The 128,545-nt window shown below is 37.7% G+C and overlaps 4 protein-coding genes across 6 annotated transcripts; 1 reads left to right on the top strand and 3 right to left on the bottom strand.

Annotated features, from left to right (window-relative positions):
* Positions 1-7,688: 7,688 nt before the first annotated feature.
* Positions 7,689-9,839, bottom strand: GPR135 (G protein-coupled receptor 135). Its single transcript, XM_081292356.1, has one exon. It carries the CDS (start codon positions 9,459-9,461, stop codon positions 7,965-7,967), a length of 1,497 nt encoding a protein of 498 aa, XP_081148482.1. The 5' UTR covers positions 9,462-9,839; the 3' UTR covers positions 7,689-7,964.
* A 3,063-nt stretch (positions 9,840-12,902) lies between these two features.
* Positions 12,903-26,187, bottom strand: L3HYPDH (trans-L-3-hydroxyproline dehydratase). Its single transcript, XM_081292432.1, has 5 exons — positions 25,595-26,187; positions 20,937-21,106; positions 18,528-18,650; positions 18,305-18,442; positions 12,903-13,992 (listed from the first exon to the last, which is right to left on the bottom strand). Exons 1-5 carry the CDS (start codon positions 26,100-26,102, stop codon positions 13,867-13,869), a joined length of 1,065 nt encoding a protein of 354 aa, XP_081148558.1. The 5' UTR covers positions 26,103-26,187; the 3' UTR covers positions 12,903-13,866.
* Positions 26,188-26,249: 62 nt separating this feature from the next.
* Positions 26,250-44,394, top strand: JKAMP (JNK1/MAPK8 associated membrane protein). Of its 3 annotated transcripts, none has more exons than XM_081289135.1 (7): positions 26,250-26,373; positions 28,393-28,484; positions 29,028-29,182; positions 33,664-33,870; positions 36,362-36,543; positions 41,087-41,163; positions 43,541-44,394. In XM_081289135.1, the coding sequence occupies exons 1-7, from the start codon at positions 26,370-26,372 to the stop codon at positions 43,757-43,759; spliced, it is 936 nt and encodes a 311-aa protein (XP_081145261.1). In that variant the 5' UTR covers positions 26,250-26,369; the 3' UTR covers positions 43,760-44,394. The 3 variants fall into 3 exon arrangements, with proteins under 3 accessions (XP_081145261.1, XP_081145263.1, XP_081145262.1); XM_081289137.1 differs by having other exon boundaries at positions 26,288-26,373; positions 28,361-28,484; XM_081289136.1 differs by having other exon boundaries at positions 26,297-26,373; positions 28,411-28,484.
* Positions 44,395-44,963: 569 nt separating this feature from the next.
* CCDC175 (coiled-coil domain containing 175) lies at positions 44,964-120,049 on the bottom strand (the record flags this gene model as incomplete). The annotated part of the gene is made up of 20 exons (XM_081291390.1): positions 44,964-45,061; positions 49,447-49,609; positions 51,564-51,607; positions 54,487-54,589; positions 58,036-58,188; positions 59,629-59,708; positions 67,283-67,421; positions 79,700-79,831; positions 80,338-80,473; positions 81,727-81,798; positions 92,851-92,961; positions 94,233-94,369; positions 99,701-99,782; positions 101,490-101,599; positions 104,468-104,590; positions 108,483-108,711; positions 111,312-111,447; positions 115,782-115,893; positions 117,679-117,764; positions 119,893-120,049. The coding sequence occupies 20 exons, from the start codon at positions 120,047-120,049 to the stop codon at positions 44,964-44,966; spliced, it is 2,403 nt and encodes an 800-aa protein (XP_081147516.1).
* Between the last annotated feature and the right edge of the window lie 8,496 nt (positions 120,050-128,545).

The raw sequence follows: 128,545 nt of genomic DNA on the forward strand, positions 1-128,545 counted from the left end.
GATCACCTTGAGAACCTCAGACATTCATTTAAGACCATGCCCCAAATACCTAACACCATGTAGCTATTTTTTAAAGACTTTTAAAAAGAGAATAAGGACATTTTCAACATATCATATGGAAGAATTTCCAAGATACATTGTAAATGAAAAAAAAAGCAATGTACAGAATAGTTTATATTTGGATAACTTTTGTGTACAAAAGGGAGAAAATTAAGAAAATATGCCTTCACTTGCATTAACACAAAGAAGCAAAAATTAACTGTGGTTATTTAGATATGAGGTGACCCCACAAAAGCTCATGTGTGAGACAATGCAAGAATGTTTGCAGGTGAAATGATTAGATCATGAGGTGTGGCCTAACCAGTGGACAGATTAACCGGTCTGTAACTGTTGGCAGATATGGTGTGTCTGGAGGAAGTGGGTCTCTGGGGATGTGACTTTGGGGGTTATATTTAATCCTTACTGGGCAGAGCTTGCTCTCTGTTTTCTGGTCACCATGTCTTGAGCTGCTTTCCTCCGCCATGCACTTCCACCATCCTGTTCTGTCTGCATCACCTTGTGTTCAGAGCCATGGAACCTGCTGACCATAGACTGAAACTCTGAAACTGTGAGCCAAGCTAAACTTCCTCCTCTTAAGTTATTGTTGTCAAGTCTTTCGGTCACAGTGACTAAAAAGTTGGCTAAAATAGTAGCTTTCAACATATATTTGTTGAAGGATAGTTTGGCTGACTATAGGATTCTTGGTTGACAGCTGTTCTTGGATGTGTCATCCCACTACCTTCTGGCTGCCATTGTTTCTAATGAGAAGTCGGCTACTGATCTTAAGTTTCCTTGTATGTGGTAGTTTTTCTCTTACTGCTTTCAAGAATTTCTTTTCCTTTTTTTCTTTCAGCATTTTTACTGTGATGTGCCTGTGTGTATCTCTTTGTGATTATCCTACTGGAAGTTCATTGAGTTTTTTTTGAATGTGAAGATTAATTCTTCAGATTTGGAAAGTTCACAGCCATTATTTCAAGTATTTTTTTACAGCCCTTATCGCTCTCTCCTCTTCATCTGAAAGTCACATTAGATATACATTGGTGCACTTAATAATGTCTTTTTTTTTTTTTGTACTGGGGATTGAATCCAGGGGCAATCAACCACTGAACCACATCCACAGCCTTATTTTGTATTTTATTTAGACATAGGGTCTCACTGAGTTGCTTAGTGCCTCTCCATTGCTGAGGCTGCCTTTGAACTCATGATCCTCCTGTCTTAGCCTCCCAAGCTGCTGGAATTATAAGCATGCGTCACTTCTCCCGGCTTCCTTTAGGTCCTTGAAGCTCCATTTGTTTTTCTTCATTCTCTTTCTTACCTCTTTGAACTATATTCAAGATCACTAATTATTTCTTCTGCCAATTAAAATTTACTGTTGAGACCCTCTAGTAAATTCTAAATTTCAGTTATTATACTTTTCCAACTCCAAAATTTTCACGTGTCTTTTTACGATCTTTATCTCTATTGATATTCTCTATTGATGAAACATCAACATGCCTTCTTTCACTCCTTTAAGCATAGGTTTTCAAAAATTACTTGAACATATTTAATAATGGCTACTGAATAATCTGACATCTGTTCCCTCTTACAAGCAGTTCTTAACGCCTACCTCCTCTCCCCCATGGGGCATCATTTACACATTTTAAAAAATATTTTTAGTTGTAGATGGGCACAAGACCTTTATTTATTTATTTATTTATTTATTTATGCTGTGCTGAGAATTGAACCCAGTACCTCACACATGCTAGGCAAGTTCTCTGTCACCAAGCCACAACCCCAGCCCTCATTTACACATTTTTATTTCTGTTTATGTCTTACACATTTTGGTTGTTGTTATTGTTGTTGTTACATATTGGACACTTTAGATAGAACCAAGGAGAGAAAGGGCTAGGAAGAGCCCTTCTGGAGAAACTATGTAAAAGCTCTGGACACACGTTCCCCCTGCTCCTTCTCTGGGGTTGTCATTGTGGTTTGCCTGTTCATTTAGTGATATAGTGGCTGGACTATTTTGGTACATTGTGATGCCTTTGGTGTTGTTCCTCATCATGGCCTTGGGTAGGCCCACAATCACCCACAAGATGACAGTTTCAGTAGGACTCTCTGTCTCTTTTCCTCATGATATCTAGTGGTTAGATGTTACCAATTCTTCACTATTTGCTCCATTGCTATTGACAATGCTCTGAGTCATCAATTGCTCCTGAGTCTGACCCAATGGCACGGCTAGTTTCTGAGGTTGGTGTTAGCCCCCACAAAGGCTTTTCCTAGCTCTCCCTTTTCCTGATCCTCCCTGGTAATCTAGATGGCCTATGATTTAGCTTTTCTCTCTCAGGAAGCTCTTAATTGCTTATCACCAAAATGCCATTGTTTTTGAGAATGACTTTAGACTCGAACTTTCCCATTCTGTGCTTCAAATAAAATTAGTTTCTTTCAGTAAAACTTCACAACCCTCTGTGAAAGGCCTGTCTCTCTAGCTGGTCAAATTCTCTGAGCTGAAGATCTGACATTGGGGACAGGGACAATGGCCTGCTTCTTTTGAAGTGACACCTTCTTTTAGAAGCAGGGCACTGAGGGGGAGCAGTTGTCCCCTGGTCTTCTCAGCTTGCCTATCCTATTATAGAATCACAGTCATACAAATGAACTGGGTTCAGGGTAGTCATGGCCCCAGTATTCTTAGCATAGCGAAACTGGGGTAAAACATCTATCATATGAGTGGGGTTAGGAGGAAGATGATTACCCCTAACATCTTGGCCACGTTCACCTTTTTTTTTTTTTTTTTTTTGCAATATGCAACTGGAAAGATGAGTCATTCTCATGACCTGCCTTTCTCTGTAAAACACCATAGTCTTTGGGTGCTGGGAGAGGTCTATGTTCTTGGCTATACACACCTGGAATGGAATTTCTGTCATACTGAGCCAGAAGCAGGGAAGGAGTGGTGGATATAATTCAAATGCTGCAGATTTATTACACATGACTGAGTTTTAGTAGACTTTTCTTGAATAAATATTCCTTCATTTTATGTATGCCCTTAGATCAATTCCAAGAAATTTCAACTCGTTGGTTTTTCAATAATTTTCTCTAGTTATAGTCATTTCACTGTGGATCAAGTCCACTAAGCCTGTCACTGTCATTCCAGAAGGGAGATTTCCAGTGTGTGTTTTATATATTGCTTTGATTTATTGATCCAACAATATAAAAGAATGTCCAATAATAAAAAATAATAATTTTTAAAAAGCAGCCTGAGATAGCCTTATGAGTGTGGCCACAATCCTCAGTGGTGCTGAAGTGGAACAATGATCCACTGTGTCCAGAGAGGAGCTCCTGAGTACTCGTTAGAGCTGGATCCTCTTGGGCTGCCGTGGGAGACAATTATTCAGAAAATTATGAATGTCAATCTACAGACAGACTGATGGATGCCTGGATGGAAGCCAGTGTGTACAGATGACCATGGTTGACTCACGTTCACCAAAACCTTGGACTTAACCCATCCTTAGACCCCAGATGCTGCTGACTTAATTTTTCCCCCCAATCTGGCAGAATAGGGGATTGGTGGGGAAAAACTGAGTTGCAGAAAAATAATGACTTTCTTATGCGTCTAAAACTATGGATTAGGACTTAAATCAATAAAAAGTATAGATCTTTCCTGTGGTGACTATTGAAAGGAGGGAGCTGAGAGAAAGAAAAGGGATAGGAGCAAGTTTGTTCTTCTCGAGAGCTTAGGACATGTTTAAATGTTCATAAAAGGGATTTGGTTTAGCAGGAAGGTTAAGGATACCAGGGAAAGGTTAGTTTGTTAGGTTTAGTGACTAAAATATGAAGCTACAGACATATCTGATGGCTTCTATTTTCTTGGCAAAGTAGGAGCAAAGATCATCTCCCAAGAGGATAGAGTCAGTTAAATGATTGAGTGTCGAATGTCTGAAGGTCAAGAACATGTGCAAAAAAAGTGAGCTGACAAATGAAAAGATTCAGATTGTTGGGCGGTGGGGGGCAGGGTCTGGCAAAGCTATGGATTTTAGCTGCAGACGGTACTAATTGATTGATACGACTTTATAGTTTTTCTCCAACTGTGCTTAGCTGCTCTGAGCAGGAATAGAGAAGATGGAATATTGGGATCATCATCCAAAGGGTTGAGAATATTCCAGAAAACAACTGCTCAGAAACTTTTCATATATTTAAAAGCATATATCTTGAGCCAGGCATAGTGGTGTACACCTATAATCCCAGTGACTCAGGAGGCTGAGGCAGGAGGATTGCAAGTTTGGGGCCAGCCTCAGCAATTTAGTGAGACCCTAAGCAACTTAGTGAGGCCTTGTGTCAAAATAAAAACTAAAAGGGCTGGGGATGTAGCTCAGTGGTTAAGCATCCCTGGGTTCAATCCCTGGTTCAATAAAATAAAATAAAATGGCACACATCTTTTATAGCTATAGCTATTCTCCAAACTAAGCAAATCCTTTCTTTTAAATTTTATGATATCTATTTTTCCATCCTTTTGATAGTTGTCTTTGTATTCCCTGTCTCTTTTCCAGATTTCCTATTAACTTTTACAAACAAGAGAGGCTCTAAGTGGTTAAGAGACCACTTCTTGCAACTATCTGCCAGGTACAAATATTACTTTTAGCACTTACTAGCTGTGTATTCTTAGGCAAATCACCTAACACCTCTGTGCCTCAACTTTCTCATCTGTAAAATGGGAGAAAGAATACTAACAATATCCTCTTCATAAATTTGCTCTAAATATTAAATTAACTAATGAACTATATAGAGTACTACTTGTGTCTATTATTATTGCAACCCAAATGAAATACTCAAACCAGAACAGATTACATTCTGGAATATGCATCCCAATATTCTCTTTCCCTTTCTCCCACTAAATTGTATAGTAATTGCACACTCACGGTAAACATGAGGAAAGAACTAAGACACATTTATTTGAGAATCATTCTCTTTCTTTTATTCAAGATATGAAACCATATTGGTTCCATGGGACTAGATTTATTGCTGACCTTTATCTGAATATCTTGTGCTTACAAATTCATCTCCTTTCTTTGATAACCTATTCTGAAAATGCTCTACCTCTTCTTTCCCACAAGTAAATTAAGAATCCTGATTAGGGATGATTCTCATAAAGCACTAAGCCCTCAGTTGGGCAGTAAGCAGTCCCCATGCTGGTACTGTGATTTCTGTCCCTTAGTAGCCTTGGCACCAAGGAAACTGACTTACATAGAGTAGCAAAAGAAACGGTAACTGATGATGATGATGGTAACATAAGTTCTCATCCTTGCTTTCCCCGAATGTAGCCTTTCAAGGAGGACCAGAAGTAGACAAGGGAACACGGTACTTTAAGGCCCAACCAGGACCGTAGTGAAATTCTAGTTCTGCCAATCTATAGTTGTATATCTTCAAATGAAAAAATAAACACAACATTGTAAATAGTTCAGTAACTGACTAGCAACATTCTCCCTATTGCCAACCAAGATTCTTGGAGCCACTAACAGAGTGGTCTCACTCACAAGCCACTCCTTCCTTAAAACTCCCTTCTACTGAAAAAGGAGGGGGAATTAAGTTTCTTCCTTGAAGTCCTTCATGCTAACCTTGGAATGTCCAATCTTAGATTTTCTCTTTACTAACCAGGAAGGTTTATTTCATATCACATTTGAGTTTGCTTGTTTTTTTTTCCTTTCTTCTCAGGCAAAACCCTACTTTACACCATGCCACCTCCTAAGGTCTCTCACTTTCTTTCTGGTCTTTGTTCATAATGGCTGAGTCCTCTTCTATAGTATGTTTTAAAATTGGAAGACTTTATCATCTCTCCCTAAATCCCAGAAAATACTTCCATTTTCACACAATGCCCAAAATACCCCCTCCCCTGCCTTTAACAGGCAATGCATGTTATATGTTAGCCCTGTACTATAAACGCTGTATTTTTTATGATAATAAGTAATAGAGAGATTATCTCATCTACTTTGTACTACATTGAGTGTAGCAAAATGTACACAGATAATTTATATACTTTGGATTGTGATGATACCCAGAGAAGCAGGAAAAAAAATTAAAACATGTTTTGCTCTGACAGGAATCATGTATTTCCATCTTTGATTACAAAAGTCACACAAAGACTTAAATTCTAATAAACAACTTTAAATACAAGAAAAAATGCTGGCTATTTCATATTGAAATCTTCATAGAGAGCTGAAGACTTTTCATACCAGGTTCTTATTCAGTTAAGGCTGTGAAATATTGAAGAAAAGAGGAACAGGGTGGCGAGAAGGAAAGAGGGAAAAAACCAGAAAAACATCTTTTAAAATTCTGAGCAAATGATTCTGTGTACAGTGACATTCAATATAAGAAATTTCACATAGACAAATCCTAAATTGTGCTTTTGAATTATTGTAAAAAGCATCTCAATTCTCACATTTCTGAAGACATCTGCAATTTGCTTGAGGTACCTCTCCAACTTTACACCTTTTTTTTAATGCCCTCTTTCATATAATAGTCTCACACCTATTCTTCCTTTTGGTAAAGATAACAATATTTTAAACAGGTCATGTCTATAAAGAAGGAATCAGCTACTTGAAAAAAAAAGATATGCTCAACTTCCAAAATGTAGGAGAGCATGAACTTCTTGAAAGCTCTGTTGACTATTCCAACAATGTGGCCACTTCTCAAACTATTTTTAGAATTTCTCTTTGGAATTATCTTCAATTAGTTAAATGCCATATAGGAAAGCCAGTCTTGGTACTTAATAGCATCACTTACCCTGTTCAATCAATTTGACTTCAAATTACAGTTTGGGCGGGATCTAAAAAATCAAATGTAATGTCAAAAGACAAAAGGTTTTTCTTCTATGAAAAGTTATTATCTTTTTAAAATGTGAAAGCCTTCTGAAAATGGCATCCTAAAAGTTATCATCAAGGAGAGTAGCAGGTTAGAGTAAGGGTAAGCTTCCAAATTTCCCAAGACAGGTAATTGGGATGGGGGGTGGTGGTGGCAAGAAGAAGGGTGGGGTGGGGTGGGGATGTGGCTCAAGCGGTAGCGCGCTCGCCTGGCATGCGTGCGGCCTGGGTTCGATCCTCAGCACCACATACCAACAAAGATGTTGTGTCCGCCGAGAACTAAAAAATAAATATTAAAAAATTCTCTCTCTCTCCTCTCTCACTCTCTCTTTAAAAAAAAAAAAGAAGAAGGGTGGAAGGGAGAGTCATTTTTATGAATAATCTTGGAATTCTTTTTGAACAGTCATATTTCTTTATGCTATTTGCCCTTCAGATGGTTAAGTTTTATGTAGTAATTAACCAACTTTCAAAATCCAACTTTTCAGAATCCCCAAATGGTTTCAAAATAAGATCTGAATTTAAAATTTCCCACAAAGATTACAAGGATGGAAAGAAGTGCACCAATTTATGTAAGGATAAGAATTTTCTGCTAGCAAACCTAAGCACCCCTAAGCACCTAAGCATGGTCAGAGGTGCAAGTTCTAGAATCTAAAGATTTTCGTTCAATGCTGGTGATTTAGAGGGGCCTTCAAGCAGCTCTGAGGGTCTCCATTCAATCCTGAAACTATGTATTTAAACACATACTGGTTGCATTCAGTGATTTTTGCTTTGTTTCACAGTGTGATTCCTGTAATATGAGCTTTTCAGTAATTGTGAATTTTATTTGGGTCATTTTTTTTTTTTTTTGGCACTTAAGTTCACAATGCTTGGTTGTGTGGCTTAAGATTGTTTTAATTTTTGCATTTTACATTCCTTTTGGCACTTTCTGAAGAAAGGGACATTGTTTTTATGTTGTTTGGGGGAAAGTGGCAACCCGCCCCCTCTCTTTAGTTTTAAATGTTTGGCTTTATGAAATCCATGATTCTCCCTGGAATCTTGTATCATTAAATGAAGGGGTGGAAGTTCGCCTTCAAAAGCTGTCCATCCCAGCCCTTTTTAGAGGCTAGTATCTCCGGCTTCAGTTTTAGGCTGTTTGGCTATTGCTGTCACAGGTTCTGGTGGTCCCTCCCTGCAGAAAAGCACAACTGGGTTTTTGCGGGCCCACATGGCCACGTCACCTCCGGCCCCACTGGCGGTGATGGAGGAGGACATCCTGCTGCAAGCCCCTAGGCGGTTTCGAAGGCGATTACGGCTTCTGGCCTGCAGACCCTGGCCCTGGCTAGGTAGGAAAGCGTCCACATTTCTAGTCCGGTATCCCTCCTCGCGGTTGCGCCCTAGGAGCATGGAAATGTTGGGGTTGCGAATGGCATAGATGACAGGGTTGATAGCCCCATTGGCCCAGGTTAACCAGACAGCCACCACGTTGAGGAGAGAAGGGGCCTGCGTGGCCTGGGCCTGCCGGGTCGCAGCCAGCAGCACCAGGAAGCAGTAGGGGCCCCAGCAGCAGATGACGAAAACAATCATGATGAGCACGGTGGTGGCAGTGCGCACCTCGCTGAAGAAACGCAGCACACGCGCGTAGGTGGTCATTGGCCGCACGCGCACATCCGACAGGCGAACGGCCTTGCAGATGTGATAGTGGCAGAAGCACATGAGCAGGAAGGGCAGCAAGTAGCAGGCCACCACCAGCCCCACGCTGTAGGCCGCGCCCAGCTGCGCGGGGTCTGGAGAGGTCCGGTAAAGGCAGCCGTGGAAGCTCTGCACTGAGGAGGGCTCCCGGGATCCCCCAAACAGTTCCCAGGGCAAGGAAAAGCCTAGAGCCGCCAGCCAAGCGCCCGCCAGGAGCTGCAGGGCGCGGCGCCGGCCGATCTTCTCCCGGGGCGGCCGCACGATGGCGCAGTAGCGGTCCAGCGAAATGAGGGCCACGCTGAAAGTGGACACGATGCCGAAACACGAGCTGAAGAAGCGACTCGCTGCGCAGAAGCCGCGCCAAGGCCCCGCGGCGACTTCGGGCGCAGAACCTCCGTGGGGAATGAAGAGGTCCAGGAAGGCAGCGGGCAGGCAGAGGAGCGCCGTGAGCAGATCCGACAGGGACAGCGACAAAATGAAGGCATTGGTGACGGTGCGAAGCTGCCGGTGCTTCACGATCACCCCCATCACCGCGCAGTTGCCCAGGCTAGATAGCAGGAAGATGAGCAGCAGGACGAGCGCCTGAGCTGCCACCGCTGCCCCGTGCGATAGCACCGGCGCCGCCTCCGGGCCCAGCGCCGGCCTCGCCGCCGCCACCCGCACCGCCCCCGCCGCCCCGGGCCTGCCTCCGCCGCCGCCGCCACCTGGAGCGGCAACGCTGCCTCCCCCGCTGGCGTCGCTCTGGTTCCCCAGCGCCGCGGCCGCTGCGGTCGCCACGGTGCTGAAGGAGAGCACGGCCAATGTCGCCGCGGAGGAAGTCCCGCCAGGCGAGCCGGCCGCGGAGGGGGCGCCGGGATGTGGGACGCCCGGCAAGGCCATGCTCACTGGTGGGCGGGCCGGCGGCCGCCGCGGATGCTCCTCCATGGGGCCCCGCGGAGGCCGCGGATCTGTTCATCCCGCACCGGGGAGGCGGCCGCTGGGCCGGAGAGGTAGCTTGGGCCGGGGAAGCGGCCGCTGCGGGGAGTCAGGCTGGGCGGGAGGGGTGACGGTCGCCGCGGACCCGGCGGAGCCTTTGACGTGGGCTCCAGGCGTTGCCGTGGGAACCGCGTGTTTACGCAGGAGCGCGGGGCGGGACGCCAGCCCAGTACCCCAGAAAAGCCAGCCCCTGACACCCCGCCTTTCCCCGAGGTTACCTAGCCATTGGTTTGAGCTTCAGAGTGCCAGCCAGGTCGGCCTCCTAGGGAAGGAGACCGGCCCGCATTCGGTGGAACAGATTTATTCAAGGTTCAGTGTCATACCGCGGGTATGACTGCTTAGGGACAGAATATCAAATGAAGGAACCATAGGTGGAATGCTAGGGAGTAGTAAAAAACTAAGAAGCAGTTAAAGAGCACAAAGCCAGGCTGTGAGAGAGTTAATGAGGCTTATGTTTTTGTCTTCAGTAAAGAAGGGAAGGTAATGTCCCCAGGCTGTCCTCAGGAAAGTCATTTGTGCTCTTGAGGTCAGCCCTGTCCTTTATCTGAAAATAGGATTTTCATGTATTTCAGAGTTCAAATGGCTTACCAGATCAGGGGAACTCACCTGTAAAACCTGGGCCCAAACAAGTAATTAAAATAGATTTGCCAATGAATTTTACTGTTCACAGTGTAGCCCTCCTACTAAGCAGCATTAATATCACCTGAGGATTTGGTAGAACTGCTCCCCCCAGGCCTACTGGATGAGAATCTGCATTTTAAGATTCACAGGTGATTTATACACTTGCCAAAGTATGAGCAATGTTGTCTTAAGGATATTATGCAATTTGTAGCTTTTGAGAGTTTTGAGAAGGATGACCCAACTGGGGGACTTGAAGCAATGAGCAATGCAAGTTCATAGTGAAGGAGAGAGATGGACCTGGACTCATACAATGGCAGTGCTAGGTGGGTTTAATGGGGACTGGGTCTCAACCTAAAGGCCTTGGGAATCTCACTGAGTGGCTCTGTGGGTGAGCTCAGCACCAAGTGGGTGAGAGGTTCCTAGTGTAATAAATATACTTGCCTGCAAGTAGCAAGCAGAAGCAGCCACCATGGATTACATAAACCATGTGGAGCCTGTTAAGTGTGACAATTAGGTCAAGTATAGCTTCCAAGTAGTAATGAAGCAGAAATCAGACTTAGAGTTGACTAGCAAATGGAAGGTGAGAAAAATGTACCCAGTGAGTGGAGAGTAAGAAATCTAAAGACTAGAATGCCAAGGCAAGGAGTGACAGCAAGCTAGAGGATGAGGAACATCAAGCTAAAGGATGAGGTTCATTCTACCTGTGATAAGCACATTTAAGTACTTAAGGGAAGAAACCAGTGAGGGGAAGATCAGATATACTTTAGTTGGTGAGGTTAGACCCTTAGTGAGATATGATAGAGTAGTAGTGACCAATATTTAGAAGGTAGAATCAATAGGGCTTGGTGACTGGCCAGACAGGCAGAGGTGGGAGATGATCTCCCTAGTGTTTCTGACCCCAAAGGAGACAGGGAAAAATATAGAATAACAATTGTTTTATTGCAAGGGTTTGGCTCTGGTTTAGATTAGAATTTTGGAAGAGTTAAGTAATATCTATTTTTGAATGTTCAAGAAATACACCATCATTATTCAAGTACTGTATCTTGAAAAAGTTCTAACTGTCCTGTCTTAGAGATGAAAGAAGTATAGTAAGAAAATAATGGAGTCAGAAGTCCTAGATTCACAGCCTCTAGAATGACCTTTGGAGAGTTATTTTGACATACCTGATCTGCTTCTCCCTCTTCCATCTGACTGGGACAAGCAGTAACACACAGAGGATGTGCAGAGGGAGTGATCCACCCTGGTGTAGCTGACAAGAGCTATGCTGTTTGTAGAGAATTCCAAAACAGTGATAAAACTGACTAAAAGTCATCACTTGTTTATTATCACCCAGAACTGACAATTCTAAACAATGTCAGGGATGAAATTCCCACCCTTGGTAACCATGGGATGCTAATACCTATTGCATAGTATACTCATAATAGTAGAGGCTATGTAACATGGCACATAAAAAGCTATAGAATGTAACTTTTAAGCAATGTATTTTTTCAAATTAATATGACTTGTGAGATTTGGAGAGAAAAGAGTGGTTCTGTTCTCTGTTATTTAGTTCACTTTTAATTTTTTTTTAAAGTACAGCTCTTAATCTGTAGGGAAAAAGTACATGGTCACACTGAGTTAGTGATAGTGTCACTTTTCTTAGGTGATTTTCTTTGCCACAGAATTTTATAAAGACCAAATGAAAAATACCATAATTGCTTTTGTGTAATATGGAAATTAAAATATTAATTTTGGTCAGGTAAAACCACAGAACTAATGACAGGGTCAATATGGATTTATTGGGTGATAAAGCCTGGTAAAATAAATAATTCAGTTTTTGTATGCTTAGAAAGAAAATACTATTACCTACCTCACAAAAGAGTCTACTCAATTCTTTTTTTTTTTTAATAATATTTTATTGTTGGTTGTTCAAAACATTACATAGTTCTTAATATACCATATTTCACAGATTGATTCAAGTGGGTTATGAACTCCCATTTTTACCCCGTATACAGATTGCTGTGTCACATCAGTTACATTTCCATTGATTTATAAATTGCCTTTCTAGTGACTGATGTATTCTGCTGTCTATCCCATTCTCCACTATCCCCCCTCCCCTCCCCTCCCCTCCCCTCCCCTTCTCTCTCTCCACCCCCTCTACTAAAAATCGTTTCTTCCACTTATATAATTTTTATCCTACTCCTCCTTTCCTCTTATATGTAATTGTGTATAACCCTGAGGCTCACCTTCCAAATCCATGCAATTTCCCTTAACTCTCCCTTTCCCTCCCGCCTATCATCCCTGTTTAATGTTAATCTTCTACTCCAGCTCTTCCTCTCTACCCTGTCCTTGGTTACTCCCCTTATATCAAAGAAGACATTTGGCATTTGTTTTTTAAGGATTGGCTAGCTTCACTTAGCATAATCTGCTCTAATGCCATCCATTTCCCTCCAAATTCTATGATTTTGTCATTTCTTAATGCAGAGTAATACTCCATTGTGTATAGATGCCACATTTTTTTAATCCATTCATCTATTGAAGGGCTTCTAGGTTGGTTCCACAATCTTGCTATCGTGAATTGTGCTGCTATGAACATCGATGTAGCAGTATCCCTGTAGCATGCTCTTGTTAGGTCTTTAGGGAATAGACCGAGAAGGGGAATAGCTGGGTCAAATTCTTTGAAGGCATCACATTAAAAGAGAATATTTTAGTGCTTCAATCTATGACAACTATTAACAATCAAATATTTTTAACAGGCTCACAGATAAGAATTGTCTAGCAAGAGTGCTAGATAATGTGACTCATTCCATTGTAAAGATTCATTGATTAATTCCTTTCTTTTTTCTTTTTTTCAGGGCCAAGGACTGAACTCAGGGCCTTGCATATGCTAGGCAAGCACTCTGCCACAGAGCTAAAATCCCCATCCCCAATTAATTTCTACTATGTACTTGCACTTCAATAATTAATGGACAATTCCTTTTATAAACGTCTTAAAGTAGCCAGACGGTAATTCAGTGGGTAGGAATGTACTAAGCATGCTTGAGGTCCTGGGTTCTGTACCCACCTTGGATTCCATACCTACCATGCACACACACATGCACATGTGTGGACACACACACACACACACACACACACACACATGCATCTTAAAGAGATAGTAAGTCTGATTACTAGTTAGTCTTAGCATCAGTTTATGACACTTAGTGGATGTAGGAGCCCAATTTGCAGCTTAGACACATCCCAGCAGCGGCTAAAGTAACACCTACTCACAGAAGTTGACCACCCAGGCTGTTTATATTAACTGTTGGATACCCCTTAATAACCCATATCCTTTATATGCTGCTTATAGAGAGGCCATTACTTTACTAAAACTAGAAGACTAAAAAAATTGTAAAGTTTATTGTTGAGAAGGCTACAATTACAAATTTTATTCAAAGAATCTCTAAAACAAAATCTTATAGCAATACCATAGAGTAATATTTAAGTAACTAAGATTCTATTTTACCTGATAATAACTAGAAAAGTTTCTGAATTTTTGGCACTTTGTATAGTAGACATAAGTGATATTTATACCAAAGTCCATTTGAAAATAGGGGATATGATAATTGTCTATTTCACTACAGTGTACTATTTTAGAAAGAAGGGATATTAGATGACAGGTATTACTCAATAATGGTTAACATAATTTAGAGGAAACATTGATTACAGATAATAATTACTTTGGAAGGAAATCCCTTAAAATTCATGGAAGAGGTCACTTGAGAAGAAACCCATCCTTCAGTGGGTCGTCATCTTCTACAGTAAGGCTTGCTGCACCTGTGTAATGCGCTTGTCCTGATACTTCCACTATAACCGCTTTGAAGTCACCACATTTTGCTTCCTGAAAAAAGATGGAAGGAGCATCCTATCAAAATATTTCACTCATACTGTATCTGGCTTAAAAGTTGAACTCTTGATTTTTATCGTGTTAAAGGAAACCTAAGGGCTATGGAAAAATTTTAAGGAAAGTAACGTGGTCTAATGTGTATTTTAGATATGTTTAGCGTAAAATGAAGGACAAGTTGAAGAGGAGAGAGACTAGAAGCCCAGAAACCTTTTAAGAAAGAACTTTGATTCACTGGTTTTAATCCAGAGGCACTAGGTAGTTTTTAGTAAAGATGGAGAAAGATAACATAATATAGAAATACTTTGGAGGTGGAAATGACTGGCCCGTTGACAATGTAGAAAGAAATTAAAAATAAGGTAAACAAGACCATGGTTTCATGCTTGGAAGTGAAACTAATGATGCCATTAGCTAAGATGGGGAATAAGAGAGGAGTATGTAGAAGGAAGGATGGTAGCATGGACTTAAAAAATATAGTTGTAGATGGTCAGAATGCCTTTATTTTATTGGGGGCTAAGGATCGAACTCAGTGCCTCAAACATGCTAGGCAAGCACTCTGCCACTGAATAACAGCCCTAGTCCAAAGGCTGGACTTTTTAACAAGTTGAGTTTGAAATACTTTGAGGACATTCATTCCTCATAGAGATGAGGATAGGGACCAGCAATAAAAGTGTTAGATCAGAAAGAGTTGCAGGACAGGCATGGTAGGGATGAAGGTTTAGGAGTCATCAGCAGCAGAGGGGTTGAGAACTGAAGTCTAGAAAGTGGAAGAAAGTGTCTAGTGGCATTAAATTGTAGATGAGATGGAAGGAAGCTAAGAATAAAATGCTGGAGTCACTTAATTGGATGGACAGGGAGCAGAAGCTGGGGCAGGGAAAGAAACTGAGAAAGCACCATCAGAGAGCCTGGAAGAGCCCAGACAGAAAGGAAAGGCTTATAGTGCATGTAAAGATACTCTGGTAAGCCTGATTAATAACTGTAAAATAAATAACTGCAACTCTTACTTGAAGTTGATTTTTACTTTCAAATCTTGTAAATAAGAACAACTAAGGAAAAGGTAAATGTCAAATATTAAAGTAGGGTACAGTAATTTTATTATTTTGTTACAAAGCTGGTATAATATCAAGCACTGGTAAACTTGGCTTTGAGTGGTAGCAGTACAATGTAATAATTAACAGCATAGAATCTGTTGAGAGAGACCCACATTCATAGCCTGGCTTTGCTACTCATGAACTAAGTTCTGACAAGTTTACCTAAGCTTTCTAATTCTCTATTTTTTCATCTATTAAAAAAGGATCATAACAGTACCAGTCTCTTAGAATTCTTACAAGGTTTAAATGAATATGGTACGTATAACATTCTTAGCTTGGAAATTGATACACAGTGAAGTACCTAGTAAATATTCTGTATTATTATTTTTATCTTCAGGCTCAAATTCTGAAGACATTGTGCTCCAAGTGTTCTCTTATGCTATAAATGGTTTGGTATACCATAAGATCAAGCTATGATCTAGGAATACCTAACTTAAAGAGAATTCCATATTCAGAAAAAAACAAGCCTTGAAAATAACTGATAATTAGGATGGATTGTCTTCTATGTTAAAGGAGTAGAGATTCAATTACTACATGTAATCATTCTGTGGTAGATTTCACTAACTACCATAAGTAGATTAATTGGCCCTGTTAACATATTTGAAATTTTATTCCAGTACAAAAATTTTGCTTTTTACAATATTTCATGGTTTTTACATTCTATTATATAAAATAAAACACTCTGTAGAATAAAACAAAAAATAATAACAAAATCCCCAAACCATAATTTAGTGGTTCTCAAACCTTCTGGTTTCGGTACCCTTTATACCTTAAGATTTGAGGAACTCACTGGTACCAAAACAGGCGGGTGGACCAATGGTACAGAATAGAGGACACAGAAACCAATCCACAAAACTACAACTATCTTATATTTGATAAAGGGGCTAAAAGCATGCAATGGAGGAAGGATAGCATCTTCAACAAATGGTGCTGGGAAAACTGGAAATCCATATGCATCAAAATGAAACTGAATCCCTTTCTCTCGACATGCACAAAGGTTAACTCAAAATGGATCAAGGAGCTTGATATCAAATCAGAGACATGGTGTCTGATAGAAGAAAAAGTTGGCTACGATCTACATACTGTGGGGTCGGGCTCCAAATTCCTCAATAGGACACCCATAGCACAAGAATTAATAACTAGAATCAACAAATGGGACTTACTCAAACTAAAAAGTTTTTTCTCAGCAAAAGAAACAATAAGAGAGGTAAATAGGGAGCCTACATCCTGGGAACAAATCTTTACTCCTCACACTTCAGATAGAGCCCTAATATCCAGAGTATACAAAGAACTAAAAAAATTAGACAATAAGATAACAAATAACCCAATCAACAAATGGGCCAAGGACCTGAACAGACACTTCTCAGAGGAGGGCATACAATCAATCAACAAGTACATGAAAAAATGCTCAGCATCTCTAGCAGTCAGAGAAATGCAAATCAAAACCACCCTAAGATACCATCTCACTCCAGTAAGATTGGCAGCCATTAGGAAGTCAAACAACAAGTGCTGGCGAGGATGTGGGAAAAAGGGTACACTTGTACATTGCTGGTGGGACTGCAAATTGGTGCAGCCAATTTGGAAAGCAGTATGGAGATTTCTTGGAAAGCTGGGAATGGAATCACCATTTGACCCAGCTATTGCCCTTCTCGGTCTATTCCCTAAAGACCTAAAAAGAGCATACTACAGGGACACTGCTACATCGATGTTCACAGCAGCACAATTCACAATAGCAAGATTGTGGAACCAATCTAGATGCCCTTCAATAGATGAATGGATAAAAAAAATGTGGCATTTATACACAATGGAGTATTACTCTGCATTAAAAAATGACAAAATCATAGAATTTGGAGGGAAATGGATGGCATTAGAGCAGATTATGCTAAGTGAAGCTAGCCAATCCCTAAAATACAAATGCCAAATGTCTTCTTTGATATAAGGAGAGTAACTAAGAACAGAGTAGGGACGAAGAGCATGAGAAGAAGATTAACATTAAACAGGGATGAGAGGTGGGAGGGAAAGGGAGAGAGAAGGGAAATTGCATGGAAATGGAAGGAGACCCTCAGGGGTATACAAGAGGAAGTGAGGGGAAAGGGAAAAAAATACAAGGGGGAGAAATGAATTACAGTAGAGGGGGTAGAGAGAGAAGAGGGGAGGGGAGGGGAAGGGAGGGGGGATAGTAGAGGATAGGAAAGGCAGCAGAATACAACAGACACTAGTATGGCAATATGTAAATCAATGGAAGTGTAACTGATGTGACTCTGCAATCTGTATACGGGGTAAAAATGGGAATTCATAACCCACTTGAATCAAAGTGTGAAATATGATATATCAAGAACTATGTAATGTTTTGAACAACCAACAATAAAAATTAAAAAAAAATTTAAAAAAATAAAAAAAAAAAGATTTGAGGACCTCAAGGAGGTTTGGTTTATGAAGGTTATATCTATCCATATTTGTTGTATCGAGAATTAAAGATATTTGTTAATTACTTCATTAAAAACAATAAACCCATTACAATGATTACACTTTAATGTATAAAGAAATTTTTGTGAAATATATTTGCAAAAAATTTAATGAGAAATGTGGCATTGTTTTACACTTTTGCAAACTTCTTTCGTGTCTGGCTTAACAAAAGACAGCTAGATTCTTATATCTGCTTTTGCATTGAGTTGGTTGGGATATCACCCATCATGTAGTCTCTGGAGAACTCCACTGAATACGTTTGAGAGAATGAGAGTGAAAAGCTATTATTGTTATTATTATTATTTTAGTCTTATTATTAACAGAGTTTTGACCTTGTAGACATATAGGAAGCATGTTGGGGACTCTCAGGGGTCCCAAGACTAAACTTTGAGAGCCAATATGTTAGTTGAACAGAAGTTTTTACAGGCTTGCTTTAAAATTCTATTATGAACAGGACCCAGTGGCACAAACCTATAATCCCAGCTACTTGGAGGCTGAGGCAGTAGGATTGCAAGTTCAAGGCCAGCCTCATCAATCTAGGGAGACCCTGTCTCAACAAAAAAAAAAAAGGACTGGGGATGTAGCTCAGTAGTATAGCACCCCTGGGTTTAATCCTCAGTCACACACACACACACACACACACACACACACACACACACACACAAATCTCTTCTGAGAACTCATCACTCAACTCAGTCCTCTTCGGTTTCATAAGCAACACATTTACAAATAAGAAACAAAGTGACACTCACCCTCACAGATTTCCCTGTGAACACAGAGCCAGTTGCACTGCTTTTGAAGATCCTGGTTTGGTTCAGTTTTAGAAGGCCTTTATGATACTGCAGAGCAATTCGGGCTGTCACTCCTGAGCCTGTGGGGCTCCTGTCAACCTGTTTCAGCATAAAGGAAGAATGTTCAGAGTATTCTAGTTCCATAGTACCTGGTGTTTGTGGCTAACAATTACAGTTTTAATACCTGTTCATCTGCAAATACACAGATGTTGGTGGTTGGTTCCTCACTATAAGCATCTTTTCCGTCTGTTAATATAGTTCCATAGAGAAAGGAAAGGTCTTCATTATCAGGATGAGTAATTTTAAACTGAAAATAAGAACAAAATAATTAGCCATATGTAAAATAAATGCTTTATTTCAAATTTATCTTTTTCAATAATGTAGATAGGGTACTCTTTTATATAATTTTTCCATCTTTACCATTTTGGGGCAAGGAACCAGAAGCTAGATGCTATTCTTTAGATAGTTTTTTTTTTTTTTAATTTCTGGTTGTTGTCATACTTTGGGTCCCTTCTAAGGAAACTGACCTGCATATAGCTTCAGTGAAAAGAACAGTCCTCTATTCTAACATACACTTTTTGAAGCACTGGCCCCAAGTCCACAGGCTGGCTGTAGCTAAAGCCATCGTATTTTCATTCTCAGGAGCCTGAAGGGGAGAATGTAGAAAAATCAGGCACTAAGTATCTAGAGCTGAGGTTAATTCCAGTGATAGACAAGGACTGTGAGAGGCCATGAGCAAGTAAAAGTTAAAAGGATCTAGAAGATTTGGGGTAAGAGAAGCAATTGAACAGGGGAAAAAAAGAAAGATACTGTAGAGGATGAAGTCAGTTGGTTCCATGAAAAACAGCAGACACAGAAGCTGGCACTGGCTGAGTTGGTAGGTCCTCAGTGGTAAGGTTCATTAAGATCCAAAAGTGTAATGCTCCCAGGTTTTCTTGGGAGATCTACTTGTTTAACTTTCTCCAAGTTTCTATAATTCCAATCGTCTAGTAGACTGAGTACTATGATCTTCTCCATTTATTCTTATAATTAGTATATTTCACTCCCACTTACCTGTTATTTTTTAAAAATTGAACATATCTAAATTCTTAAAAGCCAAAGAAAGAGTCCATTTAAAACCAAGATAAACAGGCCTGCATATTGGATCTTAGCTTTCTGAGCCCCTGAGCCCAACTCCACTGAAGTACTACTCCAACACACTATTCACAAGTTCACAAGTATGTCCCCCATCCTTCCCACCACTAGCTCAAGCTCCTGGGAGATAGGGTAGGGTTTGTTCTTCCTTTGGGTCTTTAGCATCTAGCATATGTCTGACATGCAATAAGTTCATGCTAAATGTTTGTTAAAAGAATGAAGAAAAATTTATATTAACTTTAGCCCTTCCCCCCACAGATGGTCTTTCCCTAAATTTGCATCAGCAGAATTGATGGTCAGCAATTGACAAAGTAGTTCTACTATCTGATACATTAGCAATAGAACTTCATATTTTTCTCAAAATCTCCCCTCTATCAGGGTCCACCCTTGTCACTACCATCTCTGTGAGAAGTTCAAACTTTATGGGGAAGTTCAAAATTACTAATTTTACATGCCTTTTTCTTCTCAATTTCATAACAAATGGAATTATTGTGTGCCAATTTTTAAAACTATTAGCTTTCTGCTTGATAGAAAAAATATAATTTTTGCTCTTAAAAGTTACTGACTAAATAATATCCACATAAAGTTTCAGAAAAATGAAAATTTAGAATAGCAATATAGCATATATTTTCATTTGTTACTTAAGTTTTTAATTAAAGCCAAGAGTGTTGAGTCCGTTAGAAATTACGAGTGCAAGTATAATAGACATTGCCTTTCACAAGTTAATTTTTACTATTAGTAATTAAATATTTAGGTGCCAAAACATTCAAATTATGTATTTTATCTCTAAATTCTGACTTCAAGGTAAAATGGCAGACTTGTGCTAGAAATAATATTATTGACTCATGATTGAAACTGATTTTTATCAAAAAGGTTTTATCCCAAGCACAAACTAGTTAGTTGAATAGTTATTTGAGTAACTTCTAGGCAATACAAGAAAAATTCACTAAGAAAATTTTTATTAATTTTTTATTGAAATAAGAGTTTTTATCAGATCTAATAACCACATATAGCAAATACAGAATAACCACATAGAGCAAAACACATGAGCTTCAAATTAATGGAATATTGTATAATATATTTATTGTAATTTCAAATAACCATAAGCCATATCATCATAGGTATATTAAAAAGTGACTAATAGTTAACATTTATTGCTATTATTAAGGGCCAGGCAATATTCTAAGTCTTTTACATGTATTAACTTATTTCACTTTTATAACAACCCTAAAAGCAGATATTGTATAATATCTGCTGAAAACTGGGGCGTGCAGAGGTTATGTAACTTGTACAAGGTTATGAATATTATAAATGGCAAAGCCAGAGCTCACCAGTAGCCTTGCTCTAGAACCTAAGATTTTAACCAGTACCCTATTAAGATACTTAATGGACATGATCATTCTATTTCTCCATGCCACAGAGGGAGGTTATTTGCTATTATGGCAGTGACTGGACTGACCTGAGCTTTCACTGCTTCTGTCACTGCACTCGCTGTGTTCACAAGGTCTCTTGTCTTCACAGAACATATATCAAGTCCAAACTTTTCTGCACTAACCAGTGCATAAAATGCTCCACCATATGCAATGTCCACCACCACCTTTCCATGTCCAGGAACATCCACCATGAGATCTTAAAAAGATGTGTTTGAAAATCAGTTTGTTTTTAGTATTTTAGCAAAACATTCACAGCATTTTAAATATTTAAATGTTTATTCTGTGGGAGAACTGAGGCTGGCTTTGAACACACCATTCTCCTGCCACAGCCTCCCAAGATGCTAGGATTACCAGCATGTGCCACTGTACCCAGCTTGCAGGGAGAACTTTTGGTATCATGAAAAGGAATGAAGCAGAAATCCATTTTTCAAAAGAGTGAGCATCAGGTAATGATGGGTGCATCTTTTTATTTTTAACTTGATGATGTTTGCATTAAGTTGTAAAACATTTGAATGCTGTCACACCCCATATCATACGTACATATTTGTTAACTACTATGAAGCCCTTTTCTGAGAAACATCGTAGAGACCAAGGGAGGGAAAACCCTCAGGAATCAAATTGATCCTTATAAAGGAAAATATAGGTCCCTGGTTTTACTACTAGTAACAGTTTAAAATAGAATTTGAATTCTATTCACAAATTGGTTTTCTTCAAATGCTAGGTCAAAACAAAATTTTTGAAAGAATTTTTTTTCTATAAATTATATACAAACATCATCTGCATGTTTCATCTCAAAGAGATTCTGCAAAGACTCAGGAAAAAGCCATTGTACAATAGAAGGCATCACATAGTGTTATTTTTGTATCAGGATTTTTACATATCTAAAGTTCCACCTAAAGGTCAGTTCTCTGAAATCCTTTATCTGCATTTCCAAAGGAATGGATTGGAAAATGTTTTGGGACATTAAAAGTGTTTCTACCTGTTTTAGTAAGATTTTTGCCACTATGACCCAAAGACCTGAGCAGAACAACTTTAGAGGAGGAATAGTTTATTTGAGGATCTTGGTTTCAGAGGTCTAAGTCCATAGTTGGCAGACTCCATTGCTCTGTGCCTGAGATGAGGCAGAACATGAAGGTAGAAGGGAGTGACAGAGGAAAGCAGCTCAGAACATGACACTTGGGAAGCACAAAGAGCAATGTTCATCAGGGACAAAATATATATCCCAAAGGCACATCCCCAGTGACCAACTTCCTCCAGCCACACCCCACCTACCTACCTACAGTTACCACCCAGTTAAACCATTCAAACAGATTAATACACTGATTAACCAAGCATTTCTAAATTTTCTTGCATTGTCTCATATGTGGGCTTTTGGGGGAACCACATATCCAAACCATGATGGTACTCCTTTTGATATTTTTCTCTCTTCCTTCTCCCCAATTCAAGCTGGTCTGGTGGTCCCTGCCTTGGGAAAGGCATCTGGCAAGGGAGAAAGTAGATCTTTTTTTTTTTTTTTTTTTTTAATGGAAACCTAATTCTCAGGGGAAAGGAATTTGTTGGCTAGAGTGTCTGAAGGGAGAAATATTTCTATTAGCTGATAATTTCTTTTGGATTAGGGAGAGAGGAGGCTAAATGTCCTGAGTACGAGGACTGTATTGACTTCCCCACAGCACAGGACGGCATTAGGGTGGGACAGCACAGCCAACCAGGAGGGGGAGTGCAGGGATGAGGACAAGGGCCACAAGGAGTAGGCTGACCAGCTTCACTTCACTGGTCAGCTATACAAGCTAGGCCAAAGGGCCCTCCTCTGAAGCGTGGCACTTTGAGGAAACCTTTGCTCACACATATAACATGTATGGGGCCAAGTCACCCAACAGGACAGAATGGGCTCTCAATTTTAGAAAATAAGTTGTGAAAAAGAAAATATTCCTTGTGTACCCGAGTTTTACAGAGTAATACAGCAATACCAGTATACTAGGAGTTAGGTCTAATCTACAGAAGTCCTTGTAACATATGTGTTGAAATAAAGAAAATTTATAATCAAAAGAATGAAATGTGCCTGTGGATCTTAACAGCAACATTGAAAAATGTCTTCATCATGATGTGGATGCAACCGGAAATCAGGATTAAGGAAAGGAGAATGAGGAAGTAAATAGTAACGAAGGACTGCTGAATATGGAAACCTATGGTTAAATGATGGGTGTGAGCGTGTAGATTGGTACCTACCAGAGGGCAGGAGTAACAGTCTGTGACTTAGTCTGCCTGTACCATCTTCTTGACTGTGTAGCTAAACAAGGCATTGGCCCCAATCCTGCACCAGGGAGGAGTGGAAGAGCTGGCTCAAGTGGTCACTGAGCCTGTAACTGCTCCCCTAGCCCACCCTCTTTAAAATCTTGGGCTCTAGTTTTCTTAAAATGGGCAATTGGGTAAGATAATATATCTGAGTTTCAATTTTCTTCTGTCCATTAATATTATTCCATTAATATTTTATTTTTTAATCAGAAATTTACTAACATTAAAAATCAAGATATTTATTTCTCATGTGACTACATCTTAAGTGCCAGGTATGTTCACATTGATTCATTACATTAATGTTGTAATTACTACAGCCCTAAGAGATTGTACTATATTATTTACTGTCTTCACATTATTCTCTGTTACACACAAAATCAGTGGTGGAGCTTGGAATCAAACTTGGGATGAGGTGTGACTCTAACACCCAAACCTTTTCCACTAAAATATACAACCTCTATTTAGAACTCAATCCAAAATTTAAGGTTTTTCCTTTTATTTTATACAACCTTATCACTACAATTTTAATTTGACTTACTTCACCTGAGATTTAGTGGCTACCTACTATATGCTAATTATTGTATATTATCTAAGAGGTATACAAGAAGTAAAATAAATAAAACATTGCCTTTACCCTTTTGGGGGTTCAGTTGGACAAGAAAGACATTTAAAAACATGCCATATGTGTGAACAAGGTGTCATACATTAGTTTTCCAGAAAATTGATAAACATCTCTTCAAACAACAAACACTTTAAGGATGAGAGGGAAGCAATCTGATTGGCCTCACTTACTATGGCTTTGGTGTCCTTGTGTATAAAATGGAATTGCTATTTTTCCTAAGAGTTGTTTTCAGAATTCTACATGATAATGTGTGGGCAGTGCCTGGCACAGTTTAGGGATACAATACATCTTAACAATAAAGACAAAAGTTTAATTTCCAGTGAGAAGAAGTTTCTCAAGGGGAACAGACAGCTACATTTGCAAATCAGCATATTCTTCTAAATTTCATTTATTTAGTTACTTATTCAATAAATATTCATTGATTACCTACTATTCTAGGCAATTGGAACACAGTAAACAAAACATAGGAGAATGCCCTTTAGTGTTGTGCGTTGGAGATGAACTCGGCAGCCCTCTGAGGTAGGTACTGCAGTCATCCTCATTTTACAGACTGTGACATGGAGGCATGGACTTTCTTGCCCATGGTCACTGAATATGGAGATGTAAAGCAAGTGACCTTGAATACTGCCATCTGCCTTTTATGCAGTTTTCCAAGTAGAGAATATGGGATTTCATTTTCTTTATTCAAAGTGACCATTACTATCCACCAATTATTGTGATGTCACATGGAGATGCTCTCAGAAACTATTGTCCTTGAGGGGTTGGCTTCCCTTGCCCTAACTGACCCAGAACTATGATGTAGTTGGTGACCAGCTGTCAATTTCCACAAAATCTAGTGCTTTTAATGCAGCTGGGGTTATCTAGGGGAAAACTAGGTGGCATCAGTAAACCATTGAGGGTTGTTTTAGATGCAATAGATTCTGTCTCCCTCAAATGCCAATTGGAATGTGACACTATTCTCTCCTAAGGGGAAAATGGCATCAGTTTCCCCAGAGGCATCCATCATCAACTTGTGTGCTTAAATTGCCTAAGTTTGCTCTAAGACTGAAAAATGCCTGTTCTAGTCTCATTCACAGCCCAATTCCTCTCAACAACCCTTACACATCCTGCAATCTTTCCACCTCAAGGAACACATTTTATATAGTTTTAAAATTCTAAGTATACAACATACTATCATTTAAACCTAACAAACTCTATGAGATAAATGAAGAAACAAGCTCAGAGAGGTTAAATAATCTAAGGATGCACAGTTTTAAGTGGTTGCAGGATTTGAACCCAGGCCATGTCCCTGTTCTTAAAGCAATTAAGAACAGCAACATCTATATCTTCACTTCATTCTCTAATTCTTATCCAAAGAGGAAAGGCACTTTTAACAGAAGAAAAGACCATATTTCATAACTCATTAGGGGTAATAATGTGTTTATCAAACATACTTTGGAGCCCTGGTACTGGCTATTCTTTGCTGTTTCCTTGACCCTAGCTAGTGTGCTTTGCTTTATTCAACTGTGAAATCTAGGAATGCAAGAAAAGGCCTAAAAGGCTCTCAGTAAGCAAAGCACCAATTCTTCACCGCTCCAGGATCTCCTGCGGTTTAACTGAACTGCAAAGCTCAAGATGCTGACACAAGTTTGCAGTGATTTGGAATCACCTTTTTATTGGTTGCGGGGGCAAGCGGAGTGTGTTAGTTGCACCGCTTGAGTTCCAACCCAGAGAGACAGTTAATGTGGTTAGTTTCGTTCCGGATAGAGGATGGAGGGTCCCGCCAGTTACCTGAGGCCAGCACGAAGGCCGGGACGCTGTGGAAGCGCACAGGGCCACAACTGCGGCCGCCCTTACACTCCACAAAAGCGGTCACCAGCCCGCACGGGCAGTGGATGTTGACTCGGGCCTCGCAGGTGCCGGCTGCGGGTGCAGGCACCAGCCCGAAGTCGAGGGCGAAGCGGCCAAGCGCCAGCACTGCGTGGCCGCACATGGAACTGTAGCCCTCGTTGTGCAGGAACAGAACGCCCAGGTGAGCGTCCGGAAGCTCGCTCTGCACCAGGACAGCTCCGTACATGTCCCGGTGACCCCGGGGCTCGAACATGAGTCGCCGCCGCACGTAGTCAAGGTGCTGGCGCATGTAGCGCCGCTTAGCCAGCAAAGTGGGCCCTTCCACCTCTGGACACCCAGCCAGCACAATGCGCAGGGGCTCGCCGCCCGTGTGCATGTCCACCACCGACAGCGCCGGCGTCCTCGGGTCGTGTGGGGGTAGGCGGGGCACGGCCAGCGCGCTCTCCATTGTCGGTGTCCAGCAGCTCTACCACTGCCCAGCGGTGCTCGCCCGAGGATAGGAACCTACAACTCACCCTAACCCAGAAGGCTAGTGGGCGTGGCAGCCTTAGGGGTGGGGCATTGAGACTAAACCAGGAAGTGTGGGCGGGGTTTCGGGCGGTCGCCCGGGTTACCAGGAGGCGGAGCCGTCAAGGCTGCTGTAGCCCGGATGTCCGAGTGCCCCTGTCGCGTCCACTGATCCCGGAGCTACTTGAAGCAAACCTTCCAGCGGCCAATGGGTGAGTGGTCAACGGGATTTGGAAGAGTTTGTTTTAGTCCCGGCTTCTTTCCTACGCAGTTGGCTCCGGGTATGGCTGCGGGTGGGCAGCCATCTCTAGCGGCTCATTCTCTCCCTGGTTCCCACCTGCCGTGGGGCCGGGCCCTGGACACCTCCTGGGGTTGGGTGGTGTCTGCTCCTGACAGGCTGCAAGGGGGCGCGGGCTGTTATGGGGGGGGGGGGAAGCCCAGCCTTTTGTTGTTCTGTATGAAATGTCACTTCAGTCCCTTTGTGTAATGCGGAGGAAATGCATTGATGAATTAAGAGCGCGGGCGTTAGAACAGAACAACAGTAAAGGAGCAGAAGCTAATTACTGCATAGATTAATATCTCCTGCTTCATTCTCCGTGCTTTAAGTTTATAGGGCCCTTCACAGACAGACCGTTGGGGGGGAAAATCTTCTAAAATTTTAACCATTGTTCAGTAAAGGAAATTAAAGGGGAAATTGAACAGACTTTTGGAGCCTGGGTTTTGTTTGGTAGATAGTGAGTTGTTGCTTTCAGTTTATCGTACAGGATATTTCAGGTCTTGGATCTCGAGAAACATTAGATTATGTACATTCAAATAGATTTACTAAGCATCTACTAGATATAAAGCCCTTGCAGAAGCTTCCAATTCTTTAACTTTTGCCTTCTTGAAACATTTATTTTCATGTATTTAGAATCCTGTAATTGATTATAGTTGCCTATTTTAAAAAGCTACAAAAAAGCTCATGTGTTTACAAAACTAAGTCCAATATTTGATAAAATCAAAAATACTAAACTTGAGACATTTTACCTAGTGTCTTTTCTGTTTATTTCTCAGCAGCAGCAGGAGAAATAAATGGAATTTGAAAGGTGAAAAGGCCTGTAGATAAGGCAGTCTCAATTGTGAAATCATGAAGAATTTGGGAAAAGATTGTTCAAGTATAGTCATAAAATGCATTATTTTCCAAATCAATTCACATTTATACCATAGTTGATTTGGATTTATTCCACATTAGGCTATAGGTTCTTAGAGAGCAGGGACTCTGTCATGCTTCTCTGTGGACCTTTAGTGGCCCTTAACTAGTGAAAATAATCTCAGTACGTGTTTATTCAAAGAATGAGCTAGTGCATAAGGGAATTAGATGTCACGTATGAAAAACTCTTCCAACAATTTTTTCTGGTGGATGAGATCCAAGATGATCTGTAGGTCCTAAGTTTTTTGGTAAAGAAGACTTATTTCCCTCCCACCTACTCCCCACTCCCACCCCCACCCCCACCCCCACCCGCGCACCAGCTTTGAGTTCAGGGATTTGATTCTAAGGCACTTGTTCCCAAATTTTGGTCAGAGGCCCAATGATGACCTTGGAGAAATTTTCGCCTGTCCTCAAAAAAATGATAAAAGCTAGGACAATATAGGAATTTTTTTATAGAGGTGAATGTATTTACTCTCAAAGGCTTACCCTCTATTCTGAAATTGTCCTTTTTGCTATTAAAATGTGTTGTTATGTTCTTATGAACAAAGATTATAATAGATTGTATGTGCTTAATTCCTGAACTGGGTAAAATAAAAAGTGATGATCCTTTATCAGTCCTGTTTTTTTGTAAAAAAAAAAAAAAATATATATATATATATATATATATATATATATATATATATATATTTGAACTCTATTATCAATAAAATTCAAAGTCAACTCTACAAGGGGGGAGGCTTTCTGGAACCATTGGAGACATACCTGGGTTAGGCTTTGAGTTATGGGGATAAACCCGCTTGGCTACTTGAGGACCTTAATCATAAGGCACAGTATTAAGAGCAAGGTTTTAATTTAACTTTCTGCAGTGCCACAGCGTAAAAGGAGAAATTAAAAAATAAATGCATAAGGAGATTTGTCTAATACAAGTCATTTTAAAAATCAAAACTATGTTGCCATATATCTGCCAAATCCTTCACTATTATTGCATTATTTTTTTATAATCACAAAAGATGTTACTATACTGGCGTTTGTTTTTAAAAAGCTGTCGATATTCAACCAGCATGCCTTGGACTTTATTGTGGGAAGACCCTATTATTTAAAAATGGCTCAACTGAAATATATGGAGAATGTGGGGTAAGTTTGCATGTTATTTCATTTGTAAAAATCTATTTGCTTTTGAAATATTTTCCCATGTTTAATCTTTTTTCTTAAATATACTCAGAAAAGATTATGGAGGTATTAATAAAATCCTTGTTCATACTTTCATGTTGAGATTTGTAATGTATTACATCTTTCTTGATAGTCACAGGTATTTTTAAAAAATTATAATTTTGCAGTAAATTCTAATTACTTTTTAAATGCTTTAGTACAGTGACTTATACAGTAACATAACTTCAGACAATTTCTCTGCAAATTTTTTACATGTTGTTAAAAATTAGATTTTTAATTAAATGGTAACTATTTAGTAACAAAATAAAAGGAACCCTTTATGAGAATTTTAAAGACATAGCACATGAGTCTTCTTTTTATTCACTTGGACACTTTTAAAAATTTTTAAATAGCTGCACATACAAAGCAACTGTATTAAACTAAAATATCTTATAGAATGATTTTTTGGGGTGTGTTAATATTCTAAAGTACTGTCTGTACATAAAATATGGCTTTTATATATTGTAGGTATGCCCAAGAGGACAGAGAACAAATGCACAGAAGTATTGTCAGCCTTGCACAGAATCTCCAGAACTTTACGATTGGCTCTATCTTGGATTTATGGCTATGCTCCCTCTTGTTTTACACTGGTTCTTCATCGAATGGTACTCTGGGAAAAAGAGGTTAGCACATTCTATGATTGTTTCTGGATGCACCAATGTTGGAATATTTATTTATTTATTTTGGTGGTAGAAATTGAACTCAAGGCCTTGCACATGTTGAGCACATGCCCAACCCAATTTTCATTTAGAAGAATAATTACACTTTTTCTGTTGTTTTTAAAGGAGATAAGCCTGTTTTTCTTTATATTCTGATTAAACTTTACTGTAGCAAGAAACTTAATGACAGGAGCATCTGATCGAGAAATGAGAGCTGAGGGTGACATTAGAAAGAAGGACTACATGCCTTATTAAGGAACTCTCTTTTATTTTACTGAAGGACTATTTTTTTTCTCAAAAATAATTCTTTGTGTGTGTGTGTTTTGTTTTTTTTTTTATACTGGGGATTGAACTCAGGGGCACTTGACCTTGAGCCACATCCCCAGCCCTGTTTTGTATTTTATATTTAGAGACAGGGTCTCACCAAGTTGCATAGCACCTCACTTTTGCTGAGGCCCACTTTGAACTTGGAATCCTCCTGCCTCAGCCTCCTAAGCTGTTTATTGTGTCTTATCTTCTAAAAAAAAAAAACTGGTTATGATTACAAGCTGTTTATTGTTCTATATAAAATACCTTGTAGTTTAATTTAGTGCTAATAATCTAGTATAATGTAGTTAAAAATGGTATTGCTATAACCTAATTATAAAAATTCATGACATTAAGACAACAAATTTATTGAGTAGTGTAGTTTATGTTTGGAAGATCAGGGAAGGAGATGAAGGACAATGATGTGGCTTCTAGTGATAATCTTGTGGGAAGACAAATGTATATGCATAATTATAATCACTGTTAGAAATGTAATAAAATAGTTATTTAAAAAAATTTTTTAGTTGTTGATGGCCCCTTATTTTTCATTTATTTATTTATATGTGGTGCTAAGAATCAAACCCAGTGCCTCACACATGCTAGGCAAACACTTTACCACTGAGCTACAACCCTAGTCCCTAAAAGAGTTAAATGTAATGAAAATTATAAACAAAATGCTCTAGAGTCACAGAAAATGGAAAGATAAATTGTACCTGATGGAATCTGAAATATTTCAGAGTAGATCATCTTTAGGTAAAAAGACAGCATGAACAATGGCATGGAAGTATGAAATGTGGGATCTGAGGTGGTCAAAGTATGGGTTGCAAATGAGAGAAAGGTAATATAAAGGAGAGTGGGAAAGGGAGGTTGAGGCCCAAATACGCAGGTTCTTGAAAAGGATGTGAACTTTATTCTACTAGAATAGGAAGCCAAATTCTCCCTTAGTATGTTTCTGCTCTACTGACTTTCCTTTAACTCCTCCAGCTTCTCAGGATTTTTCCTACTTTATGTCTTTCCTCTCCTTGAACCCCCTTTACTCAGCCTGAGAAGTATGGAAGCGAAAAGGAGCGTCTGATCGAGAAATGAAAGCTGAGGAAAACATTAGAAAGAAGGACTGTATGAGGCTAGAATATAAAGATGTTTGGGACTGTTGGAGTCCTAGGAATTGAATAAAACCAGAACTCACCTTGAAGGATACACACTTTTCCAGATAGTGAAATGTGTTTTCATCCAACATTGGTACAGGAGAATTTAAAGAAATTTAGCATGGCTGGGAGTTGTCAAAGGTGCTGGTGAGGAGTGTTTTTCCTGAAAGCCAGAAGAGATTCTGAAGTACAGTCACATACTGCTTAAAAGCAGGGATATGTTCTGACACTGTTAGACACTTTTATCATTGTGCAGACAACAGGACAGCTTCGAGATAAGTAAGCAATACAATCTTACGGGATCACTGTCTCATTTGTGGTCCTTCCTTGACTACAGCGTTACTAGCAGTGAATAACTGTGGTTTCATAGAGGGAATTTTAGAATTGGCCTTCACGTTGTAAAGATCACATAGGTGACTGCAGATGAATTGAAGGAACACCATGACACCATCAAAGAGGATATTTAAGTAATAGCATGAAGCCGAGCATGGTGGTCCATGCTGGTTGCAAGTTTGAGGTTGGCCTTAGCAATTTAGCAAGACCCTGTCTCAAAATAAACAATCAAAAAGGTCTAGGGATGTGGCTCAGTGGTAAGGCACTCCTGGGTTCAATCCTCAGTACCAAAAACAGGAAGAAAGGGAAGGAGGGAGAGAGGAAGGAAGGAAGGAAGGGAGGAGGATAGGAAAGAATAAGTTTGGGATTTCTGTCTCTAATGTTTTCCCCTTTGTAAAATGGTCTAGGAGTTCTGCTTCTAACCATGTTGGCTAATTAAGAGTTTCAAGTGACCCTTGTAAAATAACGGAGGTCCAGAAAGGCCTTACTATTTTAGATATTGCTAGTCTCACCAGAGGTAGGAGGAATCTCTTGAGAATTCTTCTTTTTTAAAGAACAGAAACTCACACTGGATGACAGGCTGGGAGCAGAGTGATAAAGCAGGTAGTTGGAATGAGAGTGTCTCAGTCCATTTGAGCTGCTATGACATAATACCTTATGTAATTTATAAACAACAGAACTATATTGCTCACAGATCTGGAGGCTGGGAAATTCCAGATCAAGGCTCACTGTGTTTCACAGATGGCACCTTCTTAACAGTGTGCTCAATTAGTAGAAGGGACAAACATGTTCCCTCAGACCTCTTTTATAAGGGGACTAATGCCCTAAGGGCTTCACCCTCATTATGTAATTATTTCTTTTCTTTTCTTTTTTTTTAAAGAGAGAGGGAGAGAGAGAGAGAATTTTAATATTTATTTTTTAGTATTTGGTAGACACAACATCTTTGTTTGTATGTGGTGCCTCAGCAATTTACCCAGGAGTGTTTTACAGCAACATCTCCAGACCTTTTTTATTGTTTGAGGCAGGGTCTTGCCAAATTGCTGAATGTAGCTGGCATTATTATTAAACTGCTGGGTTAATGTTCTTCTTTGTGCTTTTCTAAATAAATGTATTTTTCATCAGAATGTTTGGTTTAACGATATTCCATATATAATATTATTTTATTTTTAGAATTTTTATAAATTGTTGGCATTCATTTTGATGGATTTTTTTTTTTGTAAAAGTATAATAGAAAAGTGTGTTACAAGCCAGATGCAGTGGCATACACCTGTAATCCCAGAAGCTTGGGAGGCTGAGGCATGAGTATCTTGAGTTCAAAGCCAGCCTCAGCAGCTTATTGAGAACCTGTCTCAAAACTCTGAGGATCATTATAGATTTCATTTGATTCCTGTGATTGGCATGTCCCTTATAGGATCTTGGAAAATATACTTATGAAGTTGCCCCAGGAGAGACTGGCTCCTTTGAGGCTGAAGATTAGAAAGACCATATAGAGATGAATTATGTATGAAACTTTTTATAGCAGGAGTGGCATGGCAAGTTAGTTGGGTGAAAGAAATGCATATTTAATAAAATGCTGTTTCTGAGACAATTGGATTTCCATATGGGAATATCTAAAGTTAGAACCTACACAAAAATCTATTCTGGTGAGTTAGAGATTGACATATGAAAAGCAGAACCTTAAAAATTTTAGAAGAAAACGTAGGATAATATTTTCTTATATTGAGGTATAGAAGTATTTGAATAAAGCATTTAAACTGCTAAAGCATTTAACAGCCTCTTTGTTAAAAAATTATCAAAGACAATTGTATTAAAATTTTGAGCATGTTCATAAAGATCACAAAGAAAGTGAAAATTGAGCCCACAAACTGAGAGGAAGATATTTGCAACATGTTTAACTAAAGTAGATAAATCATGGTACTGTCACACAGTGGAATCTTACACAGAAGTGAAAATGCTTGAAGCTTAGCTGTAAGCAATGCCATGGACAAATCTTGGAAATGTAATTTTGAATGGGAAAAAAAGCCCAAAAGACTCACATTAGAGGAATATGATTTAAATGAACCAAACTGAACAGAGTAATCTTGAAACACAAGTGTAATTGGGATGAAAACTATTTAGAAAAAAAAACCAATAAAACAATTTAGCATAATGGATACCACTAGGAGTGTGGAATGGGGAGGAACTAAGAAATAGTTATAAGTTGTTGAGCGTGTTTTAGTTGCTGGGTTAAGCAGTGAGCTCACAGTGTTTATTACATTGTTATACCTTATAACTGACACGTTACATATCATCTTCTATGTACTTATTAAGGCAATTTAAAATGATGCATAGATAACTAAAAAAATTTAATAACAATTTGGCAGTATAATAAAGATATAAAGTAGATACCTAATTTCTGCTCTTCTGTTACACCTTTAAATAATATTAGCACAGTATCCTCTGGGATATGAATATCCTTTTTTAAAAAATAAGGGAACACCCTTCTCAAGTAGTTTTCTTATATGTTTGGCTTTTCTGATCTCTTTAGAAGATTTTTTAGTTTTAGGATCTTGCAGTGAAATTTTTTTTCTAGAATCAAAATCTTGAAACATGTACTTTGTTTTATTAAAGCCATCTCAATATTGAAATTTTTCTGGAAATCATGACTCTCTGTTTTTCTAGCTCCAGTGCACTTTTCCAACATGTCACTGCATTATTTGAATGCAGTATGGCAGCTATCATCACCTTACTTGTGAGTGATCCTGTCGGTGTTCTTTATATCCGTTCATGTCGAGTACTGATGCTTTCTGATTGGTACACGATGCTTTACAACCCAAGTCCAGATTATGTTACCACAGTACACTGTACTCATGAAGCTGTCTACCCACTGTAAGTATTTATTTAGACTTAAGGTCAGTTAAAAAACTCTGAGGATCATTATAGGTTTCATTTGTTTCAAAAGATTGAACATTATAAAAACAGCTTCTGGGTACTGGGGAAGATATATTGAAATTATTTCTTTTCTCTTAGAGCATACAGAGTGTTATAGGAGGAAATATAAATAAAACTCAGTATAATAGAAGGGAAAGCATTTTTATATTGTTGTTAAAATATATATAAGTACTTCTAAAATAAGATTTATGTTTCCTAGAGTTTTTTTTTTTAGAGTTATAAGGAAAAAATTTGATGCAGAGAGGCAATGTCTGACATACAAGAGAGTATATGCTTTGAAGATAAAAATGTTAGGTTTGAATTCTGAGTTTGACAGCTGCTATGTTAGCCCAGCATGTTAACAGCCTCTAGTAACCTCAGGTTTCTCATTGGTGAAATGGCAAAACCATTATTCGAGAATTAAATGAATCCATACATATTTGCCTTCCACGGCACCTAAATGTAGTTGGCATTATTAGACTGCTTTAGTTAATGTTCTTTTTGTGCTTTTCTAAATAAATGTAATTTTCATCAGAATGTTTTGGTTTAATGATATCAAATTAGTAAAATTCCATATATAATATTATTTTATTTTTAGATTTTTATAAATTGTTGGCATTCATTTTGATGGATTATTATATTTTTTTATAAAAGTATAAAGAAAAGTGTGTTACAAGCCAGGTGCAGTGGCATAAGCCTGTAATACCAGAGGCTTGGGAGGCTGAGGTATAAGGATCATGAGTTCAAAGCCAGCCTCAGAAACTTAGTGAGACCATGTCTCAAAATTTAAAATCTCTATATAAAAAAAGGGATGGGGATGTGGCTCAGTGGTTAGGAACCCCTAGGTTTAATTCCAGGTACCAAAAAAAAAAAAAAAAAAAAAAAGGAAGGAAGCAAAGTGTGTTACTTTGTTCTCATAACTGTAGCAAATTTCTATTACATAATATGTTCAATGAAATTTGTCCTTTTGATCAAGTTCTTAATATTAAAGTGTCAAAAACCTACATATGCATATATGTAAAAAGGTGAAACAAGATACAGATGAAGCAATATGAAAATCATCTTTTCCACTGCCAACCTGTATAAATAAAAGACTGATAATGTCCTCTTTCATTCACTATTTCATAGGGTTACAACCCTGAACTTCAGATATTCTTTTGTTATATACTGTCCTGAGGAGTTGCAGAATTTAACCTAGTCCTATTTAGGAAACTTAAGAACTGATTGGTTATCACATTTAAATAAGATATGTAGTTACTTATTTAAAATAAAATCAGACTCATTTACTACTAGTCATATGTATGGTATTTATTATAAAAATATCAGATTAGAAGAGAAATGGCAACAAGATCCTCCCAGCCCTCATTCTGCACCCATGATAGGCACTTCTAATTTCAAACTCTATTGGCTCTCAAAAATTAGTGGGGATAAAAAAGTCAAGTAGAATTGCAGAATTTTGTTAATTTTGGGTGAGACACAATGAGTGGCATTATAAAATTATGCGATAAAAATGCAAACATTCCAGCAATGTCAGGTGAAAAGTCAAGGTAATTAATTCAATTATAGGTTATTATTTAAGAGACTTCATAGCTTGTCATCTGCCTATCAAGCTAGTTATACACTGTATAATATTCTCCAGGAAAATCAAAGCACTGTTTTACTGCTTTCTCTTGTTCTATTGTTTTGTTAATAAAATTAATTCAGAGTTACTTTAAGGTAAATAATAATATAGTAAACAAAACAAACGCCCTAAATAAGGGGAGAGCTGAACAATAGAGGCATGTAATTTACAAGCTTTGTTGGTTTGCTTTTGATTTTATTCTTAGATGACTGAATTTGAAAATATGTAAAATGCAAGTCAAATAACTCCATATTTTCCAAACTACTTATCTAAATCATAATTAAAAATATTTACATCTGTTTTTGTTTCCATTGAATTTTAATATTTATTTTTTAATACATGAAATTGTACATGATATTAGGTACCTCATGACATTTCTATACATATGTACATCATGTGATGCATTTTTAATGTCTGCACAATATTCCAGCATGAATATACTATAGAATTAACTAGTTTTCTATTGTTGAGTATTTATTTTCTTCCTGAGTTTTCTTTTTTATAAGTGACTCAATAAAAACATTTATACATAATGTTTTTTTGTGTATCCTGGGTTGTTTCCCTTTGATAAATAAATAAGTAAATTTTCTAGGTCAAAGGCTATAAATTAAAATTTTTAGGATTTTTGATGCATATTTCCAAAATACCAGGAAAGAAACCAGTCAGTGTACACTTGTATGTTGGCCAACCTTCTGCAATCTGAATATCTGATGGGTAGACTTACTATACTTTTTAAACCTGTTTTAGAATCTTTGATTTTAAAATATCAAGGACAAAAACACCTTTAAACATATTTTGATGGTACACATTCCCGATTATATCTTACAGGTACACCATTGTATTTATCTATTATGCATTCTGTTTGGTATTAATGATGCTGCTCCGACCTCTTCTGGTGAAGAAGATTGCATGTGGGTTAGGGAAGTCTGATCGATTTAAAAGTATTTATGCTGCACTGTACTTCTTCCCAATTTTAACTGTGCTTCAGGCAGTTGGCGGAGGCCTTCTATGTAAGTATGATGAGTAAAGGTAATGAAATTTATTTATTATTATGTGTAATAAACATTATTTTTTCTTAATTTTGTAGCTTTTTCTTTAAGCTCATTTTTTAATCCTTAAAAAAGCTTTTGTGTGTGTGTTTGTGTGTGTGTGTGTGTGTGTATACACATACACACACACAAACACACACACACATATATAGTGATTCTGGGGATTGAACTCAGGGCTTCATGTATGCTAGGGAAGCCCTCTACCCCTGAGTCACATCCCAAGCCCCTTAGCATGAACTTTTGCTAAAACATATAATCAGTCTTATAAAAACAGAATCGAATAGAAATTCTCACAAAAATGATGGCAGCTAATCAAAACTGATATATATTTAGAGGATACCTTGCATTTGAAGCTTATAACCAAATTGGAATATTTTTTAAAGATTTTTAAAATTTTATTTATAAAATAAAAATTACAAAACTAAATTTTTGTAATAGATGGAAATTAATCTTGATGATATAAACTGTTTAAGTTATATTTTAGTCAACTTTCCTTTGCTGTGACTAAAGGATCTGAACAGCACAATTGTAGAGGAGAAAAAGTTTATTTGATGGGTCATGGTTTCAGAGGTCATACATAGTCCAAAGAAGGTCAGCTCCATTCCTCAGGGCTCGAGGTGAGGCTAAATATCATGGCGGGAGAGGGTGGCAGAGGGAAGCAGTTCACATCATGGTGACCAGGTGGTAGAGAGAGTGACTCCACTCTCCATATACAAAATATATACCCATAGCCATGCCCCAAATCCCACCTCCATCAGCCACACCCTACCACTTTTATTAATCCCTGATAGAATTGGGTTAAGACTTACAACCCAATCATTTCTCCTCATAACCTTCTTGCATTCTCTCACACTTGGCCCTTAGGGGATACCTCATATCCAAACCATAACAAATTAGACCTTAGATTTCTAAGGTCCTTTATGAAAATCTTTTACATACAGTAAAACATTCACAATCTATTCTTTAAGAAAACCATTCATTTATTTATTCAGAAACCATTTAGATTGAACTTTAACTCAAAATATCAAGAAAAAGGCATTGTTAAAGGACTCACAATACTATTAGGAGATAAAGCAGGGAAGCTGTAAATAGCAGAGGAACACAGTATGGTTTTCTTTTTTTCTTCCTTTGGTACCAGGGATTGAACCCATGGTCACTTAGTCACTGAGCCATGTCCTTAGTCCTTGTCCTTTTTTATTTATTTAAAATTTGAGATAGGGTCTCATTAAGTCCTCTGGTTGCTGAGGTTAACTTTGATTTTTGTGATCCTCCTGTCTCAGCCTCCCAAGCTGCTGGGATTACAGGAATGCACTACTGACCCAGCAGTATAGTACTTTTGAATTTGTAGAACGGAACATTCCAAAGGTGTTGGAACTGGGTTTGGTGGTGCACACCTGTAATCTCAGCAACTAGGGAGGCCAAGGCAAGAGGATCACAAATTTGAGGCTAGCCTGGGCAATTTAGTGAGACCCTGTCTCAAAATCAAAAATAAAAAGGACAAGGGATTAAGTTTAGTGATAAAGCACCCTTGGAGTTCATTCCCAGTTCCTCAAAAAACAAGCAAACCAAGGATTTGGATAATGCTCTTACACAGTCTGTGGAGTACAGAGGCTGAGCCTTCTGGCCCAAAGGAACTGGGCAGGATTGGGTATCATTATGCAAATAATGTAGGTTGGCAATGTAATTTGGTTAATGGTAAGGACAGAATTGAAAGTAAGAACAAGAGAAAAGGAAATTGGAGGTTAATCAGGGATTTGTTATTCTAGCTTACAGGTAAACTCTTTAATTCTATTACACAGTATTTGAATATTTAGAGTTCCTTCCAGTTTCTACCATTCTTATTAAACTGGAGTACTTGAGTTATTTACCTGGCTGGCTAGCCTTTGTATGCATTTGAGGTTGCTGTTCTTGTTCTATGGAATAGGGAACTACTCTGAAAAGGATTTAGGCAGAAGAGTGACAGAATCAGATTTGTGTTTTAAAAGGATAATAGCCCAGTGGAAGATGAACTGTCAGAGAAGGGGAGCCTGGAAGATCAGTTAAGAGATGATTGCAGTAAGCCAAGAATGACTGTCTGACCTAAGGCAGAGAAGTACTGGGAATGAGGAGCTATTTAAGAGGAGGGAATAACACATTGAATATAGGGGCTAAAGGAGTGGATGAGAATAGGATAAAGTAGCCTTCTTAGTTGCTGGTGGGTGGATAAATAGTGAACATTAGAGGAAACAAATAGGGTGGTAGATGTGAATTCAGTATCCAAAAGGTTACAGGTAGTAGTGTTTTCCAGTCTGGAGTTTGGGAGAGCTACCTAAGCTGGAAAGAGTTAAGAATTGGCTGCCCTCAATTTCCTCTGCCTTGGATTTTTGGTGCTATTATGCTTAAGCTCTTGATTATGAAATGGAGGAAAGAGAGAGGCTGTGAAAGGCAGGAAAAGGTTTGGAAACCCATGGAGACTCCCAAACACCATTGCTTTCTATATCACAGCTGCCTATATTGAAAAAATTTGCTTCTTCGCACTGAATGGTTTTTACTCACTTTGTTAACAGGCCACCACTCAGAGCACATTCAAGGGAAAGATCAAGGTGTTAATATTCCTTTGCACTAAGTATAAACTTAGGCAGTCAGCTGAGAATAGTCACAGAGGGCTTTTACCAACTCAATTTTATAATGTTGGAAAAAAATTAAATATTTTTTGGTTCGTAGAGGATATAATGAGTCTGAGCAAAGTAGAGCAGCAGGAAGCTTCTTATAGCTACAACTCCTGGGGATTGAGGTCCAGAGAGAAATGTACTAGGAGTGATTGGGACGTTGTCAGTTACAAACTTTTACCTGCTTGGAAGTATTATCAAAGCTGGCTTTTAAGTGTGATCTGCTTCTGACTCATGAGGGGAATCTGCATACAGATTCCCAGGCCCTATCCCAGTCCTAGGTTCATAGAGTCTCAGATTGTTTTACACTCCAGGGTTTAAAAACCACTTTGATTCCTGCTTCCAGCCAAGTACCTCCCTCTACTCCCTATAAATCTGGCCTTCCTTAGAAACTTCCTCTTCTTCCTTTTTACCTCATATGGCTTTTTACTGCACAGTCTTAAAATATGTATCATTAGCAACATCCTTTAGCTTCTTATGAATTAAATGGGTTTTGTTTTTGTTTTTGTTTTTGTCATGACTGTTTGAGGACCCAGTCACTGTATCATGAAAAGTTCTAACTGTCAAACAAGTCATTCAGCTCTTTAGTAAGTTGAAATAAGCCCTGTATGGATAGTTCAACATCAGAATCCTGAATTAACATTTGCAATTGTTCCAAATGAATTGTAGAATGGTTAATAGCTTCTTAAATTAAAGTCATTTTTAGGGAGCTGGGGTTGTGGCTCAGTGGTAGAGCACTTGCCTAGCATGTGTGAGGTCTTGAGTTCAACCCTCAGCATCATATAAAAATAAATAAATAAATATATAAAGGTTTAAAAAAATAATTTTAAAATAATCATACAAAAATAATTCATAGTATATTTTTAATTTGTTTTTGTGTGTTCTAAATTTCAAAGAGTACTAGTGTTATGTAGGAAAAATTTTGCTTAAAATATTACTGTACTGTATGTGGAGTAGAAATTTCCAAAATTTATTACTATAATGCTGAAAGATCTATTAATCCTTTGAAATTTATTGATAAATGAACTTTTCTAAAAACTAATTAAAGCTTAAGTAGCTAAAGATAGACTTTCTCAACCAATGCTCCCCTCCTGGGCCACAAAGCACAGAAAATTGTTTAAGTAACTATTTTCTTAATTCTCCCCAGTTAGTATATAACTGGTACCATTCCAGATGCACAGGAGGAATTTAATTCTTTTAATTTAATCAATGGATGCCTTAGGCAGTGATCTTTCAAAGCTGGACCAAGGATGTGTTTTGCATTTTTTTTTATTGTTGGTTGTTCAAAACATTACATAGTTCTTGACATATAATATTTCACACTTTGATTCAAGTGGGTTATGAACTCCCATTTTTACCCCGTATACAGATTGCAGAATCACATCAGTTATACTTCCATTGATTTACATATTGCCATACTAGTGTCTGTTGTATTCTGCTGCCTTTCCTATCCTCTACTATCCCCCCCCCGTGTTTTGCATTTTTAAGTGATTAGAAAAAAAATTAAAAGATTTTTATTAACTGATATGTGCGAATCATATGGCATTCAAATGTTAGTATCTGTAAAGTTTTCTTAGAACACAGACATGCCCATTTATTTATATATTCTCTATGACTGTTTTCCAGCTACAACTGTATAGTTGGGTAATTAAAACAGAGACACACTTGCCTTGCCAGCAAAGCCAAAAGTGTTGCAGAAAAGGTTTGCTGATCCCTGTCTCAGGACATTGGGACTCAAATCTCACAGAACTAGTTGAAAAAGAATTTGACCTAGGGAGAATTATACTGAATTTATTTAATGGTTTATTCAGAAATCTGTTTAATTTCCAACAATAATACTGATGCTTATCTTTCAGATTATGCCTTCCCATATATTATATTAGTGTTATCTTTGTTCACTCTGGCTGTATACATGTCGGCTTCTGAAATAGAGGTAGGAAATGTCTGTTTGTTTTTTTTTTCCTTTGTTAAAGATATTCTGAAATAAATCTGACAATAAAATAGTACATATAATGTGATAAGGTACAACTAATTGTTTCAGTAATCCTTGGCTAATTGGTGTCATTTGGTAGCTTTTAGGTTGTTATCTAAGTTTCTGGAAGGCTGTGTGTGTTGCTCCATTATGTTTCCTTGGGAAATTGGTGACATAGTAAAGGTTTTCCTATTCCAGCACAGTGAAGAAAAATCATTTCACATAATTTACTCACATAGCAACCATTTAACTATCAAAATGTTGGAACTTAACACTATTTAAGTGCTTTGCTGCTGCATGTAGAATTAATTTTAAAACTTTATTATGCATTCTATATCTATGTTTTCTCACTCTTTATTCATATCTGTGTTTTATCATCTTGATTATAAGTTTTTTTTAACACTTTGTCCTATAAAGTCTATAATATTTTGGTGATTTGGAAATCACAATGATAGACAAACTAATTCTGATTCTGTTTCCCTTTTTGAGACATGTTTTTGTGCCTTAAACTTTCTTATATTTTAGTGGAAGACCGCTGTTATAAGGAACTCTATTTTTGTTATTTTTAATTTTATACTTGTCTGTATTTTCAGAATATTTTTGACCATAAAAGCATATTTTGATTAACTTATAGGTTGGAGGAATAGAATAGAATATCATGTCATTCACATATTTAAAATTTTCTATTTTTAAAGAACTAAGGTATTGTCAACCAAAAATATGAACAATAATTGAGAAGAGTATATTTGACTCTTTAAATTGGGAAAATTGTATTAATTAAACTTTTAATTATTTTTTCCACAATATTTGTTCACATACAATCTTCTGAAATTTTCTTTCTAATATAATTGGCTGTCTTCTGATTATTTTTTAATATGTCATATTTAAATGATTGCTATCAAATACCTGTCTCTCATTTAAGAACTCTATTTTGAGGCTAAACCCTAAAGGAATAAAGGTAAAAGGTCTTAGACGCTTTCATCCTGTGCTTGCTGATGTAGTGTCTGTGATCTGTCTTAAACTGCTCATGACAGTTGATAAGAAATGTGCTTTTTCATGGTTTGTAGCATAAAAAAATAAAGAAAATAAGTCGTTAACTATTTTTGAGTAGTACAATAGTGAAAAAACGGTGGTAGGTGCTAGAAATCATAGTGGCTTTCAGGTAGAGTAATAGCAAAAGAACTTCTGATAGTGATTATTCAGTTGTTCCCATTTGTAGGCTATCCTCATTTCTCCTTTGTAATATTTAATCATTGTTTCATTAAGATTAATCAAAGAAGATAGGACATTAGTTTTTTGGGGGGTTGGGGGGCGGCTATCAGGATTGAACTCATGGGTAGTCAGCCACTGAGCCACATCTCCAGCCCTATTTTGATTTTATTTAGAGACAGGGTCTCACTGAGTTGCTTAATGCTTCACTGGTGCTGAGGCTGGCTTTGAACTCTCAATCCTCCTGCCTCAGCCTCCTGAGCTCCTAGGATTACACAATGCTGTGTAGAAAGTTATTTTTGACACCTCATCAACTGCAGGGAAAGGTTCTAGGGAAGAGATTTTGAATATTTAAATAAGATGAGGTTTTTGAATTTTTATTTGTTCTCCATAGTGAAGAATTAGCTATACACTTTTAAATTAGCTTCAGACTATAATTCTCTGACCTGTGACTCTCTCCTATGTCAAATGTTCACATACTTTAATTAGTCCTCTACATATGAATCAGAAATAGGGACCTGAATCAAGGAAAGAATCTAGTTCTAGGTGAGTTGATAAGTCATGAATGATAAAGAGAAAGTTGGTGACTAACCTTTTATAAATTGTATATCAGTGTGTTTATTAGCTCATTTAGATGCTTCTTTCATAGGAATTTGATCCTTCCAGTTTCTGCAGACTGTAGAACATGATTAAAAATAAAAAGAAAATCAGAGTATTCACGTCATTTCTGCTCTCTTCTAATGATTCAGGCAGCAGCCTCTAGGATTGCTGGAGGCTGAGGAAGTTGGGTTTATGTACTTCCTGTCCCACTTACAAACTCATAGCTACAGTGGATCAGGGCAAGAAGAAAGCACATGGTATGGGATTCCTCCTTCTGGTTCATATCTTCTATGAAATACAGTCCCTTCTAGAAGGAAGCTAATTGTGATGTAGACTTCAGTGCTTTTATAACTGAAGGAAATCTCAAGTTCCTCATCTGTAAAATGAATGGGTAAACCAGGTGACTCATTAAGTCCTTTTTAACTCAAATATGAATTCAAGGTTATGACTTGGTTTGAAAACAAACTGTTTAGCAGACTCATCCTGATAATCTGTATTTCTATTTTCTCTGTTTTATAAAATTATATAGAACTGCTATGATCTTCTGGTCAGGAAGAAAAGACTAATTGTTCTCTTCAGCCACTGGTTACTTCATGCCTATGGGATAATCTCCATTTCCAGAGTGGATAAGCTTGAGCAAGATCTACCCCTTTTGGCTTTGGTACCTACACCAGCCCTTTTTTACTTGTTCACTTCAAAATTTACAGAACCTTCACGGATACTCTCAGAAGGGGCTAATGGACATTGAATATAAAATGCCAAAAAAAACCCAAAAAGTGTTCTTAATAAAGAATAAAGAAATTTAATAAAATGCATTAGAATTATTCTGTCACACATGGGAACAAGATTTTCAGTCTAAATGTTTGTTTTTGTTTGTTTGTTTGGTTTTGTTTTTGACTTAACAACTTTATGGTTAGACATGGAAAATATGAAATACCATAATTCTCTGTTGCATAGTATAATATTATCTACCACACTAGAATCCTAAACTAAACTTCTAAGGAAGTTTCAGCTATTCTTAGAGCATAATCATGTTTCTGTGTACTTTGTAGCAATGGCCTGTTCACTTTTTAGTAAGAAAAACTTTAATAAATATAATCAGAAATCCCTAGCAGTGACATAATTGTGCATGCCTGTTGTGTTTCAATTTGTTTTTCACCTATAATGGGTTACAAAGACAAACATATTTGTATGGTCTGCAGCAAAAGTGGAAATAAAGTATTGTTTTTTGTTATCTATTTATTTTCACCAATACAGTATTTTGATAATACAGAAATAGAGCATAATTTATGTAACAGGTTTTCTGTTTATAATTTGAAGACATGTTCAGATTATTGTTCCTGTAAAGAAAATAATAAAAAGCTTAACTATAAAAAACTCAAATGTTCTGATATTTGTTTTTTACCACACTAATTACAGAAATAATTAAAATGTTATATAGTAAATTTAGTCTCTTTCCAAATGAATAAGTAATATAGTCACATATTTCTTTTCTTGTATCTTACTATCTTGTTTCTTTATCATCCTGTATATAGCACATACACTTTTTTTGTTGATCCTGAGACACATCTTCTCACATTGTGACATTTCTGAATTAGGATACATATTACAGCTTCTCAGATTTAATTAAACCCAGAATGTAAATGGTTTTTTCTGTGGTTGGTTTTTGTTAGGTATACAGTGATGTTTATCCTCTGAAGGCTTCAAGAGACTCATGGTCTAAGCCATGGAAGCAAAATAAAATATTTAGCACTTATAATCTGGCTATGCCCCATTTATATTGTTTAGAAGGTATTCACTGATTCTGCCAGTATGTGGGGGATTAGACTATTTACTTACATCTCAAACTTAGAACACTTTTATTAACAGTTACAAAATATGAAAATAAGTGCACTCACTTCTCCTGTGGTTTTGTTTTTACCTTTCAAATTCACAGCAGTTATGTCCTTCAGTTATTTTGAGAAGTACTTCTTTGTTAATGCCTTTTCCCTAGGACATTCAGGTGTTGTTTGGAAATGGACTCTTTTTTTGTGCTTTAGTTTCTTCTTTTCTGTAGGAATAAAACATAAAATTTTAAATTCTATTTGCATTTCATATAGGTTTGGTGATTATTCGTGTACATTAAAATCCCGAGTTGCCCAAAGAATCCTCCGTTGGAAAATTATGTAACTGGGTACATGGGGGGATTACATGAATCTGATTACCAAGACTGTATCTTCAGGTCCCACTATATGTGAGGCCATTTTAACAATCACCTTTTCAGATATCCTGTTCTAATAGAAAAATATCTGTGCAAAAGGAGAAGTCATGCAAGAAATTATTACAAGTCCTCAGAGGCAAAGAATTCATGAATACATAATATCTGTGTTTTAGATTTGCTTTCATAAAACCAAGACAATTGGTATTCAGAGCCACTAAGGTTGCTGATGTTACTAAGTAATTTGGAAAATGTGATCATTGAATACAAAACAAATTTCCTAGCTCAGCTCTATGTTAAGTTTCAATTTAGTAGTTTATAGCATATTACCTTTCTTGCTGCTTAGTGTATGGTAATAATTTTGCAAATCAATTCTGAATACTTAAAAAGTCAAAATATTATATTGATTCATTTGGGTCAATTGATAAATTTAGTAACTGCATTGTTATACATTCGTCTAAATGTATTGGTTTGTAAGACATTGAAACCTCAGGAGAAGTTTTTAAACTTTTCCCACCTCCAGACATTCATGTTGAATTGGTTTGGGGAGCATCCTGAGCCTGGGATATTTTCAAATTTCCACCTGATTTTAACATTTGAGAATCACTGGTCTAAACTCTTCATTGTTTAATTCCCAATTGTTCCATAAGACCTTTGACAATTATGGGGCATATGATTTTGCTTTTTCTCCCCCCAAATTTGAACCTCCTGTAATTATAAAATTATAAATGGGTTCTTTCCCAGAATTAAACAATCACTAAAAGATAACTGACAGTTATATGATTTTTTTGGTATTTTAATATGTCCTCTTTAAAAAGTCTTCTGGAGAGCATGTATTAAGTTATTTGTTTAATACTCAAATTATCTGTAACTATATGGTATACTCAAGGGCTTTGGGAATTTTTTAAAAAAATTCTTTAACACTTTAAAAATAATCTGTTTTAAATCACTATGTATATGACTTAGGTATGTACTAAGAAATAACTTATCTTTTGTTTACAAGAAAGAAAAGCAAAAAGTTAATGGTCTTAGTTCTCAGGAGAAGTCTGGCATTTAGGGATGTGGCAGATGATCCCCCACTCTTTCCAACTGGCACCCCTGGCTGATCCCCATGTAGTCAAGTTACTGGTATTCTTGGCCAGCTCATGTCTATGCTACTCCTTCCAGAAGACACCCATGTGCTCCCAGCAATACTCAAGAGATTTGCCATCCCATAGCCACATAATAAAAGAGATCCACTTTATTCTAATCATCTCCTGGCTTGTCTGATTTTCACAGGGTGTGCACTTCAAGGTTCAGGGCTGAGTTTTATTCAACTTTGTCACTGCAACATCTGGTCTAGAGCCAGGCTGAGGGCACTCAATACTTTAGTGAAGCCATCACAGTGGTCATAAAGGAGGGCAGGATCTACAGGGCTGCAGTGATATCTTGTGTTCAGACAAGAACAGGAGCGGTTATTGCCCTGGAAGAGAAATACTTCGCTGGGAGAAGCCATTCAACAGGGAACATTCAAAGGTTAGATTACAGGTGGCTCAGAGATGATCAAGTAATACAAGGTTCAAATTTTATTCTTACCTTCCCCAGGAAGGTGGTAGATTTCAGGGATATAATGAGTAATTTATGGGTTTGATGTTTTAAAACTCCTGTTAATTATCACCAAATTATTTTATTACTGGGGACACGGAGGAGCAGAAGTTAAATTAAGAAGCAGAACTGAGATTCAAACCTACACCTTCCTGCCCCCAACCCTACACACCAGTGCCTCAGAAGCAGAGCTACATAGATCTATGGGAAGCCAGAAACTGCCTTCAGATCTCAGCTCCATCTCCAGTTTCTCAAGAGATCTTTCTCTTGATTCCTCAACCAGGTTTTCTCACTCTAGGTTCTTTCATACTTCTGCCCCACCTTCAGTACCCTCGGGATTTTATATGTATCTCTGCCATACCTGATGCTCCCACTGTACCAAGGTGGGCAAGTTACATCTTAAGGGTAATTCTGCTACAGTAGTAGAGATAAGCCATTGCTACAGAGATCTCATGACTGGCAAAACCAAAAAAAATATTTATTATCTGGCCTTTTACAGGAAAAGTTTGTCAACCTCTGTACTGGACTGTGAGTTCCATTTAGGTAGGGACTGTATTTGTTTATTTCACCATTGTAAACAAGATGTCTTAACGGTGCTTGGCATACAACAGGCCTCCATAAATACTTGTAAATATAGTTTAGCAACCGTAGTAACCTGTGATGTGAAAACTAAAAAACAGGAGAATTTTCAAGTATTTCTATATCCAATTATCAACATTTTATTGACTACAAATAGTATTGAATTTTAAAATCGAAATTCTGCCAGTCAATAACCTATTGACTAAAAATATATTTTCGATAAAATGTATATTTTTTCATAAAACTGACATTCTTTTCATTTTCAGTGAAAATTTTACTTTACCTGGATGGGTCATTGTTTAACAGTTTGCTCTCATTGTGTGGCTTAGAACAAAGAAGTCAGCCTTTATTTTCCCCTTCTCAGCCTATGTGATCCTTCGGGCTCACCAGCGGAGCTCACTGTGACCCTCTCTGAATAACCAGGGGTTGGCAACTTTTTCCTATTCAGTGCCAAATAGTGAATATTTTAGGCTTGTTGGGACACACAGCCTTTCTCGGGGAGTGTGGCTATGTGTCTATAAAATGTCTGGACACAGAAATTTGAATTTAATGTAGTTTTATGATGTCATGAAACATTATCATTCTTTTGGGTTCTTCCAATCATTTAAAGGTATAAAACCCACTCTTAGTTCTGGGCCCTATGAAAATAGGAGAAGGACTGGTTTGGTCCCAGGCTCTAGTATACTAACCCCTGTAGCAGACAATAGACTTGCCCAGGAATCTTCACAACATTCTTGACATCTAGAAAATGGGAAGCAACTGAGAATATGGGGAGAAGTTCAAAGCTAAATATCTCCAGGCTTTAATTTTGCTAGTTTTAGCAGTCTTAAATCTTACCTCAATGTCTGGGGTTTGGTGATGCTAATGTCAACTTGAAGACACATTTTGATTATGAGATATTCAGGTCATTGATATCTAAGTTCTTTTGTCCTTCCATCTACGTCATGTGTCCTAAGTTTTATATATATATATATATAATAGTAGTTTAAATTATAATTAAATTTTATATATGTAGTTTAGCTCTTTAAACTACTTGATCTACAGTGACTAGGCTGGCCAGGCCTAGCAAAGGAAATGCTAAGAGAAACAAAACCCACCAGGGATCCCTTATGCACTTGGACATAAAAAACATCCCCAGGATCCCCAAGGACCATTGGAACAGCTGATGGGTAGGTGACCCACAAAGTTCTGCACTGGGTGCTGAAACAGTGTTTCATGTTAAGCATGCCCCCAGAAAACAGGTTTTACCACATGCTGCTTTTAATCCTATCACTTTCTCTCATTCTATTTTTATCCCATTTCATTTTCTAAAGGCTACTTTTAAGACAGTGTATTTAGTGGTTAAGCTCCTTAAAGTCAAACCTGAATAACCTCATAGAGCTCTACAGTTGCCAGATGATGTTATTTTCATTCATCATCCCATCTCTCCTCTATATTCTGTTCTTCCTTCTCCCCAACTTGCTGCACCCATGTCCCACCTTTCCAGGTATCTCTGCCCCTGGGACTCTTAGATTGTGCCGGTACTAGGCTTCAACTCCATTTCCAACAGCAGCTCTAATTGGGACAGAGCTTTGGGGCCTGCAGGGCTTGAAGATGAATCTGATACACCACTGGAGAGACTGGGCTGCTTGCTTAGAGGCAACTAAACATGTTAAAGCCTCAGAAGCCCCTGAAGCCATCACTAGGTTTTTCAGAGGAGCCAACAATTACAGTTTTCAGTGCTAAATTGAGTTCAGGAAGAAAAAGGAAAATTATTTTCAATTTCTTTTGTTTAAGAAGACAAGGATGTATATAATAAGTTTATAAAGAACTTCTCTGAAAAATATTTTTTAAGAGTGTTTTTAAAAAAATCACAAGGAAGTAAAGATTCAGTTATCTAGAATGTTCTTTTGTGTGGAAGGAGAATTGGCAAATATTTCTATACTACTGCATTCAACCTGTAAGCTAGTATCAATGTTCAATTGGGTATTTGTGACATTATTGGGGATGAGTTTACTTGGCTCTCTTGCTTGCCTCTTTTGATGGAGTTACCAGATATAGTAAAAGATCTCTAGAAACACCAAACTGTTGCTTACTGATAAAGTCTGTTGGTAATTCCTGGTTCATAAGAGAACGCAGTTTTTCAAGATTCCTTTGTAGCCAAGAATTGATGAGCTCAATTTTTTGATCTCTGTCTTGCAGTCTCTTCATTAGATTTTCTATTTCCTGCAAGATCTCTTCACTGTTCTGCACCAGTTCCTTAAATGAGATAATAGCATTTGGGGGTATGTGAATATAAATTGCAACAAAATAAATAAAAACACATCCTGAATGGACTCTGTCCAAAACAAAAGGATTATACATGCAGAGTGCAATATGGGTGTGTGTGTAGACAGCTGATTCACAAAATTCTGTGAAAGAGCTCAGAGAAATGGTTTCTCAAATGAGAAAATTTAATGGAATGCTTACAGAGCTTGGAATTTTTAGTGGCAGTGGTGGCATTAAAAAAATCAGTATAGATTGTTTCTAATCTGTGAGGTGAACAGAGAGCCTACATCCTGGGAGCAAATCTTTACCCCTCACACATCAGATAGAGCACTGATCTCTATGTATATAAAGAACTCAAAAAGCTAAGCACCAAACAAACAAATAACCCAATAAATAAATGGGCCAAGCACATGAACAGACACTTCTCAGAAGAGGATATACAGTCAATCAACAAATATATGAAAAATTGTTCATCATCTCTAGCAATTACAGAAATGCAAATCAAAACCACTCTAATATTTCATCTCACTCTAGTCAGAATGGCAGCTATTATGAAGACAAACAACAATAAGTGTTGGCAAGGATGTGGGGGAAAAGGTACACTCAGATGCTGCTGGTGGGACTGCAAATTGGTGCAGCCAAGATGGAAAGCAGTATGGAGATTTTGGAATTGGGAATGGAACCATCATTTGACCCAGCTATCCCTCTCTTCAGTCTATACCCAAAGGACTTAAAAACAGCACACTACAGGGACTGCACAATCATGCTTATAGAAGCATAATTCACAAGAGCTACACTGTGGAACTAACCTAGATGCCCTTTAATAGATGAATGGATAAAAAATAAATGTGGCATAAATACACAATGGAATATTACTCAGCAATAAAAGAGAATAAAATCATGGCGTTTGCAGGTAAATGGATGGAGTTAGAGAAGATAATGCTAAGTGAAATTAGCCAACCAAATGCCAAATGTTTTCTCTGATACAAGGAGGCTGATTCATAGTGGGGTAGGGAGGGGGAGCATGGGAGGAATAGACGAACTCTAGATAGGGCAGAAGAGTTGGAGGGGAAGGGAGGTAGTATAGGATTAGAAATGATGGTGAAATGTGAAGGACATTATTATCCAAAGTACATGTATAAGGACATGAATTGGTGTGAATATACTTTGTATACAACCAGAGATATGAAAAATTGTGCTCTATATGTGTAATATGAATTGTAATATATTCTGCTGTCAATATAAACAAAAGCAATTAATATTTTTTTAAAAAAAATTCAGTATAGAACTGCAGAGGAGGTAAAGTTTAAGATAAAAACTATAGAATCAGACAGAATCTGAGTTTTAAACTCCACCCCATTCATGATTTGGTCTTGAGCAAGTTACTTCAACTCACTCTATAGCTTCATCTCAAAAAGGCACCATCAATACTTTACCCAGTGTTTTAAGGGTTAAACAAGGATTTTTATGTCAACTTTAAGTGTTTAGAAAGGGGCAGAGCCTGGATTTAAATTCCAGCCTACTTGCCACTAAAGTGGGGAGGGGTAGAGGTGTCACATAACTAGTAAAACATGAAGAGTGATGGAACTCAGAACAGACAACTTTGTCCTCAAATAAAATGTGCTCAATTTGAGCTTGCAAGATAAAGAGAGGAAAAAAGAAGGAAGGAAAGAGAAGAGAGGAGAGGGGAGGAGGAAAGAAGGAAAGAAAAATCTTCTCTATAACTGGGTGGTCGTTTAGGAAGAAAGTAAGGATTAAGATTTCATGGTGACATGTTGGCACAATGGATCCATTTTGGGATGTGATGGTCACACCAGCTCTATCACTGCCCTGTAATCTTTCTAGACACACATACACGTATGCACACACATACACCTTTATTACATAAGTGAACATTTTTGTGAATCTATGTTACTATGGAGGCAATACCAAAAAAAATGCTTACCTTAACTAGGGCCTGAAATTCAGCCCACAAGTCTACATAATGTGCTGAAATAGATTAAAAATTACAATGATTACTGAAACAATTTGAACCTTTTAATAAAATTAAAGTTGTTGTTTTTGTTTTTCAAAAAGTATTTCTATCTAAAATTCTCTATGTCCAAAATGATAGAATAACTGGATCAGACTTGCTCTGCTACTGGCTTTAAAAGACCACAGTGCAAGCAGGGGAAGGCAGTTTTAAATACGGATACAAAATGCGACACCAAGATTAGCAAACTGAATTCAGCAACAGATAAAATCAATAAAAGCCTTTGAACAAGTGGACTTTATTCCAGGAATGGGAAATTGATTTAGTAATTAGATCTCAATGGAGGCAATTTTCTCCATGAACAGCATAGCCTGAAAAATACCACGTGGGCCTCTCAGGAGCCATCTGGGCTGTGGAGGCTGGTCACATGAGCACTGTATATCTGTATGACAGACCCCTTAATAGACACCCTGGATAGCACAGTTCAAGTAAGCCTCCTTGGTTGGCAACACTTTGTGTGTGTGGTCACACATTGCTGCTAGAGAAACAAAGTGCATTCAGACAATGCCACTGGGAGAGGACACTGGAAACTTGTACCTGTTTCCCTCCATATCCTGCCCTGCATGCTTTTTTCCTTTGCTGATTTCACAGTGTGCTTTTTATTGTAATAACTATAACAGCCTCCGAGTTCTGTGGATCTATCTAACTAACCATTAGCCTGATGGTGGTCCTGGGGACAGCTAACCCCCAAGCTGCAAATTGCTAACATATTAAACTAAAAGCTGCGAAGTTGCTGGAAGAAATTAAAGACCTAAATAAATGGAGATATATACTCTGCTCTTCAATCAGAAGACATGATTTTGTTAAGATATCAATTCTCCTAATATTGATGTACATATTCAACACAAATCCAAGATCCCAGCAGGTTTCTGGGTGTGTTTGTGTATAGGACAATGAATCAATTTCAAAACTTCTATGGAAGGACTTAAAATAGTCAAAATAGTTTTAAAAGAGAAGCACAAAGGTGAACTTATATAATACCCGCTTTCTAGACTGTATATGAAGCTATCATAATCTGGATAGTGTGGTATTGATACAACGTTAGACATTTAGAATAAAGGAACAGACCCATAAAACTGATATTTGAAAAAGCAAGTAGGTTAGTATAGCAGTGAAAGGATATTCTTAAAAAAAAAAAAGATGCTGAAACAACTGGATAAACATCAGAGAAAACAATTAAGTCTTTATGTGTGTGTGTGTGTGTAGTTGTAGTTGGACACAATACCTTTATTTACTTATTTATTTTTATGTGGTACTGAGGATCAAACCCGGTGCCTGGCATGTGCTAGGTGAGCACTCTACCACTGAGCCACAAACCCAGCCCTGAAAACAATGAAATTTAACCCGTGCTTCATAGCATATGAAAAATATTCACTTGAAATATGAGCCAGAGATCTAGACATCAAGGCTAAAACTAAAACTTGGTGAGAGAAAAATCTTCAAGATCTTGGGGCAGGCAAAAATGTTTTACACAGGCACAAAAAGCATTAATCCTAAAAGACTTGAATAGACACATAGCAGACTGCAGTTTCCAAATATGGCCCCACAATACATTCCATTCCGGAAACCTGCTTGCTCCCAGTGAGGGGTGGTATTGGGGCCCTTCTCCCTTGTACTGGGTAACTGCCTTAACCCTTAGAGTAATGTGGCAGTGACACTCTGATTTCTGAGGCTAAGTCATAAAACTTCTACTTTGTCTTTTGGGATGTTTGCTTTGAGCCAAGCAGCTACATGCAGAGGCCACAAGGAGGTGTTTTGGCCAACTGGAGATCCACTAAGGTTTAGTTGAGAGCCAGCATAAACTGCAGACACAGGAATGAGTGGGTCCTTAGATGATGCCAGTTCCCCACCGCAGCCCTAGAGCTGCCCCAGCTAATGTTTGTAGAGCAGACATCAGTGGTCTCCAAGCTCCAATCACATTGCCAATTTGTGAGTGAAGTAACGATCTGTTTTAAGCCATTAGGTCTGTGATACTTGTTATGCTGCAAAATAACTGGTTGGTTCAAGACACTTCACAAAAGATGACACTAAAATGGCCCCAAATACACATGAAATGATGATATTTGACAATATTTCTCATAAGGAAAAGCAAATTAAAACCAAAATAAAGTACCATTCCATATGTATTTAAATGGTTAAAATGTGAGCACTTTAAAGTGTTCTGTAAATTTTAAGTAACAGGAATTCTTCCAGATCACTAGTGAAATGAAAAATCGGTACAATCATTTTGTACTTTAAGAAAATTGGCAGTTTCTTAAAAGGCAATCATATGTTAAACATAATCCAGCAATTCCACTTCTAGGTATTTACCCAAGAGAGAAAAAAACATATTCACAAAAATACTTATCATCAAATGTTCACAGCTACTTCATTAATAATTACTCCAAACTGAGTGTCCTTTAATTGGTGGATGAATAAACAAACTATGGTATAGCTATACAAAGAAATAATAACATACAGCTATAAAGAAAAGCAAACTAATGAGACAAGGAAAAATGTGAACAAATCTTAAAAAACATTTCGTTTGGTCCAAGGACCTCAGTACAAATGTGTGAAAACTATTATTTCATTTATTATTACTGTTAGAAAGCAGATCAATGGTTCCCAGGAATTGGAGGTGGGAGTGGGAGATGGAACATAAAGAGACAGCAAGGAAAATGTTGCAATGATGAAAATCTCTATTTCTCACTATGGAGGTAGTGGTGACAGTTATGTACATTTGCCAAAATTCATTACACTTAAAAATAGGTGCACTTTATTATAAGCAAACTATTAAAATAAATTTCAGCGTAACAAAACCGTTATGTGCAAGGCGTACCCATGACACATTACTTACTGTGCTCAGCTATCAGTTGCCACGATGCGTCACTTAAGTCGTGTATAAGGGCTTCTTGGCCTTTTCTGTATTTCTCTACATTGATCTTCATATATAAAATATACTGGAAATGAAAGGCATGTGATTGTTTTTAGAAGTTTAGTTGCTGTGGATTAAATATCCATTTAGTCATTCAGTAAACACGTATTGATTCCTCTGTGCCACCAACTGTCCTATGTGTGAGGTGACAGTGGTGAACGAGCTTTTCCAAGCTTCCATCTGTGGAGAAATCCTGCTTCCTATTAAGTATTTCAGCATGCGATAAACATGGTGTTCTGAATATAATTTTCCAAAATAAGAAATTAAAAGATGTTCTGTCTGAATGCATCATGTACACACACACACACACACACACACACACACACACACACACAGTTCCTTATGCAAAATGTATGGGCAGCTTAAGTCACAAATAAGTAATTATTGAGGTATGAGACCCCATGGAATTGCCCACTTGATCGAGAGGTTTCGTTAGATAATGTGATGGTGGTGGTAGTAGTCAGGGTAATAAGATCATGGATTTCTGTTCTGATCACCCAATGATCAGAAGTTTAAAAATCTAACATCTCTAGGAATTCTAAAGATGTGGGCTTTGGGATAAATATTTGGCACTAGCCCAGTTTACCCAGAGAGAAACAGGCAAGTACTATAAATTATGGATAAAACTCTTAGTACTGAGAGCCATAGAAGGGGTGCACATGAAACTGTTGCATAGAAATGTTTATAACCACGGATTAGAGTCTACTTATGTATATTTGATCTTGTGTCACTCCTAGCATGGCTTGCCTGCGTATAGTAAACTAAAGTGAAAGGAACCTTAAGCCAAGTCCCAGGTATTATTTTTGCCTCTCTTTGAGCCTGGATGATTGTCAGCCTGGTTCAGCTGGACTTTCCTGTTTCTCTCAGAGCTCTCTGACTATCCTCTCTTGGTCTCCTTTGATCTCCTCTTCCACAGTTTGTGCCTTCCAAATTGATTTCCTATACATAGCTCACTGATTTCATTCAACACACTGTCCCTGAAGAGATCTTCCATATATAAATCCTACCTCTGTGCTAATGACACTCAGAGAGACTTCTCCCCTGAGCTCCTAACTTGGTGTGATTAGGTGCTCTTACTCTACAGCACTATCTGGACCCTGTCCACACTGTTGCACTTAACATATGAATTGTATTCACTTATATATGCATCTCTTCAGCTAGACTATGAGCTCCCAAAGGGTAGAATCTTACTCATTCACTATGCTTTGCCAAGTGCTTGGGACTCAGTGGATATTTAAAGTTAAGGGACATGGTCAGCAAAGCAGAGAGTGGTGAGTGAATAAGACAGCTCATCCTGGCCTTGTAGATGCTATTGAACCAAAACACAGAATCTAATCATATCAATCTTTCATATAGGCATCATTTGGTCACTTATTGACAAAATACCAATAACAGTCCCAATTCTTTTAATGAATAATTGATATCATTTTGATAGCCAGAGAGTCTAATTGAATACTTCTATGGGTGGATGAAATGCCTGATGAGTTTGTTTCAAAGGCTAGAAGAACAGGGGCACGTTGCGTGTGTGTGGTTATTGGTACATATTTTGGCTCTTTGAAGCACAAGTACCCTTTCAAAGTACATTAGTACTTATTATGCTATTTTAATTCACCAAGAAAACATAAAGTACATGGTCGGATAACTATTGTGAAGGAATTTCCCAATGCCATTGCACTAGACATTGGTGGGCCACTTTCCCTAACCATCTTTCTGCTGTAGGACTGAGTGCTTTGTATTTTGTTTTGGCTATTAAATTTTTTAAAAAATGTAGAGCCTCCATTTTCTCATCTATAAAAGGGACATAATATATCATCTGCTTTATGTGGTTATTGTGAACATCAAATGAGACTGAATCCCTCTAACATGCAAGGCATTGTGCAAAACACTTGGGGAATTTGGTATAGACTCTGATCTTGAAGGTCATTATGGCTTAATAAAAAATGCATTTCTTGGGGCTGGAGATATAGCTCAGATGGTAGAGTGCCTTCCTTGAATGCACAAGGCCCTGTATTCAATCCCCAGCACCACGAAAACAGAAAAAAAAAAATGCATTTCTTTTGCACTGTCAGTTTACAGGGAGTAACATTTATTAGGAGTTATTCCTATTTTAAAAGGATGAAAATGATGCCCACAAGTTAGGTGACCTGCCCCAAATCAGTTTCACCAGAGAATGACAAACTCTAATCCAGGTCATCAAATTAGAGAAAATTATTGTTTTGTTACACAATATGAAATACGAAAATCTATGCACTTTAAAATATATTTATGTATACACTATATATATAGATAATATATTCAGTCATTCATTATATGCACCAATTAGAGGTATTCAAATTCAGTGGCATATATCTAAGTTTTAGGCATAATATTTTAACACATTAAAATAAGCAAATCGAGTATAAATGAGTAAAACTTGATCTTTTGAGATTGAGACTTTAATTTTAGGGGTCAGATAAACAAATTCATTTGCTATAAAAGAGTTATAATCAATATGAAACAGACAACTTAATTTTTAAAAATGGGAGAAAAATACTCAAATGGCTGCTTCTTTGAGGAGCTATCCAAGTGGCTAGTAACATATGAATGGTGCTCTATTATTCATCAGGAAAATGAAAATTAGCCTGACTTTGCCACACATCCAACAAAATGGTTAAACTGAAAAAGATAAGGGGTTGGGAGATAGCTTAGTTGTAGAAGACTGGCCTAGCATGCATGAGACCCTAGGTTCAATCCCCTGCACACACACATATGCATGTGCGCGTGCGCGCACGCGCGCGCGCGCGCACACACACACACACACACACACACACACACACAAGTGGGAAACGATCCTTCTAAACACATGAAAGAAAGAAAGAGAGATGGTTTTAGTGAGACTGTAGAACAACTGGTGCTGTTATGCATTGCTGGTAAGAGGGGCAATTGGTGCAAAGCTCTTGAGAGATCACCAATCAGTAGTAAAGTGGATGATGTGTGTCCTTATGACCCTGAAATTTCACATGAGATTCATACCCAACAGAAACATGTACATAAGTTCACCAAGAAAAAAAAAAGATACTTAGATGTACATAGTAACACTCTCTGTAATGGCCCAAAGTCAGCAACTCTCCAAACCCCCATCCACAATAGAGCATGTAAATATGGTACAGTCATAGAATGGAATACTACACAGAACTAACCACACTCAACAATAAGGACGAACCTCACAAACACCAGATGAGCAAAAGAGTGTATACTGTTTCATTCTAAGCATCAAATGTTCAAGATCAGGCAAAGCTTGTCACTGGTATTAGAGGCCAATAGTGTTACTCTTGTGGAGAGGGGATTGGTGACTAGAAGGATGTAGAAAATACCTGGATACTGTTAATTCGTTGTTCTAAGAGTTATCTTCTTTTCTCACACAAGTATTATTGATCTGAAGCCAAAAGCAATCGAAAACCATTATACAAAATGAGGTACTCTTGAACTTACCCTTTTTAATTTTTCATTTTCCACGAGCAAAAGGTTTGCTTTTTGATCATTTATAAAGATTTCATTTTCTAACTTCTTTAGAATTTCAAAATGATCATTGACTTTCTTGCTTTCAAGATCTAGTAATTCTTTTAGTTCTTGCTTAATTTTCTCCTGCTCAAACATAAACACAATTATCTCACAGAGTTCAAAGAATAGGACACAAGAAAACTGGCCTACATAGATTATAGTCAGAGCTTGACTCTAAATTAATTCCTGAAGCTGAGACTATAAACATTTTTTCCTAGAAAAACTTACGGACTCTAAAGCTGACTGGTTAAAATTTATTCATGGACTTTGAGAAGGGGGTCACATTTAAAACCTCCAGACATGGAGACAACTTTGCAAATAGTAAATACTTTGATGTATGAACAACTGCCTGGCCAAAAAAAAAAAAAAGGGGGGGGATTTATTGAGGTTTTAACAAAGAATTTAATATTTCTTAAAGGAAAAAGATTATTACTTTATGGATTTTTAAAAATTATTTACTGAATTCTGAATTCTCTAGTCAGTGCTCAGTTGTTATACTGCTACAAATCACCTGGTCAATCATCACCAAAGACATCTAATTAAAAAAAGAGAACTGTTTTTATATGAGACTTATAATTGTCTCCTTCATAATCTCTTTATAACATATTACAAGTTACTTTTGGGAGGGTGGTAACTGGGGATTTAACTCAGGGGCACTTGACCACTGAGCTACATCCCCAGCCCTACTTTGTATTTTATTTAGAGACAGGGTCTCACTGAGTTTCTTAGCACCTCAAAGTTGCTGAGGCTGGCTTTGAACTCTCAATCCTCCTGTCTCAGCCTCCTGAGTTTCTGGGATTACAGGCATGCACCACCATGCCTGACACGTTACCTTTTGATATCAGTGCACCTCAAAGAACAGGATGTTTCTAATTAACTGAATTTATGCACATAACTTATCACAAATTATTAATTATAAATTTTAAGCAAGTAGTAAACTTCTCTTTGCCTGTTCCTATTTCATCCACCCCCATAAAACCTCTGCCAATTCATCTTTAAAAAGCATTATCTTTCTTTACATTATCAAGAAGAAAACTGGATTTTCCTCTCCTGTTGGTGGTTCTTAGTTGTATCTCTCTCTCACACACACATATGTGTGAGCCTGCATGTGCATGCATGTGTGGATGTATGACCACAATATGTTCCAAATTTAAAAACATTGGCATTGGCCAGGCATGATGGTCCACACTTGTAACCCCAGTGGCTCAGGAGGGTAAGGCAGGAGGATCACAAGTTCAAAGCCAGCCTCAGATTCTTAGTGAGACCCTACAAAACTTGGTGAGATCCTGTCTCAAAATAAAAAATAAAAAGGGCTGGGGATGTAGCTCACTGGTAATGTGCCCCTGGGTTCAATCCCTGGTACCAAATATAAAAACAAAAACAAAATTTAAAAAAATAGCATTGAAACAGTAAGTTTAATAAATGTGGATTTCAGGGTACCAGGTACTTTCAAGGTAACAGGTAAATATGCTGCTTGCATATGCCAGAATTGTAAAAAAATAAAGAAGAATGAATACCCTTTACCGTATTATCTAAGTATTTTGAAAATTCTCTTGCCAACTTAGTAATGCTACTGCACATTATCTTCTCCTCCTGCTGTTGAGCTATTAAAAAAGAGAAAGAGAGAATAACTACCCACAATGGTCTTTAGTTAACTAACATCAATCAAAGTAAGGCATGTACCCAGTTTAGAAAGTCAAATTCTAAAGTATTACCATAATTGAAATCAGCCATCAGGCGCTCCCAAAGCTCACTCTTCAGAATCTAACATTTTAAAAACTCTTTTTATGTCATTTCTTCCTGCTCAAACACTTTTCTTTAAAAATATGCTTATCAGAATTTATTGATTTACAGTTTTAAGGCATTTTCTGTTTCTTAAAGGGGGTACATAATATGTAATATTTTCACACCCACAAACCCCATCTGCACCCACCATACCACCATTTCCTCCTTCTACTCTCCCCATGAAATCATGTTTTTTATTTAAACAAAGTTTAATTGTTTAGATCATATGATTCATCAATGAACCAAGCTTTATAGTATGATTTCATTTTCTCTCTTTTGTTTTTCCTGGAGTTAAAAAATGCCTCAATTTGAAAAAAAAATATTTTGTTTAGTGTTCCATGTATGTATCCTTAACTAATACCAAAATCTACAAGGGATTTTTCTGCATATGTCATTAAACACACAAACAAATCTATCAGTTTCATATCTTTTCCTCCCACACTGCCCCTCTGACATGCCTTCCAGAGACTTCTTTTCCTTAGGCCTGCTTTACAGCTGACCTCCTCTTCCCCCCTTTGCGTTTTCCTTTTCTCTTCCTCCTATTTCCTAAATCTCGTATCATTCACTTTTTCCTGTTTTATTCCCTGAACTTGTTGAAGCAAATTATTTCCTAGCTCCAAGAGAAAGACTAAATGAGAAAAAATGTTTTGAGATATTATACATTGATGTCTGTATTCTGTATCTATACTTCATTGATAGTGTGGGTGGTTATCTAATGTTGAAAATTCTATTTCCTCAGAATTTCAAAGTTTTCTAACTTCTAGTATAATCGTGCTAGTAAGAGGTATGAAACCATTCTGGTTGATAACCTTTGTATGAGATCTACTTTTACTCTCTAAAAATCTTTAGGATGTTCTCTTTCTCATTTTATCCCTGAAATTCCACAGTAATGTGACTTAATGTACTTTTATAAATTGGGAGATTTGATGGGACCTTTTGAAGTTGGAAACTCATATTATTTTTCATTTTTTAAAAATATTTATTTTTTAGTTGAACACAACATTTTTATTTTATTTATTTTTATGTGGTGATGAGGAATAGTTAAACCTCCAAGTCAAATCTCCTCTTTGTGCAACTGACTGACTGAGTCCTCCTCCTCATGCTTGCAAAGAAATTGGACCAGATGTTTCCAAACTGCAACATCAGGTAGGGCTGAGGGCAGAAGACAGCCCTGTACTCAGATCCCCTTCCACAGCTCAGCTGTGGCAGTTTCATGCTAAGAAACAGAAAAGTTTTTCTATAGAGTCAAATACAATAAAATATTACTAGAACCCAGGGCCTTGCACTTGCTAGGTGAGCACTCTACCTCTGAGCCAGTCCCTTATTTTTCATTTTTGAGAAATTTTTGATATTTTAAGAAATGATTTCATCCTTTACATTTTTCTTGTTCTCATTTTCTAGCCTCTTTGTTAATTAAATATTTAATATTTCAGAATAATCTTTTAATTTTCTTATCCTTTTCAACCTTCCTTGTGTCTTGATTTGTCATTCTTTTTAGAGATAGTTCCTTAAATTTTCCTATAATCTTTCTATGGAATTTAAAAATATTACCTATTACAGTTTTAATTTCTAAACATTTTTTATACTTTCTGTTATTTTAGCATTCTTTTTCTTTTTCAGAAATGTGATAACTTTCTTTGTCTAAGAATATATTCATATGCTCTTTGCCTTGTTTATGTTTTCACCAAGCTCTCTGTTTCTGTCTTCAGTTTCTGCTTTACCTCTGGATTCTTCAGGTTTTTGGGGATCTTTGTCCAATCTTTTTTAAGAGTGAGACACTAAAAGATTTGCCTGCTTGTGGGCTTCAGGGAGCAGTGATCAGGAAGACCCAGTCATTTTTGGAGGGCTTCTCAAATGCTAGTATCACTTGCGGGGCTTCTCTCTGAATTGTTCAGTTACCTTCCAGAAAGACTCCTTCATCAGGATGGGGTAAGAGTTGAGAGGAGTAATCCTGTTCTCTTTTTATTAAAAACTATTTAAATTTAGGATTTAGTAATTCACTATATGTTGTTTCTCTCCAAACTTAGTAAAGGTAGAATCAATTACTTTAAATACTAATATGGGGAATTTTTTCTTTTTCTTACATAAGTTTGTATCTTTATGTTGAATTTTCACACAGTGTTCTGTTTCTTAACATGAAACTGCCACAGCGGGCTGGCAGCATTCACCAAGCTGAGCTGTGGAAGGGGATCTGGGTACAGGGCTGTCTTCTGCCCTCAGCCCTACCTTATGTTGCAGTTTAGAAACATCTGGTCCAATTTCTTTGCAAGCATGAGGAGGAGGACTCAGTCAGTCAATTGCACAAAGAGGATATTTGACTTGGAGGTCTAACTACTCCTTATAAAGACTTCCTTCCAACAAGTCTCATGGCTCATCTTGGTCTTCACAGTAATAGAATTAGGCCAGTGCCTGTGACTTCCTACATTCAGCAGAGAGAATATTTTTCTTCATGGGGTCCTTTCCCTGTAGGCACTTGCTATTCATATTTCTCTTTCCATTAATAACTTTTTTTTTATCCAATTTCACTTTCCCAGAAATTATTGATATTTATTATCAGATAATATATAAATGAATAATCACCAGATAATAAACACTGGCCACAATGTCTTGATATTTTTGGAATTTGCCACAGCCCGGCTGGCTGCAAAATAACCAGGGGGTGACGAACAACTTGTGTAGATTGATACAGCAGGAGTGGGAGCCCTTTATTGTAGGACAACAGAGGTATTTATACATTCCACACAGCTTATCTAATTAACATAAACTCGATACAGCAGTCAACCAATAAGGAATCTCCACACTTAATGGCTCGCTGACGTTACTTCATAAACCACTCCCTCTGGCAAAATGCCAGGCGCCATCCAGACTTGTTTACAGACTCTAACAGGAATTATATAATTATATATATATATTTTTGATTTTTAAAATTTATTTGTTCTAATCATTTATGCGTGACAGCAGAATGCTCTTGATTCACTGTACACAAATGGAGCACAATTTTTCACTTCTCTGACTGTATATTAATTAGGGCCCCACCATTTGTGCAATCATGCATGTATCTAGGGTAATGATGTCTATCTCATTCCACCATTCTTCCTATCTCCATGTCCCCTTCCTTCCCCTCCCTTCCTTTTGACCAATCCAAAGTTCCTTCACTCATCCATGCCCCTCCCCATTATGGATTAGCACCCATTTATCAGAGAAAACATTTGGCTTTTGGTTTTTGGGGATTGGCTTACTTGGCTTAGCATGATATTCTCTAACTCCAACCATTTACCTGCAAATGCCATAATTTCATTCTCTTTTATTGCTGAGATTATATATATATATATATATATATATATATATATATATATATATATATATATATCACAGTTTCTTTATCTAATCATCTATTGACGGGCATCTAGGTTGATTCCACAATTTGGCTATTGTGAATTGTGCTGCTATGAACACTGATGTGGCTGCATCACTGTAGTATGCTGTTTTTAAGTCCTTTGAGTATAGACCCAGGAGAGGGATAGCTGGTCAAATGGTGGTTACATTCCAAGTTTTTAAAGGAATCTCCATACTACTTTCCAGATTGGTTGCACCAGTTTTCAGTCCTACCAGCAATGTATGAGTGTGCCTTTTCCCCACATCCTCGCCAAAACTTATTGTTGCTTGTATTCTTGACAACTGCCATTCTGACTGGAGTTAGATGAAATCTTAGAGTAGTTTTGATTTGCATTTCTCTAATTACTAGAGATGTTGAACTTTTTAATATATATTTGAGGATTAATTGTCTATCTTTTTTTGAGAAGTGTCTTTCAGTTCCTTAACACATTTATTGATGGGGTTGATTGGGGTTTTTTTTTTTGGTGTTAAGTTTATTATTGAGTTCTTTGTGTATCCTGGAGATTAGTGCTCTTCTGAATGTGTGTGTGGTAAAAATTTACACCCATACTGTAGGTGCAAATGAGGTGATTGTTTCTTTTGCTGAGAAGAAGCTTTTTAGTTTCAATCCATCCCATTTATTGATGCTTAGTTTTATTTCTTGCACTTTAGGAGTCTTGTTAAGAAAGTCAGAGCCTAATCCAACATGATGAAGATTTGGGCCTACTTTTTCTTCTTTTAGGTGCAGGGTCTCTGGTCTAATTCCTAGATACTCTCCTAGGTGCTGAAGCACATTGGTTTTCCCACTCTCTCATTTTGTTCTCCTCTCTTCCTTCTTTTCTCTGCTTTCTTTAACATCTCCTCTTTTTACCTTGATCCACCTTGAGTTGAGTTTTGTGCATGTAGAGAGATAGGGGGTTAATTTCATTTTGTTATATATGGATTTCCAGTTTTCCCAGCACCATTTGTTAAAGAGGCTATCTTTTCTCCAATGTGTGTTTTGGGCGCCTTTGTCTACTATGAGATAACTGTATTTATGTGGGTTTGTCTCTGTGTCCTCTATTCTTTATCACTGGTCTACATGTCTGTTTTTGTTTACCAACACCATGTCATGTTTGTTACTGTTGTATACTTTAAGGTCTGGTATTGTGATGCCTCCTGCTTTACTCTTCTTGCTAAGTATTGCTTTGGCTATTCTGGGTCTCTTATTTTCTAAATGAATTTTATAATTGCCTTTTCTATTTCTATAGGTGTGATGTTGTGATTTTAATTGTTATTACATTAAATCTGTATAGCACTTTTGGTAGTACCACCACTTTGACAACATTAAATCTGCCTATCCAAGAGCATGGAAGATCTTTCCATCTTCTAAGGTCTTCTTCACTGCTTCCTTTAGTGTTCTGTAGTTTTCCTTGCAGAGGTCTTTCACCTCTTTTGTTAAATTGATTCCCAAGTGTTTTTTTGTTTTTGTTTTTGTTTTTGTTTTGAGGCTCTTGTGAATGGGGTGGTTTTCCTAATTTCTATTCCTGAGGATTCATCAGTGATGTATAGAAATGCATTTGATTTTTGAGTATTGATTTTATATCCTGTTACTTTGCTGAATCATTTATTAAATCTAGAAATTTTATGCTAAAATTTTTTGGATGCTGTAAGTATAGAATCATGTCATTGGCAAATCATGATAGTTTGTTTTTTCATATTAAAATTCCTTTAATTTCTTTGGTCTGTCTAACTGCTCTGTCTAGAGTTTCAAGGACTATGTTAAATAAAAGTGGTGAAACAGGGCATCTCTACCTTGTTCCAGTTTTTAGAGGGAATGCTTCCAGTTTTTTCCATTTAGAATGATATTGGCCTTGGGTTTAGCATGTATGATTTTACAATGTTGAAGTATGTTCCTACTTTTCCTAGTTTTTCTAGTGTTTTGAACATGAAATGGTGCTGTGTTTTGTCAAATTTCTCTGTATCTATTAATATGATTTTAATTTTTAAGTCTATTGATGTGGTAAATTATGCTTATTGACTTCTATATGTTGAATCAACCTTGCATCCCTGGGATGAACCCCACTTGATCATGGTGCACTAGCTTTTCAATAAGTTTCGTATGTGATTTGCCAGAATTTTATTGAGAATGTTTGCATCTATGTTCATCAGGGATATTGGTCTGAAGTTTTCTTTCCTTGATGAGTCTTTGTCTGGTTTTGATATTAGGGTGATACTAGCTTTGTAGAATGAATTTGGAAGGGTTCCCTCCCTTTCTACTTCATGGAAGTATTGGTATTAATTCTTGTCTGAAGGTCTTATAGAATTTGGCTGAGAATCCATCTGGTCTCAGGTTTTTCTTGATTGGTAGGCTTTTGATGGCATCTTCTATTTCCTTGCTTGAAACTAATCTGTTTAAAAATGTATGCTCTCCTTATTCAGTTTGGGCAGATCATATGCCTCCTGAAATTTGTTGGTGTCTTTGGGATTTTCTATTTTATTGGAGTATAGATTTTCAAAATAGTTTCTAATTATCTTCTGTATGAAATTATATTTTTAAAAAATCTTTTACACACATTAGGTTGTGAGGGAGCAAAGAAGCATGTGTTTCATCCATCACATTTAACTAAAAGCCACAGCACTGTGCTCTGTGTGACCTGAGCCTATGCAGGCTGTCTATAAGTGGAGCACTGGGAGGTGCTCTCTCCTAGGTGCTGAAGCACATTGGTTTTCCACTCTTTCTTGTTTTGTTCTCCTCTCTTCCTTTTCTCTGCTTTCTTTAACATCTCCTCTCTTTACCTTAAGAGATTCAATACTTGCAATGTATTGGTCACCTTTAAACTCAGAGAGTTTCTCACTCACACTCACTACAAAATGGGATAGGAGGAAAAGTTGTGCAAGTAGAAATCTGGAAATAAAATACCTATACATTGTGAGTCTGGTTTTAAAAGTAATAAAGGGCCAGGAAAACCTACACTGAGTTGTAAATGAAAACCTGGAAAGAAGTGGAAAGTCAACTGAGAAATGGGAAGGGGACTGATTATCTAGGTCCTTCTTATTAGAGTTGTAAAAACCTCTCTTGGCAGTAATCACTATTCATTTTTGAATGTTTGTTTATTTTTACATTGGAATATATTGGGCTTCCTCCTTAATGTTCCATTTTGACATTTTAAATTTTAATTCCTGCCCCCATATTCATTTTTGCTACCTTGTCATTCCCACCCCCACCCCAGTGGATGCTTTTTGCTCCCATTCCAGTTTTTTTTTCTGTAACTTTTGATTGTGGCCTGCTGATTAACATGACTCTTCTCTCATCATCTATAATACATAGGCTCTGGAAGTGGTTCCTGCTTAAAGACCTGCACAGACTCCCTAGACATCGATTCTCTTCTCCCCAAATACAAGACAAGAGGCAAAACTCTGGGATGATTCTTGACCTTAGGTTCAGGATTAGATGATCACACTTAATTCTTGTGGAGAAAATGATTCTTTTTATATCAAACACACATGTGATTATGCTATGTAATATAATGCAAAATATGCATGCTTGAAGACATTGTTCACATCTTCTACTAAGCTCCCAGATCAAGACAATTTTCACCTATCTTTACCTTAGGTGTAGGTTGGTGAAAAAAACACACACACACATTTATCACATCTACACTGATAAATGTAAAGTCGTAGCTAGAAATAATATATAATTTGAAAATTCAGAGTAAGAAACAAAAAAAAATTCTCCATGTGGTAGCTGATATAGGAGCTAGTTCTACCTTTATAAGTATGGAAAGAAACAATATAATACAGTGAATGGCTAATTATTAATTTTAAATAGTCTTTAGAAGAGAAAGAAAACATTTGACATTAGAAATAATAAGGTTGTGATGTGAAGGTGTGGAGAAGAGTTAATTAGTAGATTAGGGGAAAATTAGAAGAGAGAGAGTAAAAGGAAGTGGGAAAAGCTGGATGGATTTCACCATGACTTCTCTGGGTTGAAAGGGAATCTGGGATGGAAATTAATTACCAAATACTTCATGTGTACCTGTAAAAATATTATAGAGCTCTTCTAACTTTTTATATTTGATTTCATACTCTTCTTCTGCTTCCTGAAGTTGTGGAATATATTCAATTAGTTCTTCTTGTTTCTCTTTGTGAATTTGTACTTCGTGAACATATAATTCCTTTAAAGAAAATAAAGCTGGTTGAGAAGTGTGATTTTGGAGAATTTACCAACAATTTAGAATTCTATTTTCTAACCTGAGGTTCCCAGAACAGTGTCTGGTATATAGTAGGTAGTCAATAAATATTTGTAATCTCGCCACTGACTCCTTCGAAATCTAGTTAAGGATATTAGATTTAATTGCCTCTCCAAAGATCCTTCAGTTATTAATCTTTACTGATACATTTCTATTGCTATGTTATGCACAACCAAAAATATAATTGAGAAAAAATTTCCTTTGATCATATTTCATAAAAAAGGGCATCAAAATAATAAACAAATTCTAAGGAATAGGCATGTAAGTAAAATTTGGGAAGAGGATTATAAATAATTGGATATAATATTGCAACAAATAGAAAAAAGTACCCAAAGCAAAACATAAAGATGCCTGCTTACTTAATCAAAAGTTTTATTTAGTTTCAAATGCATTAATAGTTGGGTTTCTTTTAGCAAATTAGAGAGGGTGGGTATTTGGACATCCTTTTGATGGAGAAGCTTGGCTGCACTTTAACTAATACATTGATGTGCTGATCTGTTATGTCCCCTCCCAAATTGCCATGAGAATCCTTATGAATAAATGGAGAAAGATGAAAAGGCATATAAGAAAATAAAACATCATAATTTAAGAATAATGTGAAAATGGGAATAAATTTCTCCAAACTGCAATATTGAGATATTGAGCAGGTAAAGAAACTCAATCTACCATTTATACTACATTCTCTAAAAAATAAAAAAGGATAGCCTGGGGTTATAAGTGGATATGTTAGTGTATTCATTCATTCCCATCCCATCACACGGTTTGGGTTGCCAATGCTGCCCTGACCAGGTTGATTTAATGCCTTGAGTGATGGTGTGGGGTCCTAAGTGCAGTGCGTTTAAGACAAGTTAAGTTGTTGCTCGTCTATGGGCTCAGGTTGTTGGAGTAGGGCCGCCAATCAAGTCCACACCTTCTTTAATTCCTTCCTCAGTGTGTCTGATTTCTGAGCCACATGCATATTTAGTTCAGTGAAGATGAGCTCCAGCTTCTGCTGAGTCCCAATCTCAAGAAGTTGGAGGCATGGAAGAGAAAAAAAAAAAAAGAAAAAAAAAAAACATGCAGGCTCCTGTTCAAGCTCATGGGTTCCAACGCATTTTGCAAGTCTCAGTTTGTCTTGCTCCTCAAGTGCCTGCCTGCTGACTTCAGGCTTGAGTACCCAGGTGTAAAGCTGACAGCCTGTGGAAATTCTGTAGCCAGCAAACTTTATTGCAGAAGATCAAATCCTATAATAAATCACTTATCTAGAAGCTCTGCTTCTCTGATCAGACCCTGTCTGATGTGTGGGACCCAGTAGATCCAATGGTACTCAGCATGGCAGGCAAGATCACAATATGCACATAACTGGTGAAGGTTCTGATAGAATTAAAGTGGAGGCCCCTGACCTATGGAAGAGTCAGTCACCATACTGCCTGGGAAACACTACCTCTAAATTTATATAAGTTTATATTATAACCAAGCAATTAATGTTCAGGACTGATTTCCTTAGAACTTATGGATCAGAGACCCAAAGAGTAGGAGGACTTCTCGCTCTTAAACCTAGTGGTTTTGCTTTCCTTCCTTGTGACTTTAGGCTCTGTTGGTTTAGAGAGGTTACTGCTGAAGAGAAGAATGATCCCATTAAGGGCGAGGGAACCAATAATGATTCCATAAATCAAACCCTGAGATTACTTTCCTTCCATTTGGGGCTTTTAATGCGACTGGACCAAAGACAGAAATGGTATTACATTGCATCCAAGGTTATTGATGTTGACTGTCAAGGGAAATATGTGTGCTATATAGTAATGGCACAAAAGCTGTCATCAGTCCTTGCCTTGCGTAAATGAGGCATGAAAGGACACAGCCCTGTAGTGGAACATGGTCTGGCAGAGTGCAAGCTGGAGGTATCTTTGTAGTAGTTTTGCAGTTGATTGTCTTGTGTTTTGTAACCTGCCAATATTTCCACTTGCAAAGTCTTATACTTCTCTTTTACTTATTTTGCCTAATTGCATTGTATAAACTTGAGTACAATATTAAATAAGGTCCTTATTCCTTATTTGTGTTTCTATGGGAATTTTCTCCACTGTTTTACTATTAAGTATGGTGGTAAATTCTTAGCATTTATCATAAAAAAATATGGCAGGTCTTGAGGTATAGCTCAGTAGTAGAGCTTAACATGCATATGTTCAACCCCTAGCACCAAAACCAAAACAAACAAACAAACAAACAAAAATATGAGATACAGACAGCTTCTTATCATCTCTTCTGTAACCTTTTTTTAAGCTACCTTTGTTTCACACTTGGGTTACTGCTTAACTTCCCAGTTGGTCTTCCTATATCCACTTTTGCTTTCCAAAATTCTACTTAATTTGGCAGCTAGAGAGATCCTATTTTTTATTTTTTATTTTTTTATTGTTGGTTGTTCAAAACATTACATAGTTCTTGACATATCATATTTCACACTTTGATTCAAGTGGGTTATGAAGTCCCATTTTTACCCCAAATACAGATTGCAGAATCACATCAGTTACACTTCCATTGATTTACATATTGCCATACTAGTGTCTGTTGTATTCTGCTGCCTTTCCTATCCTCTACTATCCCCCCTCCCCTCCCTTCCCCCCCTCGTCTCTCTCTACCCCCTCTACTGTAATTCATTTCTCCCCCTTGTATTATTTTTCCCTTTCCCCTCACTTCCTCTTGTATGTAATTTTATATACCCCTGAGGGTCTCCTTCCATTTCCATGCAATTTCCCTTCTCTCTCCCTTTCCCTCCCACCTCTCATGTTTAATGTTTATGTTTAATGTTAATCTTCTTCTCATGCTCTTCGTCCCTACTCTGTTCTTAGTTACTCTCCTTATATCAAAGAAGACATTTGGCATTTATTTTTTAGGGATTGGCTGGCTTCACTTAGCATAATCTGCTCTAATGCCATCCATTTCCCTCCAAATTCTATGATTTTGTCATTTTTTAATGCAGAGTAATACTCCATTGTGTATAAATGCCACATTTTTTTTATCCATTCATCTATTGAAGGGCATCTAGGTTGGTTCCACAGTCTTGCTATTGTGAATTGTGCTGCTATGAACATCGATGTAGCAGTGTCCCTGTGGCATGCTCTTTTTAGGTCTTTAGGGAATAGACCAAGAAGGGCAATAGCTGGGTCAAATGGTGGTTCCATTCCCAGCTTTCCAAGAAATCTCCATACTGCTTTGCAAATTGGCTGCACCAATTTGCAGTCCCACCAACAATGAACAAGTGTACCCTTTTCCCCACATCCTCGCCAGCACTTGTTGTTGTTTCACTTCCTAATGGCTGCCAATCTTACTGGAGTGAGATGGTATCTTAGGGTGGTTTTGATTTGCATTTCTCTGACTGCTAGAGATGGTGAGCATTTTTTCATGTACTTGTTGATTGATTGTATATCCTCCTCTGAGAAGTGTCTGTTCAGGTCCTTGGCCCATTTGTTGATTGGGTTATTTGTTATCTTATTGTCTAATTTTTTGAGTTCTTTGTATACTCTGGATATTAGGGCACTATCTGAAGTGTGAGGAGTAAAGATTTGTTCCCAGGATGTAGGCTCCCTATTTACCTCTCTTATTGTTTCTCTGGCTGAGAAAAAAACTTTTTAGTTTGAGTAAGTCCCATTTGTTGATTATAGTTATTAACTCTTGTGCTATGGGTGTCCTATTGAGAAATTTGGAGCCCGACCCCACAGTATGTAGATCGTGGCCAACTTTTTCTTCTATCAGACGCCGTGTCTCTGATTTGATATCAAGCTCCTTGATCCATTTTGAGTTAACTTTTGTGCATGGCGAGAGAAAGGGATTCAGTTTCATTTTGATGCATATGGATTTCCGGTTTTCCCAGCACCATTTGTTGAAGATGCTATCCTTCCTCCATTGCATGCTTTTAGCCCCTTTATCAAATATAAGATAGTTGTAGTTTTGTGGATTGGTTTCTGTGTCCTCTATTCTGTACCATTGGTCCACCCGCCTGTTTTGGTACCAGTACCATGATGTTTTTGTTACTATTGCTCTGTAGTATAGTTTGAAGTCTGGTATCGGTATACCGCCTGATTCACACTTCCTGCTTAACATTGTTTTTGCTATTGTGGGTCTTTTATTTTTCCATATGAATTTCATGATTGCTTTCTCTATTTCTACAAGAAATGCCGTTGGGATTTTGATTGGCATTGCATTAAACCTATAGAGAACTTTTGGTAATATCGCCATTTTGATGATGTTAGTTCTGCCTATCCACGAACAGGGTATATTTTTCCATCTTCAAGATCTTCTTCTATTTCTCTCTTTAGGGTTCTGTAGTTTTCATTGTATAGGTCTTTCACCTCTTTTGTTAGGTTGATTCCCAAGTATTTTATTTTTTTTGAGGATATTGTGAATGGAGTGTTTTTCCTCATTTCCATTTCAGAAGATTTGTCGCTGATATACAGGAATGCCTTTGATTTATGCGTGTTGATTTTATATCCTGCCACTTTGCTAAATTAATTTATTAGCTCTAATAGTTTCTTTGTAGGCCCTTTTGGGTCTGCTAGGTATAGAATCATGTCATCTGCAAATAGTGATAATTTAAGTTCTTCTTTTCCTATTTTTATGCCTTTAATTTCTTTCGTCTGTCTAATTGCTCTGGCCAGTGTTTCGAGGACTATGTTGAACAGAAGTGGTGAGAGAGGGCATCCCTGTCTTGTTCCAGATTTTAGAGGGAATGCCTTCAATTTTCCTCCATTCAGAATGATGCTAGCCTGAGGCTTAGCATAGATTGCTTTTACAATGTTGAGGTATGTTCCTGTTATCCCTAGTTTTTCTAGAGTTTTGAACATAAAGGGATGCTGTACTTTGTCAAATGCTTTCTCTGCATCTATCGAGATGATCATATGGTTCTTATCTTTAAGTCTATTGATGTGGTGAATAACATTTATTGATTTCCGTATATTGAACCAGCCTTGCATCCCAGGGATGAATCCTACTTGATCATGGTGCACAATTTTTTTGATATGTTTTTGAATCCGATTTGCCAGAATTTTATTGAGGATTTTTGCATCTATGTTCATTAGAGATATTGGTCTGTAGTTTTCTTTCTTTGAAGTGTCTTTGTCTGGTTTAGGAATCTTGGTGATGTTGGCCTCGTAGAATGAATTTGGAAGTTCTCCCTCTTTTTCTATTTCCTGAAATAGCTTGAAAAGTATTGGTATTAGTTCCTCTTTAAAGGTTTTGTAAAACTCTTCTGTATACCCATCCGGTCCTGGGCTTTTCTTAGTTGGTAGTCTTTTAATGGTTTCTTCTATTTCCTCAATTGATATTGGTCTGTTTAGGTTGTCTATATCCTCCTGTCTCAATCTGGGCATATCATATGATTTAAGAAATTTATCGATGCCTTCACTATCTTCTATTTTATTGGAGTATAAGGATTCGAAATAATTTCTGATTATCTTCTGTATTTCTGAAGTGTCTGTTGTGATGTTGCCTTTTTCATCCCGTATGCTAGTAATTTGAGTTTTCTCTCTTCTTCTCTTTGTTAGCAAGGCTAAGGGTCTGTCGATTTTATTTATTTTTTCAAAGAACCAAATTTTAGTTTTGTCAATTTTTTCAATTGTTTCTTTTGTTTCGATTTCATTAATTTCAGCTCTAATTTTAATTATTTCTTGCCTTCTACTTCTTTTGCTTTTGTTTTGCTCTTCTTTTTCTAAGATTTTGAGATGAAGTATGAGATCATTTATTTGTTGGTTTTTTCTTTTTTTAAGGAATGAACTCCATGCAATGAATTTTCCTCTTAGAACTGCTTTCAATGTGTCCCATAGATTCCGATATGTTGTATCTGTGTTTTCATTTATCTCTAAGAATTTTTAATTTCCTCCTTGATGTCTTCTATAACCCATTGATCATTCAGTAACCTATTGTTCATTCACCAAGTGATGCATGATTTTCCTTCCTTCTTTTATCATTGATTTTCAGTTTCATTCCATTATGATCAGATAAGATGCATGGTATTATCTCTACTCCTTTATATTGTTTAAGAGTTGCCCTGTGACATAATATATGATCTATTTTTGAGAAGGATCCATGTGCTGCTGAGAAAAAAGTGTAACTGCTTGATGTTGGGTGGTATATTCTATATATGTCCATTAAGTCTAGGTTATTAATTGTGTTATTGAGTTCTATAGTTTCCTTATTCAACTTTTGTTTGGAAGATCTGTCCAGTGGTGAGAGAGGTGTGTTGAAGTCTCCCATGATTATTGTATGGTGGTCTATTAGACTCTTGAACTTGAGAAGAGTTTGCTTGATGAACATAGCTGCACCATTGTTTGGGGCATATATATTTATGATTGTTATGTCTTGTTGGTGTATGGTTCCCTTGAGCAGTATGTAGTGTCCCTTTTTATCCCTTTTGATTAACTTTGGCTTGAAATCTATTTTATTTGATATGAGTTTCCGAAGTCCATATGAGTGATATGATTTTTCCCAACCTTTCACCTGCAGTCTATGTATATCTTTTCCTATCAAATGCGTCTCCTGTAGGTAGCATATTGTTTGGTCTTGTTTTGTGATCCATTCTACTAGCCTGTGTCTCTTAATTGGTGAGTTTAAGCCATTAACATTTAGGGTTATTATTGAGATATGGTTTGTTCTTCCAGCCATATTTGTTTATTTATGTTACTAAACATGGTTTGTTTTCCTCTTTGATTAGTTTCCCCCCTTTACTGTCCTACCTCCCACTGTTGGTTTTCATTGTTATTTTCCATTTCCTCTTCCTGTAATGTTTTGCCAAGGATGTTTTGAAGAGATGGTTTTCTAGCTGCAAATTCTTTTAACTTTTGTTTATTGTGGAAGGTTTTAATTTCATCTTCCATCCTGAAGCTTAATTTCGCTGGATACACGATTCTTGGTTGGAACCCATTTTCTTTCAGTGTTTGAAATATGTTATTCCAGGATCGTCTAGCTTTCAGAGTCTGTGTTGAAAGATCAGCAGTTATCCTGATTGGTTTACCCCTAAATGTAATCTGCTTCCTTTCTCTTGTAGCTTTTAAAATTCTCTCCTTATTCTGTATGCTGGGCATCTTCATTATAATGTGACTAGGTGTGGATCTCTTATGATTTTGCACATTCAGCATCCTGTAGGCTTCTAGGATTTGGGATTCTGTCTCATTCTTCAAGTCTGCGAAGTTTTCTCGTATTATTTCATTGAATAGATTGCTCATTCCTTTGGTTTGGAGCTCTATACCTTCCTGTATCCCAATGACTCTTAAGTTTGGTCTCTTTATGTTATCACATATTTCTTGGATGTTCTGTTCATGGTTCCTTAACAGTCTTGCTGAGCTGTCTATGTTCTTTTCAAGTTGAAATACTTTGTCTTCATTGTCTGATGTTCTATCTTCTAAGTGTTCTACTCTGCTGGTAGTATTCTCAATTGAGTTTTTAAGTTGGTTTATTGCTTCCTGCATTTCTAGGATTTCTGTTTGTTTGTTTTTTATTACCTCTATCTCCCTGTATAGTTGATCTTTTGCTTCTTGGATTTGTTTATGTAATTCATTGTCAAAGTGATCTTTCATTGTCTGATTTTGCTGTCTAATGTCTTCCTTGAGACTCCAGATCATCTGAAGCATGTATATCCTGAATTCTTTATTTGACATTCCATCTGCTGCAGCTATTACCTCTTCTAAAGTTGAGTTGACCTGCATTGCTTGTGGTCCTTTCTTTCCTTGTCTCTTCATACTGCTCGCGTTTCTTTCTGCTTGGTGAAACTGTTGTGTTTTTGAAATTTTCCCCTATATATTTATATTGCTCTTGTATAGTTGAAAAGTCTCCCTTGCAGGGCAGGCAGCGGCTGTGCTCCTCCTCCAGTTGGTGTGACGTGTCTACCATGCCTGTGGACCCCTGGGCCTGTTCTGGTGGTCGGTCACAGGTCTGCCTACCTTGCAGGCGCGGGCGGCGGCTCTGCTCTGTGTCTACCACGCCGGCGGGCCGCTGGGCCTGTTCAGGGTGCGGGCAGCGGCTCTGCTCTGCCCCTACTCCAATTGGGGTGATGTGACTACCACGCCGGCGGGTTGCTGGGCCTGTTCTGGGCATGGGCGGCGGCTCTGCTCTACCCCTACTCCAATTGGTGTGACGTGACTTCCACGCCAGCGGGTCGCTGGGCCTGTTCCGGGCGTGGGCGGCGGCTCTGCTCTACCCCTACTCCAATTGGGGTGACATGTCTACCATGCCGGCAGGCCGCTGGGCTTGTTCTTCCGATCAGTCGCAGTTCTGCCTACCTTGTGGGCACGGGCGGCGGCTCTGCTCTGCCCCTAGTCCAAATGGGGTGACGTGTCTGCCGCACCGGCAGGCCACTGGGCCTGTTCCGCCGGTCGGTTGCAGGTCTGCCTACCTTGCGGGTTCGGGCAGCGGCTCTGCTCGGCCCCTACTGCAGTTGGGGTGAGGTGATACCACGCCGGCGGGTCGCTAGGCCTGTTCCGGGCGCGGGCAGCGGCTCTGCTCTGCCCCTACTCCAATTGGTGTGACGTGTCTACCACGCCGGCAGGCCGCTGGGCCTGTTCCGCTGATTGGTTGCAGGTCTGCCTACCTTGTGGGCTCGGGCGGCGGCTCTACTCAGTCCCTACTGTAATTGGGGTGAAGTGATACCATGCCGGCGGGTCGCTGGGGCTGTTCCAGGCACGGGCGGCGGCTCTGCTCTGCCCCTCTGGCCTCCACAGTATTCAGCAGGATCCAGACCGAGAAGCAGTTTCCGCGGGTTCTTTAGCCCTGGGCCAGAGCAGTTCCGGGAGCCAGAATTCGGCCGCTCCGGGCTCGGTGTATGTTCTGATAGGAGCAGGCTCCAAGAAGAAGTTTCCGCGGGTTCTTTAGCACTGAGCCTGAGTAATTTGTCTGCGAGTCGCAGGCGAATGGCAGCCTGAAATTACCTGTTCTATAGTTGAATGAGCTGCGATCAGTCGAAAACAGGGATGATGACGTCAGCTCTCCAAGATGGTGGCCGCTGGCCTCCTCTGTGGTCTGACCGGTGTGGAGAACTGAACTGGACCGCTTCCTTCCCCGTCTCAAAACCAGAATTCAGCACTGTGTACAGTGATTGCACAGCTGGCAGGAGCCCACAGAATCCGCAGCGCTGTATCTTTGTGTTGCTATCTCGTTGCTTCCCAGCGCATGCCGCAGATTCTAGCCGCGGGACGATTTGCTGAATAAGCAGCGTGACCCTCCGTGCGGACAAATCGCTCATGTTTGAGCCCCTGTAGCTGATCCTCGTGCGATGAAAATCCTTCCACTAGGTTTTGGAGCACCCCAGTTTTGCTAGAAATTCCTAACAAGATAGTTTTTAGCTGTTCTAACTCATCATTCTCCCGAATAGTGACGCGGTACATGGGGGTGATGCACTCCCTTCGCTGCCATCTTCCCTTGATCCCCTATTTTTTAAAAGTTGTAATATTTTAACCCTCTACTCAGTACCTTCCAGTGGCTTCCCAGTTCAGCAAAGCAAAGGATAAAGATCTTGCAAAGGCCTATAGGGATGTGGTAGATAGGGGCTGCTCCACCTGGATCCTCCCTCAAGGGATGAATTGTTGCTCTGTTGTGAGAAGTGTGGTTAACTGACACCCCCAGCGCTTGGCTCCTTCACCTCACCTCTCTAGCCAATGTCCTGCTCTTTCAGGTACAGCTCCCAACTATGAACGAGCAAGAGGTTTTATATGGTTTAGATCTGGACTGTCCTTCAAAGTCTCATGTGTTCAGAGGTGGGACTTTGAGGAATGATGGAATCATGAAGGCTCTGCCTTCACCAGTGGATTAACCCATTTATGGCTGAATGAATTACTGGGAGGAGGTCAACACTTGTAGGCAGGTGGGACCTGTTCAGAGGAAGTGGGTCACCAACAACGTGTCCTGGGAGGGTTTATCTCCCTCCTCTCTCTCAGCTTCCCTGATGCCATGAGCTGAGAACTTTTCCTTTACCAGGCCCTTCCACCCTGATGTTCTGCCTCACCTTAGGTCCAGAGCAGTGGAACTGAATTACCATGGACCAAAACCTCTGAAACCATGAACAAAAATCAACTTTTCCTCCTCCAAGTTGTTTGTGTCAGATATTTTGACCATAGCCACCAAAACCTGACTAATGCAGATGTCATGCAAGGGAGGGCTCTTCACCTGGGCAGTCCTCTATTGGAACCACTCTCCCTCTCTCAAGTTTGTCAAGTTACACAGATATTACTCCCTAATAAATCTTCACACTCCTGATTCTATTTAGCATTTGCTTCTGGCAGATGACTCCCCACCATGGTTGGCATTCCCCTCTGACCCAGAGATGCCACCCCCTCGTTACTCCTCTGATAGGATGGCCCTGCCTCAGGGCCTCTGTGTTTAGCATGCCTTCTGCTTATAGCCATGTCCTGCAGATACCTGCCAGGCACGCTGCCTCATCCACCTCTAGGGCGGAGCTCTTCCCTGACTACCCTATTGGCAATGGCAGACAGACTGTAGGCCCTGTCCCACTTCCTTGCTTAATTTTATTTGAAACATTAATCAGCATCCCCTATACTCGTTCCATTTGTCATTTATTTCCAGCCTCATGTCACTAGAATTTGAGTTCCACAAGGGTAGAGCTTTTATCTATTTTTTTAATACCCTGAAGAAAAACAGGCTCCCAGAACGTGTGGTAAGCAGTTGAGGAATGCTTTCCACCCTGACTCTTCTTCCTTCTATTTCTTCCACTTTACTACAACCGTGTAGTAATCTGAGCAATGGTTTCTTTCTTTTGTTTGTTCTCTGAGTGAAGCCAGTTTCCATTTTACTTCTTCTAACTTTCTGGTCATCATCTGCAAACATTTCTTCTCTGGGTTCCTATAATTTCATATTGATGATCTGCCTTTGCACCTCTATTAAGCTAATTTTTTAAAAATCCACAGAGAAATGTGTGATCGCAATTTTCATCTGTTCCATGGTACCAGTTTTCTGAAGTGCTATTCATTTGTTGGAAAGTTTTGTTCCCCTTTTCACTTGCTTTTCCCATACTATTTTTGAAAGGAAGATGTGTCTTCTTTGGTTTTTTTGGATTACTTACATCAGAAAGAACTGACTATTGTTGGGCAAGTTATCTGAAAGGGTTTCCATATTGTGTGGCAGGATGGGGGTAGATGGGGTAAGCAGAATTGAAATAGAGTAAAATTCTAAACTTTGAATTTTAAGGGCTTTCCTACTACTTTGCTACATGGTAAGAAACTGTTTTCTTCAAATAAAGTCCTTGTTTGATGTAATGAAAGCCTGGCCTTCCTCTTCAAACCTAATCAAGTTCAGGAAGACTTTTGGTAGGGATTTAGCTTGATTGCCCTGGTAAACCGGGCCAATTTTCTACATATATTTTCCCAGAATACTATAAATAAACAAAACCATTAGAGTGGTACATGGAACTTTATGACCTATTGGATGCTGGTGTCTTCATTACCAGAGATAAACCAGCCTGAGATAAACTAGGTACATTCCAACTTGGATGAAAATCACTTTTATCCTGACCATTTTATATACCCTTCCTTCTGGCCCAAATCATGGGAATCCTATGGTCTTTTTGCCACCTAAGACTAGCTTCTGACAGTAAGTCCCCAATAAATTGCACTCCATGGAACCTTGGATCTGTCTGCCTCTTTCTTCAGTCTCATAGCACTTTGGGGTCGATTCTCCTACTCTGTTGACTGGGTTTTCTAGAACATTCCTACTACCATTCTTGCCTTCTACCAGTGACTGCCTCTAAGAATCATGCCCTCACCTTTGAAGGTAGTGTCATCTTGAAAAGATATAATTTTGTTGTGTTCTGCAGATCTGCAACCTCTGGGTTCCTGGATACTTTCAATACCTGCTCTACCTACGTCCCCCGGAATTCATGCCCTACTTCGATCCAGGTTGGCTTTTGGAAGTTTCTAAGTCATTGTGGTGACCTCTTTACTCTCCCCAGTTTCCCTGCCACCTTTCTTCCTTCAGGGCTCTGCCAGTCTCCAGGGATGTTGCCAGCAGCTCTGCATTATTTGAAGTGTATGATTTTTTTTTAACCAGAAAAATATTTCTCATTTCTCTATTTCTATTTCTTTTTCAGGAAAAGAAGAAGAAAGATTCAGAGTGAAATTGTAGTCTTGTTCATACTGGAAGATTTATTTTACATTTAACTGATTAGAAGAGCATGTAATACTATCCCCCCCCCCGACATCCGAAATTGTGAAACATAAAGTGAAAATTACCTCATACTTCTTTAACTCCACAATTAACAGTTTTTCTTTTAAAGTAAATTCCTCCTCCTCCTCTTGTAATTCTGTTGAAAGTTTTTCGATCTGTACCACAAATTCATCGATTTCATTTCTTCTAACAAGGGTCTAATTACAGAAAATTGAAGACTTGTCATTTCTTCTGTGGTGATCAGTCTTACATTTTTCAAACAGCCTTCCTCACATGAGGCTTGTCTGTGATTTCAAGTTATATGATGCCTCAGTAACCCTCTAGAAATTAAGCTCTTCACCAAATGATATCTATAAAATGGCACCAGGATGGGAGGGGTGGGGGATGGTGTGTGGACAGAAGGCAAACCTGGGAGCTAATCAAGGATGTTCAGTCTCACATTTTAAGAGAGAGCTCCCTTAATAAGTTTCTGGTTACATGCTTCAAAAGCAAATTCTGGAGACAATTGCTGCTCCATTGCTAAATCCTTCTAGTTAATATGCAGGAAATGGAAACATTTCTGAAAAAAGTTAAATAATACACTATGATATAAGTAGAAGGAAAATACCTTTTAATAACATAAGGTTTAATCAAATATTGAAGGAGCATCACTGATATATACGTAAGGAACTACAGTAATTCTAAGCACCTCAGGTTCCCTTACCTCTTCAAGCAATTCAGTTCGTCTCTTTTCCGAATGTTCAATGTTTTCTATAGTTTGATTTATTTCATTCTTTATGTTAGTTACCCAACGATTATGTTTTTTTCTTAAACATAATATTTTCCACTGATTTAAAATACTAGGGATTAGAATAAAAATACTGATAATTAAATTGACCCAGCAGTTTACCAAAAAGCAGTAAGAATTCAAAGCAAAACAAATCCTACTGTGATTTTACATCATCGCTCCTAGCATCAGTGATGTAGATTGCACAAGAGAACCCATTGTCCCATCACCCCAGATATGAACTACCTATAGAAACTTAAATAGCAGATAATTTAATCATATAATATGGAATAACAACAAGAATATGATTATATTATAATGTAATAATTATATTAATACAATAAATACAAGCTCTAGATTTCCAACCAATTTTAATGTGCCTGTACCAATTTTGTTAAACTATGTGCAGAATTAAAAACTTGCAGCTTGATTAGTTAACTGAAATAATAAGATAAAACATCAACTATCTCAATGCTCTCTCTGCAAGTTGCTTCCCAGTAAGAAGTTGTATCTGTGTATCCAATAAAACAGTGGACAATACATAATACACTATGACTACTTGCCTCTTTGAGGTGGAAGATGAAATGTTTGCTTGCCTCTTTGAGGCGGAAGATGAAATGCTAAGGATCAGGTAAAGAAAGAAAAATTGCTGGCAGAAATAGTAATGGAATTATCTAAACTACCCAAAGTACTAATAAGAGACATTAAGCTTCTGGGTTCTCAAATTTTTCTCTCCACCACATCATAAAACAGGTACATATTTGAAGAATGGCAAAAATACACAACTGGAGTCTTATAAATAACTTTGATAACAGTAACAACAATATTAATAAAACACAGCCAAGTAATAGCAGGTACATTGACTTAAATATTTTACACAAATCACCTCATTGACATTTGTAACAGTGTTATAAGATGGGGACTACTACCATTCACACTTTACAAGGGTGAAAGTAAAGAGAATGTATTAAGTTACTAATCCTTGATCAGAGATAGTAGGGTACAGCAGCAAAGTAGTCCCTGTGCAGAGCCTTTAGTCTTAACCACTCTCCTTTATTTCCCCTGGAATCACCTCCTATTGGTTCACACAGAATCCTGGATGGGCAACAGGCATTGCACAAATATAAGCACGTTTATTCTTTGCTGACTCCACTCCAATGAATTGAAAAACTTTTATTCTGTTCAACACCAAAAAAATCAAGCTAAGAAACTTCTAGATCTGAAAGAACTCATACACAATTTAGTTTAGGAAAATCATGTCCTTATTCTCTAGATAACACCTACCACTCACAACATAAATGATGACTTATATTTATTTATTTTTACCATCTCTGAGTTTCTCTTTCCAGGTTTTCATTCAGAATTTTTATTTGCTTTCTATATGTTTCATGTATTGATCTAAAAACAAACAAATGTTATATTATTTCATTTATTGTAGCTGTTAGAGTATGTAAGAAACTCTTTATGTATAATTTTTATGCTCCATAAGGCTACAGTCTAGTTGGAAGACATAGAAAATTTTGTGAAGCAATGAAGGTCTTAATGGCACAGTTATAGAAGACTAATTATTGGAAGCCGCCCAGCGCCAGCCAAGCCCGGCCCCGCCCGTGTGCTACTCCAGAGGAAGCCCATCAACCCTTAAAACCCATCAAAGGGGGTGTGGCTACCAGCACGGTTCTGCGGCTGATCCAGGTACCCAGTTTCCAACTCCCCCACCCTTAGCTGCAATAACTCAAAATATTTCCCACAAGCTTTTGGGGGTTGTAGCTATCAACGCAAAACAACAACTGTACAGGCACCTGGTTTCTACCTCAGAGACTAGAGTAGGGAAGATACAGGTGGAAGCTCATTTCCTTTCACACTGGCTATACCCACCACCCTGAATACAGAGGCTCAAGCTAGGAATAGACAACGCCACCTACTAGAAGCAAGGAAAACAGTATTCTGAGAGACTTTTTTTTCTCTTTCTTTCTCTCTTTTCTTCTCTCTCTTCCACAACTTCAACATATGTGAAACCAAGAACTGTGCATGAACAACCAAATTACCAAAGTAATATAATATAGAGGAATTGCATATACCCCATCTTCCCCCCATTTATTTCATTATTTCTATCTTACTTTCCTTTTCCTTCTCCCTTATTTCTTTTTTCTTCCTTGTTATTTTTTTCCTTTTTTTCATTCATATTCTCTCTATCCCACTTTCAATCTCCTAACTTTTGCTATCTATACATAGGGTAACTATCTAAATACAGAAGGTTGAGTCTATACATTCTTCCATAAATTACCAGTCTATTGGTTAGAGTTCTCCAAAGGTGCTAAGTTAGTTTAACCTCATACCCTCACTCCTTTGCCTCTAAGTATAACATACTTCGTCTGAAATTAAGTTTTCTATATGCCACCAGATATGGTATGCCTTTTATGAAACTAATGAATATATTCTTAAGTAATAATTAAAACCAATATCTACAGACTTAGAATCTAACTATAAATGTATTAATAATGAAAACTTGTGCTTAGATGATGTACTGTTGATATTGGGAACTGTTAACATTGTCTTTCTCCGCAAAAGAGGGATTTTGGAGCTATACAAGAAGAATACAAATATATAAGGGGAAAAACATTAACACAACAGTTTCACAAAGCTAGAAAGAATCATGAGCAGTATGAAAAGACAAGGAAAGAAAGGACCACAAACAATACAGGTCAATTCAACATTAGATGAGGTAATATCTGCAGCTGATGGAATGTCAGACAAAGAGTTCAGGATATACATGCTTCAGATGATCTGGAGTCTCAAGGAAGACATTATACAGCAAATTCAGACAATGAAAGATCACTTTGACAATGAATAACATAAACAAATCCAAGAAGCAAAAGATCAACTCTATAGAGAGATAGAGGATATAAAAAACAAACAAACAGAAATCCTGGAAATGCAGGAAACAGTAAACCAAATTAAAAACTCAAATGAGAGTATGTCCAGCAGAGTAGAACACTTAGAAGATAGAACTTCAGACAATGAAGACAAAGTTTTTCAACTTGAAAAGAACATAGACAGCTCAGCGAGAATGTTAAGAAATCATGAGCAGAACATCCAAGAATTAAGGGATAACATAAAGAAACCAAACCTAAGAGTTATTGGGATATAGGAGGGTATAGAGGTCCAAACCAAGGGAATGAGCAATCTATTCAATGAAATAATACTAGAAAACTTCCCAGAATTAAAGAATGAAAAAGAAATCCAAATACTAGAAGCCTACAGGACACCAAATATACAAAATCATAAGAGATCCACACCAAGACACATAATAATGAAGATGCCCAACATACAGAATAAGGAGAGAATCTTAAAAGCCACAAGAGAGAGAAAGCAGATTACATTTAGGGGTAAACCAATCAGGATAACTGCTGATCTTTCAACACAGACTCTGAAAGCTAGAAGATCCTGGAACAACATATTTCAAACGCTGAAAGAAAAAGGGTTCCAACCAAGAATCATGTATCCAGTGAAATTAAGCTTCAGGATTGAAGATGAAATAAAAATCTTCCATGATAAACAAAAGTTAAAAGAATTTGCAGCTATAAAACCAGCTCTTCAAAACATCCTTGGCAAAACATTACAGGAAGAGGAAATGGAAAATAACAATGAAAACCAACAGCGGGAGGTAGTACAGTAAAGGAAAAACTAAGCATAGAGGAAAAACAAATCATGTTAAGTAACATACATAATCAAATATGGCTGGAAATACAAACCATATCTCAATAGTAACCCTAAATGTTAATGGCTTAAATGCACCAATCAAAAGACATAGGCTAGTAGAATGGATTTTAAAAAAAATTCCAACAATATGCTGCCTACAGGAGACTCATCTGATAGGAAAAGACATACACAGACTGAAGGTGAAAGGTTGGGAAAAATCATATCACTCATACAGACCCCGGACGCAAGCAGGGGTGTCCATACTTGTATCAAATAAAATAGACTTCAAGCCAAGGTTAATCAAAAGGAATAAACAAGGACACTACATACTGCTCAAGGGAACCATACACCAACAAGACTTGACGATCATTAACATATATGCCCCAAACAATGGTGCAGCTAAGTTCATCAAACAAACTCTTCTCAAGTTCAAGAGTCAAATAGACCACAACACAATAATAATGGGAGATTTTAACACACCTCTCTCACCACTGGACAGATCTTCCAAACAAAAGTTGAAGAAACCATAGAGCTCAATAATATAATTAATAATTTAGACTTTACTGATATATACAGAATATACCAGCCAACATCAAGCGGATACACTTTCTTCTCAGCAGCACATGGATCCTTCTCAAAAATAGACCATATATTATGTCACAGGGCAAATCTTAGCAATTACAAAGGAGTAGAGATACTACCATGCATTGTATCTGATCATAATGGAATGAAATTGGAAATCAATAATAAAATAAGAAAGGAAAAATCCTACATCATATGGAGATTAAACAATATGCTACTGAATGAACAAAGGGTTACAGAAGACATCAAAGAGGAAATTAAAAAATTCTTAGAGGTAAATGAAAACTCAGACACAACATATCAAAATCTTTGGGACACTATGAAAGCAGTACTAAGAGGAAAATTCATTTCATGGAGTTCATTCCTTAAAAGAAGGAAAAGCCAACAAATAAATGACCTCACACTACACCTCGAAGCCTTAGAAAAAGAAGAACAAATCAGCAGCAAATACAGTAGAAGGCAAGAAATAATTAAAATTAGAGCTGAAATCAATGAAATTGAAACAAAAGAAACAATTGAAAAAATTGACAAAACTAAAAGTTGGTTCTTTGAAAAAATAAATAAGATTGATAGACCACTAGCCATGCTAACAAAGAAAAGAAGAGAGAGAACCCAAATTACTAGCTTACAGGATGAAAAAGGCAACATCACAACAGACAATTCAGAAATACAGAAGATAATTAGAAATTATTTTGAAACCCTATTCTCTAATAAAATAGAAGATAGTGAAGGCATCAATAAATTCTTTAAGACATATGAACTACCCAGATTGAGTCAGGATAATATAAACAACCTAAACAGACCAATATCAAGTGAGGACATAGAAGAAGCCATCAAAAGACTACCGACCAAGAAAAGCCCAGGACCGGATGGATATACAGCAGAGTTTTATAAGAACTTTAAAGAAGAACTAATACCAATACTCTACAATCTATTTCAGGAGATAGAAAAAGAGGGAGAACTTCCAAATTCATTCTATGAGGCCAATATCACTCTGATTCCCAAACCAGATAAAGACACCTCAAAGAAAGAAAGCTACAGACCAATATCCCTAATGAATTTAGATGCAAAAATCCTCAATAAAATTCTGGCAAATCAGATACAAAAACATATCAAAAAGATTGTGCACCATGATCAAGTAGGATTCATCCCTGGAATGCAAGGCTGGTTCAATATATGGAAATCAATAATCATTATTCACCACATCAATAGACTTAAAGATAAGAACCATATGATCATCTCGATAGATGCAGGAAAAGCATTTGACAAAGTACAGCATCCCTTTATGTTCAAAACTCTAGAAAAACTAGGGATAACAGGAACTTACCTCAACATTGTAAAAGCTATCTATGCTAAGCCTCAGGCTAGCATCATTCTGAATGGAGAAAAATTGAAGGCATTCCCTCTAAAATCTGGAACAAGACAGGGATGCCCTCTATCACCACTTCTATTCAATATAGTTCTCGAAACACTGGCCAGAGCAATTAGACAGATGAAAGAAATTAAAGGCATAAAAATAGGAAAAGAAGAACTTAAATTATCACTATTTGCGGACAACTCAAAATGTATCAAGAAGCTTGGTATCAAATCAGAGACTCTGAGTCTGATAGAAGAAAAAGTTGGCTCCGATCTACATATTGTGGGGTCGGGCTCCAAATTCCTTAATAGGACACCCATAGCACAAGAGTTAATAACTATAATCAACAAATGGGACTTACTCAAACTAAAAAGTTTTTTTCTCAGCAAGAGAAACAATAAGAGAGGTAAATAGGGAGCCTACATCCTGGGAACAAATCTTTACTCCTCACACTTCAGATAGAGCCCTAATATCCAGAGTATACAAAGAACTCAAAAAATTAGACAATAAGATAACAAATAACCCAATCAACAAATGGGCCAAGGACCTGAACAGACACTTCTCAGAGGAGGATATACAATCAATCAACAAGTACATGAAAAAATGCTCACCATCTCTAGCAGTCAGAGAAATGCAAATCAAAACCACCCTAAGATACCATCTCACTCCAGTAACATTGGCAGCCACTATGAAGTCAAACAACAACAAGTGCTGGCGAGGATGTGGAGAAAAGGGTACACTTGTACATTGCTGGTGGGACTGCAAATTGGTGCGGTCAATTTGGAAAGCAGTTTGGAGATTCCGGGGAAAGATGGGAATGGAACCACCATTTGACCCTGCTATTGCCCTTCTCGGACTATTCCCTGAAGACCTTAAAAGAGCATGCTACAGGGATACTGCCACATCGATGTTCATAGCAGCACAATTCACAATAGCTAGACTGTGGAACCAACCTAGATGCCCTTCAATAGATGAATGGATAAAAAAAATGTGGCATCTATACACAATGGAGTACTATGCAGCAATAAAAAATGACAAAATCATAGAATTTGCAGGGAAATGGATGGCACTAGAGCAGATTATGCTTAGTGAAGCTAGCCAATCCCTAAAAACCAAATACCAAATGTCTTCTTTGATATAATGAGAGCAACTATGAACAGAGCAGGGAGGAAGAGCAGGAAGAAAAGATTAACATTAAACAGAGACATGAGATGGGAGGGAAAGGGAGAGAAAAGGGAAATTGCATGGAAATGAAGGGAGACCCTCATTGCTATACAAAATTACATATAAGAGGTTGTGAGGGGAATGGGAAAATAAACAAGGAGAGAAATGAATTACAGTAGATGGGGTAGAGAGAGAAGATGGGAGGGGAGGGGAGGGGGGATAGTAGGGGATAGAAGAGGTAGCAGAATACAACAAGTACTAATAGGACATTATGTAAAATAGTGGATGTGTAACCGACGTGATTCTGCAATTTGCATTTTGGGTAAAATTGGGGGTTCATAACCCACTTCAATCTAATGTATGAAATATGATATGTCAAGAGCTTTGTAATGTTGTGAACAACCAATAAAAAAATAATAATAATTAAACTGATCTGCAAGGTAAAGGATGATATAAAAAATGAAATCAGAGAGAAAATACAGGAAGTGAGAGATCATTTCAATAAAGAGATATGTATTCTGAAAAAAAAAATCAAGCAGAAATCCTTAAAATGAAGGAATCAATAAACCAAATTAAGAATTCAATGAAAACCATCACCAACAGACTAGACCACTTGGAAGACAGCATTTCTGGCAATGAAGACAAAGTATATAATCTTGAAAACAAAGTTGACCATGAAGAAAAGATGTTAAGAGACCATTAATAGAATTTCCAAGAAATATGGGATAACATTAAAAGATAAAATTTAAGATTTATTGGGATATATGAAGGCCCAGAGATACAAACCAAACGATTGCAAAATCTTTTCAATGTAATGATATCAGAAGAATTTTCAAACCTAAAGAATGAATTGGAAAAATCAAATATAGGAGCTTACAGGACCCTAACTATACAAAATTACAACAGACCCACATCAAGTCACAGTATTATGAAAATGGCTAACCCTATAGAACAAGGATAGAATTTTAAAAACTGCCAGAGAAAAAAGACAGGTCACATTCAGAGGGAGATCAATCCAGGTCTCATCTTCTTTTCTTAACTCAGACCTTCAAAGCTAGGAGGTCTTGGAATAATATATACCAAGCTCAGAAAGAAAATTAATGCCAGCCAAGAATACTAAAACCAGCAAAATTAAACTTCAGAATTGATGATGAAATAAAAACCTTCCATGATAAACAAAAGTTAAAAGAAGTCACAACCAAAAAGCCTGCACTACAAAATGTATTCAGTAAAATATTTCATGAAGAAGAAATGAAAATTAAAACTGAAAACCAATAAAGGAGTGAACTGCACTTCAAGGATAGTGAAGCAAAGGAGAAACAAATTCAAATTAAAAACCAGAAATAAATCAAAATGACAGGGAATAAAAATAATTTCTTAATATCATTTAATGGGCTGAGGTTGTAGCTCAGTAGTACAGTGCTTGCCCCACATGTGTGAGGAACTGGGTTCAATTCTCAGCACCACATATAAATAAATGAATAAAATAAAGGTCCATCAACAACTAAAAAAAATTTAAAAATAATAATATCATTTAATGCAAATGGCCTAAACTCATCAAACAAAAGACATAGAGTGGAAAATTGAATTAAAAAACAAAGTATAACAATATGCTATCTCCAAGAGTCTCATACATACGCAAAGACATCCTCAGACTAAAGATAAAATGATGGGGAAAAAAAAACATATCGTTTACATAGATCTTATAAGCAAGCAGGGGTGTCCATCAGATAAAGTGGACTCCAAGCCAAAGTTAATAAGGAGGGACAAAGAAGGACATTTCATATTGCTTAAGGGAATTATACATCAGAATGACATAAGAATCAAATATTTATGCCCCAAACAATAGAGAATCCATGTATGTAAAACAAACTGTTCTCAATTTCAAGAATCAAATAGACCACAACATAATAATACTGGGTGACTTTATAATACCTATCTCACCACTAGATAGAACTTTCAAACTTAATATAAATGAAGAGGCTATAGAACTAAAAAATACAATTAATAATTGAGACATAACAGACAGATATAGAATACTTCATCCATCAATGACTGAATACACTTTCTTCTCAGCACACATGGATCCTTCTCTAAAATAGACCATATTGTAGGCCACAAAGCAACTCTTATAAATATAAAAAAAAATAGAAAAAAGTACCTTTCATTCTATCAGATCATAATGGATTGAAATTAGAAACCAATGATAAAATTTAAAAAGAAGCTACTCTAACACCTAGATATGAAATAATATGCTACTCAATGACCAATAGATAGCAGAAGAAATCAGGGAATAAATTTTAAAAATACATAGAGATAAATGAGAAAATGACACAACATATAAAAATCTCTGGGACTAAGAGGAAAGTTCATTACATTGAACTCATTCATCAAAAGAATAGAAATACGCCAAACAAATAACATTACATCTCAAAAGTCCTAGAAAAAGACAGGACATAATTAAAATGAGAGCTGAAATCAATGAGATTGAAACAATTTAAAAAATTTACAAAACAAAAAAATTGGTTCTTTGAAAAAATTAATTGATAAACCCTTAGCTAAGCTAACAAAGAGAAAGAAAACCCAAACTACTAAAATTCTTGATAAAACAGGAAATATCATGACAGATACTACTGAAGTACAGATGATAATCAAGAAACTATTTTGAAAATTTATACTTCAATAAAATATAAAATCTTGAAGACATCAACAAATTTCTAAAGACACATGACTTACACAAATTGAATCAGAAGGACATACACAATTTAAACAGATCAATTTCAAACAATGAAATTGAAGATACCATCAAAAGCCTACCAAAAAGAAAAGCCCAGCCCAGGACGAGATGGATTTTCAGACAAGTTCTACCAGACCTGGAAAGAAGAACTAACATCAATAATGTTTAAAATACTCCATAAAATAGAGAAAGAAGGAACTCTTTCCAACTCATTCTATGAAGCTACTACCACCCTGATACTAAAACCAGACAAAGAAACATCAAGGAAAGAAAACTTCAGACCAATATCCCTGATGAACACAGATGCAAAGATTCACAATAAAATTCTGGCAAATTTCATACGAAAGCATATTGAAAAGATAGCACACCACAATCAAGTGGGGTTCATCTCAGAGATGCAAGGTTTGTTCAACATACAGAAATCAATAAATGTAATTCATCACATCAATAGACTTAAAGACAAGAATCATATGGTGATCTCAATAGATGCAGAAAAAGTATTTGACAAAATATTGCATCCATTCATGTTCAAAACACTAGAAAAATTAAGGATAGCAGGAATATACCACAACAAGGTAAAAGCTATAAATGTTAAACCCAAAGCCAACATCATTCTAAGTGGAGAAAAATTCAAAATTTTCCCTTTAAAAACTGGAACAAGACAAGGATGCCCTGTTTCATGACTTCTATTCAACACAGCCCTTGGAACTCTAGCCAAAGCAATTAGACAGAAGAAAGAAATGAAAGGGATACTAATAGGAAAAGAAGAACTCAAACTACCCCTATTTGCTGATGACATGATTCTATATTTAGAATAACCAAAAAATTCCACTAGAAAACTTCTATAACTTATAAAGTAGCAGGATATAAAATTAACACCAATAAATCAATTGTATTCCTATATATCTGTGATGAACCAAATGAAAGAGAGAAATAAGAAAAACTATCCCTTTCACAATAGCCTCAAAAAATTTTTGGGAATCAATCTTAACAAGAGGTTTAAGACCTCTACAGTGAAAACTACCAAACACTAAAGATAAAAATTGAAGAAGACCTTAGAAGATGGAAAGATCTCCTGTGCTCTTGGATAGGCAGAATTAATATTGTCAATATGACCATACTACTAAAAGCACTATACAGATTTAATGAAATTTGTATTAAAAGTCCAATGACGTACTTCATAGAAATAGAAAAAGCAGTCATGAAATTCATTTAGAAAAATAAGAGATCCAGAATATACAAAGCAATCTAAAGATAGCAAGAAAAGTTAAGCAGGAGGCATCACAATACCAGGCATTAAATTATACTACAAAGCATTAGTAACAAAAATGGCATGGTATTGGCACCAAAACAGACATAAAGACCAATGGTACAGAATAGAAGACACAGAGGTAAACCCACATAAATACAGTTATCTCATACTAGACAAAGTGCCATAAACATACATTGGAGAAAATATAGTCTCTTTAACATATAAAGGGGAAACTGGAATCCATATGTATCAAAATGAAATTAAGCCCCACATCTCACACCATGCACAAACTCAACTAAAAGTAGATCAAGGACCTATGTATTAGAGCAGAGACCCTGCACCTACTAGAAGTAAATGTAGGCCCAACTTTCCATCATGTAGGCTTAGGAACTGAATTCTTCAACAGACTTCCTAAAGCACAAGAAGTAAAATCAAGAATCAATGAGTAGAATTTTATCAAACTAAAAAGCTTCTTCACAGCAAAGGAAACAATCAAGAATGTACAGAGAGAACCTACGGAATGGGAGAAAATCTTTGCCACCTGCACCCCAGATAGAGCATTAATCTCCAGGATATATAAAGAACTCAAAAAATTAATACCCAAAAAACAAATAATCCAATCAATATATGGGCAAAATAACTGAACAGGCACTTCAAGAAGAAATACAATCGATTGACAAATATATGAAAAAGTGTTCAATTTTCTAGCAATTAGAAAAATGCAAATTAAAACTACACTGAGATTTCACCTCACTCCAGTCAGAATGGCAATTATCAAGAATACAAGCAACAATACATGTTGATAAGGATGTGGGAAAAAAGGTACACTCAAACATTGCTGGTAGGACTGCAAATTGGTGCAACCCCTCTGGAAAGCAGTGTAGAGACTCCTCAGAAAACATAGAATGAAACCACCATTTTAACCCAGTTATACCACTTCTTGGTATGTACCCAAAGGACTTAAAGTCAGCATACTATAGTGATGCAGCCACATCAATGTTTATAGCAGCTCATTCACAATAACTAAGCTATGGAACCAACCTAGGTACCCTTCAACAGATGAATGGATAAAGAAAATGTGGTACATATACGCAATGGAATATTACTCAGCCATAAAACAGAATGAAATTTGGCATTTACCAGTAAATGGATGGAACTGGAAACTATCATGCTAAGTGAAATAAGCCAGTCCCCAAAAAGTAAAGTCCCAATGTTCTCTTTAATGTGCAAATGCTAACACACAATAATGGGGGGAAAGGGAAGAACAGAAGTTTATTGGATTAGAGTAAAAGGAATGAAGGGAAGAGAGAGGGACAGGAAACGGAAAGATAGTAGAATAAATCAGACATAACTTTTCTATGTTCATATATGAATGTATGAGCAATATAACTCCAGATCATATAAAATCACAAGAATTAGAAGTTATACTCTATGTATGTATAATATGTCAAAATAAACTCTGTCATGTATATTTAAAAAGAACAAATTTAAAAATTCTAAAAGATTCAATGGCAATGACTTTCTTAGCTGTGAAACAGCTAATTATAAACTTATTTTTATAGTATATTAGAAATTAACATAGACTTATTGTTACCATTTATTAAGAAATAAATGCAAGATAAAAGTAAAGACTGAAAATTTCAAAGGCAAAATACTTACTGATAAAGCTTTTTAAGAGTAACAAGTCCTTCTTCCATATGTTGGATGTCTATTTTTCTTTGTGACAGGAAGTTTTCTTTCTTAGTAGTGAAGGCCATTTGTTTGCGGTATCTACCATGAAAAAAGATAGCTGTGCTGAAGGTCTGAAATTATATATATATATATTTTGTGTGTGTGTGTGTGTGTGTTTGTGTGTGTGTGGGGGGTACCTGACATTGATTCCAGAGACTTGTACTTGATAGGCAAGAAAAAAAATCATTTTTAATCCCCAAATACATTTGTGTTGTTTAAGCAGCCTGGGCTAAGACAAAAAACCACGATGCTATCAAACTTTCTAGTTTCATGGCTGTCACCAGCATGTTTGTGTTTCTAACAAACACGCTTTGGATTGATCTGGGTGAGGTTTCTGCTTGAAGAATACCAGCATTGTTCTAAGCATGCTGTGCAATTGGATGACATAAAATGATCGTGACAACTCTCTGTAGCTTAAATACTACAAAACAATGAGCATAAACTCACTTGAGTGGGTCTGGCCACTGTAAATACACTTCCATGAGATTTAACGTTGAGTGTAGTAATGGACTCACTCACATAATTTCATGGTTGCAAGATTTTACTCTGCAATATTCTTGAAGAAAACACTGGGGAATGCCCACTACCTTCAAAGCAATGTATGAAGTCCCAAGCATAACAGCACTGAATAAGGAGAGTGACTGCCCTGATCTCCTAGTAGTCCAGTGGGACAAAAGAATTTATACCCAGTTGACTACAATGGCATCCGAGGAATGCTTCAGAAGGATCATTCTGGTGAAAAGGAGGCAGACAAGTTAGTGGTTGTAAACCAGAAGATGGGGGGAACTTTTGAGAGGAAAGCCAAAACAGAGACTGAAAGAGGTAGAAAGAATAAAATTGGAGAGAAGTTTAGGCTATATTTAAGAAATATTTTAGAGGTGGCATTAACAAGACTTGGTGACCAAAAGGAGTCCAATAGGGGATTTCATTGAATAATTTTCTAGTCTCTGGGGTTAGGTTGTGTCAACGACAATTTGAGAAAGGGAATACACATGTGGAGCCAGCTTTTAACGAAGGTAGATAACATAATTTCTCTGGATAGTCTTATAGGGTAAGAGCATAATGATTCTTTAAAAAAACAGGTTTTAGAAATGGAAAAATGTGTTTTTTTAAAATAGATTGATCTGATCCAAATAAGGAAAGCATTACATAGCACTATAAGGGCAGATTAGAAGTGTGTTTATTTATTCCCGGGTTAAGAATAGTTCATTGTTGTCAATAGATTTTTAAAACTAGGATGAGCACTACAAGACAAGCATCCCATAATTATGGCACACTGATTCACACGGGGCTTATAGGTAGAAACATACTCCTCATAGATGATCTGTTCATGCGTAAAAACGTTATGCTCCTCTCTGGAGACAATCTTATATTCTCTCATTAAATTATACAGTTTCACTCGTAGCTCTTTGTTCTCTGTTTGAAACTGGTGCAGTTGATCAGCCAGCTAGAGAAAAACAAAGGAATTGTATGAGAAGACTTGCTTCATGGTTCCTTGGAGGGGTTCCACATTAGATGAGCAATTCTCTATAGAGTACTGAGTATATTGCTTAGCATGCAACAGATAGGCCACAATTGTTGAATGATTTATTTCTATAGCAAATAGGCAATTGTACCTTTGGGGGCCTCTTCTATAAATTATGTCAAAAGTATAGAAAGACAAAACATTGATGTAAAACCATAGGGTAAAAATCCACATTGAAATAGGAAATGATATTAATAAACTGTGATCATTCAGCCACATTTGTGTGTCCTTTTTATAGAATATTAACAATGCCAGGGAAGAGAAAACTTCCATAGAAATTCTTGCTCAAAATGGCTTTAACTAGATAAGATGCTTGCTTCTTGTGAAGTACAGTCAGCCACCTGTACCTGTGGGTTCTGCATTTGTGGATTCAATCAACTGCAGATGGAAAATATTTGGAAAAAAATTCCAGAAAAATCCCCAAAAGAAAAACTTGAATTTGTCATACACTGAGTACTGGAGTAGAAGGAATCCACATGAGTGAAGTGATGGTAGGCATTGTATAAATGATTAAATATCATTTAGAGTTATTTTAAGGCGTATAAGAGGATGTTGATAGATTACATGCACATACTGTGTCATTTTATATAAAGGACTTGAGCATGGTCTGATTCTGGTATCTGCAAGGGTGTCTTGTGAACAATCCCCTGCAGATACCAATGTCTGACAATATTTCTATTGGAAGATGCCCCCCACTCAAAAGAAAAAAAGTAGAACCCATCAGTGTTTTGCATGAAGTAAGAATCTTGTTCTTGGAATTCTATTGGATTGCTTCAAATATGGTAAGAAAGTTAGGTTTGGTAGGAATGGTGGGTAGTTTAAAATAACCTTCTGGCTGAGGACCACTAAAATAGTTGGATGAGAACAATCTCCTTGAAAGTACTAAAGAACAAATAAAGTAATGAGGAATGAGTATGTCTAACTCTTGGACAAAGGAGTTAGGCTGACACTCAAAACTACTCCTGCCCTGAGGACATTTACCAATATGGAAGAAACCACTTGGAAACTGAGACTTGGCTTTCTTGCATGGTAAGGAGATAAATACCAACACAGACAGCTCATCCTGATGTTGAGTCTGGATTAACCTCTCACCACTGTGATTTGGGACCCCAAAGAGCTTCAATAGGAAAATTTAAGGTGGATTAAGGTAGTATGGGACTAGTAACTCTTCACATATTTGACAAAAAGTGAATACATATTAGTTCCCAAGGAAGATATCATCATCTTAGGCTTTGAATTGTTTTTGTGAACATTTTAAAAAATACCATCTCTAGCATACAGTTTCTCACCAGCAATAAAAAGAAATAAGACAGCATGAACAAAATTTGTAGAAATAAGAGACTACAGGAAAAGCCTATAGACACACACAGACATTGATTATTAGAATTATCAAACCCTGAACTCTAAAAGTACTATGCTTATTATGTGCAAAGAAATATTAGGCATGTTTCAAAATTATAGCTGGAAATTAGAAACAGCAGAGTGAGATAGAATATTTGAACAGATACTAAATAATTACCAGTTGAAAAATACAATAATTAAAATTGGGAACTCAAATAAGACTCATCTTTCTAGAAAGCTGCAACATGGAGACATAGAAGAAGGTGAGATAGAGGATACATGGATTAGTATAAATAATTGTATACACAGAATTAGAGGCTCAGAAGTAGAAGAGAGAGAATAGTACAAAAGAAATATTTGATACATAATGGGCTACAATTTTGCAGAATTTATGAGATATAGAAATTCACATATTTAAGAAACCAAATACATCCCAAGGAGGATAAATAAAAAGAAAAATTTGGACACATCATGGTAACCCAAACAATTAAGGCAAAGCAAACAAAGAAGACTTAAACTAGACATACACCACATTCATAAATTATAAGCCTCAATATTGTAAAGATGTGAAATCCTTTTCAGATTGATTTATAGATTTAACACAATACCAATCAAAGTCCAAATGAATCTCTTGGCAGAATTTGACAAACTGAGAGAGATTCAAAGAACTAACAAGAGCTGAAGCTATCTTGAAGAACAAAGTTGAAGGAGTTGTATGACTAGCTATAAAGGTTTCTTTGCTAATTAAGAAAATATTGTTCTCTGAGAGATAAACTAGTCCAGATAAACAGGACAGAAAGTCTAATATCCACACAGATATTTATGATATATTTATACTTGATTTACATTGATAAATCAACACTCTACACTTGATTTATGATGATAGTGCAATGGCAATATAGCGGAGAAAAGATGACCTTTTTCTTTAAATGGTGGTGGTTAATTAGCCAATCTTAGAAATATGAATCTTGACCATTATCTCATAAAACACATGCACACACACACACACACACACACACACACATACACACACTCCAAATGGCTTGCAGTCTTAAATGTGAAAGGCCTAGAAGATAATGGAAAAGAAACCCTTATGACACAGAACACAAAAAGCTTTGACCAAAAAGAAAAATATTGATAAAGTGATGTTATCAATATTTAAAATGTTCAATATTAATAGATTACATTCATTAAAAGATATATCTATGCATAAATAATGTGGTGCACTTAATAATTTATTCACAATAGCCAAGTATGGAATTAACCTAAGTGTCCACCAATGGATGAATGAATAACCAAAAAACACAGTATATACACACAATGAAAAACTACTCAACCTTGAAAAAAGAACGGCAACCCACTGTTTGCAACAACTTGGATGAGGACATTATGTTAAGTAAAACAGTCCAGGCACAGAAAGATAAATGTTCTATGATTTCATTTATATGAGGAATCTAAAAAGTGCTAAACTCATAGAATAGAGAGCAGAGTGCTGGTACACAGGGGCTGGTAGGGGAATAGCAGGGGAATGGGGAGATATTGGGGGGGAAATTAAAGATATAACAGAGTTTAATTCCATCTTTGAATTCCATCTCAGCTTTTTTGCTGCTGTGACTCAAAGACCCAAAAAGAACAATTTTGAGGAAAAGTTTATTTGGAGGCTCATGGTTTCAGAGTTCTGAGTCCATTAGATAGCAGGCTGCTTTCCTTGGGGCTCGAGGTGGGGCTGAACATCATGGTGGAAGAGTGTGGTAGGTGGAGGCAGCTCACATGATGATCAGAAAGCAGAAAAAGAGAGACTCCACTTGCCAGATACAAAATATATACTCCAAAGGCATGTCTCCCTGACCCACTGCCTGTAGCCACAACATACCAGCCTTCGGTTACCATTCAGTCAATCCCTATCCTGGGGTTAATTCAATGATTGGGTTAAGAGTCTCATAATCCAATCATTTCAAAACTAAGCTTTCTTGCATTGTCTCCCACATGAGCTTTTGGGGAACACCTCACATCCAAACCATAACATTGAACTTGCCTCCAATAACTCATGAGAATTATGAATGCCACTAAGCGCCTACAGTATCTATTTGCGTAGAAATCCTAAGTGGGTCAGAGCCCTGCTCTTTGAAGTGATCACTTACTTGTAACCGTGGAATTTGTTTGAGGAATATGGATTGAAAGGAAAACCCCTCTATTTGCCCCTTTGACCAGGTGAGCTATTCCAATTTAGGGGTCCTAGATTGTTTAGACAATCATGAAGCCTGAAAATTATGGAATTATTGTCTGAAGGTTGTCTAACAACTCCTACAACAGGGAATAAGTGGAAAAAAAATCTTTTGATCATAAAACAAAAGACAACTTCAAAACCAACCAACCAAACAGCCTTTACTGGTTTCTAGAATCCTTGCAACTGAGAAGATCAGAGAAGGGCTATCCCCGAGGAAACCTCTAGTTTTATGCTGAGTTTTTCACAAAACCACAAATTGAAAAGTATTTAACTGGTACGCATCATTCTTCTGGGAGAGTTCCTGTGATGTTCCTTCTGGGGCACGGGTACAGGCCTTGGATGGAGAGAGATGCTTTTTAACAGGGAGGAGAATATGAATGTGTGATGGTCATGCATCCTAGAACAAGAGGTGGATGAAGAACTAGAAGTCAAAGAAAAGGCAGTGAACAAAAAAGATTTTGTGCTTTGCAGTGGAATTCTTTCCCATGACTACTAAAATTTCCAACAAAGATTGTAGTAGATCATGAAATCAGTGTTATTCAATTTGTTTTAGAATGTAGTAAAAGGAATGGATTTTACATCTAGCTGATTTGATACAAAACATGATAGAGGATGCAGATAGAGAGTACTGACACTATAAAGCCTGGTCTATGGTAATTAACTATGTGCATTTGGTTGGGGGAGGGAGATTTCACACATTCATTTACTGTGAGGAACAAAAAGAATTTCAGTTATCTCTGGTGTGAGTGTATATTTGTGTATATACATAAATAAATGGGGTCATATAATACTCTTTTACAATGACTTCATAACTTGATAACATATTAACAATATTCATACTTATTTAACTAAGCTCTTTTTGTTGGATTTTAATTAAATCTTCCCTCCTCTTATTTCAGTATCCTAATGAATGCTTCACGAAATATCTTGTGGCTGTCTTGGTTTACATAGTTGGCTATTTACTTATAAAATTTCTTTTAACCTAAGTTGAAAAAATGTCTAGAAAAATTTTAAACATTTCCAAAAAAAAAAAACAATAAAAGGAAAAAAAATAAAAAAAGAAAAATAAAAAGAAAGAAGCAAAACAAAATAAACAAAATTCTAGAGAATTCTCCTTAGGGAATTAGATCTGACTCAAGTACTTCCAAATAATACTAATATGTTTAATTATTTTGTAATTGTAGATGGACAGCATGTCTTTATTTTATTTGTTTATTTTTATGTAGTGCTAAGGATGGAACCCAGTGCCTCACACATACTAGGCAAGTGCTCTACCACTAAGCTACAGCCTCATCCCACCAAATAATACTAATATTATTAAGTGAAAATTAGGTTGCTATACTTCACAGATTACCAAACAACATCAAGAATATCATGATTTCTCTAAATAATTCATATGAAAAATGTCTACTAATCAGATAGTCCTATTATAACCACACAAAAAGTAACCTAAAAACAATTCATCTTTACACGGACAATCTTTGCTTTTTCGTGTATTTAAGATATTTTGGGAGCAGATAAAAATCTTTAAATCAGTTACTGTGTGTGATCATGATTATTATTAGTCAACAAAAATTTCTACTTTTGAAAAAATGGTAAACATTTAAACACCAAATAAATATAAAACACTAAATAAATATAAAATCTAATTATATCTAAAAGGCATATCACTCTTGTCTTCCTACCTCTTTTATCTTACTCAGGTATTCATTTTTTTCAATAACGGATGTATCATCCAGTTTGTTCTGATGAGTCGTAAAGAACTGCCTATGAACAAAGAAAGCTGAACAGATTCATGACAGAACATATTTTGCAGCAAAAGATACATGTACTTATAGCATGGAAACTTCTAGTCAGTTCCCAGATCCCCATACAATCTATATATATATATATATATATATATATATATATATAAATTTTTCTTGCTTTTCAATTAGTGAACCAATGCTTTAGTTATTTATTATTGCACTTAAGAAACAATTTTGGGGTGAGAGGTACCAGGGATTGAACTCAGGGGCCCTCAGCCACTGACCCACATTCTCAGCCCTATTTTGTATTTTATTTAGAGACAGGGTTTCACAGAGTTGCTTAACACCTCACTTTGGCCGAGGCTGGCTTTGAACTCACAATCCTCCTGCCTCAGCCTCCCGAGCCGCTGGGATTACAGGCATGTGCCACCATGCTCGGCCACAAGAAACAATTCTTGAACACCCACACTCTGCCAGATTTGTTCAGGGTGCTTAGAGATACCATATATCCAAAGTTCCTAATCTTCTACAAATTACATTCTGGTGGAGTAGTCAGAATAGATGTAAGCTACCAAGAAAATATTAATAGCTTTCAGTTAATGTTAATGCTCCAAAGAACACTTAGTAGGGTACAGTGTAGTGAGATCCTGAGAGCAAGAATGCTGCTTTGGACAGAACATTAGGGAAGACCTCTTTGAGTGATAAGAGCCAGTCATGTAAAGATCTAAAGGAGGAGACTGAAAGAAGAAACAGCAAGGGTTAAGACCCAGAGACAAGAAAAAGCTTGGTGTATTCAAGGAAGGGGTATTATTAGGCTAGAAATGATAGACTAGAACATGCAGGATTTTGAGGGCAAAGTAAGAGTTCAGATTTTATTTTACTTCTTTTATTGTATTATGGTACTGGGGATCATACCCATGGTAGGCAAGCACTCTACCACTGTATTTTCTCAGTAGGTTCTGAAAATCCCCCTTGACTAAGAATACTTATCACAACCCACAGGAGAGTTATAGCCTTATGGCATGCCCTACTAGTGACTTTCCCCAGAGGAATTTTTGTTTGTAAGGAGTCAACAGCTGAAGTGAGGATAACAATTTCAAAGAGTCCCCTCCCTCCCACTTTTCCAAGGTGACTGTGTCATTCTTAGTCTTCTCTCTTCATCATTGGAAAGAATGGCTTATTTCAAAATGAAGAGCTGATTCTTTAAAGCTATCACACAAATTTGAGTAAACTAAGAGAATAGAATATCCATCTAATATTAAAGACATTCATAAAATATGAAAGTACCATATTAACTGCTATAGTTGTTTGGATTTTGAATATTTCTCAGAGGCCCATATGTTAAAAGCTTGGTCTCCAAAGTGGTGCTATTAGGATGTAGTCTGCCCTTGAAAAAGGAGGACCTGGTGGGTAGTATTTAGGACACTGGGGGCATATCGTAAGGGGACTGTCAGACTTCAAGGTCGTCCTCTTCTCCTTCTTTGCTTCCTGACTACCAGGTAAGTAGTTTTTCTCTGTCATGTGTTCCCACCAAGCTGTGCTAGCACCCTTGCCATGGGCACAAAGCAATGGGACCAAATGTTCATAGATTAGAAACTTTAAAATTGTGTGCCAAAATAAATATTTTCTTTTTACAAGCTGATTATCTCAGGTAATTTGTTATAGTAATGAAAAGTTGATTAACAATATTATAAATACTTCAGTAAATGTAAAGTATCACACTTACGTTTTATTCTCCAGAATCTTACACACTTTCTTCATCCCTTCCAACTCTTTTTCCCAGTGCTTTATTGAGCCATGTAGCTGTGCTATCTCTAAATTGTGATCACTAAGAGCCTATTGAAAATTCAACAAAAAATATGACATTCAATCATGACCAATTTTGATAACACAATAACAGTTTGATTACACTAAATATTCATGAATAACTCATTCAACTCTTACACCGATACCATCGTTTAGTTAAAAAAAGGCAATATTTATAATTGTTTCTTCATAAAATAAACTGGGTCAAAAATAATTTTGAAATCATCAAAAAACCCAACATGTGGAGGGGGAAGACAATAATAGCAGAAAGAATGTGAAAATTATACTTAAAAAAAATTTAAGACAAGAATTTATTTTGTTACCATTTTTTAAAAGTCAAATAAATCAACAGCATCATAATCATATTCAAAGAATTATCCCAGAACACTAAAAAATATTGTTTTTAAAAGCCATAACAAATTAGGTCTTTTGTTTTGATAGTTATGTTTATTCCAAAAATAATTTTAAAAATATTTTATCAGTATTCAGAAAATAGAACAAATGGATACTATGAAAAAATGTTAACATGACTTAAAATAAGGGAAAAAATCAGTAGAGAAAATTCATAGTGAAATCATTATTTTTGCAATGTAGTTTTGGTATAAAGAGAAGGGAATTCAAAGTTATTGAGTCTTAGTTTTATTTTCCACCTGTGAGGGAGCATAGAGCTAAGGAAAGGATGCACAATTGCTCTTCCTTCTGACATAGAGTTACCTGGAAGGAATATTTAGGCCATTTAATCCTGGACATCAATGTGGGGTCAAAGAAACTCCTGTGGGGAGCATGTCATGTGAGATAGGTACTATATGAATGATACTCAAAATGTTTTGTTCTTTGTTTTCTGTAGAGCACCCAGATGGCTAAACATCTGGGCTGTAGCTAGTTCCCAAGTTATCAGAGGTCCAATATTCTAGAACTATCACCAAAATTTGCAGAGTGATGAAAGATTGGAGATCAATCATTGGATTTAGGGCTACGGGCTGAAGTCCTGTTGTTACCTCTACCCCTCAGTTATCCCTCCCCTAAACAAGTAGATTGCCTTGAAAATTGCACCCAATTATTCTTTTCTGTCAACATCACATTAGTTTTGACCTGGTTGCAAAGACTTGAAGGCTAAAGGTACCACATGAAGGTTCGTCTGAAATTCCTTGTGGTCTCAATCTATAGCTAAACTGCTAACTTCTAATATCAACCAACAACAGCCATAAACTTTACCAAATACAAAGCACTGGGCTAAAAGCCCGATAGGCATTACTTGGTTTAATCTCCACAAAAAATCTTTGCAGTAGGCAATATTATTACCTTCTATTTCATTATTACCCTCTGTTTCTACCCCAGGTTGGTAGATCCAAGATTTGAACCCAAGTCTGTGTGACACTCAGGTTTGTGCTTCAAGCACTATTCTGTGCTAATGTGAGTTGAGAAGGGCAGGCTGAATGTGGGAGGTGGACAAGGACCTGGGGATGCGTTTATAGCATATTAGAAATGGTCTTAGAGATCTTTAAATATAGTTAAGAAACATACACCTGATTTTCCCAAGCTAGGTTGGTGGGATGCTTGTTTGATTTCTGAGGCTGAAACTGGAAATATGAGCTTGGGCATGCAGGTGAATTACATTTTGTATAACCTCTCTGTTCTCCCTTAAGCATGGTCTGATCTGTGCACTTTATTATGTTGAAATCTAAAAAAAGGCAATGATCTTTTTAAATGATCATTTCATATTGTGAATAAATGTTAGCTTTTATTCGTATTCTGTAATTGAGTATCTTAACAGATACACTGCTATTAAAATAAGCAGAACCACCCCCTATAAAGTATAATTGAAATAACAGTGCATTTGGATAGAAAATGTGACATTTCCATATTACTATTCCATCAGTATGGCTATACGTGTGATTTCAATACACAAAGATTCATTCATTCAAAGTAATCATGATGGAAGATTAACGGGTATTTCTGATTTAAATGACATAAAGTCATATTAATATTAACCACTTCAATTACAGTCACCTCCATAAGTTTTGATTTTTCTCATCTTTAAATTATGAATAATTCTAACAGCTGGGCATGGTGGCACATGCCTGTAATCCCAGCACCTTGGGAGGCTGAGATAGGAGAATCATGAGTTCAAAGCCTCAGCAAAAGTGAGGCACTAAGCATCAGACCCTGTCTCTAAATAAAATACAAAATAGGGCTAAGGATGTGGCTCAGTTGCTGAGTGCCCCTGAGTTCAATCCCTGGTACCAAAAAGAGAGAGAGAGGGAGGGAGGGAGAGAGAGGGAGAGGGAGAGGGAGAGGGAGAGGGAGGGAGGGAGAGAGAGAGAGAATAATTATAACAAAGTACAAATCACAGCACTGATTCTCAATAAATAATTTTTTAAATAGAAATGTAGAGTTGTGAAGTATTTTCTAATTCAAATAGACAAATAGTTTCCTTTCTAAATTAATGTTATTATGCCCAATATTAACTGAGCTTAAATTCTGTTCTTTTATCCCACATTCAGAATTAAGGAATCAGCCCAAGGTTTTTCATTTTGTTCTGTAAATAAAGCAATCTCATGGAAATGTTCTCTCTCTCTCTCTCTCTCTCTCTCTCTCTCTCTCTCTCTCTCTGTATCTCAATATATTTGGTTGGTTTTATATGTGTTTTTTGATCAGCATTTTCACTGTACTTTGGTTCATCCAATGCAATTTGTACCTCAGATATATCAAATTTCTTGCTTCCACTACATTCTCTTTGGGACAAGAAGAAAACACAATCACATCATAACACTTTGAAGAAAGTTAAAGAATTGAAAGAAAGCGTGCTGAAAGCATTCTCCCAGAAGACAGGAAGATGAATTAAAATCAATTAGCTTTTTTTTAGGCTTGAGAAAAACATAGTTTATTCTTTCTTACCGCTGAGGTGGTAATAACTTCTTCTTTCATTTTTGACACTTCCTCTAGTAAATTATCCAATTCTTTCTTCTTTTTAAAAGTCTCTATTTTCTTAAGCTCATATATCTTTTTAAATTCACTTATCTATAGTGACAGAACAAACTAATTTAAAAGCCTAAGTAGCACAACAAAGTTTAGAAAACTTTTTAAATTTATCAACTTAATTCACAATCTAAGTATACCATATTCAATCTAAGTATTCCAACAAGTAAAGTAAAATAATATAAAACAAAATCAGGGTTTGCTTATTTTGCAGTATCACAGGGACCAGTGAACTGTATGAGTCAAACTATAATTATAAAATATTGAAACAGTAAATCTAGAAGAGAAATAATAGCAATGATCATTAATAACAAGTTATAAAAGCAATATTTGCCCTTGTAGTGATTTACTAGTAAAATACCACAGCAATGGTTACCTGATTTATAGCATGCTCAGCAGACATGGAGAGATGAGGAAGGGGAGGAATGAAGAATTGCCAGGAACTTAAAAGTTACATTACTTCATGGGAAATAAACTAACTAAAGACAGAATAAACAAAATCATTGAAGACAGGTTATCTTACAATCCCAAGCAACTTCTTGCTGTTTCACCAAGATCAAAGATAATATGATCACTTGTGAGACCCTAATGAAGTGAATCACCCTCTTATCAAAATCAAACACGTTTATCTACAAAATTGATGATGATGAATGAAGGAAGACTTAAGTGGGAAGGTCTAAGAAATCATTTCAACTCTGTATTAAAGAACTATGAGGACATATGTCTGGGTGGCTCTCCATTAGAGTCACCAGCTACTTCACCCCAAGCACTAACCTTGAATGACTATTATCAATTCTTTCTACACAGAAGTACAGATGCATATGAATGAAACCTGGCGATTAAGAAGTTTTATTGAAAATGAGAAATCCGCATTTATGCTTAGACTTAATTCTTTCCCCCCAAGATATTACAATTATAGAAAATAGTATTTTGTGTTGGGAGAGATCTTATGGGCTTAAAGATATTCTGACATCTGTAATAGGTTTTCCTTTCTCACACTAAGTAAGGTAATTAACAGGTGTGACCATGGCCTGTCGTGTGTCTTAGCACATGGCACTCCCTCAGGATCTGCTGTGATTCCAGGGCTGGACACCATCTGCACCTGGCCTATGAAACACAGGAGAGAAAAGCTTATGCTTGGGGAAAGGTTTTCCTCTTTCCATTTGAATAAGGAAGCATAAGGTCCAGTTATCACTGGCAGGTTTCTAATGACCCTGAGCAAAACAAGCCTGGGGATGAGAGGAGATGTCCCACCTTGAGAATTCCTATAGTAAGGACAAAATAAATGACCTTACTGTTGGAGACAGCTTCAGCCAGGGCCTTGCTGTTGCATCTGAATGCATCTTAACTGGTGTCCTTTCCCAGGAAGACAGACCTGGGGAGGCTACTTGTGGGCCAAATCCAGCCACTGCCTGTCCATGCAACACTGCTTTCATTTATTTAGGTATTATTTATGTCTACTTTTGTGACAAAATGGCAGAGTTGAGCAGCTGTGCCAGAGACTGTATGGTTTTAAGTATTTACTATCTGGCCTTTTTTAGAAAAAGTTTGTAGACCATTGAGACAGACTCTTCATATAGCAATACTGAAGAGGAACCTATAATGTTTGCAGATTTCCTATATGAAGCTTTCTGAGCTTCTTTTCTTAGGTTTTAATGTTCATATTAAAGAATAGAAAGGGGATCCATCCCTGTCGGGCTTAAATAAAGTGTGAAATCCATTTTTTCAACAAAGCAGTGTGGCCATGTCTTCCACATGTGAGGTGTGCAGGCCCTGTTCCTGATGCCCGCATGCAGTAGTGGATATAACAAATTCCTCCCTTCTGGTGGGCAAAGATCAGATTCCATGCCTCCCCCTAACCCCAACCCACTGTTGTGGTTCCAGGAGAAGTGAAAAAAGGAAACAGGGTTCCCCATCCTTCCAGCACCATGGGGGTCCTTATCTGATTACGCCCACTTGGACACCCTGCTTTGCCCCTGTAATGTGGTGATCAGAACCAGTATGGGGGTGTCTGGGCTACAGAGAGGGAACAAAACCCTGCTCAGGGTTTGAAACAGTGGAGGGAGTGCAAATGCCTCTCGGGGTTGTCATGGGAAAGGAATGAAAACAGGATAACCCCTTTTCATCCTTATTGTCCTAAAATTTGCATTTCGTTGTTATAGCAATAAATTCAAGTAAAGTTTTTAGACACACATTTCAGTGGATTCAAGCAATGCAGCCCAGGCTTACAGCTGGTTTCAACCCAGAAAAGGATCCAGAGAGTTTGGCTTTTAAAATTCTGTCTGGTGGCTATAGACTGCCCAAGAGACTCTGCTATGGTCTGAATATGGTCCCCAAAATTCATATGTTGAAACTTAATTTCCAATGTGGTAGTACTAACAGGTGGGGCAAGAGTTGACTAAGTCATGCCGGTTGAAAGCTTCTGGTTGGGACTCAGGGCCTTATAAAAGGGCTGCAAGGAATTAGCTAAGCCCTGTCTTGCCTTCTGCCATGTGAGGACACAACATTCATCCCCTCTGGAAGATGCAGTGTTTGAGGTGTCAAATTGGAAACAGAGATTGGTCCCTCAGCAGACACTGAACTCACTGGTGCCATGATCTGGGATTTCCAGCCACGAAAACTGGGAGAAATAAATTCCTATTATTTGTAAATTATCCAGTTTCAGGTATTTTGTTATAGCAGCACAAACAGACCAAGATGGGCTCCTTGATAGCTCTTTTACAAAAATGCCAGTAACAACAAACAGTGGTGCTGAGCTCTCTATTCTCAGGAATACATGGTTTTAGGGTAAAACTATTTCTGAAGAATTGACATTTTTTAAGGATCAAGAAGCTCAGACCTAGGGCTGGGGATATAGCTCAGTTTGTGGAGGCTTGCCTCACATGCACAAGGCCCTGCGTTTAATCACCAGCACCACAAACAACAACAACAACTAAACACAAAACAACAACAACAAAAACCCAGCTCACACCTGATTTCCAATGGTGACTGCCAGATTTTATTTCTTTAAATTTTAATTAAGACTCAAGAAAAACAATTTAATTAACCAAGTTTCGTTCCTTCCTTCTCTTCCCTTCTTTCCATCCTCCTCCCTCTCCCTCTCCCTTCCTATTTAAGATAGTAGTGCTGGCCAGCCCAAGTCTGATTTGCTGCATTTATAAACCAAGGTTATGCCAATTGCTATCTTGGAAAGAGCAGCATCAGGAGCTGCACAGCAATCCTCATCATGCACCCAGCTTGCAGAAGGAGGGTGAAGACTGCTGCTGGGTACACCTAATATGGAGACAGTCCTGCCTCTTCTGGAGTAACCAGAAGTACTGCAAAAGAAATTTTACAGATGAAATAATCGTAAGCCATTTGAAGGTAAATTTCAATTAACACAGCATAGCAGATGCACGGCCTTTTGGGGGGCAGTAAAAGATGAAGTAGCTTTGCCAGCCCTACCCTTACATGCTGGCCTCAGAACACTGTTGGATCTTTAGGCCCTTGGCTCTGGACAGCTCCTCTGCAGGGCCACTGATCTTTCAGGTTCATCCAGCAGAAGTGGCAGGCATGAACAGGTGTTCTGTTTGAATTAGCTGGCCCTGTCCACACAGAAACAGTCCCAGGACTGCCAAAGGCAACGAGATAACATGGTGGCAAGTCCCTCTTCCCTCTATGGCTGCATATATGGCTTATAGGCAAGGGTCACCATGAGGTTACAAATCTTATATTCTTTCTCATTAATTGAGATGCTGGGATATAATCAAGTGTCTTCTCCACGAGACTCCAAATGTCTGAGATTTCCACCCTATTCCTGTCCCAATGTTCACAGAAGACACCATAAAGAGCATTTGCCAGCCTTGAAGATGATTATTTTCCATTTCTGCCTTAGATTCTAAATCATTCTGTATCTAAAAAAAAAAAAAAAAAAAAAAAAAACCACGCCACTTACTTCTGCAGCCAATTGCTGTTTTCTTATCAAATATTCTTCTTTATCTTTTGACATCAACTCCTCTGTCTCTTGCAGATGTACTTTATGCAATTCTGTTTCTTTTCTATCCTCTTTGATTTTGGTACAGATATCATTTATGTTAACTGTGGTAGTGGCTTTTTGTTCCATCAGCTGGTTGAGTGCTAGGACAATCTCTGTATGCCGCTTCGACATCTCTTCTTGCTTTTCACTAGGGAAGAAAGAATCCTTCCCAGCATAAAAAGGAGGGCACTTAGAAAAGAAATTTAAAGAGTGTTTGATGAGATGAACCCTTGTGAAGAGGAAAAATGTAATGGATGCTTATTTTCTAGCTGTGTTTGTGATTATCTTAATTTAGTTGATACAAGGACAAAAGGAAACACAAAACAAATGTCAACCTAGCAATTGTCCACCTGCTGCAAGAGTGTCATATGGGTTCACTTTACCCCATCGATTGCCATGTAGTAACTACAGGATATTTTGGATTAATGTATAAAGTGATTCAAAGGTAGTTTTGAACAGGTGAATGGGATCTGGCCAGATGAATGTTTTTATATGCATCGGTCTTAATCAACCTGAGATATGTCATTAAGCAAAAAAAAAAAAAAAAAAAAAAGATAACCATCCCATCATATCTCCAAGACACTCTGAGGTAGGCCCAAGAGAAAGCTAGTCTTCCTCTGAACGAAAACTATAGGGGAAGGAGGCAGAGTCCATCTTTACTGTCTCAAAGATGCTTGAGACCTCAGTCCAACCTTCCTTCCATCTCTGTCAGGTCTGAGGACCAAGGGAGTCTTCAACCTCACATGCTGGCCTCCTCCATCCACAGGAGACCTTATGTCAGGAAAAACATCTGACAGTAAAAGATCTGAAAAGGGGATCATTAGTTCATTTCTCTAGTTTACTTTTTAAAAACTCCTGAAACATAAAGACCTTTTACTTTTTCCAGTCCCTGAGGTTAAGGACTTTAACTCGGGGTGAGGCAGTGGTGGTGTTTGAAGCCTCAGGAAAATGGAAGCAGGCTGTTGGGGCTGTTGATAAATTTATTTTTAATAGAAGTCAAACTCTATAGAAATGCAATAAAAAGAAGCCTAGGAAAGAGGCTCCACGAGGAGGAGGTCAGAGAGTAGATGCTTTGTGGGTCTAGCCCAGGAAGCCTCCTAGAAATGGATCCGCCCCAGAATTGAGAAGCCTCACGAAAGCAAAGCAAGTTAACAAACAAACAACAACAACAACAAAAACAAACCTAACTAGGTGGGTTGTGGTGTGTGGAGAAGAGAGCACCCGCAAAACAGAACCTGGGACCTAACAAAACCACATCCAAACAGCTGCCTTTTCCCCCAGCTTTTCAGGACCATCTGAGAAAGGAGATATGCTTATCACCTGTCAGAGCTTGTGGGAACCTTGAGATGCATCTTTCTTTTGAAAAGTAGATGCCTCAAGTGATTGTAGCAACTTCCTTCTCTGTAATTAGCCTTTCCATAAAGATTTGGCTACAGCAATGACTCTCCAAGTGTGGTTAGGATCAGTAGCATCAGCATAACCTGAGAACTTGTTAGGAATGCAGACTCTTGCCCCCACCCTGCCACCACAACCCACGAAATACCAGTAATCTGTGTTTTAACAAGCCCTCTGGGTGATTTGATGCTCTTTCAAGTTTGAGAATCATAGGAATATAGAGGTATGATGTTGCTGACCAGTTGATAAGAATATCCAGCCTGGCAGTGTTTCTCTGGTTATTGGCTTAGAGAGTCTACTACATAGAGTTGTCTCTGTTTAGCCTGCACCATGGATAACACTGCATTGTGAATCTCTAACAGGGTTAGAATATTCAGTATTCCTAAAATTTATGTAAGTATGAACATTCTTTCTCATGGAGCATCTCTCAGGACAGGTATTCTCAGGGCCTGGTTTGGGAAGTGTGTTCCTGGGCCTTGAGGTCTCCACCTAATTCCTACTGTTTTGATATCTTGTGCACCAAGCAACCTCCTGATTATTTTAGCTTCCCAAGGAGATTTTTTTCCCCTATGGTGAGAGTTCTTTGAACATTTCTCATGCTGGTAAAACATTCTGATATTTATGCATTAGTCTTGCAAATTTTCTCCCAGAAATGAGTTATTCCTTGAGGGTTTTGTTGTTTTGTTTTGTTTTCCTTCTAGAACGTGTCTCTTTCTCTGTGAGCTGGGAGTCAAGAGCTGTGATTTCCATTTCACAGATGGAATGAATAAGGTCCATGAGGTGAAGTGCTGGTCTGAGGCAACACAGCTCAGGAATAAAGAAAAGGAACGGACAGGTGTCAGATCCCAAGCTGAGAGCTTCAGGCAACTACAGGTGTTGTAACAGATAAATTATAGAACATTTTTGGGAACCAACCCCATTCAGTAGGTTATAAGTATGACTACATGTCTTTAAGAACTAAACTAGATACACTAAATCTGGTTTGATGTTATTACATTATAATCCCCACAAGAGTTTCTGTTTGGGGAGGAATTGTGGTTATAAACTTAATTCTGTGAAAATGGCGACTTAGCTATTCTGTGCCTTTACCTTTCTTTGCAGGTGGCATTTGAGGTCGTGTGTGATTTATAAGCAAACTATAGTTGCTGCTAGGAAGCTGGATGGCCCCTGCAGTGGCCCAGGTCTTCCAGTCTCCTGCTTTCCTGCCTAGGATTGGGTCATTCCCTATGACTGATCTGCACCTCTTAACTTGCCCTGCCCCAGTTCAGATCAGAGAACAAACCCCTTGGGACAATTTTCTCATTTAAGCTCCGGACTTCCACTCCCTGAAGTACTGAATTAAAAGATACTTACCCCAGAGCTTTATTAATTTCTGTCAGATCAATTATTCTCTTCTTTAGACACTCTATTTCATTATCTGTCCTGAGAATTCTCATGTTTATTTGATGTATCTCAGCACGATTTAATTTGCGAGCACCTATGACACATTCTTAAAAGTGGAAATGTTATTAATTAAATTAGTTGCCAAACAGCATGCTTGTAGATACCACAATTTCAAACTGTGAACAAAATTGTCTTAATTTGAAAAATTCTTTTAATTATGTCAGACACCTGTTACCATTTTGGTCCCTCTCCATCTTACCTATTTTTATTTCTCTGGTTTGTGCTGCTGCTATGGTGATCAGCTTTCTATTGCTCTGAAAACTTCCGAAAGCTATAGTCTGATAGTACCTGATTCCTGCAGTCTCGTGTACTTCCCACCTCCTACCTGAGACATCCTGTCTTCTCTAGTTTGGAATTTCTTTGGATAGCCACACCCACGTATAAACCAAAAGTGCAGCAGATATGGCAAATATTAAATCAGTGATGGACAGGAGTCAGGGCATAAATCTTTCCACCTTTTCTACCCTCCTCTTTAGATTGAATTCCCTAGGAAGTAATAGTGCAAAAATTATTGCCTCAGACTCTGTTTGCTGAGGAATCAATGTATTAAAGAACTAATTATTCATAAACAAATGACAAATCAACATATTTCTTAAGACTCCAAAGAATTAGTCAGTGTTTGACAGATTAAGGGTCACATATGTGAATTTTTGAACACTATTGTTTTGAAAGATGCTGGAATACCCATTGCTATACAAAAGTTGTGGCACCTCTCCTAAGAAAGCTAGGCTAATTTTTCTCTAGCCCCCCATGTCCACCCCCAGACTACTAGTTAAATTACTCATTATAGCAGAGCTTCTCAAATATGCATATCCGTCATCTGGGAATCTTGCTAAATACAGTTTCTAATACTACAGCATGGGTTTGAGGTGAATTCAGAGACTGCATTTTCTAACAAGTTTCCAGATACTGTTAACCTGTTGGTTGAAAGACCACACACTTTAAAAAGTATGGCTTTATGACATAAAAGCAATTATTAAATTTTCTTGGTTTTAAATTTACATATTTTTTCCTTCTGAACTATTTTTCCTGTAAGCAAATATGGAAGATAAAGAAAGGCAAAGAAAGAAAATAAAGCAAAAACACTCTAAATTTTGCCTTTGGGGCATATTCTTCTAAGTCTTATTATTTCTCTGCACATAAACTTTTGCATTTTCCCTGTCTAAAACTAAACTAATATCAAGCATATTGCTTTATAACCTACACTATAATTCAAGGTCTCTTTAGGAGATAGAAATATTACAATAAATTGAATAGAGTAAGTTTATTATAAAGAGCAATTAACTAAAACAGAGGATTAGAGTAATAAGGGAATGAATGTAAGGATTCAAGATAACTCTAAAGAATTCAGGAATAGCAGGTATGAGCAGCAGTCACCATTCCTAGGGCTGAGATAAAAGGAAACAGCCCCTCCAGCCCTGAAAGGTGGACCTCATTGGAGAGGGCTGTCTTTCACTGAATGGCAAAGAAGTTCATGAAATGCTTAGCTGGTGGAACTTACTAGAACTCCACACTTGAATGTTGCAGAATCCATCCATATGGAGGTGCCATGCTTCAGAACTCACTGCAAAATTTCCTAAAGAAGTGCAGGGCAAACTCTTCAGGGAGAGGTGCTTCTTGGTTGTTCTTTACCATGAAACTACCCAAAAGGTACTGGGGGATACTGTTGGGCTCTCCAGACCGATGGACATTGCAAAACCTTGGCATGCTGAAGCTACTCATGCTCCAAGAATCAAGTTGCCCAAGCCTACCATACTGGATACAGGAAGAGAATCCTATCCTCCTCCAGTATTCCTCTAGTACTTTCTACAAACAAAGCTTAACATTGTGCCTGCTAGTTGAGAAGCGAGAAATCTATAGTGCCTGGCTCCCATACTGTAGAGCAAATAATTGAAGTGTAGATTTGGAATTGAGAACAACAAGTGATAATTGGAACATCTATTTTTTTTAAAAAAAGATTGTCTTTGAATTTTTTTTTTTAATTTATTAGGACCACTCATTTAGGGTGGGTTCCCAGGGAAATGGATTCTATAATTTGTATCTAGAAAATGTATTGAATAGTGCTTTTAGGAGTGTTTCCCCTGGTAAGGTTAAAGAAAAAATCAGGGCTGGACAGAAGGGAGGTCAGGAGCTGTGAAGAGTTCTGGGACTGGACGACACTTCAGGGCTGCTCTGCTCTGAGGTGAGGGAGCCACGGATTGTACCCTCGCAGTGACAGGTCACTGAATGTAGATGGCATCTAGGCAGGAAGTGTAACCTAGGGTGAAGCCTCTCTCTCTCTCTCTCTTGTCTAAGGCAATTCCTAGAGAGAAAGTCAGCTAAGAGCCTTCATCGACACTCTTGCAGCTGGGGAAATGAAGTTGGGCCCTTACACTGAATACAGAAATCAACTTAAAAAAAATAGATCAAAGACCTCAATTTAGAAGCTAAAAATATAAAATTCCTATGGGTTGGTATGGATCGTGGTAGAGCACTTGCCTAGTAAGCATGAAGTTTGGGGTTTGATCAATTCTCAGCATTGTAAATCAAAACAAAACAAAACAGCAAAAACAAAACTCTTAGAAGAAAAAACCGGGTAAAACTTCAAAAACAGTGTTTTGGGCAATGACTTCTTGGAAACAATGCAAAGGCAACAAAAGAAAAATAAATAAACTAGACTACACCAAAATTTAAAAATTTGTTCATTAAAAGTTACTATTAAGTCGGGCCTGGTGGCACATTCTTATAATCCCAGCGGCTCAAGAGGCTGGGGTAGCAAGATCGCAAGTTCAATGTCAGCCTCGGCAAAAGCAAGGTGCTAAGCAATTCAGTGAGACCCTGTCTCTAAATAAAATACAAAATAGGGCTGGGAATTTGGTTTAGTGGCCAAATGCTCCTGAGTTTAATCCTGGTACCAAAAAAAAAAAAAAAAAGTCACTATCAAAAGAGTAAAAATGCAATCCATGAAATGGGACAAAAAGTTTGCAAATCATGTGTCTAATATCCAGAATACATAAAGAATTCAATGACAACCACAAACATGGATAGACATTTCTCCAAAAGAGATACACCAATAGCCAATTCGCATATGAAAAAATGTTCAACACCACTAATCATTATGTTATGTTTTGAATATAAGGTGTCCCCTAAAAGCTCACATCTGAGACAATGCAAGGATGTTCATTGGTTTCATGATCGTATTCTGAGACTCTAACCTAATCAGTGGACTAACCCACTGAATGGATTAACTGAATGGTAACTGTAGGTAGGTAGGCTGTAACTAGAGGAAGTAGGTCACTGGGGGCATCACGTATTTTTTCTCTGGCACCAACTCCCCCCATTTTTCTCTCTCCTTTCTGATTGTCGTGTTCTGAACTGCTTTTCTCCACCACAATCTTCCACCATGATGTTCTGTCTCACCTTGGGCCCAGAGCAATGGAGTCAGCTAGATGTGAACTGAACCTCTTAAACCATGAGCTAAAATAAACTTTTTATTTCTTTCTCTAAGTTGTTCTTGTAAGTTTTTTTTTTTTTAATCAGAGTGACAAAAAAGCTGACTAATGCAATTGGGGAAAGGAAAATCAAAACCACGATGGGATACTAATTCACGCTCAAGGGGATGGCTATCATGAAGAAACAAAAACCACCCAGAAAATGACAAGTGTAGGCAAAAATGTGGAGAAACTGGAAGCCCTGTACATTGCTGGGAGTCATGTAAAATTGTGCAGCCATGTGGAAAACACGGGTGGATCTTCACAAAGTTAGATATAGAATTACCATATGATTCAGCAATTCAATTTCTGCATGTAAACCCAAAAGACTTGAAAGCAGGGTCTCACATAGATATTTGTACACCCATGTTCATAACAGCATTATTCACAATGGCCAAAAAACCAGAAGCAATGAAAGTGTCCATCAGATGATGAATGGATGAACAATGTTGTGGTGAATCCATACAATGGAGCATTATTTAGCCTTACAAAAGAAGGAAATTCTGATGTGCGCTACAATGTGAGTGAACCTTGAAGACATTCTGCTGTATGAAATATGATACCATGAAGGTGACATACCTAGAGTTGCCAAAGTCATAGAGACAGAAGTTGGAATGGTGGTTTAGGCCAGTCAAGCTGCTTCATTTAATTGGATAAATAGTAAATCAGAATGAACTAATTCATATATGTTTAGTCTATTTAGAAATGAAATTATGGAAATTAAAGTTTCATTATTTCTGCTTAAAATGTAAGGGAAAATGGTTATGGATTGCACTGTCACTGTATTCCTGTCAGGTAATCTTTCTAGCTGTATTTTTACAAGCAACAGCTATCAGACTCATTCTTTTTAAAGTACTTGGTTCTGTTTTCTTACACACTACATCTCTACAGCAGATAACTTCAAAAGCACCTTCCAGCTCCATGATCATGTTTTCAGGCAGCATCTCCAGCAGGAAGTAGAGTCTGCTGAGTTCCATGGTTTCTATTTCCAGAAGGTCAATTGTGGACTTTCTCATTTCTTCCTGAAAATTTAAATTATATTTTTAAAAAGTCAGACACCAAAATAATAAACTAGTTTCCTGAATGATGTTCTACAAGTGTTTTCTGGGGCCAATATTTAACTTTCATTAAACATCTTCTGCCATTATTTTTATTTGGAATAGAAAGTGCAACAAGAACATATTTTATAATCGGTTTTTAAGATATCATTGCTAATTTATCCTTTAGTTTCTGCTGATTTTCTTCTACTTAGAAATCTATCCTCTTTGTGTGCAGTTTCAATCATTCAGAAAGGAAAGAGTCCAACAAGGAGAAAGAAAGCTACTTACTAAAAAAATGAAAATTGCCTACAAAAATATGTTTAGGCATAAAGAGAATAATGGTTCTCTGATTCACATCTCTAAATCCAAACAAATAACCAAGTGAGGTTGGTTGGTTGGTAAGTTTAAGGTGGGGCTACTTCAAAAAAGTATAAACTATTAAAAATTCAGTTAGTAAAAAAATAAAATAGATAAATCACCTTTTAAATAAATGGTCATAATAGCTATATCTATTAGAATGATCTGAGAAATTGTCATATTTTACCAATTAAAAAACAGATTACAAAATTGTATATATAGCAAGATCACTTTTCTGTACAAAAGAGTCAAGGTTGAAAGGATATTCCTCAAAGAGCTAACTAATTATTCTAAGGTAGTGGGATCATGGTGATTTTTACTTTCTTCTTTTAATTTTCTATTTTTTCCCTAAAATTTCCAGAGTATACATGTATTACTATTATAATAGTGAGTATTATTACTTTTAAAAGTGGAGGAACTTAACTCTGTTACTTAAGAGATTTCATGGCTCTGATATTAAATAAATACATACCAGATATTGGAGAAAAACATAACTAAAAAAGCAAGCAGGAGAAAATGTTCCAGTAGGCCCCTAGTGTAGCAAACACACATGAACTTCAAGTGTCTGCATGGATCTATTCATTGAGTAGGACTATAAAGTATGACTATGTAGTATGTAAATATTATCATGTATAAACATATAATTATATAAAATATAATGAAATTTTTATCAGCAGTCTGTGGACTCAACCCCATTTTCTACATTTTTAGATGCTTGATATATAGTAGATTCTTATCCAGTAGTTTTAAATGGAGAGATTGCATCATTTTGACCCCACCAAGAAAGCATCCTAAAAATCATCCAGAGATGACAAACTGACACATGTCAGTGAAACTTCTGAAGGAAATCATAAAAACATATCTTTGATACTGGCCAGGTGAGTATAATTAAAAGAGTTTTCATTTTTGTTTTCACTAATAGCACAGTCTACTTCAGTGGGGTAGATATCAATCTTTTGCCAATTATGAAAATAATTGCATCATAGAAAACTAAGTTAATTGACACCATGCATATGATTTTCCCAGAGACTCTTTGTAGTTTGGTATTTGCTTGTTGGTTGGCTGGTTTTAAGTAGTGCTTACATCTGGTATCCCAAGTATTTGTCAGGGTGGCGCACCCACTAGCTGATCTCTGTTGTCACTTATTTGCTTTTCCTGAGTGGACTTCTCCTCAGCCCTAGAACAGCCCCCATAATTCAGCTCTTTGCACAAAAAAAGCAGGCAGCAATCAATACTGGTATGAATGCTTAGCAAATTGAAATTCTAAAAAATATATATTTTTTAACTCAAAGTAAATATTTTTCCTATTCACCTATTTAAGTACCTTGAAACAGAGTTGGTGCTAAATTAAAGTTTGATGAATAACTAAGTGGATGATTGAAAAAATAGCTTTCATAGATAATACAATACCAATTTTTTAACAGCTATAGCAATGTCCTTAAGAAAGATCCTAGCTTCTTCATTGCATTTAAAATAGTCACTTTGCAGAGATTTTTCTGAAAAAAAAAGATTTGAAAATTAAGATTTCTTAATTACATACTGAAATCTGCTATAATCTTACTTAAATCTTTATGATCTGATTCAAACTCTGGATGTTACCTCTATTTCTGAATTTCTATTGTACTTTATATGATTTTCTCTTGTACCTTTTGTTTCCTGTTACATACTATTCTAATTTAGGTATATATTTTGTGCACCTTGAGGACAGACTCCTCCTAATGATCCATATTTGCAAATCTTAATGGTAGAAAGAAGGTGTCTGAATAGAATAGGATAAAAAAAGCAATACACATTTATAGGATATAAATGGGATAAAGCTAACATGTCTACAGCATAGGTTTGAGTAAGAATGGTTTTCTACATGTAAATATATACTAAAATTAAAAGGATATTTTGCCAGAAACAGAAATTTAATCAACTTTTTCGAAACCCACTATGGTAGCCAGGTGTGGTAGCACACACCTGTAATCCTAGGGACTCAGGAGACTGAGGCAGGAAGATCATGAATTCAAGGCCAGCCTTGAGAACTTAATGAGACACTGTCACAAAATGAAAAGGGTTGGGGGTGTAGCTTAGTAGAGTACCCTTGGGTTAAATCTCCAGTACCAAAAAAACAAACAACAACAACCAAAAAATTATATCATTTTTGCTTCTGTGCCAAAATTTGAGGAATGGAATGAGATTTTATTTGTGAAACCAGTAGGTGTGAAATAGAATTTTCTATTCCTTTTTATTTTTTGATATATTTACTAATATCTCCATTGCCCTCATACTTTGTAAATAGAAATCCCCTGAAAAGAGGGGCTTTCTGAAATGTTAGCAAAGAGTAAAAACAAGATAGATACTGAATGGGAAGAAGGAAGGAAAAGAAAGCATCAAAGGAAGAGAAGAGAGAAGAGAGGAAGCTGTTGAGGTCATATTACATGAGCAAAGTCACAGACCTGATCATGGTAGTGTGGGTTCAAACCCAAGCAGTGTGACTCCAGGGCCCAGACTCTTCCTATCTTTCAGAAAAGTGAATAGGAATGTTCTCAGTTTCAGGGAACATGGACTCTCTGAACTAAGTTCTCAAGACAACTGAAAACCTGCTGGTGAATTTGCACACAAGTGTGTGAAAGAAGCATAGGTATTACTATCTCCTTTCTTTTGTTTGTTTTATGGAGTGAATGAGCACAAGCTTGCTTCTCCTTGTAAATGGGGGCATCATCTGTGTTATAACACACTCAGAACAAGAAGGCCCCAGGAAGTTTTTCCTTATGAAAAGTTTTCTGAGGGTCCAGATACTAGCAGAAAAATTATTTATCATAGAGTTGAATGAACATGTGAATATCAAAACCAAGCACATAAAAAAAAATTGAGGTCTAAGCTCAAAGTCATTGACCATGACCTTGAATACATAGGAATAATTTAAGTCTCATTAGTATTAACATTCCTCATGATAATACTTGCCCAAGCCTATCTGATATGAATTGTTAAAAACTAGATCCTGAAGAAGAAAAAATAAAATTACTTTAAACTAACAGTAACATTTTAACAGAAATCAATGATTATTTTGAAACAATAAAATGATTATAGTGCACCAATGAGATGCTTTATTGTTTGGCTTAAATGGTGTTCACACTGAAAAAGAAATGCCCCTTCTTGGACAAACAAGTTCAGTTTTCTAGCTGGAGAAGTCTGTTAACCTGGCTAAGGTCCTTTTTGGTCTGAATCTCCAAAACATTTTTAATCTAATTTTCCTTGCCCAACACAACAGGCGCTTCTTTAAACACTTCCTTTCCCACTTGACTATTAAACTCCCCATTTGCCATAGCAAAATGTGAAAGGAAGTTAACTTGCAAAAGAAAAGCAGGAAGAGACAGTTGAAGTAAGGCATAATCTAAAAGCAGATGGATACTCAGGTCATGGAAGTCAGGATTTTTCCCCAGCCACTAAAATGAGCTAGGTCAAGTCACCCTGTCTGCATCAGAGCACTGAAGTTCCTCACTGCCTCTCCCCCAAGCCTTCAAGGAGAGGAAGAAACCTCTGCATTGGTCAGGGATGCTCCCCTGGCCAGGGATCGTCCCTGCCCCCTACGCGCCATTCCCGAGGGGACTTCGCTCCAGTCACCCGGGGACCTCTCACCCACAACAAAGAGTTGCTCTAGCGCAGCAGTCGCGACCGAGGAGCCCAGGGTAGAGGGGAAGGTGCATAACTCCAGGGAGGGGCCGGTGGAGACGGCGACCTTCTTCACCTTCTGGCTGCCGGAACCCAGCTCTGACATCCAAGAGCTCAGGTCCATTTTACCACTTTTGCTGAGAGCCGCCTAGGCCGGAGCACGGTGGTTGCCAGGGCAACGAGGACGCTGAGATCCCCGAGCGCCCCCTCGTGGCCCGCCTGTGGGCTGGGTACCTCCCGGATTCTCCAAATTTATCGCCAAGAATTAAGAGTTAAGTGGAAACCGACGTGATTCTGCAATCTGCATTTGGGGTAAAATTGGGGGTTCATAACCCACTTCAATCTAATGTATGAAATATGATATGTCAAGAGCTTTGTAATGTTGTGAACAACCAATAAAAAAAAATGTAAAAAAAAAAAAACCTCAAAAAAAAAAAAAAAGAGTTAAGTGGAACTGGAAGGATGACTCCATAGTAAGACACTTTTACTAATGACCTATGGGACATCCGTGCGGTGAAACAACTTAGAAGGCAAGCCACCATGTAGTTTAGAGCATGGATCCTAGTGGATCTAAATGAGGTCCGCCACTTACCCGTGGAAGGTCTCTTGAGACCGCCTCTCCAGCTAGTTTTGTTCTTACCCAGTTCTGAAAGAGTACAGTTGGTAATAGTAGCTCTTCCTTCATAGAATTTTTGTAAAGGTTAAATTACTTGAGATCTTAATGCTATGCCCAACACATGGGGTGTACAAAATCTCTAATTCAATGGTAAAGTAATAACCTGGTAACTTAAAAATAATGGGTAGACTTTACAGGTACATACACACACAGAGACACCTTGTGTAAGAATATATTCATTAGTTTCATTTAAATGATCACTTTATTGCTATTTATATATGTCATACCTCACCAAATCAGAACTTATCATGTCCAATTTATTGTGTGTGTTTCAATTATTCCTCAAAGAGATTCTAAAAAAGAAAAAAATGCCCGTTATTGTTCACTTATAAGGGCCCTTCTCAGCACAACCTTATGAAAATTCTCCAAAATCCACATGTGTTAGTCAGTCTTGCATAGCTGTAATAAAATACCCAAGATAATCAACTTAAAAAGAGGAAAGATTTATTTTGGCTCACGGTTTCAATACATGGTCAGTTGACTACTTTTGGGGGGCCTGTGGAGAGACAGAAAATCATGCATCAAGCTGGCTACGGAGTGAAACTGCTCACCTCGTGGCAGCTATGAAGCAGAGAGAGGGAAGGCAGGGTCACAGTATCCCCTTCAAAGGCACGCTACCAGTGATTAATTTCCTGCCACTAGGTTTCACATCAGAAAGATCCTACCCTATCTCAATAGTGCCATGGGCTTTGAAAACAAGGGACATTTCAGATTCAAGCACCTCAGAATCTAGCCACTTCTAAACTCGTATTCAGTGAGCAAGACTTATGGTTTCCAAGAAGCTGTCAAGCTTCATGCCATAAGTTGTGGACAGGGCAGAGGAGCTCCTGATGCTTCTGAAGTTGTAAAACAAAGAGAAAATTGCTTTGTTCTCATAAAAATCCACTTTTAATTCATTTTCAATTTCAGTCTTCATCAAAGAAAAGATGCTAACACTGACCCGAGTGGTCTTTATATATTGGATTCTGTGGAATGTAATAAATTGGTGCTTCTGGACAATTTAGAAAGTGATTGGACCCAAAGAGGTTCTTTCTATAACCATGCAGTAAATGTTTGTTGAATGAAAATAAGTCTCAAACCTCAAATTAAAAGAACATTAAACAAATGAATAATACCGCAACTGAATAAAAGGGTAAAAAATCCACATGTATGCAAATACATATGAAATAGGAAAAACAAAGTAACAAGAGTACAGTGTAATAGTCAATCTTTCCAACACATATATGTGTGTGTGTGTATATATATATATTCCTCTCTTTAAAAACACAAAACACACACACACACACACACACACACACACACACACACACACACAAAGGCCTGGGAAGAATTGTTTACTAAAATGTTAAGTGCAGTTTTTCCTGGTTAGTGAAAATTATGTGTAAAGTAGGAAAACAAGGTTACAAATGCACTACAGTTATTATCTGTGGAGGACTCTAAGATGGGGAAATAGCCTAGATTACCTACGTGGACCTCATCTAACCTCAGCAGTCCTTAGAAGTGAAAGAGGGAGGAAGGAGAGTCAGTGTCCCAGCCATAGAGCTATTTGAAGTGGACCCTGCTGTGTTTGAAGATGGAGGAAAAAATATGACAAACCAAGGAATGCAGTGGGCTCTGGGAACGACAATGCCAAGGAGACAGATTCTCCTGTAGGCCCTCCAGAGGGACACAGCTGACAACATTCTGACTTTAGCCCCATGAGACCCATTTCAGACTTCCTGCTCCGAAACAGTAACGTGATAAATCTGTGTTGTTTTAGGCCACCAATTGGTGGCAATTTGTCATAGCAGCCATGAGAAACCAGTAGAATGGGCAATGTTAACTTTATAATATTTCTGTATTTGAATGTTTATTCATAACCATGTTTTGCTTTATATTTATAAAAAAAAGTAGTAAAACTCTTCATTTATAGAATCAGGAAAGTAAATAAAGAAGAGACACAAATCTAAAATGGTTGAACATTAAAAAGAAAAAAAGCCCTCTGATTCTTCCATACCTAGAGATGATGGTATTGGGCTCAAAGCCATTTCCTTTCCTCTTGTGTATCCGTTTACTTTGGTAACACAGACAGACATAGTCCTCTGCCAATCAAGCTTTCAAGGCAAACATTTGCTAGGAAGCCAGGATGACATATTAGAATTCCCCAACTCCTGCTGATGTTTATTTTTAGTGATCACAAGCAAGTTTGTTTCTGTTGGTTCCTTGCTGCTGACAGAGCCAGGAGGAGTACCCAGCTGCTTCCTGGAGTTGGACCCCTAACGGGCTCAGGAATGTGGGTGCCCATGCATTCAGGCATATTTGTAATGCATGTGAGGTCTGCAAGGAATCTGATGATGCCCTTGATCTTACAGGTGCTTCTTTGCATAAATCTAGTACCTCTAGGGAGGAAGGAGAGTCAGTGTCCCAGTCTAGGGAAAAACTAAACTTTTGGATGTGTTTGCAGACCATGGGTTAGACAAGTGTTCTGTTCTTGTTGGACATGTTGGACATCTCATGTGTAGAAAATGGATGTATGTTTTTTAGTGCTTTGTGCTATCAGTATCCATGCTGGTTTAGTATTAGGATTGAAATCCTTCTGGAAGTAGGAATGCTAGAAAACTAAGTCTCTGTCCTTTTCACTCCAGTCCTATGTGTCTATCACATGGCCCTGCCTCCCCATCAGTGTTTAACCAATAGGATCTTTTTATCTTTCTGCTCTACTGTCTTTAGCATGTCCTTGTCTCATCCTTAGGCCTATTGCTTCATGGTGACTGGTGGCTACTGCAGCCCCAGACATCCTGCTTTTACAATGAAACAGAGAAAATTGGAAAGGAGTCACACACTGAAGCCCTTCTTCTCTTTTTATGGAGAAAGAAATCTGCCCAAGGTCCCATATGTTTCCTTTTCTGTCTCAATAACCAGAGTGTGATCATAAGGCTGACCAGAAAGGGAGGTTAGGACATTTGAGTGTCTGGATTCTAGCTTTGCTGTGCGGTTAGTAGGAGACAAGAGCTGGAGGACTTCCCACAGAATGCTAGCCATAAGGACTTTCCATAGACTAATCCTTTTCAACCTCAACATCAGCCCCAAACCAGCAGGCTTTGCAGGTCTTTCCTAGGGACCTGTGAAGGAATCAGTGAAGCTTCTAGCATGGAATAGAAAGGGTCTCTTGGTCCTTTCTTACTGGTTACTAGGAGGATCTCCCCATTTAAAGCCTTCAAGTTGGCTTGACTGTCCACACATTAAAGATCCTTCACTACTTGGGCTTCTAATAACATCTAAAGTAACTGTTTTATGGTTAGGTTATAGTTCTCCACTACAGTGGCTTTAGCACATGGTTATTTGTGGTAAACTGGCAGGAAGATCATGTCCTGTAGGTAGCGCCAGATTGTGAGGGAAGCAAACAGATGAGTCAGTGCCCCTGATAGAGTTAACACCAAACAAGGAAAACAAAGCATCTCTGAGGAAGGCCAGAACATGTCAGTGTTTGTACTGCATCCAATTAAGAGGCCTTCTTTCAACTTTCTCCCTTGACAACCTACTTTTGTTCATCATCAGATATTTCTTGGGGCTAAACAGATTTGGAACAAAAAAGTGTTCCATCACTTGCAGGTGGTTTTAGCCTGTCTTTGGTAGTTAACCTCTTAGTCCTCATTCTTTATCTATGTGGTGGGATTTTACATTCTGGGATAAAGACTAAGCAGGATGAAGAAGTGCTTACCCTAGAGCACGTGCCAAATATATATGATCTTTTCCTTCCACTCATGGAAAATTAGCATAAATTAGCATTTCCTCTAAGACAAATGCTACTGTCCTTTCTGCCATCCTTAGCTTTCCTAAACTTCTCTGTCATGAACCCTTAGTGAAAATTCCTGTAGTGAAATCAACAGTTGCCATCCCAGCATAGGGAATGGGTTTTATTTTCATGCCACTCCTATAGATGACAGTGAATGCTAAGGAAGGTTCCAAAGCACAGAAGGAAAGAAAGCTCCCAGGACACCAGAGAAAGTCACAGTCACATGAGTGGGCACCAGACGCCCTGGCTCAAGTATTTGTTGTGTGCCTACTAGGTGCTGGGCATTGTGCTAATACAAATGACTTATAGGTGACACAAGGAAATAGCTCTCCTAGGAAGAGAGCAGAGTGTTGAGGACTCAGGACACTTCTGTTGTTCTCTTAGAGAGAAAAAAAATAACGAGTAAGAGAGAGGCAAGGCAAAAAAAGAAAGTAGAAGCCACCTGTGGGATCCTCCATTCACAGAGGACTGTCCCCCTCCCCCCCATTCCAGGGACTAAGGGCTCTGGCAGTTTGATTTTCCCTAAAATGTCACTTTTTCTAATTCACTCAACATGTGTTTGGCTTCATTATATACCAAATACTCTATAGTCAGCCTTTCACCTAAACACATGGATGAGATTTGTTCTGTGTTCTCAAGAACAGACCTTAAAGGTGGGGAAAGAAAGGAGAGTTTTGAAACATAGCTTACAGCCAGGTGTACTTCCCTGTGAGGGGCGTGGTACCCTAACTACTGTACATGCCTCCAAGATATCATCACAACTTTTTGAGGTGATTAATATGATTATCTTATTTTTCAGAAAATCATTCACAAATGAGAGATTCCATGGCCTCTGGTTAACCTTTGGCCTCAAGAGTTGGAGAGTGACACTCTAGAACTTCCGGCTCCAGATCTGGGGCACAGCCTACTCTGCCTTTTTGTGGAGCAAGCAGAGCAGGAAGCTGGCTGGGTGACCTGGGGAAACTCCAGCAGGGTGTCAGCAGAGATAGTGGGGTGTGGCCAATGAGCAGGAGGTGCAGAGAGGGAAAGCTGGAGCCCAGGCAGAATTTTGGGTCATCATTTCATTGTCAAGGACCTTGAATTCCAAACCTCTGGATTTGTGTTGCAGGCAATGGGGCCGTGAGTGAGAGGTTAACAGAGAGCAGATCAACCTGCTTCCTGCTGTCAGCTGTTTACTTCTGACTGAGCTAACATTTTATGATAAGATGGAAGATCAATTACAGGCATTATGATGGTTTTAAATGAGCATTTACACAGCAATCAGAAACTAAACTGGGGCCAGAAATAACCAATGCCATAGTTAGCAAAAATATCTCTTTTCATTTGATTATAATTATTTCAAATCACTTGTGTTCCAGGTAGCATCCTCATTTAGATAGGTAGCAATGATGATGTTTTAAATGCTCACGTAGCATCTTCATAGACATTTCCAACACTCCTGATCCTTAAGTAGCAATATTTCTAAATCACCTTATTTTTTTCTTACTTTAATTCTTATTTGTATAAAGTATATTAGATTATATGATTCATCTGAAGATAACTCAGTAAAGATTAGTGGAGTAGGTAATCTTCCCACTTGACTTTAAAAAATCTTCCCTTTCTTTGTCTTCTTTTAATTTACAGAATGTCAGAAAACACCAGATAATGTCCAAATAGAGGTGTAGCTGAACATATCTGAAGCTCTTTAGGGAAAGTAAAAACACAAATTATTGCAGCATGGGCTCCTCTATTCCTTCCCCCTCCTCAGGGACCTCTCTCAATCAGCTCCCTGCTCCCTGTGTCTTCCATGTATCCCTTGGACTTTATCTCCCATTTTCTCTTACTAAATTTATGTTGTCTTGCCTAAACCCTTCTGCCACAGTACCTCTGTTTCCTCTTGTTACCAAATGCTATGGTTTGAATGTGTTTTTTTCCTCCAGGGGTTCATATGCCAGACTCTGTCCTTTGTGTGGTGATGTAGAGGTGGTGGGTCTTCAAGAACAAGGGCCTCTGTGAAGATTGCAAGACTGGCCCCTCCCCTATCTCTGGCTTCCTGGTGATATGATCTCTCCCGGTTTCACATGCCCCTGCCATTGTGGTTACCTCTGTCATATGGATGCACCTAAGGGGACCTTCCAAAGAACTAGCTGTTTGTATTCTTTTTTTAAAAAAAATTTTATTGTTGGTTGTTCAAAACATTACATAGTTCTTGATATATCATATTTCACACTTTGATTCAAGTGGGTTAAGAACTCCCATTTTTACCCCAAATACAGATTGCAGAATCACATCAGTTACACTTCCATTGATTTACATATTGCCATACTAGTGTCTGTTGTATTCTGCTGCCTTTCCTATCCTCTACTATCCCTCCTCCCCTCTCCTCCCCTCCCCTCCCCTCTTCTCTCTCTACCCCCTCTACTGTAATTCATTTCTCCCCCTTGTATTTTTTTCCCTTTCCCCTCACTTCCTCTTGTATGTAATTTTGTATACCCCTGAGGGTCTCCTTCCATTTCCATGCAATTTCCCTTCTCTCTCCCTTTCCCCCCCACCTCTCATCCCTGTTTAATGTTAATCTTCTTCTCATGCTCTTCGTCCCTACTCTGTTCTTAGTTACTCTCCTTATATCAAAGAAGACATTTTGGCATTTGTTTTTTAGGGATTGGCTAGCTTCACTTAGCATAATCTGCTCTAATGCCATCCATTTCCCTGCAAATTCTATGATTTTGTCATTTTTTAATGCAGAGTAATACTCCATTGTGTATAAATGCCACATTTTTTAAATCCATTCGTCTATTGAAGGGCATCTAGGTTGGTTCCACAGTCTTGCTATTGTGAATTGTGCTGCTATGAACATCGATGTAGCAGTGTCCCTGTAGTATGCTCTTTTTAGGTCTTTAGGGAATAGACCAAGAAGGGGAATAGCTGGGTCAAATGGTGGTTCCATTCCCAGCTTTCCAAGAAATCTCCATACTGCTTTCCAAATTGGCCGCACCAATTTGCAGTCCCACCAGCAGTGTACAAGTGTACCCTTTTCCCCACATTCCCGCCAGCACTTATTGTTGTTTGACTTCCTAATGGCTGCCAATCTTACTGGAGTGAGATGGTATCTTAGGGTGGTTTTGATTTGCATTTCTCTGACTGCTAGAGATGGTGAGCATTTTTTCAAGTATTTGTTGATTGATTGTATGTTCAGGTCCTTGGCCCATTTGTTGATTGGGTTATTTGTTATCTTATTATCTAATTTTTTGAGTTCTTTGTATACTCTGGATATTAGGGCTCTATCTGAAGTGTGAGGAGTAAAGATTTGTTCCCAGGATATAGGCTCCCTATTTACCTCTTAGTCTCCAAAACTGTGGGCTAAATAGGCCATATGTTTGTGTATGGGGGGGAGGGTGCTTGGGATTGAACCCAGGGCCTTGTGCATGCAAGACATGCACTCTACCAACTGAGCTATATCCCTTTTTGATCATAAATGTTCAGGCTCAGTTATTTCATCATAGTAATGAAAAATAGCCTAATACAGTACATTTCTTAATGTCTATAACACATTCTTTTACCCTGAACAATAAATTGCCTCTTCCTCATCTTCTAGTGGCCTTTTTTTCAAGTCCCATTCCCCCATCCCCTTTCTTGAAGAATTTGGCACCATTGCCCAGAAACTCCAAACCTTGTTTAGAAATGCCCTCATTGGTTCCCAAGATACTTACATCATTCTATTTTTCTCTCTTTGGTTCTTCCTTCTTTACATCATCCATCACGGGTTCCCTTGTCTTCTTTCTCCTGTTCACTAAAAGGGGGCATCCGTCCTAGATCTCATGCTCTTTATGTTCTCCAAACTCTTCCCTTACACAGATAACTCCCATGTTATATCTCCTTCCCACTTCCCTAATCTTGTAGACCTGACGAACTCAACATTCTCACTTGGTATTATGATTTACATATGAGGTATCCCCCAAAGCTCATGTGAAAGACAATTCAAGAAAGTTTAGAGGTGAAATGATTGGGTTATGAGAGTCTTAAACTCACAGTGAATTAATCCACTTGAATGAATTGACTGGGTGATATCTGTAGGCAGACAGGTGTGGCTGAAGGAGGTGGGTCTCTGGGGGGTGAGCCTTCGAGGTACATATTTTGTCCCTGGTGAGCTGAGCTTAGTCCCTCTCTGCTTCCTGGCAGCCATGTCCTGA

Source organism: Spermophilus citellus (genome assembly GCF_964194105.1).
Source record: "Spermophilus citellus genome assembly, chromosome: 4".
In the NCBI taxonomy this organism is placed as follows: Eukaryota; Metazoa; Chordata; class Mammalia; order Rodentia; family Sciuridae; genus Spermophilus; species Spermophilus citellus.

Bases quoted from the DNA above. Each gene is read 5' to 3' on its own strand.
- JKAMP (XM_081289135.1), top strand. The intron at 28,485-29,027 runs GTAAGTTTGCAT...TATATATTGTAG, and splicing joins AAATATATGGAGAATGTGGG to GTATGCCCAAGAGGACAGAG. The intron at 29,183-33,663 runs GTTAGCACATTC...CTGTTTTTCTAG, and splicing joins TGGTACTCTGGGAAAAAGAG to CTCCAGTGCACTTTTCCAAC.
- L3HYPDH (XM_081292432.1), bottom strand. From the start codon at position 26,102: ATGGAGAGCGCGCTGGCCGTGCCCCGCCTACCCCCACACGACCCGAGG. The intron at 18,651-20,936 runs GTCAGTCCAGTC...TCTTATTTTCAG, and splicing joins CAGAAGCAGTGAAAGCTCAG to TTTAAAATTACTCATCCTGA. The intron at 13,993-18,304 runs GTGAGTGTCACT...ATCTTTTTTCAG, and splicing joins TCACAGGGAAATCTGTGAGG to GAAGCAAAATGTGGTGACTT.
- GPR135 (XM_081292356.1), bottom strand. From the start codon at position 9,461: ATGGAGGAGCATCCGCGGCGGCCGCCGGCCCGCCCACCAGTGAGCATG.